At 38.3% G+C, this 144,179-nt stretch overlaps 1 protein-coding gene across 1 annotated transcript; it reads left to right on the top strand.

The window, feature by feature from the left end:
• Positions 1–28,502: 28,502 nt before the first annotated feature.
• Positions 28,503–109,207, top strand: GNAI1 (G protein subunit alpha i1). The gene is made up of 8 exons (XM_072791390.1): positions 28,503–28,687; positions 80,698–80,740; positions 80,855–80,996; positions 90,161–90,318; positions 94,237–94,365; positions 99,546–99,675; positions 100,850–101,003; positions 107,138–109,207. The coding sequence occupies exons 1-8, from the start codon at positions 28,570–28,572 to the stop codon at positions 107,326–107,328; spliced, it is 1,065 nt and encodes a 354-aa protein (XP_072647491.1). The 5' UTR covers positions 28,503–28,569; the 3' UTR covers positions 107,329–109,207.
• The last annotated feature ends 34,972 nt before the right edge of the window (positions 109,208–144,179 follow it).

The raw sequence follows: 144,179 nt of genomic DNA, 5'->3' as shown, positions 1-144,179 counted from the left end.
TTTAGCTAATTTGAAGTATAGATAATAACTGCTTTTCATATATAATTTTAGGGTCTGGGCAATTTGATGCCATTTCCTGTACAATCAGATTGGCATTTGTTTTCTTTTCATATGTAAGAACTTGCTCAACACTGCACATAATTTTATTTAAATATTTTTGGTTCAAAGCTAATGTGAGATGGAAGAAAATATAGGAACAAAAAAAGATATGCCAAGGAGGGAATGCTTTCAGGAAGGGAAGACTCAACCCTTTAAATGCCACAAATTCCAAGTAAAATACTGTCTGGCAACTGTTTAATGGGAGAGAGTTACTGACCTCTTTGGCACCGCCAGGAGTTCTGTGAGCAGAGGCCAAACTGCAGTAGGCTCTTGATTGAATTCAAGGTGAGGAAATGGAGTGGGGAGTGCTCTACTTTATCAAGAAGTTTGGTTTGGAAAGGAAGGAAAGAGAAGACAGTTATAGGATATTATTTTTAGAACAAGAAACTGGGAGTATTTATGTTCTGATAGGAAAGAGTCTGAAAAGAAAGAGCAGGTGGGACTGGAGAAGTTGAAAATACAAGACACAGGGAATGACAGAGATGAGATGGAGATAGGGGTGGAGAGTTAGGGAAGAAGGGAGGAAGGAGGGAGAGATGGGGATGGGGAGAGGGAGAAGGAAGGAAGAGAGGGAGGGAGAGAGGAATATGAAGATATTTTCCTGAGCAGGAGGGCCCCGAGTATCTGGACAACAACCTTGATTAGCCTTCACTCTGGACAGAAGCACAGCCCCTGAAACTAGAAAGAATACTGATGTGCATACAAGGATGCTTTCAGGGAGTTCAGTGTGAAGTTAGAAAGCAAAATCATGTGCTGAGAATCTTTATAGAAAGCGACTAAACTTAATAAGCACACTTACTATTTTACTTCAAAGTCAAAACAAGAGAAAGTGACTAAACAAATGTTCTAGAAGCCCTCTTGACGGCAGCAGGGAGAGAGAGCCATTGAGTGACATCCAGTGTTCTAAACACAGTTTCTTAGTAGACCATTAACAGAAATTATGGATTTCGCATAACCCATCAATCTCTTATTTTTAGTTCATTTACAAAACTGTAAGTGACAGGTACAAACTGTGGTTTCAGATGCCGTGAGACTGGTAGGTTCTGCTGTTTTATCTCCAAGGGCTCTAAGTATCCGGCTTCGATTTGAAAAATAGAAAGTGCTCCCTCTAAAAGTCATCCACGGAGGATGTGGCTTTAGAAGGCACACTTTTACTTCACTTGCCTAAGTGCTTGCTTTTCAGGGTGGAAGAAAAAGCTGCATGGAAATGGTATTTGAATTTATCTGGTAAGGCTGCCTTATTTCAGGGGGAAAAAAAACTGATAAAGTATGTAGCTCCTGCAGATAAACCAAAGTTCCTGACACAAATTTCAAAGTCAGTAAAATATAGATAAGTGTCTTACTGAAGTATTTCATGTCAATCTGCTTATTTAAAAAAGAAAGTGCTTTCATCAACTGAGCATATGATTTATTCAATCTTCTCAATTAAATGAACACATTCATAATTGAACATGACACAAATGCTTGCTAGAATGCCAAGACACACACAGAATAAGACTCTTGTTTGGAAAAAAAAAAAGCGTATAGAGGTTGTTGTAAAGCACACAAATACAAAGAAACATTTATTTTTTTCAAAGAAACATTTTAAAGGTGTTTTAGTATTGCTGTTAATATTTGCAACTTTTTTATTTTATGTTTATAAGAATGTTCTAAACAAAACAGGAGAGTAGTAAATGGCACAGGTACAATTTCTGTATTCGACTCAGGCATGTGGCTACTTGTAGCTGGTTCCATTTCCAAGTGAAATCACACAGTACTGGTAGGAGCCAATCTAAACTTGGATGAAAATGATGTCTATTTCTAGCAAATTAATCAATCCTGCCCTGATGGTGAACTCCTTTGTGAGCTTTTCTTCCTGCCCATTGGGTTAATGATGAAAGAGAAAAGCTGCATTAAATGTGGTGCCTGTCTTCTTGATTCTCACTTTTTCTATCAAGGATTTTATTTCTGAATGGAGTTCAGTTTTGCAAATTATAGCAAAAATGTCAGGTTCAAGAAGACTAAGGAAAGATAAGAAATATAGAATTATGGAAATGATCCTAGCCACACTTCAAAACGTTTATTGTGCTCATGTAAATGAGACTGCTTTGACTAAAAAAATCAGATAGAAATTGAGGGTTCTGATTACCATAAAAATAGAATAACTGAGTTTTTTAAATGCCCCCCTTCTTAATACAGCAGGGCAATATCAGAGCATTCCAAGGTTTATTGAGAAGCAGAAGTAGTAGTATGTGGTCTGAAAAATCCTGAACATTTCAATCAACACTTAATTAATTGATGATAAAGCATTGCATTTGTGATATTTTATATTTTTTACTTTTATACTAGATTTGCTTTTTTCTTTTATAAAGAGATACAGCTATTTTAAAAATTATATTAAAAATTATATTACACAATAGAAATTTTCTTTTCAATGTGTAATAATTATACCATGAGGGAAAAGTAAAAAACCTTTATTGTGATAATGTTAAACAGTTTGTAATGGAATAAGAACACACACAAAGGATATTAATAATGCTGTTGTTCTCAGATTCTTGACTATTTTCTCTGTTTAAAATAATTTCCACAAGCATGGTATGCAAACTGAGTTTTGTGTTTGCAGCTAAGAAACTTAGATAAGTTATACATTTATCATGTACATTAATTAACACAATTGCACATACCTAAATACCTGATATTACCTAGAGTGACTAATTTACTGGTTTGTAGTAATTTTGGTTAATGCTTGTTTTTTTTAAACAACAGGCTCATTTCTATGACTCTGCATCCCTAGGCAATGCTGAGCCCATTGCGTGGACAAATTGTTATATATTACCAGGATTATTTATCACAATTTGCCTATATTCTTATTTGTAAGAATTCTTATTATAAAACTTCCAAGTTATTAATATCTTGGTCTGTCCTCCAGGGTCTTGTTACTCAAATGTGGCCCCTGGATCGACACTATCCACTTTTCCTGAAAGCTTGTCAGAAGCATAGAATCTCAGACTCCACCCCCAGACTTGCTGAATCATAATTCTAATTTAACAAGATCCTTGGGTGATTTGCATGCATACATGAGCAGAAATGCTGAAGGGATTAAAAACCTAGTGTGCTGGAAGTTTTAAAGGTCCCAGGTGGTGTGGAAAGAAAATAAATTCTAAGGAAATATAGCCTAAATCATTCATTCTTTACTTTTTAGATCTTGGATTTTTCTTTATAACCAATGTATTACAACTGGATCATTGAGTGAGTCAGTTTAAATAAATAGACATGGTTCAGAATTGGGTGGAAATGAGATTTTTTAGTTACATAGGACTATGGGTTGGAAAATGTAAAAGAAAATAGAAAAAATATATCAAGTGATTATTAGTGATAGACTTTTCTGGTTAATTTCTTCATCATTTAAAATCATAATATCAATAATATTCAATATGTCATTGAACTAAATGTAAAATATTCTTAAGTATTCAAGTAACTGAATGTTCTATTCACTCTCTTTGCATGACTTGAAAAGATTTTCCAAATCTAAAGAAGTTGTAAGAGCGTGTAAAGTATACAGAACTTGGTCCTATTTTGACAGTTCACTAAATGTAGAGCTCAAAGCCCTCTTTCCTTTATGTATTAAGTCCTCTACAAATGATTGTTGAATGAATGAGTTCATGTTGAATCAGGGACAAAGACCATTCTTCCTAGAATAGACTGTAACAGAAAAAAGATGTAGGGCAATATTCAAAAAGAAGATACATTCAAAGTGTTTTTGTTAGACTGTTTATAAAGCCAGAAAGGCAGTTTGTTATTTCAGAATAAGAATTATGTTATCGAGAAGAAAGGATACTCGTGTTTGCCGATCAGCACATTTTTTTTTCCTGGGGCAAATATATGTGGGAAGCAATGTTATAATCAGATGGTTATTGTGAGCCAGAGACATTAGACGGATGATTATAACGGCTAGTGCCAGCAAGCCTGAAAATCCGATATGTAGCTTTTTGTCATAAGAATATACTAAACCAAAAAAAAAAAAAAAAACAATATACTAAACCCACAGAATAGATATGTGACTTTTCAGGGTTCAAGGCAAATCCTCATCTGATCAGTACAAGAGACATTTTATTACAATTTACCCTTTCGATTCTTTCTGTTTTTTTTGTTTTTGTTTTTTTTTCTCTTTGGAGAAAGTCTTAGAATGGAAGGAAGAGTGGGTTGAAGGAGGCCAATTCAAGTAAAAGCCCATTGCTCGTGTGTGTGTGTGTGTGTGTGTGTGTGTGTGTGTGTGTCTCCCAGGTCAGCTGAAACACATTGCATTGATACTTACTTAGCATTTGTCCAGGATTTTTCATTTCTATGAATGTACTATTAATATTTATATTACAATAATCAGGGATGAGCTTGTTACATCTACTCTTTGTATCTTCAGCTTCTGTCACCGTCGGTCAGGGACTTGATTATACTTTTAAAACAACCTTTAATAAGCACCTTCCTGCCCCTTTTCAGATTCAGTGTAACTAGAGCCCCTGTTCAAGGACAGCACGGGGTTCCCACTGATAAAACCAAGTACACTTGGACACTGGGACCTGAGTGGCTAGGGACCCTCGACTCTGCAGTTTCAGGTGGTGATGGGAGAAGCTCCACCCTTTGCCAGACCCTTGGAAGCCCTGGGAAGCTACCGGTCAACAGTCTGCAGGGTCAACAAGAAATCTGGAAAATATAAGGTTACGCAGATATGATCCTTCTGTAGTATAAAGAGAGGGCTTATTTTTTTCATTTTTAAATTGAAGTATGCTTAAAAGACAATGTTATATGAGTTTCAGGTATAAAACATATGAATTTGACAGTTTTGCATATTTTCAGTGCTTACCAGAATAAGTGTAGTGTGGTCACCATCAATCCCCCGGCAACACGATGACAATATCACTGACTCTACTCTCTGTGCTGTACATTCCATCTGCACAACTTATTTTCTAATTGAAAGTTTGTATCTCTTCATTCCCTTTACCTATTTTGCCCAACCTCTCACCTACCTTCCCTGTGGCTACCATCAGTACTCTGTATTTAAGAGTCTGGTTTTTTTGTTGTTGTTATTTGTGTTGGTTTCGTTTTAGATCCCATATATAAGCAAAATCATATGGCATTTGTCATCCTCTGTCTGCCTTATTTCACTTAGCATAATGCCCCCAAGTCCCCATGCTGTTGCAAATGCAAGATCTCATTCTTTTTTAATGGCTGAGTAACACTCCATTGTATATATGTACTTTATCTTCTTTATCCATTCTTTTATTATGGACACCTGGGTTGTTGCCGTATGTTGGCTATTGTAAATAATACTCAAGTCAACATGGAAGTACGTGTGTCTTTTCAAGTTTGTGTTTTTGTTTTCTTTGGGTAAATACCCAGTAGTGAAATTATTGGATCATATGGTTAATCTATTTTTAATTTTTTGAGGAACCTCCATCCTGTTTTCCGCTGTGATCTCACCAATTTACATTCCCACCAACAATGCATGAAGGTTCCCTTTTCTCTACATCCTCATCAACACATTTTTTTTCTTGTCTTTTTGATTCTAGCCATTCGGACACGTGTAAGGGGATTTCTCATTATGGTTTTGATTTGCATTTCCTTGATGATCAGTGATGTTGAGAATCTTTTCTTGTTCAGTGGGCCATACGTATGTCTTCTTTGGAAAAATATTTCTCTGGGTTCCCTGCCCATTTTTAAATCAGATTATTTATCTTTTCATTGTTGTTGTATTATCTAAGTTCTTTATATATTTTGAATATTAGCCCCTTATGAGAGATATAAATTGCAAATATCTTCTTCCATTCGCAGGGTTGCCATTTCATTTCATTAATGGTTTCCTTTGCTGTGTAAAGCCTTTTATCTTGTTGTAGTACCACTAGTTTTGCTTTTGTTTATCTTGCCTAAGGAGACATATCCATAAATATGTCACTAAGAACAATGACTAAGAGATTACTGCCTATGTTTTTAAAGAAAGTACTTTAGGGGCACCTGGGTGGCTCAGCCGGTTAAGTGTCTATCTTTGGCTCAGGTCATGATTTCAGAGTCCTGGGATTGAGCCCTGAATTGGGCTCCCTGCTCAGCAGAAAGTCTGTTTCTTCTCCCTCTGCTGCTCCCCCTGCTTGTGTACGTTCTTTCTCAAATAAATAAAATCTTTAAAAAAAGAGAGAGAGAAAGAGTACTTTAAAATATCTTGCTGTAATAGTTTGGTCATATATTGAATCTGTAAATTATAAATGGTTATTGTTGGTAAAGCTTTTTTTTAATTTTGCAGGAGACTCATTTGGCAACAATGAGCTCAAAATATGAAAAATGCATTTAAAGAATACTAGTACTAAATCTCTACTTCTCGAATAAGTGAATAATTAAGTGAACTTGCACACACGCACACACACACACACACACACACACACACACACAACTTATCAATGCAAACCATTCACCACAGAGGCCTTAGTAAAACCTAGTTAGTAGTCACTACAGAGCCAGAGAACTCAAGTCTTTGAAGAAACACCAACATATACTTCAGAAGTTAGTACTCATTTTAGGAAGAATGTTTACAAAGACAGCAATTTAATACTTATAACTCATACATTTTACACTGAGAAGCATGAGTTTTCATTTAGATCAACTGAGACGTCTTCTGGCTTAATTTACTTTCAATCCCAACTTTTCTTGGGAACACATGGAAAGCAAAGCAATACCAATGCTAAGAATTCATGTAGGTTAATTCCAATAATACTTCAGATTTTTTTCTGCCCTATTTATGGAGTCAAAGTGCAAATTTTGGAGAAAGTGAAATATCTGACATTTGCAAATTACATTGAAGTTGTAAATTCCATTAAAAAGTTCAATGTTGGGGGATCCTTGGGTGGCTCAGAGGTTTAGTGTCTGCCTCCAGCCCAGGGTGTGATCCTGGAGACCCGGGATTGAGTCCCACATCAGGCTTCCCGCGTGGAGCCTTCTTCTCCTTCTGCCTGTGTCTCTCTGTCTGTCATGAATAAATAAAAAAATTCTTTAAAAATTTTTCAATGTTTAGGAGACAATTTATTTTTACAACGGTTATATAAATACAAATTTGAGTGGAGTAAGCATTGTGATAAAAACAATGTTCTGGCTAATTTAAGAAACCTATGTGTCAGTTGGCCATTGCCATACTAATGTTGCATAATAAATTATCCCAAAATTCAGTGGTTTTAAACAAATTATTGATTTGTATCGATGTGTGATTTACTCACAGCAGAAAGACCAGCTGATAGATGAATGCAGTAATCAAAAGTGAAGTGATGGGGGTGACTGGGCGGCTCAGTCTGTTAAACATCTGCCTTCTGCTCAGGTCATGATCCCAGCATCCTGGGATCAAGCTCCTAGTTAGTAAGGCTCTCTGCTCAGCAGGGAGCTTGCTTCTCCCTCTCCCTCTGCCTACTGCTCCACCTACTTTTGCGCTTTTTCTCTCCTTCTGTCAAATAAGTAAATCTTAAAAAAATAAGAAAAAAGAGTGAAGTGATGGTGGCTCAGGCTAGGATGATAGGAGCGAGGACTTGCGTAGTGACTGGATTTCAGTATATAGGTCAATTTTGCTTCAGACTGTGGCAGCTCAGGGCCAGCTAATCTGGGTTCCATTCACCTGACACTCTACTCTGTGTGTCTCTCATCTTTCTCATGGGTCCAGTGGGCTACACAAGGACCTGTTTTTCTCATAGTGATGGTAAAGGCTCTGGAGCATAAGCAGAAAAACTGCAGGTATCTTTAAGCCATGGCTCAGAACTAGCATGTACTATCCACATGCCCCTGGCCTAAGTAAGACTGGAGGTGAGGAAATAGATTCTAGTCAGATTGATAGGGCTGTATATTAAAAAATAATAATAATTAAAAAAAAAAGATTTGGGCCAGTCATTCAATCTATAACACATTTGGAAGCAATGAGCTCAAAAAGAGAGATATTTGAAATTTGCTGTGGTCACACATAATTAAGGAAATCCCTAAAAGTACAATGCTGTATAGTCAAAATAGAGGATGCAGATGTCAAAACTAACACATTTTAAAGTTTGTTCCCAGAGCAAAGTACTGTGGGGGATAAAATTTGGGGGAGAAAGCTGATGTTAAATAAATGGAAACATGCCTCAGCCTTAAAGTACATGCTTTCGTGTGCTACTCATTAGTAGGATTTTAAGAAATATTTGAGGCTTGGAAGACAAAATTTGTAAAACAACCTAAAAGGCCTGCAGTTTAATTGAACTTCTTTAAAAACAAGTAAACAACAACAAAAAGCCTCTAAATTTGGCTTGTATTTTGTACAAAATTAAAGTTGAAAATACTTAATGCAAATTAAACAATAAAAACCTTCAGCTTTTCAAGGTTTTATAAAAATAAAATTATTGAGAACAATGTTAAAATCGGGAAGGTATTACCATGTATTTGTACAAAAGCAAGGGAAAGACTGAGTAAATTAATGATGAGAGCTCAAACAGGGTACAAGATTTATGTTTTGAATTCTTTTTTTTTTTTTTTAATTTGTATTTATCTATGATAGTCACAGAGAGAGAAAGAGAGAGAAGCAGAGACACAGGCAGAGGGAGAAGCAGGCTCCATGCACTGGGAGCCCGACGTGGGATTCGATCCCGGGTCTCCAGGATCATGCCCTGGGCCAAAGGCAGGCGCCAAACCGCTGCACCACCCAGGGATCCCTGTTTTGAATTCTTTAGTTGCACTTTGGAATATGTCGATTTGTGGGGTGAATCGTTTGATAAAGTTCTTAATTTCAATGGATAAATTTATAATTTCTATCAAAGATGAATGAAAGTCCTACAATCTTTAAATATGGTGAAATAACCCAAAAATAATAAAGAGAGAACTTATCTGATAAGTTTTTTATGACAAGTTTTTTCCTATAAAATATACATCAAAGAGAAGTTTTCCAAATGGAGACAAAAAGATAAAACCTGTCCAAATATTTAGGTTAGATATTTGTACCTTTGCATTGCAAAAATAAAGGAATCGACTGTATCCTCCATTTAGCAAAAGTTGACCAAGTCTTACAAGGAATCTGAACATCTGTAAAAAGATCATTTGTTTAATTAAAAAGATGATCTACAGAGAAATAGTAATCTAAATTGTCAACAATTTCAAATTTAGTAATCATAAAAATTATATGAAAACTGAAAATAATTAAGATATTCTTTTAAAAATGCTGAAAAATACATTCTTAAGAAAAACATCAATGGGGGTGCCTGGGTGGCTCAGTCTGTTAAGTATCTGCCTTCAGTTCAGGTCATGATCCCAGGGTCCTGTGATGGAGCCCCTGTCTAGCTCCCTGCTGAGCAAGGAGTCTGCTTCTCCCTCTGCCCCTCCCTCTACTGATGGTCTATCTCTCTCACTTATTCTCTCAAATAAATAAATAAAATATTTTTTTTTAAAGAAAACCATCAATGGCATTATATGACAAACCAAAGAACATGAATATGTGCCAAGAATAATTATTTTGCTTACATTTGTAATATTCACATAATCAATATAAATAAATGTTAAATTTTTTGCTTTAATGAATATGGATAGATTCTATTTTTATTTTTAGAAATCATTATATAGTTTCAGCATTATAATGAAATAATTTTGGGGATAGAGAGGAAAACGTTTCAAAAAACTACGTAATTATCTTGGCACCCTCTTTAAGTCTCAAAATTATACCAGACTGAGATTTAAAATAAATGGGCAACCTGTATTTCAGTGATATAGGAATGACAATGATAGTTGTTTGCACTAGATAGATAGATGATAATTGTCAGAACTATAGAAAGAGTTTGATTATATTTAAGAAAAGTCAATAGGAGGTGAAGTAGACATCTCTAGGTTTTATATTTTGATTAGTAGAACTAGTAGGCTAGTAGAACTAGTTCATTATTGGAACTAATCAGTTAATAGACATTGTTGGCCTTCGTAGGATTTTTTTTTTTTTTAAAGGAAAGGAATAAAGGTATACAGTTTGGCAGGAGACCATTTTCAAATGCGAGCCTCAAGAGATGTTGAGGCTCTTGATGGTGGTCTGAAGCCTCAGAGATGATCACAGTTTTGATATTAATTGAAGGGACAGATTCTTCCCTAACTGACCATATCAAAGGCATTTCTCCTATCAAATGTACAGAGTTTTGTTCATTTTAAACCTCTGAATATATTTACTTTAGGTGTTTTGAATTAAGACTAGGAAAGAGATAACATTTTCTGTATTTCTGTTGGTATGCCAGATAGGTTACAGTTCATTAAAAAAAATACTTTCCTATATACTAATTTTCTATGAGACCTAGGCAAATCAATTAAGAGTCCAATGAGATAATATAAAGAATTTTATAATTCCACTTACCCAGTAAACATAATGCATAATTCAACTAAGTAATAAATCCATTAGAATTCAATGCACTAAAGAAATTAAAAATTAATATATTTGCATTCTCTATTGATTTATTTTGTTACTCACGAAAACATATATACACACACACATATACTGAAATCACAATCCATATATAATATTCCAGTTGAAAATTCACAGATACAGCCTGTAAAGCTGGGTCAATCTGGCCTTGTAAAAGTACTTTTAGAAGACTTTTTACATCTTAACCTGGTTAATTTTATTTATCTGATATATTTAGTAAGACAGTATATATTGCTTTAGCACACATTAGGCTTTTTATGATTTTCTAAAATCCATGTTTTTATGATTTCTATCCTTCAAGATCTTAAATTACTGTACGGTTTATTTTATTGATTTATTTGCATATTTTGAAAAGAAATTATCATGTGTGTGCATATGTGTATACTTTGGAAAAACCTTGTGGAAAATATGATGCCGACCCTTCAATAATATAATGCCTGAATTGACAGGACAGTAAATGGTAGTTCTAAGACTTCTCATTGTATCTGAGGAAGTGTATTTAAATACTCCTCTTTATTGAAGATATTTAGACATTTAGTCTGGCCAGATGTCAGTACATATGGATAATCAGGTGCTTCCCAGAGCACTAGAGATTGATTGGAAAATAAATGAGCTATGAGGAAACAGAATCGATTGGATTCTAACAGTTATTAGAAAGCTAATTCTGGAATTAACATGGGGCTTTAGTTTTCTGAACCTTTAAAAAGATATCAGTTGTATTACTTGATGCACTCATGTTTTCTGTCTGGAAAAGTAAGTTATTCATTATGACATTAAAATACAACAGAAACCTCTCTTCCAGTGCCTGGTGAGAATATGCCCTCCCCCACCACAGTCATCACTTTATACTCCCCTCTCCTCTCCCACAGCCTTTCCTTCTCAGCTGATGCCCATCTCACCTCCTGGTTCACAGAGAAAAGTCACTTCAGGGAAACACCCTCACATACCCAGTGGCCAGTCTACCCCTTTCCTTGGCCGGTTTCTACAGATACAGAGGTGCGGCCCTTTCCAATCTACTCTCCTGAGTATTGGATTCCATTCCCTCTTGCCTTTTCAAGGACTTCACTGCCTCAGTGAGCCTTCTTCTTTCCAGCCTCCTCCAACTCTTCATCTTTCCATCATCCATCTTTTTCTGCCTGTTGGAATAATTCCATCAGCACACAGATGTTCTCTACTATTTCCATTCTTAAATCTATCCCCTAATCCCTCATTTCCTCCAGTGCCTGGCCTGTTTTCCTAGTCCTCCTCCTGGCAAAGGTTCTCTGTCTGCCTATCTATGTATTTTAAATATTTTATTTATTCATGAGAGACACAGAGGCAGAGGGAGAAGCAGGCTACCCGGAGGGAGCCTGATGTGGGGGGGACTTGATCCCAGGACCCCAGAATCACAACCTGAGCCAAAGGTAGACACTCAACCACTGAGCCACCCAGGTGTCCCCAGATGTTCTCTATTTAGTTGCCTTATCATTTCCAACTGACCCAACAGTTTTGGGCTTTTCCTCCTGCCTTCCTATGGCCTCAGAGTCAGCCTCTGATTTGGTCCTTTCTTCTATTTCTGACCCAAGATTGAGTTTGCCACCTCTTCTTTATCATCCACATCTTCCCTAGGCTTTCTTTCTCCTAGCTCTCCATAGCATTTCTGTGCTTCCCCAGCCCAAACGCACGTGTCCAGGTCAGACCTCTCCCCCCTGTCTGAATTCTAGGTCATGCATTCTAGACTCATACGTTCACCTGCCTGGCATCTTCCCTTAGATGCCCTTGAATTTGTCTAAAAGATGTCAGTTCTAATTCTGAGCCGCACTTATCCTTTTCTAAGTTATCTTCCTGTGTTTCCTAAAGTAATGCAAAAACTTTCTAATTATTCTCTCTGCTCTGATTAACAATTCTTACATTCTCCAAATTGTGGCAAGAATATTCTTTCAAGATGAATAAGATCACATCACCTCCCTGTTTATTCTCTTCTAATTGTTCCCTAGTTTGTCTTTCCATGATCCAGCTCCTGCTCACTTCTGCAAACAGGTCTTCTGGATCCCCCTGGGCTCACATTCCATGCTTTAGCCGCCCAGCCTGCATCCTGCTCTTCCAATGTCCAGTGTTCCTATCTCTGCTTGACATAATCTTCCTCCCACCTTGACCCTTCACTGGGCTCATTCTCATCCATCGTATTTCACCTTAAGTTCTCATTTTTGAAGAATCCTTCCCTCCCCCATACCACTTAAAGTGTCCCCTGTCTACTACTCTTTATCTTCTCTGTTTATTTTGCCCTACACTTATCACCACCTAAAAACATTCTGTTTGGTTTCTTGTTCATTGCCTATCTATTTGAATGATCATTTCAATGGAAGTTCCCAGAGAACAGGGACATTATTTCATTATTTCTCTGGGTCAGTATTATATTTCCTTAGGCCCAGGCCAGTGTCTGCCCTGTATACCACTGGTAGGTAATTACTGAATAAATGTATGACTAAATAAATAGATTATTTATAAAGCATTTTGTTACATGAAAAAAGTCAAGGAATGTGAGATTGGATAGTATGACAGCCTAACCCAAAGTAAGTGCCCCAATAACCTCAATTGTGTCAAAAAAATCAGAAAATAAAAATAATCCAAGAAGACATGGAATCACAGCATACTTGAGAGAACAAAAATAAAACAAACACATGTATTAAGTTTAGAGGGATCTTTCTCCTCCCTTTTTGAAAAATTCCAAAGAAATGTATATATAATTGCAGAAATCTTATATATAAGAAAAATAATTAAGATTACCTGCTAATCCATCAACTGATTAAAGTCTCAATTCATATTTTATTAGACATTTTCCAGACTTTTCCCCTGGAGATGTACATATAGTTATTGAGCACTTGAAACTTGGCTCTTGCAAATGAGGAACTGAATTTTTAGTTACTAAGTCACATATTTATTTTTAATAATATCAAAATTGAAACTAAAGCAGTATAAAATGTTTTTTCCAAAAACCACTTTATTATTTGGTTTATGAGTACATTTTGCTTTAATGAAAATATAAGATCTGACTTGAGATGTGCTGTGACTGTAAAATATACGCTAGATCTTAAAGACAATATAAAAAAATAGTGCCAAGAATCTTACTAATAACTTTTTTTTGTGGATTACACAAAGAAAATTTAAATTATACATGTAACTTACATTATATGTATATTTAATGCAAGTACATATACAAATACTTTTATATATATTCATGTGTGTTTTTTATAAAACATATTATTTTATGGATTATTTCCTTGGTTTAGTGCTATTGTATAAACATTTTCTGAAGTCAATAAATATAGGTCTATGTTTAGCCTGTTTTGGATGATTGTTTAGCATTTCACTGTGTGGAATACTAGATACATACGTTTTTACTGAACATGTAAATGGTTTCCAAATTTTCACTTTTATATACAAGCTAGGGGAAACACATTAAGGGATATTTTTTATTTGTGAGGGATGGTTACAGAAGACAAGTGCCTTTTAGGATAAATTTTAAAAGAATTGTAGAAGGCCAGGAGAAATATTGAGAAAATTATTAAAGCAATGAGAATAATGGAAAGCAAAAGCAATAGTGGATTACTGTGTATAAAGAGGAAAGAATGGGATGCAGAATTGGTCATGATGGGTTTCAGGAGGAGCATAAGTGGTTGCAAAAAGAGTTTTCAATGGCAGAGGGAGCAGTAACAAAGAGGGGGCAGAGGGGCTACAGGAAGTGGTCTGAAGACATTAGGTTCAAGTGACCTTACCCAACTCTTACACGTATTATTGTAATAGAAGGAAGTTCCTAAGGATAACAAATGAGATCTGACATGCTTCATACCTTCTGCTTATTAAGATGTAATGTAGTCTCTAAAGGCAAGGGAAACAAAAGCAAAAATGAACTATTGGGACTTCATCATGATAAAAAGCTTCTGCACAGCAAAGAAAACAGCCAACGGAACTAAAAGCCTATTGAATGGCAGAAGATATTTACAAATGACATATCAGATACAGGCTAGTATCCAAGATCTATCAATAACCTTTTAAACTCAATAGCCAAAAACCAAACAATCCAGTCAAGAAATGGGCAGAAGGCATGAACAGACATTTCTCCAAAGAAGACCTACAAATGGCCAACAGACACATGAAAAAATGCTCCATATCACTTGTCATTAGGGAGATACAAATCAAAACCATAATAAGATACCACCATTGGCTAAAATTAACAGGACAGGAAATGACAAGTGTTGGTGAGGATGTGGAGAAGGGGAACCCTCTTACCCTGTTGGTGGGAATGCAAGCTGGTACAGCCACTCGGGAAAACAGGGTGGAGGTTCCTCAAGAAGTTAAAAATAGAGCTATCCTGCGACCCAGCAATTGTGCTACTGGGTATTTACCCCAAAGATACAGATGTAAAACAAAGGGGCACCTGCATCCCAATGTTCATAGCAGCAATGTCCACAATAGCCAAACTGTGGAAGGAGCCAATATGTCCCTCAACAGATGAATGGATAAAGAAGCTGTGGTTTATATATACAATGGAATATTACTTAGCCATCAGAAAGATGAATACCTATTATTTACATCGATGTGGATATAACTGGAGGGTATTATGCTAAGTGAAATAAGTCAATTGGAGAAAGACAATTATCATATGGTTTCACTCATACATGGAATATAAGGAATAGTTCAAGGGACCATAGGGAAAGGAGGGGAACTGAAGGTGGAAAAATCAGAGAGGAAGACAAAATATGAGACTCTTAAATCTTGAACCAAAAAGGTTGCTGGATAGGAGGTGGGCAGGGAGATGGGGTAACTGGGTGACAGGCATTAAGGAGGGCACTTGATGTGATGAGCACGGGGTGTTATACTATATGTTGACAAATTGAATTTAAATTAAAAAATGCAAAAAGACAATGTAAATAGCACATATTATAAAGATTTCTATCAATGACTACATTTATAAAAAAATCTATGAAAGATATCTCTAATTAGGAAAATGTGCTATACGATGAGTTCACCACTCTGAGAATACTTCAAAATAATTTTAGATAAATACTGCTATCTAAAAAACAAAATACAGGTTCATGGATATAAGAGACTGAAAGCTCTGGCCTATACCTATCATTTTTGCCTGTCTCTCCTGAGTACAATCTCAGAAGACAAAGCCTACCTGGACTGGTACCCTGGTCCTGCCCTCCTGAGAAGTGTGTGTTATCTCTATTCTGATGCTTACCCATTTATCTAGGCCAGCCCCAGGGGGTGGTGGAGGGATGTGGAATGGAATTGTTCTCAGACCAGCTCAGGAGGCTTCTACTCTCTGTTTCATCCTAGAGATCTACTTCAGTTATCCAGAATCTGGAACAGTGTTACCTCCAGAGAACTTACAATGCACTCCATGCTAGGAGACATAAACAGGTAGGACTTTCTTGATTTTCCAAGTATATTTAGTATACCCTGTGCTTAGTGTTTCTGTATTGTGTGAATCACATATTCTCCATTTTTCAGGGCCATTGTTTGGTCCCTAGACAGCAAAGAATTCAAGTTTAATACAGGGAAAATCAGGGACGTCTGAGATTTGTTATCTCAGTGGTTGAGAGTCTGCCTTTGACTCAGGGCATGATCCCGGAGTTGGAGATGGAGTCCTACATCGGGCTCCCTGCGAGGAGCCTGCTTCTCCCTCTGCCTATGTCTCTGACCTCTCTCTGTGTCTCTCATAATAAATAGATAAAATCCTTAAGAAAAAATACAGAGAAAATCATAGATGCAGAAGAAGAAATAATTTATGGTATTACCTAGAAATAAAACATAAATACTATATTTGATATTGCTAGAAAAGCCTTTTAAAATTTGAACCAGTTATGCTACTTACCCTATAAATAAAATCATGTGATTTTCTTGAATAAGAGCAGTATACTAGAGTCTTTTTCATTCATTTGTCTCTTCGGTAAAGGTTTTGCCTCCTATGTCCTACACTGAAATTTTATAACAACTTTCTGCAATTTAATATGTAATAAGTACGATTTAAGAATTGTTAAATTTCTAACAGTTAAACCTTTTATACTAGTATACTGGAAATTTAGTTAAAAACCACTCCTCTCTACATTATCTCTGGAGTGTCACAGTGCCAGAAGCTCTGTCCTCTCCTTCTGGCTCTGCTAGTTACTGACTATTTTACCAAGTGTATGTCAGTTGATCTCTCTGAAAGTCAATTTCCTCATTTTGAAAATGGGACAATAAATCTTATGCTGCCTATATCACAGGTTGTCATGAGAATCAAATGAGGTAAAACATATAAATACATTTACAAACCAAAAGAGGTATTATTCCAGGAAGCTTAGAAAAATGTTAGTAGTAATAGCAAGTTCTCATTTTGTAAATACTTCTATTAGGAATCTTATGATTGCAAGCAATAGACTTCAACTCAAACTTGCTGAAGAGGGAAGCAAAAGGGAAACAGAGCGTTGGACTATAAGGCTATGAAAGCATCTCTTGGTACCTGAAACCAGGAGCGCATCAAGTTCTTGGGAAAGAACTAGAACCAGTTACCTTCTCTCATCTGTTCATTCTGTTTCTCTGAAGCATTTTTTTTAAATACCTAAAGATATATTGTTTCTTCTTCTTGAATGAAAATGTGGCTACCCACAAAGCCAGAACATATATTACAGATCCAGCCACCTAAAAATGTTGATCTCTCATTTCCAACTACAAATTCACAGGGAATCTCATTACATTTGGGTTACACACCCGTCCATAGCCCTACATTGTGATGAACAACCAGGACAGGTTACAATGGCCCCTGAGAACTGCTCTCTGTTCTATTATCCACTAGACTGGAAAGGGAGACACGTCTTCCCTCCCAAGAAAAGGGACTGTCAAACATAAAATCCCTAAAGTATCCATTGCTACCCTAAACGTCGCAAAGCACTTTTTCATGTGAATGAAATGAAAAAAAAAATAGTATTATCTGAACAGATAGAAACAGAATTTCTCCGAGGGATAGAACTATTTTTGTAAAGGGGGAAAAATACCTTGGCAAGCTCTTTGAAAGAGAAGTGAGATCCTGAGGGTGTGGGTGCCAGCTGAGTCCCAAGAACAAAAGAGTGCTGAAGGGTCCTCTGCTTCACAAAAAGAAAGCCATTAGATTTTTCTCCTAGGAGGATTGGAGAGGACAAAAGAGGAGGTGGGGAGCAAAGAAACCAAGAAAGGCTGGGCAAGAAGCTGTAGGGGACAAAGAACTTGTAAAAAGCTCCCTACTCCTAGGATACCCCCAGCCCTCTCACCTGCCACCCACTGTGCCAAACACCCTTTAAGAGAAATAACCCATATGAATTTTTAGTTGTTTCTGTAGACATCACATGAATGAGGGTGTGTGTGTGTGTGTGTGTGTGTGTGTGTGTGTGTGTGTGTAAGTAAATTAAGTATGTCTGGACCAAATCAGTAAGAAACAGAGGAAACATGCAGAAAAGCAGAAGCAGAGGCACTCAGGGGCAGAGAGGGAGCAGCTGACTCAGGGTTATAAATGCATTATTTCCTATGATCCGCCCAACGACTTGTCAACTAATTAAAACAGATCTCATTACCGTGTGACAGATGAGGAAACTGGAGATACTTATTTGCCCAATGGCTTACAGCAAAGCAGTTTCAGGGTAGAACTGAAGCCTATGTGTCTCTCACTCCCGGGCTCACATTACTGCATTGGATTTACTTTGCTTCCTTCAAATGGTGTGACAGCAACGGAACAGTCAGTGGTGGCACACGTTACCGGCAGGATGCGAAGACATTGCTTTTAATGAAATGCTTTCAATGCTTTTTAATGCTTTTAATGAAACCACTAAGATTACCTCTTGTCCATTCATCCACTCATCTAATAGGTGTTGGTTGAATTCCTACTCTGTGACCAGCACCATGATGTGGGATTATTCTTTATTATAAATAAAAATAGTTTGACCAAAGTGAATCATAAAACTGAAAAAGAAAATGACCAAATGAGTAACAGAAGACCATGCAATGTACAATTTTCTTTTTTTCTTTTCTTTTCTTTTTTCTTTCTTTCTTTTCTTTCTCTTTCTTTTCTCTCTTCCTTCCTTTCTTTCAGTACTCTTTGAAATTGCAGTGTCACAAGAAGTCTGATCTGGTTTCAGCAGCAGAACTAAAGTTACGATCCCAAACTAACCACATCAACCCTCATATACTAACTGCTGGGACTATGATGGTGCAGCCTCTTTGGCATACAGCTTGGCAGTTTCTCAAAAAGTTTATACTATAGAATTACCATAAGGTCCAGCAATCCTACCTCTAGGTATAAGCCCCAGGGAAAGAAAAACCGGGTATGTGAACCAATACCTGCACACGAATGTACTTATCAGCACATTTTGCAATAGCCCCAAAGTGGAAATAACCCACATATCTACCAACTGATGGAATGTAAAACAAAATGTGGCGTATCTATACAATGGAATAATATTATTGAACAATAAAAGGACGTGAAGTACTGGTACAGCATGGATGAGAGTTGGAAACATTATGCTAAGTGAATGAGGCCCCATACAAAATGCACATCATATGATTCCATTTACATGAAATGTCTAGAGTGGGCAAATCCACAGAGAGAGTGCAGAGTAGCGGTTGCCGAGGGCGGGAGTGAGTAGGGAATTGGGAATGGCTGCTAAAGGGGGGAGGGTTTCTTTTTTGGAGTGATGAAAATGTCCTGGAATTAGCGGTAATGATTATACAATCCTGTGAGTGTATTAAAAAATGTTGCATTTTATACTTGAAAATGGTGAATGCTATACACAAATGATCTCTCAATTTAAAAACTAATCACATCACAGTTCTACATGTGTACAAATTTAGGACAAATAAAATTACTTTCAAAATGAACCACACTGTAATGGCAGCACTTTTGTGACATTTGTCTTCTCATTGTTTTCCTGTGCTATCCAAAATGCCCTTCAGTGAGTCGCTTTCTGTTAAAAGTCTCAATAACGTGGGATGCCTGGGTGGCTCGGTGGTTGAGCATCTGCCTTCAGCCCAGGGCGTGATCCCAGGGTCCCGGGGTCAAATCCCATATCGGGCTTCCTGCATGGGGCCTAATTCTCCCTCTACCTGTGTCTCTGCCTCTCTCTCTGGGTCTCTCATGAATAAATAAATAAAATCTTAAAAAAAAGTCTCAATAATGTTATGGAAGCCACACTTCTAAAAAGGAGCCGATGCCCTACTTTACCTTTTTCAGCATTCTGGCTCTATCTCTGAATAAACTTTTTGTTAGTGAAAAAGCAATTGTTAATGGTTCAACATAGTATAGGTCACTTGTCCATCTCTGCTTTGAGAGTGCTAGAGATTAGGGTAAAGCTTTGAAATTATTTTAAGTTTTACTCTCTAGGACCAAGAAAATGCTTGAAAGTCCCCTGGCAATATAAACACTCTTCTTCTTCTAGGAGTTCCCAAAGAACTGTTTTGGGAGGGAGTAGGAGCACTTATAAATCAGAGCCCCTCACTGTCAGAAGTTGTGCAGCTCTGGATGTTGCAAGCAGAGCTTTGTAGAAGGATGTGCTTGAACCCGGGATGGAGGCTGAGGGCCAGCAGCACCTCCCAGTCAGCATATATTAAAAATGTATGTGGGTTTCTTTTTTTTGGGGGGGTGGGTTGCTCAGTGAGTTAAGCATCCGACTCTTTATTTCAGCTCAGTTCTTGAAACTAGGGTTGTGAGTTCAAGCCTCAAATTAAAGCCAGGTAGCTCTTTCCTTCATATGCTTCCTTTGCTTCAAGCTTGGCCCAAGTTTCGGTTTATCCACACTGGCTGTGGAGTCCGCTTATATGGAAAAAATGGGGAAAAAAACTATAGGCCAGTATGGTATGTTCAGACTTACTTGTGAAAAACAGTGTACCGTAGGCAGGCCTTAAAACAACACGTATATTTTACCCCCATCTTTTCACAGGACACTTAGGATTTGATCTTCAGCATCTGACTAATTAACTCTCCAATTTGCCTGCTGCTCTAATTGGGTACATGGAAAATGTGGAGAGTTTCATGTCTTAAACTCCCTCGTGTGATTTTTTTTCCCTTATTCACTGACCTTGAAGTCTTACGAAGAGCTCAATTCTTAATAACTTAATATGAAACTTATTTTGTCCCATTTAGTCCCTAATCTGTACATAACCTAATAAGGTACTGATATGGAACAAATGCTTGCAAAACTCCTTACTACCATTATTTGGAATAATATTGCCAATAACTGTAATTAGGACAAAAAGGCACTCCGTGATTCTCTGGATCCCTTTGGCCTGGCTCCTACTCCCAGTCCTGATCAGTCCTTCTGTTGCATTTCCTGCTGAGCTGAACAAGAGACACACATGTCAGTTCCACAGCTTCAACAGAGAGCTAGAAAAACAACTGAGCCAGCAGGAAACATAAACTGAGGGGGAGGTGTCATTAGAGCTCTGTTTTAATCCAATGTAGTAAATAAACACATAGACTTTAATAAAGCCAGGTAGCTCTTTCTTGGATATGCTCGCCTTTGCTTCAAGCCTGGCCCAAGTTTCAGTTTATCATCAGAACAGCATTTTAGGAATTTTGGCAAAGCCACACAAATAGGGGAGAAAGAAAAAGATGGGCCCTCATTCATAGGCTTATTCTCAAAAAGAAAAGTAGAAAACTTGACACTGACAGAAAAACAAGGCAGATAAGAATCACAAAAATACATTAAAAAATTTAGCATTGTCCATCAAGATACAAATGGATACTGTGTCACAAATTTGTCGGTAACCTAATCTCTCCTCTTTGGATTTTATGCAAATCCCTTGTCTTGGCCCACAAAGCCCACAGTTGTCTTCTCTACCTTAATCTCTTCTCTTTCCAAGTCGGCTAAAGAGTGAAATACTTAAACTCTTGGATCTGACAAAGCAAAAAGGAACTACTGTAACTCCAAGCACACGATGTGCCAGGAATTAGGTTATACATTATGGTATTTAATCATCGCAGCACTTCTGCTTACATACGTGAGGCTTCCAAATTCTAATTTAGAATAAAGTTGTAATAAATTCTGCCCATATTTGAATGGTCTATACGACCCTGTAGGACCTGGCCCCTGCCTACCTTGCAGCCCTCATCCTTATCTCCTACACCCTCATTTTCACTTTTATACTTCAAACTGCCCTTTGAACTCCTTGAGTGGGCCGACCTTAGTTCTACCCCAGGGACTTTGCATTTGGACTTTACCAGTGAGGGAGATTAGAATCCTCTTCCTTAAATCTCTTGCACAACTAATTCCATCTTGGCCTCTTCTTCTCAAAAGACTTAAACTGGTGTGCTCCCTTATAAAACACTCTGTTTTGTTATCCTCACAATACTCATAACTACTTTTGAATGTATCCCATTTAATTGGTCAGCTTACCTATTTATTTAACATCTCTTTCGAACCACTGCCCCCATTCATACGTCGATGTAATACATCCTATTTACTTATTCCCAGTGCTAAGAACATTGCCTGGCTCACGATGGCCCTAGATTAATTTTGTCGAATGAATTAACAAATGGTTTAGGAGACTAGATGTATGCTCTAAATCCAGCTTCTTCCCTTTATCCATTTACAGTGGGTGTTTACTGTTCTAGCTATTGCAGATAAAACAGAAACAAAAAGACAAAGACTGCTTTTTTGAATTTATATTCCAGTGAGGGAAGGCAGGCAATACACAATCAAAAATATGTGTGTTATGTGCTAAGAGTTACAAAGAAGGAGTAGTGCACAGGAAGGGAATGAAGAGTGACAGGTGGATAGTTAGGGAGTCTATTTCCCTAGTAAGGTGACATTTGAACAGAGATTTGAAAGCAATAAGGGAGCGAGCCATGCAGATATCTGGCAGGAGACTGTTCCAGTCAGGGAGAGCAGAAGTGCAAAGGCCCAATGATGGACTGTGTTTGGCACGTTCAAGGAACAGCCTGGAGGTAGTGAGGCTGAAACACAGAGCGCAAGGAGCGTGGCAGAAAATAATATCAGGGGTGAAAGAGGTAAACTTGACAAATCAGGTGACTCCTTGTATGTTATCCTAAGAACTTTCAATGGGATTTTTCTCTGAGTAAGATGGTAAGTGAATGGATGGTTCTGAGTAGAGGAATGAAGATATCTGATTGACGTTTTTTTTTTAAGATTTTATTTATTTATTCATGAGAGACACACACGGGGGGGGGGGGGGAGGGCAGAGACAGAAGCGGGCTCTTCTCAGGGAGCCCGATGCAGGACTCAATCCCAGACTCCGGGATCACGCCCTGAGCTGAAGGCAGACGCTCAACCACTGAGCCACCCAGATGTCCCTCTGATTGACATTTTTAAAAGATGGTTCTGGTTGCTATCTAGTCAACAGTAAGAGGCAGTGTTAGAAGCAGAGGCAGTAGGAGCAGGCTATTGCAATATCCCATAGATAATGTGAACTACAGTGGATCAGTGGACGTTGATATTTGGCCATTTTCTGGATTCATTTGAAGGCAGAGTTAACAGGATTTCCTGACACATTGGATATATAGGGGTTGGGGGAATGGGAGGAATCAAAGCTGACTTTGCATAACAGGAGAAATTAGCACGTGGCAGGGGAAAGCTAGGTGCTCAATGGATGGAAGGCCTCGATGGCACTGAAGAACTGTGGTGAGAAGGTATCACTGGGAGTGAGATGGAAAAATCAGAGGCTGAGGTCCAAAAGTGGCGCAGCTGTGTTGCTTCCTTTGTACCATAAGCTCTTCCATTCCTTCCCTTGCGTAACACTTGAGAAGATTCATGGCTAAAACGAAACCGTAAACCTCCAAACAACTTCTCCATCCATCATCCCATGTGTCCACCACCCTTCATGATTAAAATTCTTAAAAGTTTCCTCATTAAGCTCTGCGTCCACAGCACTTACCTAACCCGAACCTTGCATAGTATGGATTCCATTTGCAACAGTACATCAAAGTGCTTTTATATCTCTGCCAACCACCTCCTGATGAAATGATAGACTCGTAGGAACTCAGACTTATTGGGACCTTGCAGGTGATCTCATTCAACGAACTCATTTTTACAGGTAGGAATACTGCAGTTTAGAGAGGTGAAGGGACTTTCAAAGACAAATATGCAGTTGAAAACAGAGCTTTGAACTGCTCTAAGGTTATGAACTGCCTAGAGCTGCCTCTGCCACTACCACTATTGCCAATTCTTTTTCTTTATACTTGTCCCTCGGGATATTTTTTGATGTATTTGAAATCATAGATTACCCTTTTTTCCCTCTAAACCTCTCCCTCCTTCACTGTGTCCTATTCTAATCAATTTCCCCTGGCTCATCAACAATGACTTCAGGCCTTACCTGCCTTAGCAGGAACTTAAGCCTCCTGAAAGCGTTCCCCGAATATGTCTGAGAGTCCCCCAACGTGGCCTCATATTCACATGGGCTCACGGGCCAGCCTGTTGGTTGGTCATTTTTTTAACATCCTGCATGTTTTTCTCTTCTTGTCCAGGTCACTTTTGTCACAGCCACAGTCCACGAAGCTACTTGAGGGAAACTGAGTATTCCCAATGGTGCGGTGTCCAGCAGGAGAAGGTGCATCTCCATACCCAAAGCACTGTGTCTAGAGGTTTCAGTCCATCAGTGCCAGGTGCCTGAGAGGTGGTATGTGTCCATGCAGAGATGATAGAGTCCACATTATCTCTGCTCCACATATGTAACTTGCACACCCAGAGTGCTGCTTGTCCTATAAAGTCTCAGTGGGCTTTTCTTTTTCAATCTTTGCTTGGAATTCCACTTCTCTAATATCCCTTCTGTTTTTCTTTTTCTTTCTTTTCTTTCTTTCTTTTTCTTTTTTTTTTTTTTTAGCTTCTCCCCAAACCAAACTCTTTCCTTCTCACACAGAAAGCAAAAACTCAATCTAGGAAATGGAAAAGTGTCCACGTGCCACGGCTGTTCTACTCTGCCAACCAAAGATACACACTGCCCTTTCTCTCTCCCTTTGTGTGTTTGTACATGTCAGGTTGTCCTGACTCTGCCTTCTATTCTGATTCCTCCTTATCGCTATACACTAATCCATCAACACACCAAGCCAACACATCTTAGATAGCTCCCTTTTCCCATTTTGCTTGTTTTTCATATAGTAGGATAAGTAGGGAAAAGGTTGGAGGCCAGGAGTTGCAGAATTTTAATTTCAGTTCTGACACTAATCCCATCTGACTTCTGAATAATATAGCATCTCAAGGTTGGAAGGGATCTTAAACGCTTATTTCTAGATCTCTCCTAAAATGCATTCATCCAGTCTGGGTGTAGACTAGTCAAGAATGAGTAAGTATCTAAGGTTGCCTATTTCCTTTGGGGGAATTGTACACCATTTTTCTCTACGTCAAAGTAAAATCTGTTTGCTACGGCTTTCTTCCAATACTTCAAATATACCACCTTGAGGTCAGGCAGTCTTGAGTTATGACACAGTTTTGAGATACTTTATGACCTAGATGCTCTCAGCTGAAAGTGTCCCAACTGGTCTTTATAGGTCTTTAACTTTTTAAGAAATTTAATTCTAGTATAATCAGCATACAGTGTTATATTAGTCTCAAGTGTACAAAGAACTCTCTTAGCATATGATGCTTATTAGTGCTCAGCAGTAAAAAGAAATGAAGTCCTGATCCATGCTACAACATGGATGAACCTTAAAAAACTTACGCCAAGTGGAAAGAAGCCAGTCCCAAGAGACCAGATGTTATATGATTTCTTTTCTAGAAAATCTCTAGAATGGGTAAATCTATAGAGACAGAAAATACATTAGTAGTTGCCTAGGACCAGGGGTCAGTGATAGAAAAATTGGGGATAATGGCTATGGGTTATGGGGTTTCTTTTTGGGGTGATGAAAATAATCTCATTGATTGCCATAATGGTTGTAAAACTGTGTGTATGCTAAAAGCAATCAAACTGTATACTTTATTTTATTTATTTTTTTATTTTATTTTTCAAACTGTATACTTTAAATGGGTAAATTATATGGTGTGTGAATTATATCTCAATATAGTTGTTTAAAAATACAATGTCCAGAAGGAAAAACAGTCCTCTGAAGAAGATTGCTTTAACTTCTGTAGTTCAGTTTCACTCTATCAAATAGATGAGTTAATAATATCTGCTCCACCTCATTGACAAGGTTGTTGACTCACACTTTGCAACATGATAATTACGTAAGTTATTAGTTTGAGTTACTCTCACCACCTCATATCTACATTACTAACACAATCCACTTACTGGTAACTCATTTGTTTTGTGGGGTAAGAGATGATTTTTTTTTTTAATGCCTATTACGCAACTTGGGAGAATATAAGGAACAATTAGCACTCGTTGCACAGTCTAACACTTCACCTTAATATTTAAAGCTTTCTTCTAACATTGTTTCACACCTTCTATCATTTTTTCACAGCCAAAGGACATCCCAATTATAAAACAATGGCTTTCTCCAACACATAGTAAGCCTTTTAGCTGGTTGTGCCTCTCAAAGTATACTATGTTGCAGATTGAGTATCTTCCCTTCCCCCTCTCCCCCAAATTCCCATGTTGAAGCCCTAACTCCAATATGATGGTATGTGGAGGTGAGCCTTTGTGATGTAATTAGGCTTAATTGTGGTTATGAGCCTGGGATTCTTTTTTTTTTTTTAACGACTTATTTATTTATGATAGGCAGAGAGAGAGAGAGAGAGAGGCAGAGACACAGGAGGAGGGAGAAGCAGGCTCCATGCCAGGAGCCCGACGTGGGATTCGATCCCGGGACTCTAGGATCGCGCCCTGGGCCAAAGGCAGGCGTGAAACCGCTGAGCCACCCAGGGATCCCCTGAGCCTGGGATTCTATGGTGAGATTAGTCCTTATAAGGAGGGAAGGAGAGACTAGAGCTCCGAGCAGTAATGTATATAATTTTGTTGTACCCTCTTTTCTCCAAAATATGAATTTTATAAGCACTTCCACCAGTATCAAGTCATGGCAGCTTGGTCTTTTGCTGTAGTTGGCCCTACACTCAGTATGGCCTGAAGCCTGTAGGGCCAGGCCTAATAGCCAATAACCCAAAGTGGCTAATTCACAGACACTATGTTGAAAGTTCACTCCATCAAGTTTAACTCGAGGGTTTCTGACCAACATCTCAAGTACCAAGAAATACAAAGAGGGTAGAAGGTGATTACAGGTTAAAGGTTGCTCCTTTTTGCTGTTAGGTCACAAAAGGTCACAGGAAAAGTTGAGCCAGTTCTTGAAGTTACAGGTCTGGAGCTCAGCAGGTTGGGCCAGCGCGGGGCATGGGGCACGTCCACCCAGGAGGCCACCGGGGCCCTGCTGGCCCGCAGGCCTGGCGCCCAGCGCTCAGCAGCTACTCTGCCCTTGGCGGCGGCTCGGCCTTCCCTTCCTGGAAGACTCAAGCCGGTCGGTCTTTTTTACAAAAACTTTTAACAAAGTAAGACTTCCAGGTGGAAACCAAGGAGCAATTGCCTGATTTTTAATACACCAGAGCGGTTGTTTGGCTCTGTGCCACCGGCGCCCTCCTGTAACCAATGATCCTTTCCCGCAAGGCCTGGAAAGTGTGGTGTCGGGGCCTCAAGGGTCCAGCCCCTAAACCTGCGCTTCTTTGGTGGTGTCGGGCTCAGGCCCCCGCAGCTCCCGGGCCGCCAGCCCTAGAAGTCCGAGGCCCACTCGGGGGCCGGGAGCCTGAGGAAGGCCTGAGAAGGGGTCCTGCCGCGGCTCCGGCTCACCCAGGTGCCAGAGGGTCACCAGGTGCCAGAAATCCGGAGCCAAAATCTGCGCAGGGGTGGGTTCGGGCGGGGGCAGGCCCGGCTGGGGAGGCGCTGGGGGTTCGAGGCTCCGGCCTTTCAAACTGCAGGCTGAACAGCCAAGTTACCAGAAAATCCACGCAGATGGTTGGTGCTTGGAAACAACTGTGGGAATGGACAGGAGGGGGGAGGGGTGACGGGAAGGGGAGGGGGAGGTACCTTCGGCGGGTCCCTGGCCCCCCTCCTCCCCCGCTCCCTCCCCTGCTCCCCTCCCCCCTCCTCTGCTTCCTGGTTCCCCCCTGCGCGCCTCCCCTGCTCCCTGCTCTCCCTCCTTGCTTCCCACTCCCCCCTCCCCTGCTCTCCCCTCCCCTGCTCCCACTCCCTCCTCCCCCACCCTCCCCTGCTCCTCGCTCCCCCGCTCCCTCCCCTGCTCCCCACTCCCCCCTCCCCTGCTTCCCACTCTCCCCCTGCTCCCGCTCTCCTGCCCCCTACTCCCTGCTCTCTACTCCCCTGCTTCCTCCCCTCCCTCCCTGCTCTCCCCTCCCCTGCTCCCTGCTCCCCCCTACTGCCTCCTCTTCCCCTGGTCCCCTGTTCCCCCCCACTTCGCCCTCCCCCGTGCTCCCCCTGCCCCTCCCTCTCCCCGCCACCCCCCTCCCCTGCTCCCCCCCCCGCTGCCCCCACCCCCTGCTCCCCGCTCCCCCATCCCCACTCCTCCCTCACTCCTCGCTGCTCCCCCGCTCCTCCCTGTCCCCCCCCCCCCCCCGCTTCCCCTCCTCTCTGCTCCCTCTCCCCCCGCCCCCCTCAGCTGCCCCCGTCGCCCACACCCCCCAGACCGGCAGCCCCTTACCCCGGCCCCGCGCGGCGGCGGCGCAGGCTCCCACGCCCGGCGGCCTTTCCCCGGCTCCCAACTTCGGCGCCGCCCGCGGCCGCCCGGGGGCAGGTCGGCTCCGGCCCGGGGGTTCGGGGTGGGGGGGGGGGCGCGCGCCCGAGCGAGGGGCGCTGTCCGGGGCACGTGCGCGGGAGCGCGCCCGGGAGTGGTCGCGGGGGGCGGGGCGGGGCGGGGGCGCGGGGGGCGGGGGGCGGGGCGGGGCGGGGCCGCGGCGGCGCGGACGCCGGGCTGGGGCTGGGGCTGGGGCTGGGGCTGGGCTGGGCTGGGCTGGCTCGGGCGCTGGCGGCGGCGGCGGGCGGCGAGGCTCGCGCGGGGCAGCGGGAGTTGGCGCGGCGCTGCGGGAGCGGGCGGCGGGCGGCGGGGCGGGGGCAGCTCGCTGGGGCGCCGGCCCGGGAGCCGGAGGAGCGGCGGCGGCGGCGGCGGCGGCACCATGGGCTGCACGCTGAGCGCCGAGGACAAGGCGGCGGTGGAGCGCAGCAAGATGATCGACCGCAACCTGCGGGAGGACGGCGAGAAGGCGGCGCGCGAGGTCAAGCTGCTGCTGCTCGGTGAGCGCCCCGGGACCTCGGGACCCCGCGACCCCGCGCGGACCCCGCCCGGACCCCGGCCCCGACCCCGGCCCCGGCCCCGACCCCGGCCCCGACCCCGACCCCGACCTGCGCCGCGCGGGCCCGGGGCGCGTCCTGCGGGGCCCGAGCGCCCTCCCCGGGCCGGGCTGCTGCGGGTGCTCGGGGCTGGCGTCCCGGAGACGCGCGCTGCGGAGCTCTGCTCCAGCTTTCGGAAAGAGCCAAAAAACAAAAAAAGAGTAAGCCAGGGTTTTGACGGGAGGATGCATTAGGAAAATGCCCACAGCGTAGGATTTGTGGATCTGACTTGGGGTTTCTTTTGTTCCCTGCCCCCCCCCCCCCAGCTCACATGCACCCAATGGCTACTTAGGCAGGTGCAAGGTTTCTCAGAACCTTCATTTGCCCCAGCAGCGACTGCTTCTGCTTTACACCAGCCATAATAAAAGAAATATTACACAAACCTGTTTTCAGTAAGCTCCTGTCTCATTGGTTTAATGACTGCAGGAAAAAATGGTGGTTTTTTTTTTTTTTTCTCCATTACTAGTAGGCTTAGAAGCAGCAAACTTGGCATGACTAAAAGTAATAATGATCTGAGTCATTTTGCTAGCAAGCTGTGAAATAACTTTGCATCTTAAAGACCTGCTTGGTTTTCTTCACCCTTGTCCCCAGTATAGATCTTTCTCAGCGCTGTTTACCTAAGTTTTTATGTTAACAAGAAATACCATATTTGGCGGAGGTCAGTGTATTTTCAGTGTATGGAGCATAGAAGAATCACACCTTGACAGGGAAACAGGTAGGTGGTCCGCTTGTGCTGGGAATGTGCCTGAGACATAAAGGAAACAAAAGGAAGATCCCAAAGTTCTTTCCCTGCAGTTTCTGCACTCCTGCTCTGATACGTCCTTTCCGTGGATTCCCTGTGACCCCAGTTTTGAGCCAGCCATCCACCATGTTTAGAGCCATTGGAAAAGGAGTCCTCTGCTGTCGTTTGATGCTTTCATTAGATGTCTGTTGGAAAGGGATGGGCTGGGATAAAAGTCAGAGGAGTTGGTGTTTGCTTCTGTTTGGAAGAGGTCGGTGTTTCTCAAACGTTAGCTCTATGGGCGTCTTAGGCTGGGTGGTTCTTTGTTGGGCAGGCTGTCTTGTAGGTTGTGGGATGTGTAGCATCCGTGGTGTTCTCTGGCATCTGCCCACGGGATTCCAGTAGCAGCGCCCGCCCTCAACCTTTGATCCTTGAAAATGTCTCCAGATAGTCGGGAGAGTCCCCTGGGGGTAAAGATTAACCTCTGATGAGCAGCGCCTGCATGGACAGGAATAGCTCAATGGGTGAGGTGGAAGTAAAAGTTGCACCTCTACAACCAGCTATAGTGAGAGTGAGGAGGAGGGTGTAGAAGAGTCATGATTTTCAGAAGACATTATGAGATTTTTGTTTTTCTGTACCAGCAATGTTAGATTTCAGAATGATTTTTAAAATTTTTTTAGGTAACTGGATTCCATCAGCTATGTTTTCTCTAGTGTTTTGCTTTTCCCCTTGCATCTCCTCTCTCTGTAGAAATCCTTTGCACCCCTGTCTTGTTGGCCCAGCTCTCCTCCTTACTCCTTATTTTAGTCCTACTCTACCCTTTTGCCCAGGGTCCCAGCACTCTAGTTCCTATAAACAAAATGCTGGCTTATTTCGTAAATGTTATTCTTGGAATGTTTCAAAACATTTTTTTTTCCCTAACTTGTCTTTAGCAGTGAAGTTTTGACCTTCGGTTCTTTTTTTAGATGTTTAAAGTCAAATGTGTAAGTAGCTCGATGAAATCGTCCCATATAAAACACAACTGAATCAAATAGAAATAGAAAATGGTTTTCTAGGTGGTCTATAACCATTGTCACTTCCATTTATATCAGGTCATCTTCCTCTTAATTATTTTAGTTTTTTTCATTACATGAATTCCATTTAAGGCAAAAAGCATCCAAAGTATATTTAAGATAGTAAATAGTTCATTATATTGCATTTTTAAAAAAGATTTCATTTTTTTTTTTTTCATGAGAGACACAGAGAGGCAGGGGCAGAGGCAGAGGGAGAAGCAGGCTCCTCCCTGCAGGGAGCCCGATGTGGGACTCATCCCAGGACCCCGGGATCACGCCCTGAGCCAAAGGTCCTGAGCCCAGGACCCTGGGATCACGCTGTAACCGCTGATCCTCTCAGGCGTCCCTGCATTTTTTTTTTTTTCTTGAGGCATATATGTATCGTCTTTTAGACATCTGGGTTGAGAGATTCAGGTATGAGATGCACATTATTAGTAAAAAAAAAAAAATGGTACTGTCTGTCTATTATAATTAATTTTTTTTAAATCATATATTTTACTATCCATGTTAGGAGCAGTGAATTAGGCCTTCAAAAAGAGGGACTTAGTTTAATCATTGACCTAAAGGAAATTAGGTCAGGGTTTGAGTGGTTCAAGTCTTTAGGTTTAGTTTTCAGGCATTGGTATGGGAATGATAATCCTAAATAGAAAAACTTATTTTTATAATGACCGTTTCTTTCCATTAGAGATGGCCAATTGCCTGAGGGGAATACATTTCTTATAGTCATACCTTTGAGGATGTTATGGTCTCTCATTGTTTTAAGGGCTACATCATTAGGTTTTGGCTGTGTTTTCAGTGGGACTATATTGCACATATGGGTATTAATTAAATATTGGTATGATTTTCAAAGATGTAGAGGGTTAGATTTACAGAAGTTAAACATTCATTCATTCTTCATAAATCATTCTACTCTAAAATTATTTTAAATCTCCTTTAGTCCACCTCACTGTCCTCTGTACTCCGCTATCCTCACAAAGCCCACACCCTATCTCTTTCTGTGGTTTGTTTTAAATATTGTAGGTTGAGTGAAAATTAGGTGAGGGATAAGATCTCTTCTGCTTGGTGATTATTTTTCCATTGGAGCCAGCAACCAGCTCTTCGAGAAGCTACATCATTAATCTTTTTTGTTTCCTTTAAACTTGCCCTGTGACTTCCTTAGTTGGGAAATTCTGGCATTGCAGGAGTTTGGATTTCGAATTGCTTTAGCTATTTCCTTAGCATTGGCTCAGGATCTTAGATGTCAGAAAGTCTGTTTCCTTGAATAAATGGACCTGGTATTTGAACATGGGTTCTGTGCTTCTCTCTCACTCCCCTACCTTAATATTAACAATTACAATGTGGGCACTACAGGTGGTGTTAAAGTGTCTTTTGAAAGGGCTGATTTTTCTGTATCTTCTGTTTCTCATTCTTAAAATTTGCAGTTTCAAGTTCTCCGATGCCTCAGGCAGGCTAATTCCAGAAGACTTTCCTGCTTCTGTCTTTTGCATCTAGCCTACCCTTCCTATCATCCTCATTCCTTGCTCAGAAACCTTTGTTGACTTCTCCATTGCCTGCACAATAAAAACTTTCTTCCAGGCCTCGTTTCCCTGCATCCTTACGCTCTTTTCCTCAGGGTACCCTCCTCCTCCAGATAGGAACGGTTGGCATATGGCGAAGCATATTGCACTCTGGTTTCTAGTGTTGTTTAGCCCTGTGCCCTGCCTGTTTCTCTGACTGGTGTGAGCACTTCAGGGGCAGGATCATTCTAAGTTGGATTTGTATCCATCCCTAACAGCCATCCACTTTGTCGTGTGCTTAATTAATTCCTAATTATGTTAATACCTTGTATAGAATTAGGACTTCCCCTAGAATATAAACCATATACTTTGCCATTTTCAGTATTGATGGGAATAAATAATTACCCAGCCAAACAAAGTAAACCAAAAAGGAATGTTAACAGTATGTGATGACCAAAAGAAGCACGTGGTATCTAAAAGCATATTGGTTTAAGAATTGTTTCCGATTTTTGTGAGAACTTTTTACGAGTTGTATTATTTGTTAGAGAAGATGACAGTGGATATTCATTGGGGGATAGTTTGCTAAGTTGCAGTTGTAGTGTCATTCCTTAAGTTTTTTCTTTTCTTTTGTACAGCTCTCATTTTGTGACCTTTATTTTTGGCCTCTTTTAGCTATAAGTAAAGAGCATGAGTCTTGTTAAACGTATCCATGATAGGAAGTATAATGCCTATGTTAGAGAATTTAGTTGAAGATGTTTGGAAATATAATGCCTACCTTACAGGATTTAGTGGGAGATGTTATTTAAACCTGAGAAAGAGGGGATCCCTGGGTGGCGCAGCGGTTTGGCGCCTGCCTTTGGCCCAGGGCGCGATCCTGGAGACCTGGGATCGAATCCCACATCGGGCTTCCGGTGCATGGAGCCTGCTTCTCCCTCTGCCTATGTCTCTGCCCCTCTCTCTTTCTCTCTCTGTGACTATCATAAATAAATAAAAAATTAAAAAAAAATTAAAAAAAAAAAAAAAAAAAACCTGAGAAAGATTGCTGTAATTTTTTAAACAAAAGGTGAACATCCAACCACGATCTTAATGTTTTTGTTAATGTGGGCCTCAGCCTTGGAAAGTTTAAGCAACCACAAATTCCCATGGGAGGACCTGGATGTATTTGTTGCACTTCTAGGTCACATATTTTTTGGTCACATGTTCTGGCATCCAGTTACCCAATGTGTGACTTCCCACAGCGTGACATTGGTGAAGCTGAGATCCCAGATGGCATTTGAGCCTAATGAACTAAGGTCAACAGTGCCTAATCTTGTAGTGCGTAGACTGGCTCCTGTTATAACATGTTAAATGCTAATTAAAAATCTTAGCAGAAATAGGCCAAAATTAGTTTTAAAGTGAATGTCCATTCCATAAATTTAGTGGCTTAAAATAAAGTATAACGTATTAAGTGTACATTCCTGGAGGTCAGAAGGCCAGGTTTCATCAGGCTAGGATCAGGATGTCCGCAGGACTCATTTGCTCGGGAGAACTCACAGGAGAATCTTTTTCTTTGCCTTTCCCATCCTCTGGTTAGGCGCTGTCTGCTTTCATTGGCTCATGGGGATCTTTCTCCATCTGCAGAACCAGCCATGGCTGGTAGAGGCTTTCTCCCAATGCATTGCTCCTGTGTTGCCTCCTTTTACTTACAAGAATCCTGTGATTACATTGGGTCCCCCTGGATGATTCCGGCCACCTACCTACCTCGCCTCGGGAGACTTGCCTTAATCACATCTCCGCAGTTCCTTTTGCCACGTAGGGTGACGTGTTCGCAGGTTCCAGGGATTGGGACATGGGCATCGTTGGGAGCTATTATTCTGCCTCCCACAGTCTGCCCTCTGGCTGCCAAAGATTTATGTAAAATGCATTTACCGAATCCCAGCATCTCCCACAGTCTCCACCCAGTACATCATCAGCGGTGCCCAGGATCTCCTGTACCTCAGTTTGCGTGGGCTTCTGGGGCTGGGCCAGCCTGGGCCAAAACGCATCTCTACCTGTGAACCAGTGAAACTTGAGAACCTGTCCTCTGCTTCTCTAATAAGATAGATAAGCCTGTTCAAAAAGAAAGTAGAACAAAAAAAAAAAAAAAAGGGAGTTGTCCCGTCCTCTGCACTTTGCAAACTTAGGTTTCAAGGCCTGGGGGTAAGCCTGTGACCCGGCTCGGCCTTCTGTGTGCTCCGCTCCACCCTTCCTTCGGCAGGGAAGGTGGCACGTTTGCAGCTGAGTAATTCTATCAGCTGGTTTCTTGCCTCTAGAATTATTGTGACCTAACAGCATTCTGTCATTTTGGAGTCTCTTAATTTATCTTTGCTTCCTGTCCCGTTTTACTGTAACCCGTGAGGAAGGAAACAGCCTGGACCTTCCAAGGGTTTACTTGGGAGTCTTCTCCTCTGATATCCCAGTTCTGAGCTCACGCTCTGTTCTCCCACCCGCGGGACGAAATTCACTTGGGCTCCCTGCCACTAGGCAGCAAGGGTCCCTTTCTGCTAGTTGAGCACATCACGTTCTCCTTTGCAACCACGTCCTCACCGGCAGCACAGTTAGAGTCCATGTGTCCTGCGGCAGCCTGTTTCCTGGCATCTCCATGTAGGTTTCCTGGCATCTCCATGTAGGTTTCCTGGGATCTCCATGTAGGTTTCCTGGGATCTCCATGTAGGTTTTCTCTAATACATATTCACATGGGTGTTGGCATCTATAGTTCCAGTAGCACATTGGCGCAGTACAGGCTCTTGCTACCACGCTCCTCAAGATTTCAGCCTCTGCCTGGTACCTGATTCCAAACCCATTTCTGCATTTTTAGTGTTTTTTTTTTTTTTTTTTTTTTGCTGCAGCACCCCACTTCCTGATATCCTCCTTGATAATCTCATGTATAACTTTAGAGCATGCAGAATGATTAGAATTTCATTTTCTTCAGTCCTTTGCCTGTGACTCTCGTGGTAACAGCAAAATCACCAGGTTCTAGTGCTTCATGTTGAACCCATGGTATTTCATTCCAGACATAAGTGTTAAAAAATAAGACTTTTATTTTTGTTTGCCTCCGCCTCAGTGAAGTTTTTCCTGACCTTCCAGTCTAAATCTGTCTTCCTTCCTCTCCCTTCCTAATTATACCATTTTGAAATCATCTTGTGCATTTACTTTTTTATTGTCTGTTGTGCCTCTCTGTGGGGCTGGCTTCCTCAGAGCAGGAATCCAGTTCGACTTGTTTATCATCTAAAGGCACAGAGTAGTCCTTCCATAAATGTTGTTTAAATGACTAGGTAAATTATTGAACATTAATTTTAACTAATAGTCTTTTAAAGTGAAAAAGTTGGTACATTTTTTTCTTGTGCCTTGAGTAATTTTAATGAGTTTTGGCCCAGTGTATTCTCATTTATTTCTTTTATATCTTGCTGGTTAGAGTAAGTAATACCTACTATATTATTACTATCTTCTATAAACTGAAATTAATTTAGGGTACTTAATTATTGTTGCATGGTCAGAAAGATATGACTGTGGGTATGTTAGGTGTAGAGTGAAACGTGATTTCTATATTTGTGTATTCCAGACACTTTGTTTTCAACAGGATTGTTGTACTGCTATTTCCCATGTTATTTGAGAGCTTTCTTAAACTGCATACAGTCATACAAGGTGGCATCGCATGAATGCTCACCATCATATCTATCACAGCGGGGCAGTAAGATTGTAACTTTGGCTTTCTGGAGCCAGTAGGATGCTCAGAAACTGACCACAGTGTATTCTTTATGTCTTGCCTATCCTTAAGTGGCAAGAATTATCATTGATGACATTTGCAAAGGGCGTTGTATATTTTTTGGTTTTGAGGTATACCTTAGGTTTACCAAATCCTTAGGAGACTTTATGATTTACAAAGGGAAATAAAATATGTACCTAAAAATAATTCCTCATAATGGCGACATAGGGAAGACATGGTATAGTAATAGCTGTGAGGGGAGGTAGGGAGGTAAGCTTTAACATTGGGGTCTTCATTGTTGATCAGAGATGAGGGTGGACGTCACATACCTTTCAGAAATTACTGTGGTTATAAATCTGTCTATTTCCGTGCATTTCTGAGCTTATTTTTTGATCCTGGCTGGCTGTACACTCTGTATTATATAGAAACCTGTAATCTAGAAGAGACTTTGCTCTCTATAGCTTCGTTTTCTTACATTTTCCACATATAAGGAATTTTGGCCCTCCAGGGTTTGTTTAGCTCTGTCCAGAGACTTGCTGCACAGGAAAAGACGGTTGACCTAGAACTCTGGCAGGAAAATGTTTTCCTTGAGAACTTGGGCAAGTTATCCTAATTCTTTAAGCTTTAATTTTCTTTTCCATAAATTCCAGATAATAAATGTACCTACCTCGTAGGACTGGGGGACAAAGTAAGCCAATACCTCCAGAGTGCTGAGAATAATACATGGCACAGAAGTTCTTAATAAATATAAGCTGTTACGATAAATACTTCAGAGATTCTTTGGAGTCAGCCTTCTCTGTCTCCTTCCAGTTTGATCCATGTATGGTCATTGAATCCTTTTGTTGGCTCTTCTTAGCAAAGGGTATGTATGTACATAGCAAAGATATCAAAAAGTATAAAATCAGTCTTAATTACTAGTTTCTGATTCAACCATGACATCCTTGTAGGACTTGGCTTTCTGTTAACAGTATCCCCATTGGGAAAAGACCAGGTAAATAACTGTGTTGTGTTAGGAATTCTAGAGAGAGTGGATTTCAAGTAATTGGAAAACTTTACAAAAGAGTTAAAGGTATTTTTTTCTCTCTTTTATTACCCATTTTTTAGAATAAATGTAATAATTTCCTGCAAACTTTCCTTTTATCTTCCTTGAAAATAAAACAAGGCTGTTAGTGTTAAGTCATGAAACATCATTTGAGTTGACTGAAATGAATGTGCCATCTCTCTGGGGAATTTATGATTACTTCCCACAAATTTAAAAACCTTTTTGAAACTTTCTGTACTGATGACTCAAACAGATTCCTAATAAAACTCCAAAATTACCATGAATTTACTTTTGAGAGAGAAGGAGCACCTCTTGAAAAGTGGTCTTAGCCTTGATATAGAAACAACGAAGCATGGACTCTGATAGTTTTTGTGTCTTTTACTTCACTATTGCAGTGAAGTCTTTTAACACTTAGGCTTAAATTACCTGGAAGTTCCTTTTGTTTACTGTGATTTTCTAAGGCACAGTCTAAAAGTTTTTCTACTAATTTACTTATCTATATCGTATGTTTTTTTTGTTTGGGCACATAGCTTTTATTTGACAGCTAAACATGGGATCTGTAATGAAATGGCACCTAAGATCAATATAATATAATGGGAATTAGAAGAAAACTGCATTTTTATTGGTAGTTCTGAAGTTAATCTAATTTCAGGAGTAACGTTTACATTTATTTCAGTGCAATTTAAAATTGATCTGTTGAGTTTTCACAACCTGAGCAGTCCATGTAATCAGCAACAGGATCAAGAATTATACGCAAGGGATGTGCTGTGACTGTAACCAGTCGTCACTCTGGTCAGTTAAGTTGCTGGAACTGATGAGCTGGTGCTCATCGGGGCCAGTGCTGCGTACCGCCTCCCCCCTCACTCATCCTCTCTTGCCTCCCAGAACCTTTCATGTACCCTGGTTCTCTCTGCCATCTTCACATTTCTCTAAAAACTACAGTGCCCTGGTCCATAAACATTCTTAAGTCAGTCCAGCATTAAAAATAATAAAATACAAGCAAAACTGTTCATACTCTCCTTAAATCATTTTTAACCTCTCATTTTTCATCTAAATTTTTTAAAATAGGCTGCATTCCTATTTTTACTTTGTCACTTTTTTAAAAGATTTTATTTTTTTATTCACGAGAGACGCAGAGAGGCAGAGACACAGGCAGAGGGAGAAGCAGCCTCCCCGTGGGGAGCCCAACGTGGGACTCGATCCCAGGATCCTGGGATCAAGACCTGAGCAAAAGGCAGACGCTCAAGCACTGAGTCACCCCGTGCCCACTTTTTCTATTCACTCTTTAAATTCCTTTTTCTTTAAAATATTTTTTCAATTATATAGGAGTATTGAGAAATAAAAGAGGCACTCCTATAACCCACAGGAATATATTTTTTTAGAGATTATTTTATGGTTGGTCTCTGTCTTCTGGATTTTCTTTTATAATTAGGTCAAGCTTCTCATTCTAACTTCCTGTCTCTTTTCTCATTTTTGTGAAGGTTTTATTTATATATTTGAGAAAGCGAGTGAGCACGTGTGCAGGAGTGGGGGAGGGGCAGGGGAGGAGCCAGGGGCCCAAGGACTGACTTGGGGTTCAGGGGCTCCATCCCAGGACCCTGGGATCATGACCCAAGCCAAAGGCAGATGCTTAAATCAACTGAGCCACCCAAGTGCCTCTGCAATTTTTTCAAATCTCCTTATCTTTTCGTGTTACTTATATATATCCTTTAGTTCACCTTCTCTATCTAGTGGTAAACTGATCTGCCTTTTAATAAATCAAGTTTTTAATTTTATTAGTGATACTTGTTTTTCTAGCTTTTTAAAAAAGTCACTTTCATCCTACCGTACTTAATTCATAGTCTCTTTATGAAATCTTTTTTTTTTCTTTATGAAATCTTTATAAAATTCTTAGGGTTCAGATAGTTGTAGGGTCTTGACTGTATTTCACGGTTGGTAGATTGTGTCCTCTAGTAATTTGTTTTTATTGCCAGCACATATTAACCAGCACATCGTCTCTGTGAATCACGTGCACCCCACGTTGGCTATAATTTTCTTCTTCGTCTCTCAGGGTTAGAGTAGAGGGCAGATGTCCTTCACTTACCTTATTAACACAGTGTTCCAAAGCAGAAGGCATCCTCTCTCACCCACTTACTCAGCTGCTTCCTCCTTCTCCCTGTTGCCTCTGTTTTATTGGTGGCCCCACTGATCCTTGATTTCTTATTTGCTTTCACACTCCGTCAAAAGCTCCATCAGCTTTGTTTTCTGAATATTTTGCTTATTTTCCTGTTTCACTTTTTTTTCTCATCCAGCAACGTTGAATGTAAGGTTTCCCTTCATTGCTGTGCAGGCTTTTTGCCTCCTGCCACCCTTTGCTCATGTGGTCTGTGCTTCTGAGGCATATGTGAGTGTGTGTGTGCGTGCACACGTGGGTGCGAATGTGTGTGAGTGGAGGGGGGATTGGCTCTCCCAGTACTGCCCTGGTGCCCCTGGTCCTGGCAGCCAGTTTTTTGCTTGCCTGCCAGCATGCACTGCTTATTGGTCTCTTACGTCTCATTCTGTTCACAGCCGGGACCATCCCTCTTACTGTCTTGGCCCTCCTTTGTGTCTCCTGGATGCTGTGGACCTCTTGATCCCTGTGTTTCCTGGGCAGCCCTCGGCTGCAGAGCCAGTATTAGTAGCCAGGCTTTTGGCTGCCTTGAACACCTGTCTTCTTGGTCCCATCAAGCATATGGTAAATTCCATATCCTGTCCATCTTGCAGTGGTGCCAGTGTGCCACCAAGAGATGACTTCAGCTGTTCTTCTGCTTAGCCAGCCTTTTCCTCCAGGCTCCTTGGGGGTGTTCATGCTGAGGTGGCTCTTCTCCCAGGACCTCAAACAGGCCTCTCTGCCTTGAGCAATCTCTTCATCTTTTCTGACATACTGTTCACCTCTGAAGCTGTGGCTCAAAGAGAGGAGAGCAAGGTAGAGGGGACTCCCAGCCTCTCTCATCCCTAGCTGCCTTCTGCAGTTGCCACTAGGCCACCAGCTGCCCTGTGGCTGCCAGGGTCTCTGCCCTGTGATGCCTGGAAAGTAAGCCACCTGTGCTCCTCATTTTCATCTGATGGCACTAATAAATCCTGTCGACCTCTTCTCCCATTATGCATGTAAGAGCAGAGGAGAAGAGAGAAAAACACATCTGTAATTTTAAAAAATTCCTCATGTTATATCCTCTATTGTTCTTTGCATCCCTGCTCTGAGGTTAGATTTTTTTCACACTGTCCTTATCATATGCTTTTGCTGGTCCAGGTGTGCTCACCTTATTTTCCCAGAGCAGCTCTTCTTAAATTCAAACTTCAGTAAGCGTGGAAATAAGCTGGAGTATTTTAAAATGTAGATTTTCATTCTGGGTCTGGGATGGAGCCTGAGATCCCGCATTTCTCACAGGCCTTCGGGCTGCCTTTGCAGCTGATCACCGGGCTGGTCCATATTTTGGGCCGCAGAGTCCTAAAGTAGGTGATCCTCCTGGATCTTTTCCATTTATCCATTGGATAAACGTTTTTCAAGACTTATCCTCTCTTTGCCACATTCACGAAATCTCCTATAACCTCGTCTATAAGGTATTAAAAACAGTGCTTTGCACAAAGTAAGAGCTCACTGTAATTTATACACATGCCTGTGTGCACATGCATATGCAAAGCCTATCAGACTTATATAGTTAAGCTCTTAAAGTTAACCTGAAATGGTTTTTTAGTAGCACATTTTGAGAAAAACTTCTTGATATTATCTTACATGGAAACATGCACTTCCTGGAGAGTGATCAAAAACTATAATTAGTCATAATGAATCTTCTGTGTACTTAGCAAGAATTTTTAAAGTGGACTTCTTCTTTTGATATGATTATTCAAGGTCAGGTTGAGTGTGACCTTATAAATATGTTTTTATGAACATTTTCAGCTGGTAATGTTCATGATGACATTCTTTTCTCGGAAGTAAATAAAGGGCGGTTGCAAACTCTGAGAAAGTTTACAGTCATTGGTCTTGAAATAATTGATCATACTGTTGTTATGTAACCTCATCTCTCCTAATCTGACTACATACAAGGTGATTTCCATTGCCTTTAAAAGGCATTTCTGATCCTAGAAAACGATCCTTTACACTCATATTTACTGACAAGTACTACAAAATATGAAACATTTTGTGATTAAATATCTCATAAATGATCTATCACTTCTGCTTTCGTTTGCTGGTTAGCCCTAACTTCAAGTTAGTTATGACACCTGGTTCTTACGAAATGTGTAAATTCATTCAACAAATATTTATAGAGGCCAACTGTATGGCCTGCATTATCTAGGTATCTGGAAATGAAACAGTCTTTGAGAAGCTGTTATTAATTAAAATAGAGGAAACATTCTTTAAGTGTTTTACTATAGGATTAAAGCAATATGGTTATTTCGGCTTGTTTACTAATAAGTTTAAGAAAATGAGCTCTGGGTTTCTTCTCTCTTTTTGTCTTACTGTAGCTTCGTAGTAAATCATTTCAACTTTGTTTTGGATGATTGCATTTTATACATCAGGCTGAATTTTATTGCTTTTTGCCGAAAACTATTCAAAAGCTTTCAGAGCAAGGAATAAGTAAGGAATTCCAAAGTAACTTATACTGTGTGCATGGAGATACTTAGAATTTTAGGACTAATTTCTTGAAAAGTTATCAACCAACACTGCAGCCCAAGGGATTTTTAGCAGTCCCTTTTTTTTTTTTTCAAGAATTTATTAATGAGAGACACAGAGAGAGGCAGAGACATAGACAGAGACAGAGAGAGAAGCAGGCTCCATGCAGGAAGCCCGAAGCAGTCTCCAGGATCACACCCTGGGCTGAAGGCAGACGCCTAACCACTGAGCCACCCAGGGGTCCCTAGCAGTCACATTTGAGATGACTTAAACTCTACTATAAAATGTAGCCAGTATAAAAAGAGTAGTTCTGAGGAATAGAAAGCTCTAACAGAATCTGAGTAGTGGCTCTGTTTGGAGAGCCAGTCAACAGAACTTAAGCTCTATAATCCATAGACTTGTGTAAATTGTATTTGGGTGTATGTGGATGTTTTGTCTTCATCAGTGAACAAATGTTGTTTTAAAAAAAACAAAACCAAAAATGTTAGAATATTCAAGCATCAGAATAAGTCTTTTAGATAACTCACTTTTTTTTTCCCTGAATAAAAGTAGAAAATGCTATAACATTTTTAAAAATGGATCCATACACCTGGGGGACTAGGTTAAGAAATCAGCTTTAACGTTTTCAGAGTCGTGTGGTATCTAGAAATTGTTTGGCATAATGGTTTGTCTGGATTTCTGAAAGTTAAGATTATTTAGATTTATTATCATTTTAATCATTAAATATCAATCAAAAAATCATTAAATATCATGTAATCATTTAATATCATTAAATATCATACGTTTGCAATGAAGATATCCAGCGCATCTGATACGACGTTTTGAGTGAGAATATAGAGATGGCACTTACTTGTCATTTATTTCTCTTTTACGTAGTCTGTGATTTAAGAAAGGTGGTCTTTTAATAACATATTTGTCATTTATCTTTGCAGCATTTTCAGGGATTAGTTTGAGATTCTAAAACTTGATATGTGTGTGCCTTAAATGGAAGCATTCAGCTGGAGCATTTCTGTTCTTATATTGTGATTCTGTTATTCTGAATATGTCTCTTGTAACAATGGATTATATGGTGCAGATCCAAGATTGTTTCATACTTTAATACAGCAGTAGTGTGATAACTTCAGTTTAGAGACTTCATAAAACATACATTCTGCAACTTTCTTGCACAGAAAATATTCACAAAGTTTTTCGTCCTCTTCTATTTTTCTATTTAACATTTACATATTATTCTCTGATAACAATGGCATATGTGCTGGTAGGTATGGTAAACATGTGGCATGGAAAGTGTGTGAGGGGTGCCTCTGTTTATAGATAAGGCTTTTTCTGTCTTAGGAAGAGATACCCCTTGAGCTAGCTCCAACAGAGAGTGTTTTATGACACAGCTCAAGGGAAACCCAAAGAAGACAAACATTAAAGCTGATGGGTTCAGAACCAGACGATGCCTTTGGCTCTGGAGCTGACGGCCTTGCCGTGGCGGTTTCCTTCCTGGCTTCTGATTTCCACACTCTGTTAAGTCTTATGCCCAGGTTATATCATTCACTGCCTCAAACTCATACCTGGTTTTCCAAAATCAGACAACTCTGATCTGCCCATCTCAACTTTTTGTCCCTGCAAGTACAGTCCTCAACCTTTGGCAGGTGGAGATCGAGCTACCTTTTGGTCAAATCCTCGCTCTCCTGTGGTCTGGGCAGCTCTGGTAGGAGAGAAATGTGGGGCCCTGGCACCTGCTCCTCAGGAAGCCAAGGGAGGAAAGGGCTACCAGACTCCGTTAAACAGAAACGTTTGGTGCTGCCTCCAAGCCTGTGTTACATCTAGTATCAAAAAATAGTTCGTTATACCTAAACAACAAAGAAGTGGCTTTTTCTATTAGACTGTTCCATCGGCGGTGGCGTTTATGTTCATTGTCCTACATGTTTTGTGTCGTGTAGTCTTGAGCCTTACCTGAGATGTTACTGATATCTCAAAGTAACTTGAATATCTGTGATTATATATAGCATTATTTTATTGTGGGAAGAGGCATTGCTCTGGTTTGTTCCAATATCTAATTATTTTCAAAGGCTGATTGTCTAGTTATTGAGTATTGCATGTGTTCTTTGAACATTTGGGAAAATAAACCTTTGAGTAAGTTTCTTTCCTCTGTGCATCTTGAATAGTTGACATGGTACTGTATATCGATATAACCGTGTACTTCTGTGGCTTATATATTTACCCATCATTAAATATTTTCAACATATCTCAAGTTTAGTGCCTACATAATGATCATCTTACAGATCTTCCATAATTTATTGAATCACACTGATGTTGAAAATTGAGGTCTTTTAGTTTTATAATCGGATATTATACCATGATGACTGTATTTTATGCATATATCATCACCTATATTCCTGATTATTTCCTTAAGTTCTTGAGTTAAAAGTTGGGACTTAACGATGTGTACAGCTAGATTGCTTTTCCCGCACGTTCTGGTTTCTACCCCTGCAGGTGTCATGTGAGGCTGCTGTTTCACCTCACCTTCATTAGCATTGAGGGTTCTTGTAATTATCTGTACTAAACTGATGAGTAAAAATGACTTCACATTGTTACTTTAATCTGCAATCTAATTTGCAGAGGGGTGGTGGAAGGACTGTCTCTTCTAAAGAAGTGAGTCTGGTCCATTTTGAGATTCATCAGAACCTGCCCTGTAAAACTTTGCGTATTTGTTCCATATAACGTCCCCTCTTGTGTGTGCTTCTTGATTTTATTACTTTGGACAGAAATTGCTTGTTTTTCTTCAAGTTCAGTAGGAAGATTTAGAATTGCTTAAATATGCCTTGAGTGATTTTGACAAATGATATTATTGTATTAAGTTAATTATATATGCATTTAGAATATATGACCTGAGAACCTTTTCATCGGCAATAGAGAAGACTTTCCTCAACAAGGAAAAAAATGTAAACTTTTGTAGACAAAATTGGTTATTTCATTCATGTTAACATTGATGACCTGTGCACCATAAACAAAGTGGGGCAAAAAGCATACTATGTACAACCTGTTATGATGGAAGTGCAAAATAAAATGAGATACCATTTCACGCCTATCAGAATCAGACAACACCAAATGCTGACCTGGACATCTTTAATATCCTTTTCAGTGGGAACATCAATTGCTACAAGCTTTTGGGTAAAGATACACATCCCTTCAATGTAGTAATCCCCTCCCCCCCATGTATAGACTCCAGGGAAAGTGTAGTAGTTGTACCAAAAAAAAAGTTCCCTGCAATATTGCTAGTAGTAGCAGAATTTAAAATAGCCTAAATTATTCACCATCGTATATGAATAAATGTGAGAGAATGAATAGGGTATATGTTAAAAATGACATACTTGGGGCACCTGGGTGGCTCAGCGGTTGGGCGCCTACCTTGGGCTCAGGTCGTGATCCCTGGATCCAGGATCGAGTCCCACATCCAGCTCCCTGCAAGGAGCCTGCTTCACCCTCTGCCTATGTCTCTGCCTCTCTCTCGGTTTGTGCGTCTCAGGAATAAATAAATAAATCTTTAAAACAACAAAAAATGAACTACTCTATACAATTATGCAAATGAAATATACAGAGAAATTGTGTGATAAATCTCAGTGGCAATGTTAAATATGCAGTTTGCAAGATGATATACTCTGACACTTCCATATAAAGTTAAAAAATATCCAAAACTGTATCATATGTTAGAACATAGGTAGAACATACTAGCAGAAGTATGAGGAAGTGCATGGGGAGGCTAAACATCAGAATCAGAGTGCTGGCCATTTTGGGGGGTAAAAAGGGAAGTAGATGAGGGAGGGCTGTCCGGGGCACTGTAATGTTTTATCTTAAACAGGATCCTGAATGGACAGATGTTCTATTATTTTCTGGATACTTTTGTATGGCTGAAATATTTCATAAGTAAACAAGTTTTGTTATTATAGGCTAATTTGTAGCAATTTTGGCATCTTCGTTTTCCGTGCTCCCACATCTGGTTATTTCCCAAGCCATGTTTACTCTCATTTCCATTGCCTTGTCCATCCTCCTCTTCCTTCCATTTTCACATAAATTAATCTGCTGTAATACCTGGTCTTCCCACCTACCTGGTCTTCCTACCTACACACTTTCCGCCCTTCATTCTAAATTAATCCTCCTAAATGACAGCTTTGATCTTATCAGTAATTTCTCAGAAGTCTTTAGTAATTCTGATTATTTACAGAATATCACCTGTTTATTAGTATAAACAGGAGAGTTTTGTGGTTTGGCTTCCACCTAGCCTTTCCATATTTCCCATGACTCTCCCTTGGCAAACTCTGGGTACATTCCATACTTTCTTATCTGTGATACTCTTGCTCATGCTGTTCTTCTCTCTAGGAATACCTTTTCATCCTTAGCAATTTCCAGTCCTGCCCACATGTATTTATGAGCTGAGTTTGGCCCAGTGTTTGTCAAAGTTGAGTAATATCTATGTCTTTAATAAGAAGGAAACAATTCTTACAGATTCCTCATATTGACTTACATATATTATGCTATCACTTAACTGTATTACAATTACTCAGCACGTAAATAAGTGTAAAAATCATACATTTCAAAATTCTAAGCAGTCATAAAGACAAATTAGAAATCTACAAAACTATACAGTTGTTATGAACATTACTTGTTCTGTGCTGATTATGATATGAATCCAGTAGAGACTGTTTTTGCATTTGGCCTGCCTGTACTACCAAATGCCACAAGATGTCTCAAATCTGTCCTCCACTTTCTGTAAGTGAGCTCTTGTAAAACCCTCATTCCCGTGGTGCTCCCACCTTCTTTGGAATAAGTGCCTCATTGAGGAATCATCTGTGAGTATCATGAATCATAAGGCTCAGTGATGTTCCTACCATGTAGCCTGATTTTATACATGAGGAAAATCTCTCTGGACCTTCATGCGGTATCATTCAATAAATGTTAAATCAGCTACTGTCTCCTGTGCACTATGTCAAGCATGTGGACCCAGACATGTGTCAAACATGGGTCCTGCCCTCAAGGAGTGTAGTGGCAAAATAAAGCGAAAGGAAACATTAGTTATGGGGGCAGTAAATGCTGGGGGTGGGCTTTGAACTTAACAAGGAGGGGCAGGCACTTGAATTTCAAGTTCAGAGATGTTAACTGTTCAGTACTTTCACTACTAAAGGGCACAAACAATATTAGATTGAAATGTTTATATTGAGTTGATTACTTTTATATTTATGTTCTTCATTCTTTTATTGCCTCTCCTCATTTCTCTTTCATAAACCCTGTTTCTTCAATTGTTAGAACTGGGGTAGGTAATATTAATCTCTTGTTGCAAAGTAGGAAATCGAAATTGAGGCTTAGATAGATAAGTAATTTGCCCAAGGTTATACTACTAGTAAGTGACCAGGCTCCGTCCTATCTTCTCATCAAATTCCAGGTTCTTAACCCTCTTCATATATTGCTTGTCAAGTACTTATTACGGTTAGATCTAAAGTAAGCTTCTATCCTTGCAGTAAGTGGGCTTTTGCATTTGTTAAGTTAAAGGTATTTTTCCTCCCTTAGGGGAACAGAGTCTGGTAAAGAGTAGACATTCAGTAAATGTCGGTTGAATAAATTAGTTATATCTTATGTTGGAAGAGTTAGTAACTATAACTTAAAATACCAGTACTAACTGATACATAATCAAGTGTTTTAACTGAATTTTTCTTAACTCCTACTGTACATTAAAATAGTGTCAGTGTTTTGTTTTTTAAAAATGAGAGAAACCAACTACACGATATAATCTGGGATTAGTATAGAGTCAATCTCATCTCTTATATCTTTATCTAGGGCTGAAATATTTCAAATGTAAAATGGAATATATTTTAAAAATAGAGATGCAGCTAAATATCCTAAATCTTTGAAGAAAGAGTTCAATCTATATTTACCAAAGAATTAAATGTGGATTATTATATTTTAGATTTTTTCTGTGTCAATGACTTCCCCATTAACCAAAGTAACTAAAATATTTTTTCAAGGTGTGCCGCAATGTAAAAATATCTCTATCATTCACAAACTGGCCCCAGCATGATGATGACAGACTCTAAGAGGGCCGATTAAATTAATCAAGCTTGTCATGTCAGATGTACTCTTCAGAAAGAGCCAAGTATTCATTTTAATTTAGTATCCTTTTTTTCTTTGACAAAGGCATAATACACAGCTTTACATTCCCAATTTAAGGTTTTGATTATAATGTGTGTATCTTCAAAATTGGGAAGCTGTAGTTATGCTTGTACAGTATCTGTCTAATAATTTGGGAAGTCTGTTTAAACACTGATAGGTCTGATTATCAAATTGAAGATAAGACCATTTCCCTTTCTGCCAGTTAGCCAGGAATATGTTGGTGGTACTCTTGCTTTGTTACAATTGAAGAAAAAGAGATGATTAATAAACAACTCCTAGGTGTCTTGCATAGACTGCTTATTCCATCCAAAATGCTAAAATATCTTAAATATACAAAGGAGTGCTTCTGGTCAGTTTATTCTGAGAGGTCATACTAGTTAATGGCCTTACCATCCTGAAACAGGGCCCTGGGTACTTCAGAAACTACAAAAGAAATCTGTCTTTTGCGCCATGGGCAAGAAGGAGAGGAAAAACTTTTTCTTGAACTGAAGATGCTTTATTTCCTTGCGTTTAGAAAATTGTCTAGTTTTCTTAACCTTCTTTTGTGCCATCTCTTCTGTTTCCTACACTGTAATTCTTAGAAACATTTCATGCAGCCAGCTTATATAAGCTTTATGGAAATTAGGTTTGTATACTCACTAAACTGATTTTTTTAAAGAAAGCAATAAAGAGAGGCACACCTTTTTTTTTTTTTAATTTTTTTTTTAATTTATTTATGATAGTCACAGAGAAAGAGAGAGAGAGAGGCAGAGACACAGGCAGAGGGAGAAGCAGGCTCCATGCACCCGGAGCCTGATGTGGGATTCGATCCCGGGTCTCCAGGATCGCGCCCTGGGCCAAAGGCAGGCGCCAAACCACTGCGCCACCCAGGGATCCCAAGAGGCACACCTTTATTTTGTTTTTATGCTTCTCATGTCTTGTGTTTGAGTTCTGGACTGTAAATGTTTTGTTAAGGGTGTGTTTTTAAGTCCCTGTGAAATTTGCATATTTTGTGTTTGGTACAGTTACGGTAAACTAGGATTGAACTCATTGAACCAGTGACTTTAGAAATAAAGCTTTGATCTTTTCTAAAGTCTTGGGAGTTTGCTCTGGAAGGAGTGTGGGGGGGAGGTCAGGGGATAGGATGATAGAACGTGATTCTGTGAACTCTAGTGTGTATGTTGATTTCCAGACCGAAATTATCTGGCGCTTTCATTCTTTATTTGGGTACTTCTTAGATAAATAAGCTTCTATCATAATTTATATTCTTTACTAGAGTAACGCTGTTTAGGTTTATGGTTGACAAGTAATAGTGCAATTGTTACATAATTGTTTAGGGTTCTTGTCTTTATAGTAAAGCAAACGATGGGTACATTTTACATTTGAGAGAAAACTATAAAATATCCTTTGAAAGTCGTATTTTCTCTCAGTTGCAAGAACTTAGAAAGATTTCAATTATTGTAACTAGAGCTTTGACCTCAGCAATAGCTTTCTGGGCTGTGTTCCAGAATTGTTTGTGGGATCTAGTTGTGAAAGATGGGGATGTACAGTTTATTAAGTTACAAATACAGTATTTTTTAAAGTAAGTAATTTTTATAAAATATAGTTGAATCTTTAGTGAGACATATTAGTGCAGCAAAAATACCTATTACATATTATAAAAATTAAATAGGTCAGTTTTTTATTTCATTTTAGTATGCTTTTGAAAATTCATTTATATATGGGTTGTCTCTGAATGTTGTATTTCTAACCAAAGTACAGAGATTTTTCAAAATTATTGACTCAATAAGTAGGATTATGAAACTTATGAATTATTGAGCTTTCCTTGGTGAAAAGGAAATTTAATGCTTTGAGTCTCCTTACATGATTAAGAACAAACCATTAGAGTTGCTATTAATCAAACATAAATTATTTGCTTTTTGGACATTTTAATCATAACTGAATTATTTTTTTCTTGCATAGAAAACGAAACAGATTTTTTTATAGTATTGCCAATTTAAATAATTTCTAATTCTTTATTTCTGTGACAATATAGAAAGCGTAAAAATGAATTTTGGGTGTGTATGCATGTGTGCATGCGTGCACGCCAGGTCTGCAATAAATGTTTTAGTGATTTCAGAATTGGATTGTTAGGAGTGTTGTTTTTATTTTGAGATCACATGATTTCGTCAAGGTTAAACAAAAACTCCTATGTGCTTACATTTTTTAAATATATTTTATGTAGTCTAGTTTTTAAGACTTTGCACTCTTAGTCATTAAGGTGTCAAAGTCAGTGAGTAGGCTGGTGTCTTTATTATTAAAGATCAGTGATTATAATTGAGGTTTTGAAATTTTAAGTAGCAGTGGCATTCCAGAAAGAATGATAACAGAGTTATGTAGTTAGATGTTTAAGTAAAAAAAAATTCACTGTCACTGAGTAGACTATTAGAAAGCTAATGTACGTACGAGCAGGCAAGTCTGTTGGAGCTTATCCTTAGTCTCTTAATGAAGGACTGTTGGAGCAGGACGTGGTTGTTGAGAATGCCATGTTCATTGGCATAATTTTCCTAGACACTTTTCCCCTGTCTTAAATACATAAGTTGTAGTCTGTAAGCACATATTGTGTGCTTATAACGTGTCATGTATCCTATTGTAAAAAGTGGAAGAAAACAAGAAAAGAGAAGGTGGTTGTACTTTGGGTCTAGTAGTGAATGAGGGATTTAAGGTATCCTTTGTAGGGTGAAATAAATCCCCAAGTCTGTATTATAAGTACACTTCTTCCTCGTCAACATAATAAAGGCCTCTGTGGAGCTAGCCTCATACTGTGGTGAAAAGCTGAAAGGTTTTTTCTAAGATCAGAAGTAAGACAAGGATGCCCACTCTTCCACTTTTCTACAATATGGTATTGGAGATCCTAGCCAGAGCAAGTAGGTAAGAAAAAGAAAAAGGATCAAATTGGAAAGGAAGAAGTAAAACTATTTACAGATTACAGATTAGATGATATTATATATAGAAAACTCTAGTGACTCCATTATGTAACTGTTATAACTAGTTAAGTGAACTCTTAAAATCTGTTGCTTTTCTGTACACTAATAATGAACTATCAGAAAGGTAAATTAATAAAACAGTCTCATTTGCAGTTGCATCAAAAAGAATAAAATAACTAGGAATAACTTTAACCAAGGAAGTGAAAGACCTGTGTATTGAAGACTATCTCAGACATTAATGAAACAAATTGAAGACACAGATAGATATTCTGTCCTTACAGATTGTCAGAATTAATATTGTTAAAATGTCCATGCTACCCAAAGTAGTCTACAGATTCAGTGCCATCCCTATCAAAACTCCAATGGCATTTTTCACAAAACTAGAAAAAATATGTATATGGAAGCACAAGAGACTCCAAATAGCCACAGCACTGTGGAAAAAGAAAAACAGAAATATCATGTTCTCTGATTTCTATGTTACAAAGCAATAGTCCTCAAAACAATATAGTATTGTTATAAAAAAGAAAAAAGACACCTAAATCAGTGGAACAGGAGAGAACCCAGAAATAAACCCACACGTATATGATTAATTTATGATAAAGGAGATGAAAATATACAATGGAAAATGGCCAGTGTCTTCAGTAAATTGTGTTGGGAATATTGGACAGCGACATGCAAAAGAGTGAAACTGGGCTACTCTCTTAAACTATACCTAAAAATTAATTCAAAATGGGATGCCTGGATGGACCCGACTGTTTAGTGTCTGTCTCTTGGTTTCAGCTCAGGTCATGATGTCAGGGTCAGGGAGTCAAACCACGCATCGGGCTCTATGCTCCGCCTGGAATCTGCCTTGGATTCTTGCTCTTCTTTCCTTCTGCTCCATCTCCCTGCTCGCTTTCTCTAAAAACCAAATACATCTTTTAAAAAATTTATTCAAAATGGATTAAAGACAGGGCACCTGGATGGCTCAGTTAAGCATCACCTCTTGATTGCAGCTCAGGTCATGATCTCATGAGATCGAGCCCCATGTGCGCTGCATGCTTAAGATTCTCTCTCTCCCTCTGCACACCCACCTCCCACTCTACATGAGTGCATGTGCATGTGTGTGTGCGCTTGCTCTCTCTCTCTCTCTAGAAAAAGAAAATATTAAAGGCTTGAATTTAAGACTGGAAGCTGTAAAACTCCTAGAAGAAAACTTGTTATAATTGTTTGAATCTGATACCAAAAGCCAAAATAAGCAATGAGACTACATCAAACTAAAAAGCCTCTGCATAGCAAAGGAAAACATCAATAAAATGAAAGGCACTTTACCAAATGGGAGAAAATATATGCAAACCAAATATCTAATAAAGTGCTGATATCCAAAATAGATAAGGAACAGTTACAATTCAACAGCAGAAAACAGTATGATTTAAAAATGGGCAAAGGATCTAAATAGACATTTTCCCAAAGAAGACATGTGGGTGGTCATTCGGTACTTGAAAAGACACCATACTTACCAACCACTAGGGAAATATAAATCGCAACCAAAAGGTAACACCTCGCACTAATCAGAATGGCTAGTCTCAAAAAGAGTAGAGATAACAAACCGTTGGCAAGGGTGTGGAGAAAAGGGAACCTTGTTCATTGTTGGTAGGAATGTAAATTGGTGCAGCTACCTCAGAAAATAGTATGGAGGTTCTTCAGGATATTAAAAATAGAACTGTATGATCTTGCAATCCCATGTTAATTGCAGCATTATAGTAGCTAATAGTTATATAGCATTATAGTAGCCAAGATATGGAAACAATTTAAGTGTCCATCAATGGATGCATGGATAAACTATGATACACACAAATGCACACTAGAATATTATTAAGCCATAAAAAAGAGTGAAATCTTGCCATTTGGACAACATTGTTGGACTTTGAGGGTATTATGCTAAGTGAGATAAGTCCAAGAAAGACAAATGCCTAATGATCTGTTATATGTAGAATCTAAAAATCGGTCAACCAACCAGCCCACCCAATAGACTCCTAGTTAAAGACAGCAGATTGGTGGCTATTATCCACAGAGGGAGGAAGAGAAATGAGTGAACCGTTTTTGTTTTTTGTTCTAAGTTTAAACTGAATTTTAAAAAAAGACAATGGGTAAAAAAGTTGAAAAAGGATAAAAAAGGGATTGACTATAAACAAGATCTTTAAGTTAAATATATATTATGTGATACGGCATTAGATTCTCTGGAAGAAAAATGAAACAACAATTGCAAAAAGTATTGGGGCTGGGAGTTGAAATTGTAAATAGTTCATGGATTGCTTCAGTGAGAAGGTTAACATTTGAGCAAATACTTCAAAAGAGATGATGGAGTCAGTTACGCTAATAACTGGAATAAAAGTTCCAAGGATTAGAAACAGCGAGTGCAACGGCCCTAATGTGGAAATATGCCAGATTTAGGAATAGTGAGGAGACCACTGTGGTTTGAATGGACCAACCAGGGGGAAATAGGAAATTGGACTTCAGAGAAAGTCCACATTAGAAGAAAAAGTTTATATTTAAATAAAGACTGAAAACTGTTCATCTGAATTACCTTTGAGGTCCTGAGAAGCATTAAAATTCTAAGATTCCTTCTTAGAGTACATAGTCAGCCTTCATTCAATGCTGTTAACTGTCCCCCCCTCCCCAACTAATATCACTCCTTAGGGATTATATGTTTATCCAAGAAGTGCTTCTTAATACTTTTGTGGAAACTCAACTATCTTATTTTAGGGGCCAATAAAATGGATAACCTGAGCAATAGTATCTAATTAGGCTTTCTGGAAGTCTATTAATCCGTGGCAGTTTGTTTTAGAAACTCAAATATACATTGTTTTTGTATTTCCGCAGCTGTGTGTGTCCATCTCAGGTCCCCGAATGAAGTCATCATAGGTTATAAGGGCCAGTGGGTAAATGCCAAAGCAAGTACAGCTAACTCTGGAGAACTTCTTGAGCATCAATCAAATTGAAATTCCTTAGAAGGTATTGGAACATCTGAATGACCATGTGCTGTGGCACTTTCCCCTTCCTCAAAACTAAAGAGCTGTTTCATTTGAAAGTTGAAAGCATATAGAAATTCCCTGAAGAGAAACTCTCAAGTTGTAGGGTGAACCTACACTGTCATACTTTGTGAGTAAATGTCATGTACCTACTGAAATCATTAAAAACAACAACAACAACAAAAACAAAAACAGAGAACACTTACTCTAAAGAACTTTTGAAGACTGAAACCAAACCATTCTTTCTAATTCCAGAACTCTTAATGAGGGGTTTATATGCTTAATCATCTGCTAATGTTTAACAGCGTTTCTAGTTTTTTTTTTTTTTTTTTCCAGACAGTGACCTTTAAATAAAAAGTCCCATTGCCAGTGGGGAGGCTGATCTCAGCGTGCACCAGCTCGCCTTCCCAGCCTCAGCCTCCATCCCGTCCACATCCCTGCCAGCCCCTCCTGGGATTAGTCAGGGGGACTTTGGCTCCCCCCACAGACCTGTCCCATCCTCCCACCCTGGTGGGCCTCAGCTCCTGGTGGGCCTCAGCTCCTGGGGAGCCTCCTGGTGGGGAGGTCGTCCCCAGCTGGGGACATGGGAAGCCCAACAACAGTACATTGCAGGACTGGCCTGCTCGGGCCTTGTACTCAGTCCCGCAGACGTCTATGCAGCAGCCCCTGAGGCCTCCCTCGCCTGCTGATGGTGCTGCCCTCTCCCTGGTGCTCCTGCACCAGCCCAGGGGCTCTCTGCCCAGTGACGCTGTGCTGAGAACCATGGCTCGGAGTCTGGGCAACTTTGTTTTTGAGCCGGACTGTGTGACTTGATTCCTCCCCACTCTTCTGTCTCTTTAGAAATAGTGTCTGTGAAGTGTCTAGAAAAGCCTAAAATCCTCGATGACCACAGCTCAGGTTCACATAATACACTCACTGGGAGGCTCCTCACAGACACTTGACTCATTTCTGTTTATTGTTTTCCTTTTCAGCAAACTGTTGGGATTTGGGGAGGTCCTGGTTTCCTGTGTGGGAGGCCAGGAGTCTCTACTCGAGGCTGAATGCAGGTAGACTCCCTCCAGCCCAGTTTCCTGTAGGAAACTATCCCTGTCTCCGGCAGGGGGAATCCTGTCTGAATCTGCACCTCAGCACCTCAGCCAGCGGGGCAGTGACCAGGACACATTCCTCAATTCCTGGACAACTCCATCTCCTCATCTGTGACATTGGCAGAAAACCTCAGTCAGGGATTGTAAGGAGGGTGGACATGTATCGGGGCCGGGCACTCGCCAGGTCCTCATTACCTGCTAGTTAATACAGACCGTCCTGGCTGGTTGGATCACTCATTAACCATCGGTAAACACCCCCCCCCCCCTTTGTCTCCTAGATCTCTGCTAGGAGACAGCTTTTTATGTATTGGCTCCTGGCAGGCCTCTCTGGAAGATGAGTTTCTCTTTTAAATGATTCTGCCAGTACTTCACAAGTAACTTTTTTTTTTAAGATTTTATTTATTTATTCATGAGAGACACAGGCAGAGGAAGAAGCAGGACTCGATCCCAGGACCCCAGGATCACACCCTGGGCCAAAGGCGGGCACTGAACCACCCAGGGATCCCCCACAAGTAACTTTTATACAGTATAGGTAGCCTTTCTTTTAGGTTAGCTCACTGCAGACAGTTTTCCTTGAAAATGGGGGAGTTAATTTTAGAACTGTTTGCCCAAGATGTGAGCATGTGACTGTCGCAGAGTGTAGAGTAAAACACAGGCGCTCACGAAGCCCAGTTTCTCTGTAGTTCTCTGGACCTCAATGTAGTGATTAAGAAAAATGGCAGCAATGAACCAGGTGATCTTTTAAGACTTGTATTTGTTTAAAAAAAAAATCTGTTGGGCAACCCAGGTGGCTCAGTGGTTTAGCGCCTGCCTTCAACCCCGGGATCGAGCCCCACATCGGGCTCCCTGTATGGAGCCTGCTTCTCCATCCGCCTTTGTCTCTGCCTCTCTCTCATGAATAAATCTTAAAAAAAAAAATCTGTTATTCTAAAAGTTCTGCTATGTTCAACTTTGTGTTTTAGGAAGGTGGTTTAGGGAGGAGACATTCTGGTATTCCCATCCTGGAGTAATTAAGTGTCCAGGAGAAACTCAGTAGAACTAGTCAGAGTTTGGAAATTGGTTAGACAGCTTCCAGCCCCTTGTGGTTGTGGCCTTCAAAGATTTTTATTTTAAGATGAATACCGTGACGTTCATTTGGAGATCAAAGGTTTCATTTCAAGTTATTCGCCAATGTGTTATCTGGACTGATTGTACCAGTTAAAACTTTAAAGAAGAAGAATATTACCTTGAAGTGTTATAGTACATTATATTCTTGAAAGCAATGTGAAAATCCATTAAAGATGTTTTGGTAGAACCATTTGAGTATTTCCTGAGAAAGGCAGGGAGCACATTTTTAATATGCTTTCCATTTAGTAGTAGTATTTTTCAAAAAATGTTTTGATAGCTAGCATAATAGTTGATGCTGTATGATATCTTCCAAACACTTTTCTCCAGAACACTGAATTTCCATAAATCAAGTAAACTTGCTTCCCACATCTAAGAAGTACTAAGTTAAAGGTAACAGACTTTATACTGTAGGTCAGTTTGAATCTTTAATATGCTAATGTGCATTGTGAATTCTCAGAAAGTACACACTTTATTGTACTCTGTAGCCTGGTATTCACAGAACACTTCTTGGCGTGCTTCCTAATGTTAGTATTCCAAGGATACAGTTCATGAGCCTGAGAAGCTCCTTCATATATAGTACTTTGCAGTTTATAAAGTACTGTTGCATTATCCCCTCATTTGATTCTCTCAACCCTGTTAGGTGGTGTTTTACTGGTGCTTTACATGAGCATTGGGGAAACTGGCTACATTATAAAGGCACATATTAATGCAGTTGGAGATGATTTTATACTGAGAAGGAAATTAGATCCTAAATCAGCATCAGCATGTTGTTTTGAGAAGCATTTGAGAAGTTAATTGAGTATGGCTTTGGTGATTAAAGAGAAATCTGTTAGAAGACATTGATTTAGAGAATGAGAGCTTAAGAATGTCAACTATTTATCACTGGCATACTAGTGAAATTCTCCACTCCTTAATTATGTTTGTGTCAACAAGAAAGAATATTTTTACATGACATATGTTTTTAGAAATGCACCGCATCGCTCTGCATTATAACCTCTCTGGGTTCTTACAAAATTTAATGTAAAAATATAAGTTAATGTGTAATGTTTCTGTTTGTTAAGACGGGCTATGTTTGTTTATCAAGTGAGAGCTGCATGCTGAATCATAGAATGATAGGGAGTCCAGAGAGATTTTTTTGTCCCTTGCTTAGTCCATCCTCTTTTCTAGAAAGCTGAAATTATCCCTGCGACATTTCTAGTAGACCATGGAATTGTATGGCATGATTGAAAGTCACTGGAAAGGTGCTCAATTGTTGTATTTGTTAACAGGTACTTCTACAGTGCTCACCACTGGCCAGGTGGTCTCCTAAGGGATCTGTGAAAATACCAGTGTATTTCATTAGTACTCGTTGAGTGCCTGCTAATGTGCTAGGTGGTTTGCCTGGATCTTTACGTTATTTTATTAAATCCTACAGCAACTTGCTGAGGAAGTGTGTGTACTCATAGATCAAGAACTTGCTGAGGAAGTGTGTGTACTCATAGATCAAGAAACTGATACTCTTCTCCGGGTGAGATAGATCAGGAAACATAATCTTCACAAATGGAGGGTAGACCCCTGCATGCCAGAAACTGCAGGAAGAGAACTATGCTACATCTTGTAGAGTTGGGTTTGTTGATGCATGAGCAAAATCATTAGAATTCTCTTTTTTTCAGTTTCATATTTTCAAAGAGGTTTTGCTCTTGGAAGTGTCGTTTCAGTAATCCCTTAGTTCAGGGAAATGTGTCTGCCTAGAAAGAAACTCTTCTTGGGTTGAATGAATGCTTTGAAGAGCTCCTTAAGGTTGGTAGAGAGAAATAAGTGGTCATTGTTCAAGCACGTACTTGGATTTGGTGTGGCTGAGTGTGGTGGATGGTTGTTGAGACAACGTCTGAGATCAGAATGGAAGAGAGTTGGAGTGGCTTTCGGTGAAGAGAAGCAGGGAAGGAAGAATGGATGTGTGGAGGGAGTATTGTTAGGTTTCTGGTGTGCACAGTGTGATAGAAATCTTATTCCTTGTCTCCCCATAAAATTTTTGTTAGACTTAAAAAAAATAGTTTGTGAAGCTGGACTTACTTTAAGGAATGTGGCCATGTACTGACTACAGCCTCGAGGGAGTCAGAGCTGGCTTGAGACTACCTAAGGGAGGCTGACACATCTAGGTCTCCTTGTGTCTGTAGTCCTTGTATTCATTTCCCTCTGGCAATGTTTGTGTCACTTCCCTTTTTTATAGCATCTGGACGGGTTTTAGATGTTTGAAATACAAAAGTGTCCCTACCCTAGAACCCTTCAATTTTTTATTTAAGATAAATAATTTTAGCTCTGTAATTATCTTTATCACATGTAATTATCTTATCACCCCCAGATACCTTAGCATCCTAGTGGCCCTTCTATGGGGGGTAGGGAGCATACTTTTTGTAAAACCAGGTATATTTGAACGACAGCAGGTACTTAGCCCTTGTATGATCTCCAGATGTACTCATAATGTGGTCTGTTTAGGGTAAATTCATCATTCTATTTTGTGTTTAGTAAACTTCACCATTGGCAGATTAATTCTATTCTTCTGAAATTCATGTTGTAACTACTTAGCTCAAAACCATTAACACATCTGAGAAATGGGTCATTTTGCATCTAACTTCTGTATCTTAAATCCATTTTAGCATATGTGAAAATATTTCTGAATTTTAAGATATTTAGAGATCGAAGTTTTCCTTTTATCTTTTACCCACCTTATGATTAAGGTATGGATTTTGTAGCACATGATTAATACGCTGAAAATAATTAATCAATATTCTTTAAATAGTTGCTAGATACAAACCCACCTAAATGAACTATGGTCTAGCCCTGGATTCTTGCACTGAAGCACTAGTATATTATGGAACATTGTTAAAGCTTTGCTGAAATGAAGTTACCCTAGGATGCAGGTATACTCCTGCCTTTTTCTTTAGTAATCTTAACAAGACAGGACTGGCTTTTTTTAGTGAACCTGCCACTTCCTTATGCCACGGGCTTTCCTGAGTACTCACAGTTTACCTTTTAACAAGTGGTTTCACAATTGTCAGAAATTGATTCCAGGCTTACCTCCTTTTCCCATCCCTCCCTGCCCACCTCTTCTCAAACATTCTCCATGATTTCCTAGCTTTCATTTGATGACTTTACAAAGGTACTGGCGATTGGAGGAGCGAAAGTGATGGCTGAATAATAGCTGATTGATGTTTCAGAGCATTAGCATACCACCTGCTTCTTCCTCCTCCCTTTAAGAGTAATGGGGGGGGGGACCCTGGGTGGCTCAGCGGTTTAGCTCCTGCCTTTGGCCCAGGGCGTGATCCTGGAGACCCGGGATCCAGTCCCAGGTCGGGCTCCGTGCATGGGGCCTGCTTCTCCCTCTGCCTGTGTCTCTGCCTCTCTCTCTCTGGGTCTCTCATGAATAAATAAATAAAATATTAAAAAAAAAAAAAGTAATGGAGGGGCATCAGAGAAAAGGATTTAGAACAAGTTAGGACATACAGCCTATGAGAAAAAGCTGAGGTTGGCATATTTGTCCCCCCGCAAAAGAGGAAGCTGAAGACTTTGTGAGGCTGTGTTGTAACTGTTTTGCACATTCCACAAAGACCAAACAGAAGGAAATGGATTTAAGCTGTTCAGGGATTTATGTGGAGTATTCTTAGGAATTTTATGATTCTAAATATTGTTGATCTCTGGAGTGACTTTTTAGAGGAAGTTGGGTTTTTTTCTCCCTCAGTCTCCAGAAATGAGAGTTTTCATTTCTCAGTAATGCTGTAGTCTTATTGTGCTCCCAGAGGCTAGCAGAGATGCTGCATGACCTCTACAAGTCCTTTCTTGCTCAGTGATTTTGTCTTTTCACAATCTCCCCTCACATCTAGAGATCTGTTGCATTAGTCACTTTTATTCTTTTTTCTGTCATTTAAAGTGCTGTTAACATTCCATCATGTATCTGCTAATGGAAAAGTGACTGTGCAGTTAGTGTGCTTTTCTTAGGATAAAAATAAAACTATATGTTTATATAAAGTAGAAAGACCTCATGTAATATTCCACTAATTTAAGTGGCACAAAATACTTGTTAGTGACAATCTTTATTTTTCAATCTATCTTCAGAAATTTGGCACAGTATTTTTTTGTGTCTGTTGCAAAATTGAATATACCATTCATTTATTTTTATTTTCTTCAAATATGTCATTACTAGTGTGTTCTTTTAGCTAAATTATTCTATAATAGGAGGTATTTCTTATTGTAGTACTTTTTGAAAACTAGATTATTCTTAAATATGTCATATTATCTATCCCCAAAGAACAGATGCTATCTGGGAATATCATCTTTAATTTTTTTTTTTTTAGAAATGAAATAGGCATAGCTATAATCAAAATATTAAATACACAAAATAATCCTATTACTGTTGCTGCATCATTAGGACAGTGTCACCTCATTGACCTTCATTATATTTTATTTCATTGATTATTAAAGACAGAGAAGGTAAGTTTTTTTTAAAGACTTTATTTATTCATGAGACACAGGAGAGGCAGAGACACAGGCAGAGGGAGAAGCAAGCTCCCTGCAAGGAGCCCGATGTGGCACTCGATCCCAGGACCCCAGGATCATGGCCTGAGCTGAAGGCAGATGCTCAACCACTGAGTCACTCAGGTGCCTCAGAGAAGATAAATTAATATGAAATCTTTGATTCCTGATCTCTGTTTACAAGTGGTGTAATCTTGGGTAATTTAACTTTTATTAAGCCTCAGTTTTACTATTTATGATAGAACATAGAAATGTCACAGTGCTTGTTAAGATTGGTGATAAAATGAATGCACAATGCTCAGCATACTGCTTGTCACACAGTAAGAACTGTAAAGGGAGCCATTTTTATACATTAACAAAAACAGATATGATTTGCTCACCGCCATCTACTAGGCATTGTACTAGGCATTGAGCACATAAGCAAGAGAAAATCAGCCCTTTTTCTGGGGGAGCTCTCCTACTTCCATGGGAAACATAGGTAGAAAGTAGTAATTGTGATACGAGACCGATCACAGAATGCAGTCTTTCAGAAAAAGAAGTTGGATAATATCCAGCTTAACCTGCTCTTTGGGAACAACAAAAACTCCAAATTATTTTTTTTAAAAAGGTGCTATTTAGATTGCTTTTCTATGTGCAGAGTAGATTGATAAATTATTCTGGTAAACATCAATAATTGTAGGATTAGTAGTAGAAATGCATTTTGTATTTGCTTGGCTATAATGACTGTGGAGCACTATTGGAAGTGAAGAGTTTCACAGATAATACCATTGTGAATATTTGCATATTGCTGTAATTTAGTATTCTAGATTGACTTTATGATTCCTCATATTGAATTCATTCTAATTTTAAGTCTACATATTATAATTTTATTGCTTTCAAACTATGGGAGTTCTGAGAATAATACATATTTATAAAAATAATACATTTATATTTCAGCTTCATTTCCCTGCATTATTCCTGACGTCACTGGTTGGTGATGGATATGGATCCTCTCTTCCACATAATGCTCCATAAAAGTATATACCTATGACTCTTAAGTGATTTGCTACAGTTCCCCAAGCAGGCTTCAGATCCTCTTTTAAGTCTTCAGGTTTATAAGTTGGTGTACTCTTTAGAGGTTTTATGACAAGTTTATCTGTCACCAGTGGTGTATATCACCTGGGGCATCATGTTGGTTGTGAGAATTGATGAGGTGGATGGAATCATTCTAAATGTAACCAGTGGGAATGAATGGATTAATGGATTGTTGTTTTCTGGTAGTGTTCCACAACCCAGAATCACCTGAGAACCATCGGTAGTTTTATAGAACTCTTGGAGTTGGAACAAAACTTGCAGTTGATCTTTGTCCAGCCTTAGAGTGAATGTAAGAATGACCTTTATCATTCTACATCTCATCCTGACCCTGAGCACTGCATATGGCTAGATGCATTGCTTCACATTCTGTGGAAAACAGATATGTACAGTATCTGGAATAATCTCAATGCCACCTGTAATACCCTGAGATAAAATGTATAGATAATTGTAACCTATCTATGTATACTTACTAAAAAACAAAAAACAACAACAACAAAAAAAACAAACAGTATAACACATAACTAATGTATTGAAGAAATAAAAGAAAGTAATTTATAATACATTTTTTAGTATGTGGATGATCAGCTGCAACTACAAGTCATTAGAAAACTCAAGGACTTTTTTCATATGTAGAATTATTTGTGGTTTGCTACATATGCGAACTGCAATAGGTGTACCTCTGAGAATGTCATTGTCAAAACCGATGCTCAAATGTTGTGAAATTTCTTTATTTGACAGAGAGAGAGAGAGGGAGCATGAGCTGGGGAGGGACAGAAAGTGAGGGAGAAGCAGGCTCCTCGCTGAGCAAGAAGCTGGACCAGGGGCTCCATCCCAGCACTCTGGGATCACGATCCTCGTGGAAGGCAGATTCTTAACCGACTGAGCCACCCAAGTGCCCCTGTTGTGATATTTCTCAGTGATAAGGATATATAGCCTTTTCTCCGTTTGTGAAATAGTTGCATTCTTGGAAAAATTTGGTATATATATAAGGCAAGCAAAAAAGATCTTGTATCTATATGCAAAGTGGGGTCCTAGACTCAGATTATGACCCTTCTTTTATTTTTATTTTTACTAACAGGGATGTCCCAGAGGGTCGTTTGAAAATTTTGCAGCACAGAGGGCAATGTTTCATTGGTAGGATTATTCTGTGTATTGCACATAGCCACTCTTAAAACCACAAATGCTCTCCTAAATTTCCATTATACTGCCCATGGGGCACCCCTTTTCTTTTTGAGGATCGTTGTCCTATGTTGACTCCAGTAGGACATCATGTAGCAACCTGAAGCCCTAGGGGCTACCTTAGGTCAAAAAACTTAACATGAATCTTTGTGTATGAAAGGTGCTCTAGAAATCTCTAGGTATCTATTTGACCCCTTTTTACTAATTTACTAGATTTTAATTACTGTGAAATTTATTAGAATCAAGCCCCCATGCACACAAAGTCCATACCTACAGCACTCGATACACTTAACATTTTTTTTCTATTATGATAAAATGTACATAACATAAAATTCACCATTCTAACCATTTTTAAGTGTATAGTTCGGTGGCATTAGGAATAGTCACCCTGTTCCTGGGTGGCTCAGTTGGTTAAGCATCCCAACTTTTGATTTTGGCGATTTGACTCCGGTCATGATCCTCGAGGTTGTGAGATCCATCTAGTCCTTGTCAGACTGTGCTAGGCATGGAGCCTGCCCTACCTCTCCCCTCTCTCTTTCTCTTAAAAAAAAAGGAATAATTACACTGTTGTTCAGGCACCACCACTGTCCATCTTTGGGACTTTTACATCATCCCAAACTGAAAGTCTCTACCTATTAAACATCCTCACCCCACCCCACTCCCAGCCCTAGGCAACTACCGCCCTCCTTTCTGTCTGTTAGTGTAACCGCTCTGTATACCTCATAGAAGTGGAATCATACAGTAATTGTCCTTTTGTGTCTGGTTTATTTCTCTTAGCATAATGTCTTCAGAGTTCACCCATGTTGCATGTGTCAGAATTTCCTTCCTTTTTAAGGCTGATATTCCATTGTACACATTTACCATATTTTGTTTATCCATTTGTGTATTGATAGACATTGGCTATGGTGACTAATGCTGCTGTGAATGTGGGTGGTACAGATACGGGTATCTCTTCTGTTTTCAATTCTTGCAGGTTATGTACCCAGAAGTGAAATTGTTAGATCTCACAGAGTAATTTTATTTTTATTTTTTAGAATAAAGATTTCTATTTTTCTTATTTTAAGTGGCCAGATTGTTTTCCATAGCGACTATATTGTTTCACATTACCCCCAACAGAGCACAGGAGTTCTGCTTTCTCCACATCCTTCTCAACATTTGTTATTTTCCTTTTTTTTTTTTTTTTGATAGTAGCCATCCTTATGGGTGTGAGATCTATCTGAGTATGGTTTTGATTTGCCTTCCCTATTAATAATGAGTGATGCTAAGGATCTTTTCATGTGTTTCTTGGCTATTTGTATATCTTCTTTAGAGAAATGTCTAATCAAGTTCTTTGTCCATTTTTTAGTTGGGTTATTTGTCTTCTTGTTTTAAGTTGTGGATTTTATATACGTGTGTGTGTGTGTGTGTGTGTGTACATAGGTATTCTGCATATTAATCCCATGTCAGGTATATAATTTGAAAACATTGTCTCCATTTGTGGGCTGTCTTTTCATTTTCCTTTTAGTATTTTTTGATGCACAGGTTTGTAATTTTTATGAAATCCTACTTAACTATTTTTTTTTTGTTGCTTCTCATTTTCGTGTCATATCAAAGAAACCATTGCAAAATGCAAAGTCTTGAAGCTTTTCTTGTGTTTTCTTCTGTCTTATAGTTTTTTTTCCCTTACACTTAGGCCTTTGATCCTTTTTTTTTTTTTTAAGATTTTATTTATTCATGAGAGAGAACAGACAGAGAGGCAGAGACACAGGCAGAGGGAGAAGCAGGCCCCACGCAGGGAGCCCGATGTGGGACTTGATCCCGGGACTCCAGGATCGGCCCTAGGCCGAAAGCAGATGCCCAACCACTGAGCCACCCAGGCATCCCTTTGATCCATTTTTGAGGTAATCTTAGTATAGGTATAAGGTAATGATCCAATTTTTTTGTCATGTGACATCTAACTAGATTTTTCACTTTTTCAGATTTATTTATTTATAGTTTTAATGATGTTACCATTTTAATGTCTTAATATCTTTATCACATATCTTTATTACTTTTTTCTATTTAATTTTTAAAATACTCTACTTATTCTAATTTGTTATGAGGTCATTTTTATTCTTAAAGATGTGCACATTTTTTTGTGTTTATGAAACTAACTTGTCTCTTTTCCACTTTCTCTTTAACCATCATATTTTGGGATCCCTGGGTGGCGCAGCGGTTTGGCGCCTGCCTTTGGCCCAGGGCGTGATCCTGGAGACCCGGGATCAAATCCCACGTCAGGCTCCCGGTGCATGGAGCCTGCTTCTCTCTCTGCCCCTCTCTCTCTCTCTCTCTCTCTCTCTGTGACTATCATAAAAAAAAAAAAAAAAAAAAAAAAAAAATTAACCATCATATTTTTATCTCTTACCTTTTTTTTTCTTATTTTTTTTCTTACCTTTTGTTATTACCCTCTAGATACTTTTATAGACGTTGTTTAAATGTTTTCCATTGTAAGCTTATTGTTTTTATTATAAGATATGTGATTATTATAAAAATAATTTACAAAAAGATATGTAAATGAGAAAGTGAAAACCACTTAAAATCTTAGCCTCAAACGATTAACAATTTAGTGTATATCCTTTCAGATAGTGATTGATTATATATGTATGTATATATTTATATTCTAGTCACACACTTTGGTAGCCTGCTTTTTTTTTCACGTAATGAATCCTGTACGTTTTCGATGTTGATTCATGTAGAATCATCACCTTTTTAATGCTTATATAAAAACATATTCATATGGTTCTATCATAACTTGTTTAATAAACTCCCTCTTCCTGGACATTTAGGCTAACCATATTCTTGTTGTGTTGTTAAAACGCATAAAAGTGTTAAGGACAAATATCCAGGAAGGATCATCGTGTTTGGATTTAGGCTGTTTTTAATGCTTTTAAAAGATATATTGTCTGTTGCCCTCTGAAAGGTTGTTAACAGTTCTATTCTCAGTAATAGTATGTGAGCATATGCAGACTCCCACACCATTTCTTAAAAGTCACCATACTGATTTGGCTGAAAATATTTTATTCTCCTCTTTGGATGATCATTGAAATAGACTCTTTTATGTTTACAGAGCTTGTAGATTTCCTCTTGTCAGTTCTTGTGTTTTGCCTTTTATTTCTTTCTTGGTACTTATTCTGTCCTTATTCAGTGTTTATTGGTTTCATCTTATCTGTTTTAAATAATATTTTTTTCATTGCCCTCTTTCTGTGCTGCATTCCCTAATTATTTTCATTATTTGTCAAATTTTTTAAAGTATTTTTTTCTTGGATTTAAAATAGCAAGAAAAAAATAGGGAGCAAGAATTGTGAATTGAGAGATGACAATTTTAGGAAGATCCTCTGCTATACATTTGGCACTTGGAGTGACTTTCCACCCACTTGGTTCTGTAGGAACCCTCTGGGCTCTCTTTAATAAAGTTTTAAAATGACTGTGTTTGAAATACTATCTTAAAAGCTTTTAACTTTGCAAGTCTACAGACATACAGGCTAAAATTTCCTCCTGAAGGAACATTTTGCTAGTATTGGAATCATACTAAAGTAGTGGAAATACATTGTTTTCTCATATCAAACACCACCTATATGCTTAGGTATAAAATCTTTGGACTTCTGCTTTAGATAAAATCACTAGTCTTTCAGCAAACTGTGTTGTCAGACATGCTACACAGTGGAAGGAGGGTGAGTGGAATAGATGTTCCCCTTAGAAAAGGTTTAGTCTTCCTGAACAAGGTACAAAATGTTATTGAATGTTTGGGAATGATTTCATGGAAATGAGGTAAATGGAATATCTATAAGCAGGTTTTTAAAATATTCTTAAATGACCTGTTGATTATTTTCACCAAACTTTTTATTAACTTATAAAAACATCTTCATTGAGACACCAACCATATAAGTTGCCCATTTGAAGTGTTATATGAGTCAATGATTTTTAGTATATTCACAATGTAATATAGCCATTGCTACTGTCTATTTTAGAACATTTCTGTTACCCTAAAAGAAACCCCATAGCCTTTGTCTGTAACCTTCCATTTCCCCTAAACCCTACCCCAACCCTAAGCAACCATGAATCTACTTTTTGTCTCTAGATTTGACATTTCTAAACACTTGATATAAATGGAATCGTATAACATGTGGTCTCTGTGTTTGACCACTTTCCTCAGAATAATGTTTATAGGGTTCATTCATGTCATAGCATCTCTCAGTACTTCATTTCTTTTTATGGCAGAGTAATGTCTATTGTTTGCATATATGGATATGCCACATCCTGTTTATTCATCAGTTGATATTTAGGTTATTTCTGTCTTTGGACTATTAAGAATAATGCTGCTATGAACATTCAAGTTCAGATTTTTACCTGGGCTTATGTTTCATTTCTCTTTGGTATGTATTTAGGAGTAGAAATGTTGGGTCAAATGATATCTCTTTGTTTAACATTTTGAAGGACTGTCAGAGTGTTTTTCAAAATGACTGCTCCACCGTTAGTGTATGAGTGTTCTAGTTTCTCCACATCTTCCTCCATACTTGTTACTATCTCACTCTTTGACTCTAGCCATTCTACTGGGTGACAAGTGGCATCTTCTTGTGGTTTTGATTTGCATTTCCCAGATGACTATTGATGTTGAGTATGTTTTTATGTTTATTAAGTCTTCAAACTTAAGTCTAATAAATCCCCAGTAGAGGCCTGAACCTGGTATTTAGATCCATTAGTGAGGATGAAACAAGGGGGGACACATTATATCTCATTAATTCAGAGATACACATTTTTTGCTTTTAACGTCTCTGATATCAGTGAATCTTTTTGCTTTTATAAACCTTCTGATTAGTTGCCAGTGCTTGTGAACTTACTATGTCATGTCCTAGCCAGTGATTTGGTACATTATTTATCCTCATTTTTGAATAAAAAAAATGATTCCCTATTTCCTTGTAAAACATTTTATTTTTTTGGATATTACTCAAAGGCTTTTGCCTATTTTCTTCTTCTTAAACTTTAGATCTCTATGTGTCCATGTGCAGGAGGAAGTGCAGGGATTTGGTTAAAGCTGCCCCATCATTTATCATTCTTAGACTCACTCTCATTCCGTGGAGACAGCTGCTAAGAAAAAGCAGAGAAGCCTTGTCTTTTATTGATCTCTGTGGAACTTTAACCCTGAACAGAAACCTGGGTATGACCAGAACATATTAACTCAACCGAGTCTTTTAATATTGTTATTTATGTGAAATCTACATTTTAACACAACTGCATGAGTCAGAATGGTACAAATAATTTTGATGATTTCCAGCAATGTAATCCAGAGCTCTCTTGTGCCCCATTTCCTCCCTCCTTACACCTCATCTTATTATTGTGATAGGAATTCCTAACAAGGGATTGATACTCTTAACAAAATATTAAGTGTACAATACAGTACTGTTAACTATGGGAAATGTGGAGTTGCCCCACTTCATTTTAATTCATATCTTATGTAAAATTACATCTAGCAAAAAAAAATGTGTATATCTATATATATATGCCTTCTACAGTAGAGAACTGGGAAGAATAGCAATCCCATTGACAGATGATATTGTTTAATAGATCTGGCAACAGATTATTAATAGATTATTACTTTTACTGAGCCAAATTTTCTTCTCTGTAATTTCTGTTATTGATCTTAATTCAGCCTTCTTGAGTGTCACACAGAATAAATAACTTCTCTTTCTGCATGAGGGCTCTTTAGACATTTATCAGACAGCCTATTTTCCCTGATGTTTTTCTTCTGTTAACATCTTCAGCCCTTCTCGGAACCAAGCAGTTCATAGGCCACCTCCGGGACATAATCCCATTTATCAATGTCCTTTCTAGAAGAGTAAAGTATTTCAGATGTGAGTGGAGCAATGGAAAAGTCTAACAGGGTATAGTTCTTATATTTTGGAATTACATGTTTGTATTTACTGTAACTTTTTACTGTCATTTTCTTATTAATTTAGTTCTTCTAGTGAATTACTAGATGCATTAATTTGTTCAGATGCATTTGTAGCAGGTGTTGATATTTTAAGTCAACTGTCTGCATGTGTTAATCACTGGCTCCGAGTGCCTTTCCTTACTGCACAATCTATAGCGTTTCTTGACACTGATTTCTCCCCCTCATGAGACCAGGGACCACAGCTCTTATTTCCACTCACTCTGTCTTCAGGGTCTGGTATTGAGCCTGCCATATAGAGGGTACCTCATATTTGAAAGAAAAACACTGTGATTGTTCATTCCCTTGACTTAGATTCTGGAATCAGAACCCTGTTTTATTTAACTTTGACTTGATTGCCTAACATAGTTGTTGACACCGAGATGCTGGAATTCTGGTTGTGTGGATTAGATGGATTCTTCTGAAGATTTCCGTGGCTGGAGAATGGTTGCAGGCATGTGAAAGAGGGGAGACTAAAAGGCATTTGCGTTCAAATCCTAGGATCCTTGGAATTTGCATTGAAGAGTTGAACAAAATAGTTTGAGAAAAGTAGTTTTGGGAGGAGTATAAAAATTGGGAGATTGAAGTAATTAAGTTTTGAATATGTTAATTATGCAGGGAGGTTTCCTCTGTACCGATGGGATTAGAATTTGTCAAAAGCTACCCATCTTGGGGCACCTGGGTGGCTCTGCTGGTTAAGTATCTGCCTTCAGCTCAGTACTCAAGTCAGGATTCTGGGGTCCTGGGATTTAGCCCCCACCCCTTCCAGCTCAGCAGGGAGTCTGCTTCTCCCTCTTCCTCTGCCCCCACCATGGATGCACTCTTTCTCAAGTAAATAAATAAAATCTTTAAAAAAAAACAAACAAATACCCTTCTTAGGGAAAGTCCTAAAAAATGCAAACATACCTTGAATATTTTCTTTTAGTTAAAAATATATAAGTATACTTTTATTCAGCAGTCTTTTGATGTAGGATTCTATGAAAAAGCCACAGCTAACATCATGCTCAGTGGTGAAAAATTGAGGGATTATGGCCTTTTTTGAATATGCTTCACTCATTACAGTTCAGAGTTGTCTTTTTTGCATATCCAAAATAGAGATCTTATTTCCAGTTTCTGTTTCTTTCAAGTGAGAATTTAAAGATACCTGCAAAGAAATTCGAATGAAGAATCCTAGATTTTAAAAATGTTTTCCCCTCTAGTTAACAGTATCTCTCTCAGCTGATTCAATAGCCTTGATTAGACCTTGCTTTATTGCGTCTTTCCAAGGCATCCAATTGAGTTTTCAAAAGGAAAACCAAAACAAATTAAAAAAAAAAACACACCAATTGTTTTATTTTGCATATGTCAACTGGCATAATGTTTAATTTTTGTTTCTTAAAAGATAAGCAGCAAAGGAAGGAAAAGAAAAGACTTGAATACATCAGAGACTTCTGGTTATCCCCGATATCCACTGTCTCTCAGTATTTATTTGCTAGACACATAGCCGCACAGCTAGGAGCCAAGTGGGGCCAGGAGGCTAGGTTGTGCTCATGGAGATGTGAGTGGAAATGATGGTTACACTTTTTGGATTACACACTTTAAAGGAAAGAGCATTTCCTCCACTTGCCTTACTTGTTCTCCCTCTCACTGCCTGCAAGGCTCATGTACAGGTGAGATCACAGTCAGATATCTACAACTGAGTCGGGAGCCATGTGAAGATGGATCCCTGACGTTGTCACGCTGACCGTGAGCTCTGAACAAGCTTACACTTGGACCACTGAGTGAAAGAGAGGTGCCATTCTTTCTCTTGTTTGTAAACCACTTCTTTGCTTGAATCAAAATTTTATTGAACACTTTAAGCTACATGTTTACATGCCAAAAGCATGGGGTCACATAGAAATGATTTTTTTGCTTTATTTTTTTCATCATGATAAGTGTACTCTTTAATCCACATCTCCTATATCCACTAACTCCCCACTCACCTCCCTCTGGTAACCATCAGTTTGTTCTCTGTGGTTAAAAGTCTGTATCTTGGTTTATATGTGTTGTTTCTTATTTCTTAAATTCCTCATATGAGTGAAGTCATACGGTATTTGTCTTTCTCTCACTGACTTAATTTTCCTTAGCATTATACTCTCTGGATCTATCCATTATGCTGCAAATAACAAGATTGCATTCTTTTCAATGACCAAATAATACTCCATCGAATAGTATTTTATTGCTTTCTGGTATACTACCTCTTTATCCATTCATCTGTTGATGGACTTTTGGGCTGTGTCTATAGTTCGGTTGTTGTAAATAATGTTACAGTAAACATAGGGGTGCATGTATCTCTTGTCTTGATGTTTTTTTGGTGAAAAACTTAGTGTAATTCATAGATCATAGAGTAGTTTTAATTTTGGGGGAAAATCTCCGCACTCTTTTCCATAAGAGCTGCACCAGTTGTGTTCCCACCATGAGTGCATGAAGGTTCCTTGTTCTCCACATCCTCATCAACACTTGTTTATTGTGTTTTCAAGTTCAGCCATTCTGAGAGGTGTGAGGTGATAGCTCATTGTAGTCTTGATTTGCATTTACCTGATGATGAGTGATTTTGAACATTTTTTCATGTGTCTGTTGGCCATCTGGATGTCTTCTTTGGAGAAGTGTCTGTCCATGTCTTCTTCCCTTTTTTAATTAAATTACTTGTTTTTTGGATACTGAGTTGGATCAGTTCTTTGTATATTTTGGATACTAATTCCTTATTGGCTATGTCATTTGCAAATATCTTCTCCCATTCAGTAGGTTGCCTTTCAGTTTCATTTATTGTTTTCTTCACTCTGCAGAACTTTTTATTTTGATGTAGTCCCAATAGTTTATTTTTGCTTTTATTTCCTTTGCCTCAGGAGACTTCTCTAGAAAAATGTTGCTACAGTCTATATCAGAGAATACTGCTGGTGTTCTCTTCAAAGATTTGTTTTCAGATCTCATTTAGGTCTTCAACCCATTTTGAGTTAATATATGTATGGTGAAAGAAAGTAGTCTAGTTTCATTCTTTTACATGTGGTTGCCCATTTTTCCCAACACCATTTGATGAAGGGACTAATTTTTCATTGTATGGTCATTTCTCATTGTATGGTCATTTTCCTTTGTCAAAGGTTAATTGACCATATAATTGTGGGTTTATTTCTGTTTATTTTCTGTTCTGTTCCATTCCACCAAAAGCATGGTGTCACACAGAAATGATTTAATCTGGGTTGGTGAAAATAGAAAAATAGAATGGTAGTATATGTATCAGATTACTTGAGGGAAAAGTTTAAAGTGGTTAGAGAACGATGTTAGTTCACATATGGTGTGTAACACATGGTCATCCACATCCCTTTTGATAATTCTTCAGAGCAGGTTGTGTATAGTAGGTAAAATTTGGGGTGTTTCACGGGGGAAAGTATAATATCCATGTCTCCTCCTAAATAGCTTAGAAACCATTACTTATGTATTAATAATGAGGGTTACAGGAGTTAATGCATACCATTTTTGTTTTAATTTACTCTAAAATCAGCCTACCTTCTGCTGAACGCCTACCTGCTGATTAGTAGAGAAAATTACAAAATGTTCAGTGTTGCTTAAGCCTTAGTCCAGTCTGATTCTTTAAACAGCCCATTTATTTTTTAATTGAATTATGATTAACATGCAGTGTTCTATTAGTTTCAGATCTACAACATTGATCCAAGAAATCTGTACATTACTGAATCCTCACCACAATAAGTATGGTCCCCATACAATGTTTTTGCAGTATTATTGACTGTATTTCTTATGCTGTACTTTCCATTTCCATGACTTACTCATTTTATAACTAGAAGTTTGTACCTCTTAATCCTCTTCACATACTTCATCCTTGCCTGCCCCCCCACCTTGCCTCTGGCAACCACCGGTTTGTTCTCTGTATTCAAGAGTCTATTTGTTGTTGTTGTTGCTGCTGTTGTTGTTTGGTTGTTTTTTAATTTTTTTTAGATTTCACATATAAGTGAAATCATATGGGATTAGCCTTTCTCTCTCTGACTTATTTCACTTAGCATAATACTCTCTAGGGTCCATCCATGTTGCAAATGGCAAAATTTTGATCTTTTTTTTGCTTTATGGCTGAGTAAACAGTCCATTTATGTAAGTGTTCAGATGAGGAGGTTTTATCATTTAGCATATTCCCCTCCTGGTTATTATCCCTAATTGGTGTGGGGGGTTAGTATGTGAATGGGAAGAAAGGGCAGAGTGACTTACTCCCAACTCATTATAGCAGGGACAAAGTTTAGTCCTTTAGGATTCCTATGCTTTGCCTCTTCTTATCTTGAACATGATGGCTGTTGCCTAGGTGGTCCTGGCATCACATTAGAAGTGTCTTGTGCGATAAATCATGGCTTGCATAGAGCCTGCCTGCTTGCGCTGCCTCTGAGTGCAGCTTCAGTCTGTTACCTGAGTCTCTGTAAGGCTATGGTCACCCTGCCTGCCATAATGGACCATGTAGTAGACCCAGGGTCTGTCATCTTAGTTTCCACACTCCCTAAAAATTAAAAATGCTTTGGTTGGGAAGGCTCAACCCCAGATACTCCCCTCCCTTAACATGGTGTGGTCATTTTTAGTGTCCATGTTGATAAGGAAGGTGCTCCACTTAGGATAGAGTAAGGGGAGGTGGGAATGATCATGAAAGTTTTGGCAGTAAAAGTAATTTGCTGTGATTAGAATGAGAGATTTATATGCATGAGTGATGATATGGAAATGTTGAGTTTGAAGCAAATGAGATTTTAGAAGATAATTTTATTCAAATTTGATCACAGGAGAGATATGACCAAGTTTTTCTAAATGAATTGCATAATTTTGAGTCCGTGCTATGTACAACATAAAAAATTTGAAAATTGTAGAAATATTTGAAGAATAAAATTACCTAACTCAGATATAAACACTTATTGATATACTTCTTTTAATGTATTTTTAATGTATATATAGATATAGCCTTAAAATGTTTGTTTTTTCTCTTTAAATTGTTATCTTTTTGGTCAATTAATGTTAATTCATTATGCATTAAATCTGTGTTTTGATACTCATTAATTACTGATATTTCCCCTATTCTGTACTTTGCCTTTCCACTTCATATAGGGTGATTTTTAAAAATGTTTCTAGGTTTGGGGACTTATTAGTTTGGCTTATATATCTATATGTTTATATATTTGCTTATATTTAAACCTAGACAGCTTTTAAAAAATGTGTCAGCCTAAAGTCCAAGCTCTGTACCAGAGACACCTAATTTGACCTTAGCCTAATGAAGATGGATGCTTATTTCTTCCCTGTAACAGATCTTAGGTTAAGTAGTGTTGAGATGCTCTCCTCACATGGGCGTTCAGTGACCATTCAGCCTTCTCATTGCCCCAGCATCCCCTGGGCATTGTCTGAATCCACATTTGGAGCAAGACCACAGGCACACCTAATTTCTGGTTCATACGAAGGACCAGGAGAAAGAATCCAGGGCTGCATTTTCCTTTTATACATCATAGGCTTTTATGGGAAATGTGATATTACACCTAGCAGCAAGTGAGGATGGAAAATATGGGCTTTAGCTGCCATGTTCCCAGCCACTACTCCTATTATGGTAGAAGACAATCTGTTTTAATGGGCAATCACGAGTTCCCACATTTCCTTTATTTTTTTCTGGTCTTCTAACAGAATTCTCCCTTTCTACAGTTCATGGAAATATTGCTACATTTTCTCATACTTTCTTCATGGTGTATTTCCTGCCTGCCTGCCTGCCAGCAAATATGTTTACTGCATTTCTACCATGTGCTAAATATAGGAGAAAACTTTGGGGATATCATGGTGAAAAAAAACAAGGCTCTGGGGGCGCCTGGGTTGCTCAGTTGGTTAAGCATCTGACTTGGCTCAGGTCATGATCTCAGGCTCCCACAATTGAGCCTGCTTTGGGAGGGCTGCCTCCCCAGCAGGGAGTCTGCTTGCTTCCCCCTTCCCCACCACTCCCCCTGCTCATGTTTGTGTGCTTGCTCTCTCTCCCTCTCCCTTCCTCTCTCTCTCCCTCTCTTTCTTAATAAATCTTGAGAATAAAACAGGCTCTCCTCCATCATAGCTTATAGTCCAGTGCTTGAGAAAGACATTAAATCAGCAATTCTAGGAGTGATCCATGGACTCTGAGATCTCTAAGACCATTTTCATAATAATACTAGGTTGTTGTTTGTTTGCCTTTGTTATCGTGTTGTCATTTGTTATGAGAGTACCAAAAAAATAATTGGTCAATCTACTGAGTCAGGTCAATGGCACTGAATTGTGCCAGTAATCATTATAGTCTTCACTGCTATGCATTTGTGATTTAAAAAAATTCTGAAGTTGTAAAAATCATTATTTTTATTAAATCTTGACCATTAGGTACATATCTCTTTAATGTGCTGTGTAACCAAAAATGAAGTATATCCAAAGGACTCTGCGTATTCCAAAGCATGTTGATTATCTGGATGAAAAGCAGTTGTGTGATTGAGTAGTGAATTGAACTAGTTGCTCTTTTCTTGAAATACCATTTATACTTGAAAGAAATTATGGTTAGTCCTACTTGGGAATTTGGCAGAGTTAGTCTGTCACTTCAAGGAAAACAACTAACTGTTTCCAATAATAAAACTAGAGATTTTAAGCAAAAAAAAAAAAAAAATTTTTTTTTGAAATTTAAAAAAATGTATGCCTAGCACTGAGAGTCTGATACCTTCCCAAGACCTAGTCTTTTCTGAAGAAATTACAGGTAATATTAAAAAGATGAAAATACATATAATATGTATCATATGTTCATATCATTATGCTATTATCATTTTGTATTGAAAATATATCAATATTGAATTCTGCACAGCTCAGTGAAATAATTTCCAGATCTGACATGGGTAAAATACTCCTCCAAGTACAAGATAGACCAATGAACTTTAAAGTATCAAAGTGTGAAAAGTTCATAGAAATGCATTATAACCAATCTTTAAGCTGCTCTTTTCAAATTTGGATATAGAATCAAAGAAGACAATCAACAGTTATCTATAAATGCTATTAAATTGCTTTTCCCTTTTCTAACTACAAATAATTATGTGAAAATAGATTTTCTTTATATACTTCAATCGAAGTAACTGTACCATATTAAATGCAGAAGTAGATATGAGAATTAAGAAGCCAGCTGCCTTTTAATAAGCTATTTGCAGAAATGTAAAACAATATTACTTATATCATTCTTAGGGGGAGGAGGGAAATATAGTTACTTCATATTTTTATAGGTAGTCAACAATTAAATGATGTCAGTTATTCTGATCACTAATCAAGGGAAAAAAGGTGACCTTCATTTCTTCTGCCTCACTTGCTCATAGTGTTTAGCTTCCATCAGAATCACTTGGTTTGTTAAAACACAGATTGCTGGGCCTACTCCCAAAGTTCCTGATTCAGTAAGTTCTAGGTGGGGCCTGGGAAGGAACATTTCTTAAGTGTTATTGTTACCATACACGTTGCTTATACTGTTGGTTCTGATTTTGAGGATGGTAGTTTGGACTTCAGTTTGAGGTCCATAGTTTGGGAACCACTGATCTGTTCCTTTGGATTTATTGGGCAAACCTGTTTGAGCTGCCATTTGTGGGAAGAAAAAGCAAAAATTTAGAATTTTTAAAAGTAAAGCAGTACAGATGTAGAGATAATGGCTGGAACTGCCTTTAGTTGCCAGAATTTGGGAGTTAACTGAAAATGAAGCAGAACAGCGTGTCAAGAACTCTTCAGTATCTGAGGCTTTACCCTACTTACAGGCTAACAACTTAGCTTACTCTAGTTTTATGCTAACTCCTGTCTCTAGAAGATGGGAAATTCCTGGTTCAGAGACAGAAAGCACTATGATAAAAGTGACTTTATATGCACTTGTAATTTGGTCTTACTCTAATTTAAACTAAATTATACTAGCTTTATTCAGTGTGAAAATGTGAAATTATTAAATTCTATTTAAAAATTAGGATTCCTTAAAAGTAGAGTGGTAGTGTCAGGAATTCAGAAGAAGATAACGAAATCACCATGTTAATAGCTAAATGGCCTCTGACATCAGGCAGCTGAAATCCTGAAGCCAGGAAATAAATGTTCCAACTGTGACCCTAAGCAGAGAATTGGACAAAGAATCTTCTTAGAGGAAAAAAGTTTTCTTAGAGGAAAAAATTTGTTTTCCGAGTTCAGAGGGTCCTTGTTTTTAAACTGCTTACAGTTAAAACTTCAAATTTCCTGTACTGCTCCTCCACAAAATCAGGGGCAGACATCATTTGATTATTATTTTTTAAATGGCAAATTATATGATTCTAGGCAAAGAATTAGAATCTAGCCAAGGGTTACTTTACTAAGGTCATAATTTGTGGTTCCTTCCTCCTGCTTACTCCTTGCTTGCTGCGTTTCCCTTTCCCAAATCTCCTTGACAGTAGGTGGCTGTGCACATGTGACCCTGAACTGCCAGTGAGTTTCCTCTCCGTGTTACTGTGACGATGCTCTTTGTCCTTGCACCATCTGTATGGTGAGTTACCATCATATGCTGAGCTCCCTTTCCCCACTGCCCAGATGGTGCAGTTAGCTGGGCATCCTACTCTTTGTTTTGGCTCAGGTCACGATTTCATGGTCATAAGATTGAGCCCTGTGTTGGGCTCCATGTTCAGTAGAGTCTGCTTGAGATTCTCTCCACCTATCTCTCTGTCCCTCTTGCTTATGCTTGCTCACGCTCTATCTCTGAAATAAATCTTAAGAAAGAGACTGAAGGACCCCCTTAATGATTCCTCCTTTGGCTTTATAGCCATTGGCTTACCTACCATGACCATATTGCACACATTCTTGGTCTTCTGGGAGTTAAAATCTCCCTTCCTAGTACTCTGAAGTCTCTCTCATTTGACAGTGACCAGCTTGTTGACAGTTACATTGTTGATCACTTAGTCACCTTGACCAACCTGACCTTGTGACCACAATGGTCATACACTTTGAACTTTTCGTACATATTCATATTCCTTGGTTCTCCTTGAAAGCAAGATGCTTCCAACCCTTTTAAATGCTGCCCCTGGACTTAAGGAAAAAATAGCTGTTTAGTTGAGTACTGCTAGTAAAATTTACCTTTTCTCCCTTCCCCTGCCTCTCCACTAGCTCTGAGATTTTTTTTTTCAATATTGTTTCCTGTCAGTCTCTCAAACATAATTTGCTGAGATTTGTAGAGAACAACATTTAACTCTTTCCTGTATGCTGTGTGGAAAGCATAAATACCAGTATTTAGTATGTTGGAACCCTAACCAGGTAGCATTTCTGATTTTCCTATTAGGAGTCTGTCTACATGGAAGTGAGAATTGAAAACTAATTACATAAATTGCTAAGCTTTGAAAGACTATTTTCAGCATTTCTGTGTCTAGAATATCTATTCCTCAAAGAACACCTTGTGACTTGCAAAGAAATTGGGTAGAAATACAATTAATAACACTCCCATCCTCAATCTTTAATGTTAAACAAATCTCAGGATATTTTGAACCACAATCCATTAATTTAAGATGCTCACTGCAAAGTAAGCTAAGTGTCCCATGCTATCAATTATTTGAAGAGATGTGAAATGAATTAGAACTTAAAGATAATGTCAGGAAAATTTTTTTCTTATTAAGATTATAAAACTCTCATATATATGTGTATATATATAGTTTAACTGGTAATCTTAATTTTTTTTCTTTTCTTCCTTTTTTTTTTTTTTTTTTTAACTATCTCTGATTTTACCACACTTGTCTCTCAGACCTTACTGGCTTATATCATGTGAGCCTTCCTGGTCCTTCTAGTTGTTGAGTTATTTCAGTAAGAGAATGGTCCTTAGGTGGCTGTTCATTAGAGGTCACTGTGCCAATGGAATCACCACTTCTGTGTATGATTAAAGGGATCTAGAAGGTCTCATCATCACAGCATGGCTGCTGCTGACTCAGTTTGCAGTGGTGTAGAAACCCAGAGGGCTTTCTTGAAGAGAGCCCTGCTGGAAACTACCTAGGGTACGTTAGTTGGGTGGATCTCTCTTCAATGAGAGAAATAAATGTGTGAGCCATTACAGCTACAGTGGAGCTTTTCACAGAGCCAAATACACTGTTGTTGATTAATAAATAATGGGTTATCTTGGAATTGTTTTTATTGGCAGATGCCTGAAACATTCAAAGGCTGTCTGTAAATGAAGAATGCCCTCATTGTTTATTCAGCTCCGGCTTTTCTACTTAATGTGCTGGTATCTTGGGAAAATTTCTTGAGTATCAAATCACAAGTAAAATTTAAGCAGTCTTTTTTCCCCCCAGATTTTCAAATAAGCTATTTAACTATGATCTGTTCTCGGAAGCTTCTGATGATTTGGGAGTGTGTGTGCGTGAGTGTGCATGTGTGTATGTCTATGTGTGTGTGTAGCGGGAGAGGGATGGGGCAAAGGGAATGAAGCCCAGAAGTTTGCCATCTAATGTGTAATAGACACAAGTAACTTAAATAAATATAGGTACATTTCTGGTTGATTGTGTGTCTAGCACAAGTTAGCTGCTGAGAATTTAAGAAATACTCATAGAAACATGTGCAAAGTGTGGGGCAGCAAGAATCCTTGGGTGAGTGGGTCAGGAGAGGTTGATGAGGAGCTAAGTTTATGGTTGATGGAGAATAACCAGATTGGTAAGAAGCAGCAGAGTAAGTTAGATTTTGTCGGGGAAAACAGTATATTTGAAGATTTGTGGTGTGGTCGCAGTAGGTGTTCTTGGACTGGTAAGTTCTTCAGTAATGCTGGATCACATAGTACTGTAGGAAGGGCCCTGGGAAAATGGGAATACGGCGCCTGGATAATAAAAAAATCCTAGCTGAGCCTCTCAAACCATGCTAAACACCTCTATGCTCTGTAGCCCCAGAGAAAGATAACACGAAGGCAAATGATAGACTTGTCATATTTTCTTTATTTTGTGTCCTACCCGCAGATGTTCTCTGCATCTAACAATCAGAAGGAGCCTGACAAGTAGTTGACATTAATGTGATGTAAAGATATCAGCTACTGTTAAATGTGAAGGATAGGAGTGCTCTACCTTTATAAAGGGCCATAGGATTAGTAATATTTTTTATGCTGTGGTGGGATAATGCTAGGGACCCAGATTGTGAAGAGACCTTGCATATGGAGAGAGTGAAGGAGGGTTTTGAAAATGGGTTTATGACTCGAGTGACAGAGAAGCTAAAAGAACATGGGGGAGACAATTCTGTCCTGCACACCATTGCATCCCCAGTGCTAGCAAATTATGCTGGCTGTGTGTCATGTTTAATAATAGTGATTGAGCATACATCGCAGGAGACCCAGCTGTTGTAACATATACTGTTTTTTAATTGCTAGATGGCTGCTTGGCACCACTGCTCTCTACTTCGTTCAGCTGAAGAAGCAAAGATTAAAATTAGAATAACTGACCAAACAGAGTATCTTCCAAGGCGGAGCAAAATTTTGACTAAAACTTCTATATAGTGCTTTAAGTTACAGAAGGTTGAATTTTTTAATGCTTTAGAGAAAATACACAACCATAAAAGCATTTTTTTTCAGTTAAGTTTATTGAATTTAAGTATTGTGAATAAACAGATGGGCCTTATTTTTGACAATTTTCTATGTTTGGAAACCATTAAAGATTGCTTTGATAAAGGGACACCTGGGTGCTTTAGTTGGTTGGGCATCTGGCTCTTGGTTTTTGTGCAGTTCATGATCTCCTGGGTTTTAGGATTGAGCCCTCCTGTCAGGCTCCACACTGAGCAGGGAGTCTGCTTGAGAATTCTCTCCCACCCCTCCCGCCTACTCACACACAGTCCATCTTTCTCTCTCTAAAATGAATAAATCCTTTTTCAAAAAGATTGTTTTTATTTAAACAAAATTTAGGGGATCCCTGGGTGGCTCGGCAGTTCAGCACCTGCCTTTGGCCCAGGGCGCGATCCTGGAGTCCCGGGATCGAGTCCCACGTCGGGCTCCTGGCATGGAGCCTGCTTCTCCCTCCTCCTGTGTCTCTGCCTCTTTCTCTTTCATTCTCTCTCTCTATGTCTATCATAAATAGATAATTCTTAAAAATAAATAAATAGATAAATAAAAATTTAGCTATAAGACAAGACAGAGAAAATGTGTGTGTGTGTATATGTGTGTGTGCACACACACAATGAGTGTACCTATTTTGGGGAGTTGGATATGCCTAAGTAATGAAGTTAGAAATCCTTTATTTTATTTTTTGTTGTTGTTTTTTTAGGTGCTGGTGAATCTGGGAAAAGTACAATTGTGAAGCAAATGAAGTAAGTAGATTGAAAACATTAAATTTATTTTTTATGTTTAAGTGGACCTTTCCATCAAAGGAAGTAAGTGGTGGTGTTTTTTTGGCTATTTTTTTTTTCTTTTTGTCTCCTTAGAATTATCCACGAAGCCGGTTATTCGGAGGAGGAATGTAAACAGTACAAAGCAGTGGTCTACAGTAACACCATCCAGTCCATCATCGCCATCATTAGGGCCATGGGGAGATTGAAGATAGATTTCGGTGACTCAGCTCGGGCGGTGAGTTGTTACGTGCGTTAGAATAGGCCTGATGAGTAGTAGAATAACTGGCGCGGGAGTGCCGGACTACAGAACAGAGATTTCTCTGCGGTCTTAAGACCATTTTGTAAAAGGAGTCAAAAGGATGGTAGTGAGTGAGGTGAGTCAGAAGCTTCAGAAGTGATGACCTAAGCATACGGAGGACTGGGTCATCCTGTCTTCATTTCCTTATCCATCAGCTGATTTGGATGCCTCAGTAACTATTGCAATATTTTCTATGTCAACATGTGATACTGGGTACTCCTGCATCTCATAACGAATTCTAGTACTTACTACTGAGTTTAATGCCGACTCTTCAGAATATCATACGTTTTATAATTTGGAATGCTGCAGTGATCTAATTACTTGTATTGCTGCCCAGCCTAAAAAGCAGGAGATTAAACTGCTTTTTGTCTTCTTGGTGTATAGTAGAATTTTTTTTTTAACTTTGAGGTTTAATAGGAGAAAAATGGATGAATGAAGGCATTATTAGAAAATATATATTGGGGAAATAATAGATTATTTTCAATAATTCATTACATCCTTCTGAACCATCTTTTCTGGAACAAGATTGGATCGATTACAGACATTTCTGCCTTATCTGCTGTGCCCTTAATCTTTTTTCATCTTTAATTGATTCATGTATCGTTGATTCATTCAACAAATGCTTTTTGAGCTCTTAATCGTACACAGGAGGAGCCCTTAGAGGAGAGGCAGTTGTTACGGATTGTACTTTTGGCCATTCCCCGCTACGGTGGTTTAGATCGTTCACCCTCTCATGCATGGATGCCATCCTGCATTTAGATGTTTTATGTGATTATTAGAAAGGTTCCATACGTGGCCTCCTATTTTTGGTGGCAGCTAAAGGTCAGTGCAGGCAGTATTTTATGGATCTTTCTATTTTCTGTTTTCCTCTCAAGGACTGAAGGACAGGATTGAGTGGCAGTAACTGCTCTGTTGCCACAAACTTTTGTAGACATTTTTATTTGCTTTTTACTGGTGTTCTGAGACTTTGAAGTCTACACGTGGGACCTCCTTTGTCCTCTGGGTTTCACTCAGTGCTTGTTTGAGTCACTCTGTGTAGACTGTCTAGCTGTAGCCTCGTAACTCTTGGCCTCCCGCCTTCGACCCTTCCTTCCGTGTGCCTTGGCCATCGTTGCTAACTCCTTCACACAGGTGTCTCCATGCACTCCCCCTGGCTTTCGTTGGTCTGCCCCATGTCTTGGGTTGCGTTGCCTCCACTTAAGCTTTAAAATACCTGCAGGCTTTTGGAATTGTCCTGAGAAATACAAAGGTGAACTAAACATGACCTGGACCTGACGAAGGGACATTGGAACTTGATGCTGAAATGCATGGAAGAGTTTTCTAGACAAAAAAAAAAAAAGGAAAAAACATTCTGCGAATAAGAGACAGTATATTCAAAGGCTGAAAATATTTCTATTCCTAAAGTACCAGTTCTTGGAAATATTATCCCTGAGTTGAAGGATAACCAAGTATTTAATTTTGATAGGAACCACAGATGTGCTTTCAGAAAGAGGCGCGAATAATCATTTCTAACAACTGCATTGGTGTTTACCAGAGTCTCGCCAACTTAGATATTATTATCAACACTTTAATTTTTAATATCTCATGCCTGAGAGATACCGTCGTCTTTTCTTTTTTTAGTTTTTATTTTCCTGATTGTTACTGAGGTGGGAAATCTGTGTCTTTCTGTTTTGCCTCTGTGAATTGCTCCTAGTATTCTTGACTCAGTTCTGTTCATTTACTTGTTCTTTTCACATTGATTCTCTTTAAATAGAAGGCATATTAACCCTTCTTTAAATTTTGCAAATGTTTTTACTCAGTATATTTCTTTTTATTTTTTACTTGAAATAGCTGTGTTGTTTTAGAATTCTTAAACTTTTTGCAATCAATTCTGACTTCAGTTTGTATCCTATTAGATTTTCCTCAGCTTATAATTATTTTTAAATCTACTTTTAATTTTCTAGAATGTTTATAGGGTTATTGTTAAGATTTATCACTTCACCCCCCCCTGGAAATGTTATATATTTATGTATCCTGGTAGATGGGATCTAAGTATATTTTATGAACTGATCATCCCTTGCCTTACGGACATTTATTAAATACTCCATTCCTCAGTGACATGGAAACAATTGACATGCCTTTAGCATCAAATCGAATGTATTTCTGAGCTCCATTTTTCCCTCATTGATGTGTTTTTTTCCCAGATCACTTATTGAATTTCTTAACCTTTATAAGTTTCTTTCATTATAATAATATGGAAATAATATTTCCCCCGGAGGGTTATGAGGAATAAGGACATAATGAACACTGAACACTTTTCACATGTTTTGGTCATAATAGATGCTCATTAAAGTTCGTTGCTAGTATTGTTGCCATTTATAATTATTATACTACTATTCTTGTCAGAATCCTTTTAGTTCCTATTGCCTTATAGGGTTAATTGGCATTTGGTAGGGAAAGAACACTCATCCCATTGTTCTTTTACCAAAGTGTGAAGGTGATTATGCATTTTCTCTTCCAGGTGAATTTGAGAATCAACTTAATGCCCCACATCCCTGTAGAAACAAAACAAAAAAAGTCTGGTGTTATCTTGACTGGAATTACACCTGAGTCTGTAGGTTAATTTAATGAGAATTGACTAAATAGCTGTAAAATTTTTAGAGATGGTGACTAATTCGCTATGGAATGCTTCATATTTGACAGTTACCAGATTTGCAAAGCAGATTACCCATTAGTTATTTAAAATCAGGAAACAAAATTGTTTTCAAGGATGGCATAAAGCAACCAAATTTTGTGCTGAATATCCTTTCAAAACCCTCTCAGAATGAGTGTACTCAATCTGTGGATGATAAATCATTGTTTCTTATAATGTAAAGTTAGAGAAACATTATGTAGAGGCCCATTAGCATGTCTTAGGCACTGCATCCTTTAAAACAGTGCTGCTCAAAGTGTGGCTCATGGATCCATGTCTTTCCACAAGCATGCACCTAAGATGAAATTAAGGGTAAACATTTAGATTTCTAACAATTGGCAGAGTAATTTATATGTTAACCTTAAGAGTTTAGGAAAATGGGTTGATATTTAATGTGACATAAATCTTTAATTTTTCTAATACTAATAGTTTTGAAATCGATTGTAAATAAAATAAAAAACAGGACTGATCCTTTGTAACGTATACTTTAGGAAGCACTTACTTGGAATAATTTAAGATAGAAGGTGCAGAAAACCTTGTCTTGAATTGAAACAAGTTCCCTTTCTCCCCATGCCTTAGCATGAGCCTGCATAAAGGCCACTTTTCTGTTTCTCTAATTTTGTAGTTTATTTTGTTAGTTTCTGTCTGTCTGCCTGAACTGCCAGATTGCCTTTGAGAAAAGTTGCATCAATTTATCTTCCTGTCCTGTTTACTTCAGTGCCTTTTCTTAGCACTCTGAGTAGCCAACTTTAGAAGTCTGATGAACATTAAAAAATACTGGATAATTTATTAGTAAATCTTATCTCAATTTAATTTGCATTTTCAATTTTAGTATAATTGCACCTTTTCCATATCTTTAATAACTGTATTTTTCTTACTCTGTGTCTGTGGCCAATTTTATGCCTGATTCATTTACCTCTTGGAGTCTTGGTGTTTTGATGATCTATTTGCTTGTTTGTACATAATACATTAACCCTTTGTCCACTAATAGAAATGTTCTTTCATATTTTGCATACTGCCTTTATTTTTTTAAAGATTTATTTATTTATTTATTTATTCATGATAGACATAGAGAGAGAGAGGGGCAGAGACACAGGTGGAAGGAGAGGCAGGCTAGGCTCCATGCCGGGAGCCCAATGTGGGACTCGATCCTGGGGCTCCAGGATCACGCCCTGGGCCAAAGGCAGGCACTAAACCCCTGAGCCACCCAGGGATCCCCTACCGCCTTTATTCGTACAGTTTTTGTTTTTTAAATCTTCCTCTGTTCTTTCTTCTATTATGTTTAAATTTAGAAAATCTCTCAAAGATTTACTAAATATTCATTTTAAATGTTTTTTTAGGGGAGTGAATTTTAATATTATTCTTGTATTTGTTCTTTAATCACTCCAAAACTGTGTTATGCATGGAGTAGAGATCTACATTATTTTTTTTTCCTCTTCAGATGGCTATCTAATTATTTAGTAGGGTTATTTTTTTAAATATTCATATCTTTTCCTACTAATTTACCTTGCCACCTTTGTCATATAAGTTCAGATTTGGAATTTTTCCCCTGTTGATTTGCATTAATACCAGAGGGTTCTACATATTTAGGTTTTTAATACCAGAGAATTTTAGCTCTCCTTCCCCAGTATCCTTGGTCAAAATCTTCCTAGTTTATTTCTACTTGTTATTTTTCCAGATGAATGTTTGAATTAGTTTTGTATTCTGGCTTATGTTTGAGAACTAAGAGATCGTTATAGGATTATGTTATTTTTGATTCTGAGAAATACTGATTGATGTATGTGGCAAAGTGGTAGGTACTAGCCTTCATTTGAAATGTAATTAACCTTTCCAGCATAGTATTTTTTTTTAATTTTCCTTAATTCATATATCAGGTAGCACATATTTTTATATCTCTTTTGACCATAGGTTCTATTATCTATCCAAAAAACGCTGAAATATTTATTCTATTAGCTTAAAAATAAACACATATTTATGAGTCAAATATATGTATAAAACTTATATTTGTCTATTTATTGTAATCTCCTTTCTTGATACAGAGAAGCTCATGCTCACTGCAATTTAGTCAGAAATTTTGCTGTCTGCAATTTAGTTAAAATTAACTTAGATTATTTTATTTTTAGGTTCCCCCCAACCCTGTTAAGCACTGCTATGGGAAAAAAGAAAAATGACTTCCTCTTTTCTTGCCTCAGTCATTTTAACTTTGATTACATTTGTGTTTTGAGGGGGAAAAATGTTTTACATTTATGTATTTCTGAAAGCAGCGTCTTTTTTTTTTTTTTTTTAAAGATCTTTATTTTTTGAGAGTGTGAGCAAGAGCGGGGGTCAGTGGGTGGGGAGGGGTAGAGGGAAAGGAAGAGAGAAAATCTCAAGTAGACTCCCTGCTGAACAGAGAGCCCTGTGGGGCTTGATCTCACAACTCTGAGATCCTGACCTGAGAGCCACTCCGGCACGCCCCCCAAAGCAGTTCTTGAAATATCTGGGATTGGCACCATGAGCCATGGAGTAGTGACTCCACTATTCTTAGGATTTCCTTAAAGATATACTAACTTTTTCTTTTTTTTAAGATTTACTTATTTATTCAGGAGAGACCCAGAGAGAGGCAGAGACAGAGAGGCAGAGGGAGAAGCAGGCTCCTCGTAGGGAGCCCGATGCGGGACTCAATCCTGGATCCTGGGATCACGCCCTGGGCCGAAGGCAGATGATTAACTGCTGAGCCACCCTGCATCCCAAAGATATACTAACTTTGATAAAAGCAATATAGTTATCTTAAATTTATAGGAGTGATTGTATCCTATAGAAATGTGGTACATTAAGTATATGAGTACTTCTCATATGTGGTATTCAGTATTGTTGACTAATGTTATTGCTGAAAAAATTGAGCTAAGTCACTGGAACAAAAGATTTCCATACACGTATCAATCATGACAGTAATACATTATCCTTGTGGCCAAAAATTTAGAGTTGTCCCTATTTTTAAGACTCCTATATCATATTGTTTAGTTTCTATTATAGAGGACTTTCTGATATTTTCTGTTTAAATCTCTAATCTCATTCATGAATTCTGTTTGCTGTATTACCATAAATAATCATCTGGCCTTTGCTTAAACACTTCAATCTTTGATTCCTCCCCCCCCCTTTTTTGATGGCTTTAATTGTTAAGAAGTGTTGTTCATATGGAATTGAAATCTGGTATTTTTTGCCTTAAGAATTCGTAAAAGCCTTACATCTAAATACCTATCTTACCTTTAATGATCCTTACTTAATATGTCAGAAGACAGCTGTCACAGTTCCTGTCTTCCCTTCCCCAGCCCAGAAGGACTCTTCCTAATTCTCATAGAGTGGGTGACAACTTTTAATAAAATGCACAATCACTAAATAAAGCATGCCAAGTGTTCCCTGACCATCAGTGGGAAAAGGGGCCCTATTACATGTCTCTTGACACCGAAGCATTTCATAATTCCTTTCTGAGTTCCCAGAGCACATAGTTATGTGAACTGGAACTTATATTTTCTCCATCATCTGATTTTTTTTGTAGTAGTTTGAAAACATACTAACTTGGCTACTCCTGGATTTTTCCTTGCTACTCACAAATTGCCTGGCAAATGCTTCTTTCAGCAACATAAATGACTACCTGTTCTGCTTTACTAAGCTGTGTCCCTTCTGATTAAACTTCAGTATTGTCTTTGGTGATGCCAATATTTTTCTACCCCACGTCACACTGTTTTGATGCACTTATGTTTAGCTTTCTAAATGTTTTAAGAAACATTATTTTACATAAATTTTGAAAAGATCTCATTCCATGGCCAGGTAGGATCATTGTTATCATTCTGCAGTTTTAACATTTGTCTTGTCTTGGGCAATGGCTGTTTACTGACTCCTTGCTGATTTGTGTGATTGGGTGAGCAATTAGCTGTGAAACTTTAAATGAGTTGCCTCAACTCTCTGTGCCCCAGGGTCTTTTTATACAAAACAATAATATAGGTAGAATAATTTCTAAAGTACACTCCTGCTTAGATTTATTACCTTAAAGTTCATCTACAGACATCTGAATGTCCTCCTAATGACATGGAAGTGAATATTTTAATTAGCCTCTTAAGAAAAAGAGACCAAAAAAAAAAAAAAAAGAAAAAGAGACTACATTTTGTGAAGAAGACATTTTTGAATGCAACAGAATATAGTTTATAAATATACTTTCCAAAGTCTCTCGTGTTTTTTCTTCAGGCTTCTTTGTAGAAAGTTTGAAGAGAATGTGATCTTATGACCCATACCACAGGGCATTAGTGTTTTCTACCAAGAAATTTTATTGAAATTGAATAAATATGAGGAAAGCTCATTAAACCTCCTAAGTAAGGGATGCCTGGGTAGCACAGTCAGATAGCAATCGACTATTGGTTTCAGCTGATGGTCATGATCTCAGGGTCCTGGGATCAAGCCACACGTGGGGCTCTGCACTCAGCATAGAGTCTGCTTGAGATTCTCTCTCTCCCCTTTCCTGCCTATCCCACTCGTGCTGTATCTTTCTCTTTCTCTCTCAAATAAATCTTAGAAAAATATTTTTCACTTAGTAGACTTTTTTTTTCTTTTTTTAAGATTTTATTTATTTATTCATGACAGAGAGAGAGGCAGAGACATAGAGGGAGAAGCAGGCTCCATGCAGGGAGCCTGATGCAGGACTCGATTCCAGGACACCCCCGGGACCGTGACCTGAGCTGAAGGCAAATGCTCAACCACTGAGCCACCCAGGTGTTCTGAAAAATATTTATCTGAAATGGATGGAGAAAATTATGTTTGATGTTCAATTAATAAAAATGACCAAATTTAAAAATTTCTCATATATAGGTAGTTATTTGGAAAAGTGAATAGTTGTTTACTGCAATTAGGTAAATGGTGCTAAGAATGACTTAAAACTCTATTATGTTAACTTTTATTAAGGCTTGTTGTACATGCATTGCTTGCGTACATTGCATTTATCTTGTAATTTACTAAAAAGGGAAACATATGCTTGAATAAAAGGTTCCCATGCTGAGTTACTTAATTATTTTTCACTGTGGGTTCTATGGGAGGAAAAAAAAATTCACAAATTGGCAGCAAAATGAATTTATACTGTCAGCAAGTACTCTGCTATCCTGTGTCACCAAGTGCTTCTCTACTGTGTACCTTCCTTGTGTTTGCCATCACTTTATAAAAATGTACTCTAATACTTTGGGGAAATGCCCTTGAGAGAAATTAGGGATTGTCCACCCAGTTAACATAAAGCTACAAGTCTCTGGCTATAGAGAATCTCTGTGAAGTTAGCAACTTCACATCTCCCCTATTTTTGGATTAACTGTATTTTTACCTGAAAACTGGAATTGTGTTATGCAGCATTATAACTACTCCCCACATATAGTTATTGAGTATTGGAAATGTGTCTAATCTGAATTGAGGTGTGTTGTCTATATAAAATAAATGCCAGATTTTGAAGACTGAATATGAATAGAAATATGAAATGTTTCAATAATTTTATCTTGATTACACATTAAAAGGCTATCTTATGTACAGGTTAAATAAAGTCTTTTTATACTAATTTCATCTTTTAAAAAAATATGGCTAGTAGAAAATTTAGAATTGCATCCTTGTCACAACTCCTTTGGAAGTGCTCACCTACTGTGGTTGGTTACCTATGGATCAGAATAAGTATTTGTAGTCTCAAAACTTAAGGAAAATTTAATAACTTTATATGCATCATTCCTTCATTTAAAATATTTTGCATGCTGTCTTCAATATGCATCATGAGTATTTCTACTTCATAGCTGTGTTTGTATCCTCTGCCTGCATTAACAAACACCTGCTCCCACCTCCTGCCCCTTGGCTTTAATGTATACACATCTTAAGGTCTCCTGAAAATTTCAGATCATTCTGTAAAGCTATTATCGTTTATTCCACATTGATTTCTCCCTCTCTGAATTTCTTTTGCTTCCATAGAGAATATCAGAAAGCCAACATTTAATGAGATTCTCCCTTAAAATAATCTCTAGCAATGTTAGTGTGTTTCTTAGAAACATTTTGGGTGGGAGGGGTAAGGCATACATTAGTTCTCTGTTTGTAAAACTGATGAGTGCACAATAAACCGTCAGTGATAGCAAATAGCTGGTTAATGTGTCCCCTCATGACCTGTAGGTGTAAGTCATTCTTCTAGTTTCCTGGAGCCTTGACCGCTTATTACTAATATTACAAAACATAGACCTGTGATTTAAGGTTATGCTCTTTTGGTTAAGCCATTTTTTTTAAGTGGTGCTTCAGAGAACTAAAAGCCATGACCCCAATGAAAAACAAAGGAAATGCATGATTGCACTTTTCGTAATCTAGAATGCCTCCCTCTGTACTTTTAATCTGTAATGTCTCCCTTTTTTACTTATTAAAAAAAAAATGGTCTTTGAATGTTCAGGATGATGCCCGCCAACTCTTTGTGCTTGCTGGAGCTGCTGAAGAAGGTTTTATGACTGCAGAACTTGCTGGAGTTATAAAGAGATTGTGGAAAGATAGTGGCGTGCAAGCCTGTTTCAACAGATCCCGAGAGTACCAGCTTAATGACTCTGCAGCATAGTAAGTAATCATGACTTCAGAACTAAACTATCATGAATAATTTCTTGCAAGTCAAATATACCTCCAAGTCAGTGCTATTGCAGAACTGGCTGACACATTTCTTGTAAAACTCAGGATATTCAGGATGACAGTATTTGAAAACTTTTCTGGATTTTTTGGTGTGTTTGTAGATAGCATTGCTGTTATTTCCTTTGTGTTCGGAGGTGTCTCAAGAGACTCACCCTTATGTAACTCTAATTGAAACATTCAGAATAGACTGTTGGCAGCATATTTCCAAGAAAGTAAACTGGAACTTTGCAAAGTTCACCCTGAATTTGAGCGTATCTCAAGTTTGCGTGGGGCCAGCCCAAGGGGAGGGGAGCTGATTTGGTTCTTTTCACTAAACTTAAAAGTGCCTGAGAAGAATTATTTGTCCAGTGACAGGCACCCTGCATGAGATGTACCTCTTTTAGAGGGGTGTATGGTGATCCCAAGATGTTTCCTCATTGAGTAAAATATCTCTACGCTTGAAAATTGTCAATTGTATGTGCTCTGTTGCATTAGATATCATTTACAGATAGCTAAGTACAGTATTTTGTAAGAAAAACCTGCCCTGATTTTCTAAGTGGTGGCCACTGAGAGTTCATAAAGCAAAACCTGGTCAGGGAGCTTTCTGCTTGGTGATCTAGCTACAGTAAAAAAAATAAATAAAAATTAAAAAATCAAGTGTTTGTTTCCATAATCTAGCAGACACAGTCAAAAATGTCAGATATGAGTAGCATTAACTGGTCTTAATACATGTGCTCTGTGCTCCTTTTACTTTATTCCATTTTCTTGACAGCTACTGGTGTTCAGGGACACAAATGAGGGTGAGAGAGAAGATGATGGTTACTAGAGAGGACTAGGTAAATACACCCATTTCACCACAGTGAGAAATAGGTTACGGCTCTCCCCAATTATCACTCAGCAGGTCATTGGCTACACATAAGAATACTCAGTTTCTGTTCTGTGATTTAGTGTGAGGGAGTAAATACACCTTACTGTGTAACCCATACCAATTTTTATTAGTATTTCCTATTCTATATATTTTTTTTTAAGATTTCATTTATTTATTCTTTGGAGAGACAGAGACAGAGGCAGAGGTTAGAAGCAGGCTCCCTGCAGGGAGCCCGATGTGGAACTTGATCCTAGGACCCTGGGATCACGCCCTGAGCTGAAGGCAGACGCTCAACCACTGAGCCACCCAGGCGACCCCTAATCTGTATTTCTAATGCTTTATGACTATGTAAGCTATATAATATATACATATTATTTTGTATGTATTTTCTATATGTATATGTAACATGTTACTGAATATGTAGCTCCCCTCTCCAACTGGTGTCATCTTTTCTTAGGATATATGCCTTGACTCACAGATAAGGTCTTTGCCTCCCTGTCTTACATACTTAAAATACAAAATATTTCTTTCAGAGCACTCACAGATTTACATTTGAGGTAATTTTTATTTGTGTTGAAATGATTTTCTGTCTCTGCCACTACACTGTAAATTCAGTGCGGTCTGTTTTCACCCTGTGTGCTTTCTCCATGACACACAGTTGTCATTTGCTATGCTCTTGTTTAATAATGAGTGAATGAATAAACCATACTTTACAGAAGCTCGAAGAGAAATTAGAAGAAAATGATTTACAGGAAGAACACGATTCTTAGACCATATTATTTGCTTTGGCACCACCAGCTCCTGCAGAAAGAGCTAAAATGGGAATCACTCATGTTGAGAAGATTGCTCTGAGTAGAGCCCAGCTAGGGGAGCTTTTGCAGTAATTAAGGGGTCCTTCTCAGAGATGATCGGTTGAAGTCACTTTCCCTGTATGATGGGACTTCCTGGACCACTGCAGTCTAATGACCAAGACTTGTCCCGTGTGCTCAAGTATCGGGGTATGCACTGGAAAAATAAGTCATTTTGGTTCCCCAGTATTTCATTACTAGTAGTTCTGACTTCACGATGGCAACAAGGGAGCCACTTTTCAAGAATGAAGGAAGTCCTAGAAATCTTTTTCTCCATAGTGGTCACAGAGCCTCTTGATTTCTGAGTTTTGGGCTAGAGATGGGAGATGTTGCCAAGTTGCCCACTGGGACTATCTAACTACCAATTTACTTGAAATTCATGATCATTTTAAATAATTGGAGTTTTTCCCAATGCCGGATTAATTTGTGTTATTGAAATATGAATGTGCATTATTTTTAGAGACTATTGAGTAGCATTTTTAAGCAAATAAATGTATGGGAGTAATCAAAGTGCATTTTAAATAAGATTAACACACTATTTCAGAGGGACAATTCGTAAAATATTGCCATGTGTTTATTAGATTTTTTTTTTTACAATACTGTATATCATTATATATGTGGAATTAAAAACACAGAGTACTAGGGGATTATCAGCAATGTGATAATAAGATTATTTTAAGTTCAATAAATACAATGCAGATAACTCCAGGTATGCTCTATGAATTCTGGTATCAATATCACATACATATACTTAACTGTCTAAAACACTGTTGATTACTAATTCAGTGTTTCGATAGCTTTTCAACTCCATCTCTACAAATCAAATATTTATTGAGCTCCTTTTGTTTGTAAGATCTGTTCTAAATGGCTAAGGAACAGTTTCAGAAGATAACGTCCATTAAAGTTGTAGTAGTTGGTGCCTCTGTAATAAACACAGATGTGAATCTTCTAAATTATCTTTGACCACTGCACTCTAGTATCAGAAAACACTGTTGGGAAGCTTCCCATTTAGAATTAATTCCAGACTTCTCATTTGAGTTTATGCACAACTTCCTGGGGGCCTTACTTTGTGAGAAGCAAGATCTGACAATTCCTGCCTCCTCATACTGTTTGACTACTCTCCTGATCTGGATTGCATTCTTTTTTTCTGTTCACATCCCTCATCATTCAGATTTCTGTTTACAACCCTCCCCACCCATGAAGGCTTCTTTCACCACTCAGGTTCACATTACTCTCTTCATACCTGGACTTTCTATAACATTATTTACTATATAAAATGACACAGAATAATTTACAAAAATAATCGCATGGTATGACACCACTGCATTTTAGTAGCATAACATATTTGACATTGTTGGCAAAGAGTATTGAACGGGTGGGTGGCTAAAACCAGTGAGAAGTAAAATATGAATATATTTTTTTAAATATTTATTTATTTATGATAGACATAGAGAGCAGAGACACAGCAGGAGGGAGAAGCAGGCTCCATGCAGGGAGCCTGACGTGGGACTCGATCCCGGGACTCCAGGATTGCGCCCTGGGCCAAATGCAGGCACTAAACCGCTGAGCCACCTAGGGATCCCCAAATATGAATATTTATTTAGAGAACCAGTAAAATGCAGAGTAAAAGAGCGTGCGTAGTGTTTTCCTATTTGTAACTTAAAGCTGGCTGAAAAAGAATAGTATTGAATTTAGCCTTTGGCTGGAGATCTACTCATTACTTTCTCAAAAACTTCAGTCTTTGTAACTCCTCAACAAGAGTAATGTCCAGAAAAGAAATACATGCTACTTAAAAAAAGTGTAATAAAGACTTTTAAGAAGCTGACTCCTAGTGTACAATTGGTTGTGTGTGGTTTTTAAGAAATTATTCTGTTTTGTTTCTAACAAGGAGAATTACTAATTCGTGTCCTTAGGAAACAAAGTACACAGTACTTAGAAAATGTTAAAAGGGCTTTGTGGCTGGAGAAGTATACATTTTCATTTCAGTGGGAATTGTATAACATATAAACTTAAATTGGTTGTATTTTTACATCATTACACAGAAATATAAAAATTTCCATTGATTTATGATATTGCATGCATCAAAATGTTTTACTTCTTGATGTAGATGATCTTTAAGGGCTATATTAACTATTATTTTATTTATTTCTTCAGCTATTTGAATGACTTGGACAGAATAGCACAACCAAATTATATCCCAACTCAGCAGGATGTTCTCAGAACCAGAGTGAAAACAACAGGAATTGTCGAAACCCATTTTACTTTCAAAGATCTCCATTTTAAGTAAGTAGCTTTAAAGCATATCATTTACAAATTTAGGTATAAAATACCTTGTTCAGTAAAGAAAGGTGATTAGACAGACAATATTTTGGATGAAGAAGGACAGGAAACATTCTTAGGAATATTTAATTTTTATTTAAGAAAAAATGAACATGCAAATCTCTTGTTTATATTTTCAAAGTGATTTAAATAAAAATAATTTTTAGCTTTTATTTCTAAATAGAAAATATTGCTCTGATATTGCATATTTGGAGAAAGTGTTAACATGTATTCTTAGAATTTTACTGATTGTACATATGCTTATTTATGGAAATGGTAAAAATGAAGGGTACCTTTTAAAAGTTTTTATTCATTCAAATGTTTGCACTTTTTCATGATGAAAAATGTCATTTAGAGTATGCTAAATACTAACTTAATGAAGTTTGAGCAGAGAAGTACTGAATTGTAGCCTGTAGAAATGCAAGGGATCTCAGAACTTGTTTTGTCCAATACACTCATTTCATAATGAATGAGACTCAGGGAAGTTTAGTGAAACATTAATTTTCAGACCTATGTTCCTCTTTTTTAAAGTATGAAAAAAGTTATTGGACTGTGCTTCAGATAGCCCTAATGCTCTGAAACAGTTTTAATGAAGCAGAATTTCTGAAAGCACCTAAAGTTTCCTAGTCAAAGATGAAAATATTCTTGAAGGTCACTGTTACAAGTCGTGGGAAGTACAGTTACATATATGCAACTATACTGATGCAAATGTACTTCTGATTCCTTCTATAAGTATCTTATTTTTTAGGAGAGAGAGAGACAGAGCAAGAGCATGCGTGCACCTGAGGACATGGGAAAGGAGGAGGGGGAGAGAGTCTTAAGTAGGCTCAATGCCCAGGATGGAGCCTGGCATCGGTCTTGATCTCCCAACCCTGAGATCACGACCCAAGCTGAAATCAAGTCAGAGGCTGACCTGACTGAGCCCCCCAGATGCCCCTCTTCTATAAGTATTTTAAATATGTTTATTATCATTAGTCACTAATTTATCCCACTAATTTATCAGTGGTTCCTGTAATTGATTTTCCAGAAAACCAAAATTGAATTTTAATTTTCCATAGCAGCTTCCCTCCACCCCCCCAAAAAAAAACATTGCCTGCTTTTTTTAAAAAACAGAATTACAATTCATAGTTTATCTGACCATGTAACTTTGTACTTAAATACATGATCAACTTTTTCATCTCCTTTTAATTCCTTTCTGTTTTCGCCAGTTTGTAAGCTGGCAGTGGACATTCTTTGGCTGGCAGTAGCTCTTACCAAAATCATTTACTTTCTTTTAATCTGTTCAGTACTTCTAGGATATTAAATGACCAAAGTGGGGAATAGTAAAACATTAATATTTAAATAGTCTGATAGGTCTGATCTGGGAACTATTATTATTACATTTATCTTAAAGTTATAATTTTAAGGAAACTCACTGTCAGAATGAGGCTTCAAAGTTTTGGGGGTTTTTTTGTTTGTTTTTACTTAGATTCTGATTTTTTTTTTTTTTGCTTTTTGTTTACTCTTTTTTTAAACACCCTATTTTAAAAGCAAGCTTATATTGTTATGTTCAGCTAATGGCTTTAACAAATACAGTCTGAGGAGAAAATGCACGGAGCTGGGGAGAACGAGGGCAGAAGGAGACTTAGAATGATTCTGCAGGAGTTCCTGTGTTTCTCGTTTTCGTGTTTTGTATTGTAATTCGTTCTTTCATTTTAACAGCTGATGTAAAATTTCGGTTTCGCTTAGTTTTTTGTATGATCAGAATTAAATTCAAGAGGAGGCAATAAGGCATTGTAATTTAAGAATACATATTCTCACCTCTCTGACTAGGCGTTTGTGGAAAGTGTCTGCGTGGATCATTTTGCTTTAAGGAATCAACCACTTTACTTTTTGCCAAATAGAGAATTATAGCATCCCTTCTCTTATAAAATTGTAAGATAGATTTCTCTTCCTTTTCTATAGTCGTATAAATGTGAAATGGGTTTTGGAGTACGTTATATGTATAGGGTGGATATGCCTGTAGGGTCATCTGGCTTCGTACCAGTCGGTCTTGGTCTCATAGGACAGTCTGAGAATATCAGAACATCTCAGAATCTTCAATATCCCTGTATACCTTTTCCGTCCCCTCCCCGAAAAAAAAAAAAAAGAAAAAAAAAAGAAACCTAAGAAAACTCAAATTCATTCCCTCTTTGATGCTAGAAAAAAAACTCTCATCTGTTCATCTGAAGGGGAACATATTATTTTGTTCTGTTTTTGGTTAATTTAAAAAAAATCGGAATTTTAAGATAATTCTAATGTGTGAAAAAGGAATACTGCCTTATGCACAGTTATTTGTAACATCAGATTTTAGTCATTTTTGCTCCTTGGCTTAATGAGTTAAGACCAGTGATTCCCAAAGTATGGTCCCCAGATCAGCAGCATCAATTTTGCCCACCTGGTGATTCTGATCTACACTAATGTTTGAGAAGTACTTGTTTAGATGGAAGGTTCTTTGTTTATGACAAATCTATGAATGACCCTCGTTCATTGTTAAAATAAGCTGAGATTTCTTCTGTAGTTAAAATACTGGATTATCAAGGTAAAGCTCCCTTACACGTAACATCCCACAGCATAACTGGAAGACCTAGATCTTGAACAAGGAAATAAGGTTTGTCTATTATCATTTGAAGGCATTTTAAAATATTCTGTAGACGTAGTTCATTCACTCAACAAATATTTATGAAGTATGACAAAGTCTTGTCTTTACATTGTTGGGACAGGAGGAGGCAAGATGAAGTAAATATTATAATTATCAGGAGGTAATAAATTGCTAGAGTGAGAAATAAAAGCAAGAGGGATATATTCATTCCTAGGGTAGCTGTCGCAAGTTTCCACAAGTGAGGTGGTATAAAGCAACATAAATTTATCCTTTCATAGTTCTGGAGCCTCCAAGTTTGAAATCCACATGTCAGCAGGACTGTGTTCCTTCTAGAAGCTTTACAGAAGAATCTTCTCTTGCTTCTGGTACTGGTTGGAAATGCTCTGCGTTCCTTGGCCTTGGTCACATGGCCTTCTTCCCTGGTTTTCCTCTGCTTCTCTCTCTTTCCTCATATTTTTTACGATAGCAACAAGGAGAAACAAAACCATACTCTGCACACTTTGCTAGGAAATTTCCTCAACTACTCTTCAAGTTCATCTCCTAACATCCAGTACTAGAGCCTTCTAGCAGAGGTTTTGTGACTCTACACCAAGGATTACCTTTTCTCCAGTGTCCAAGAATGTGTTTCTCACATTCCTTCTGAGAACTCCTCAAAAACATCTTTAACATTCACGTATCCTCTAAGGTAGGAAAGGACCCCACCATCCTTTGCACTCCCGAGATCTCCAAAATTGCTACCTTCTGTGTTGTATTTCTAACCAACCATCTTTTCAGAGTAGTCTGGACTTCTCTGTTGAGTGATTCAGGATCCTTCCAGCCTCTGCTTCTTACCCAGTTCGTTCTACAGCCACTTGTCACAGCAGCTCCCCACTGTGGGTCCTAAAATTTATATCAGTCAGGCTGGTCCATTTCAAGGAATTGACTCACGTGACCAGAGGGCTGGCCAGCGCAAGCTCCTAGGGCTCAGACAGGAACTGATGTTGCCATCCTAGGGTAGAATTTCTTTTCCTTCTAGGAAGACCTGTTTTTGTTCTTAAGGCTTCCAGCTGACTGGAGGAAGTCTCCCCACATTATCAGGGATAATCTTCTTTACTGAAAGACAACTGATTATAGTTGTCAACCACAGCAGTGATATCCCTTCACAGCGGCACCTACGTCAGTGTTGGACTAAATAACTGCTTAGCCAAATTGACACCTAAAACCCACCATCACAGGAGGAAATTGTGGGAGGGGGTGAGATGGGTTTGGTTGTTACTTTATATTGAGTGGTCAGGATATTCGTGCCATTGGATCAAAGAAGTTACCCAAAATAAAGTCTTTTGGATAAGGTTATCTTCAAACTGTTTTCCTTGGCAGTTTAACAGATGGTAACCATTTAATTTCTTTTCTATTTTCCTTATTTGATCTTTACCGTCAGCTCTCTTTTTTTAGGTCTTACCCGTTTTAATTTATTGTGTGGTAGAATCATTTTGTGATATAGCACACTTAATAAACAGTTCTCTAACCCAAAAGAATGAAGGGCACTTGAATGATGATAAAAGTAACAATATCAGTTGAGGTACTCAGATTTGGTTTATAGGCCAATACTACTCTGCAGGGAAATTCTTTTTGCCTGAGAATTAAATAGGGACTGTTTTAATTAGTGCGACATCTAGATAAATGGAGCCTCTTAAAATGTACCAGTTTGCATAGTGTTTCCATTATATAATTGGTTATTTCTAGGTTGCATAACATCCATGTGAATTTCAACTTTTGCTTAACGTAATAAAAAAGTCTTATAAGGAAAAGATGAGGAAAGACCATTGTTTTCACATGGTTTGTCTTCCTACCCTGCACTAAGCTACAGTGGTCTGTTGTCATATGTTGTAGAAAAATTGAGTATTTTCACTCTAAATTTTGAACCTGTTCAGTAGGGCAACACATTTATGTCCTGTTTCATCTCTTTTGTTCCTTTAATATGGTTTTACTTTTTTAATTTAGGTAACCTGTTTGCCCCATGTAAATATCACTTGCTTGCTCAGCTTTTTCTTACCTGGAATAAGGTTTCTTCTCTATGTAAAAGTCCTACCTGCGGCCTCTGGGAGAAAGGGCAACATTTTAAAGTGGGGCAGAGGGGACCATGTACTCTGACTGTAATGTTCTGTGACTTTGGCAAATTGAATATACTCTATTATCTCTGCATTGCCTGGCTGCTTCCTGTGACTTCTTAGTGTTTACTCATAGTCCAGTCCACTCATTTGTATCTGCTTTAATGTTCTGATCTAAGTGTTCTCATATGTTAATGAATGTGTTGTTTTTTGAGGGTATTTTGGGCTTTGTTTTCAATCAAAAATTTGAAAACCAGACTTTTTTCCCCTTTGCCAACACCAATTTGTGACATCATTTTCCTCCCATAATGTTCCCCTTTCCATCCGACATCCCCCTGAAATTTGGAGTTTTTTCGGGGGGGGCGGGATGATATTATAGAACCCCTCAGAGCTTTTGAACATTTAATGCGATGTCAAACTCACTGTTTTTCTGACAGAATGTTTGATGTGGGAGGACAGAGATCAGAGCGGAAGAAATGGATTCATTGCTTCGAAGGGGTGACCGCCATCATCTTCTGTGTGGCCCTGAGTGACTATGACCTGGTTCTAGCTGAAGATGAAGAAATGGCAAGTAGAACCACTGTTAAAGAATAAGCATGAAATATAAAGGGCTGGAGATGTTGCCAAGAATTTTTCTGAGAAAAATTGAGTAATTCTTGCTAATGCGTGAATTATTTGAAAGTTCAGCTGGCTTTTTTTTTTTCCCTCTAGCTCTTCTGTTTATATAATAAGAGAAGTATACTCACTCAAGAAGCACAGATGAACCCCTAAAATAAGAAAAGACAGAGTTAATCTCACTTCAACCCTATGTACTTACCTGTGCACTTCCTATGTCTAGTATCTACATAGTAACTGAAAGTTAGTTCTCACAATAATCTAAGGCTCATTTTTTCTTTTTAAGATTTTATTTATTGATTGATGAGAGAGACACAGAGACATAGAGGGAGAAGCAGGCTCCCTGCAGAGAGCCCGATATGGAACTCGATCCCAGGACCCCGGGATCATGACCTGAGCCAAAGGCAGATGCCCAACCACTGAGCCACCCACATGCCCCAGAACTCTGTCATTTTAAGTTAACTTTAGTTCAGATGGGGGGGAAAAGTTCGAAATGTCACTTTTTGTATTTTTAAAGTCAAGTACATACAGTTACAGTGCAGCAGGTACTCTGTACCATCATTCTTTCATTTTTCTCCTTTCGATGCTATAAAATTCATCGGTGTCCTTTTAGAAACCACAGATACTAGAAGGGCAGGAAACAGCATTGGAGGTTTCCTTCCCTGATACATCATTATATTTAGAACGTTGGGCTAATCGTGTTTCAGCTTGTTCAGTTTAATACATTAATCTTTAAAAACCCTCCTTGTCTTTTATTTATTTATTTATTTTTCCCTCCTTGTCTTTTAATGGAAACTTTGATTCACTCTGTAACAGTGAGGTCTCTCTTCAGATGTTCGCACTTGGCATCTGTAGGTTTCAGGGTCCTGCAGCAGGGTGTTTCTGGGCACAGTGACACACAGTGGGCGCTCCACAAGTACTGGTTGAATGCAAAAAGTGATGATTGGTGTATACATTCACCTCACCTGTAATCAAGTGTACTTGTTCCTAAATGGCAGGAATGTGTTGCTTGGTATCTTACTTTTCAGCAGACTAAGCTCTATTCTGTTCTAACACTTTTTTAAAAGTAATAGTCCTCAAAATCCTTGCCATTGAGACAAACGGATTATGTTATTTTCTGTTACAGAATCGAATGCATGAAAGCATGAAGTTGTTTGACAGCATTTGTAACAACAAATGGTTTACAGATACATCTATTATACTTTTTCTAAACAAGAAGGATCTCTTCGAGGAAAAAATCAAAAAGAGCCCTCTCACTATTTGCTATCCTGAATATGCAGGTATTTTACTCTCTGTGGATAACTTGTCAGGTTATGTATTTATAGTGAAAGTCCCCCTAACACAAGATTTCAGTAACAGATTTTTGAATCTTTTGCCTTAATGACTCTTACTTTTATGGGAAATTATTAAACACACTGAAGGACAAATATTTCCTTGAGATATAGCTAAGATTATTGAAAATAAACATAGGCCTATAGAAAAGGTGCTAGATAATTTTCTGTGACGAATCTTAGGTCTTCGTAAATTTAAAACACTGATTTGTTCATCCAGTGACCAGATCTCATATCAGGTAGGTGTGATGCACAGTAAGACATGTCTGTGCTCACAGTCTAATCTCAAAAAGACAAATGTACTCATAAAGTAGGGCAACATGTTACTACAAAGGAGTGTGAATGGTGATTATAGAGGGATAAATGAAGAAGGAATCCATGAGTCATTTTCAGGGGAGTCAGGCAAAAGTTCACAAGAACTTGCAGCACTGGTAATGAGACTGTTAATGGTACTGTAATTTCCCAGCTCTGGGAAATGGTTCACACTTCAAAAGGAGACCTGAGGTACAGTCCTGGCCTTTCCATGATTAGCTCTTTGATCTTCAACAAGGCAGTTAATTTACCTGGGTTTCAGTACCCCATTTGTAAAATCAGAAGCTGAGCTAAAACTTGGTCCTAGTTGAGTTCCTTGGAACCTCCTGGGCTGCTGTTGAAAAGTGGGTTTCGGGAAGGGAGACACCTCTCTCCTCCACCAGACATGCACACAGGCAGCATCTCTCTTATTAAAGCAGAGTGAGTTCGTTTTTAATCTGTTTTGCATATTGGGTTTCTGAGTAAGATTTTATTTTAATGAGGAGAACTCTGTGCCTCAAAGAATTTAACTACCACTGGTTTATAGGATCTCTAAACCTAAATATTCTGAAGAGTTTGGTTCATTTAGCTAATGATACAAGTTACCCTCACTCCATCCTTTAAAAAAAAAATTCTCAAGAACTCATTTCATTATGAACAAAATTTGAGTCTTGTATTATGTATTTACCACCTTTTTCCAAAGGCACTGATAAAACCCCCCTGGGAGGCCAGTCCTCTTTCATCCTGCTTAGGCAGGTGGGAGCGCTCAGGCTTTAGTGACAGTCCAGGTCCAGACCCACGTCTGGGGCACTTCTGCACCTGGACCATTAACAACCAGACCACCAGAATTAGATCCTCATTAGAACCAAAGGGGAAGGTTCTTTGATAAGTTAATCACACTGTTAAGTATTCCAGGTCTTTCTGTGGCCTCCAAGGTTATACTTCATTTCAAAATAATTTGACATAGTTGCTTGTTAACTTTTGTTTTCTCTCTGAAAGTCATAGTTTCCTGTCACCTTGTCCAGAAACATTTTAGTGCTTTTAAGGTATAAAATTATTTGTAGTCCTGTGTCCAAGTTTGAAGCTAGCCAGAATCAAGGTGCCTCATCTTTCAGTTTTTTTGTCATTTTCTATTATGAAGTAACCAATTTGTGCTAATATTATCAGAGTTCCCAAATGAATCCATAAATATCATATGCCTATAGGGATTTCAGAGCAGCAAAGAGTATTTCTTATGTTGTCAAGTTAGTAAGAATCTGTGATATCACAGTCTTTGAACACAGAGAGTATTACATAATTTTTTCACATGCCCAGTGTTAGGATTATAATGTCAAGTCCTCATTGCGCATCCTACGTTTTGATTCCCTTGCTTCTTGCTGCAACCTTCCCTTTTAATTCCTGACTGTTGACTCTGTATAGAAGCAGCCTCTATAGCCTCTAAACTAGTCACTTGGTTTCTCTCTACCACTGCCTGCTCCTATTTCCTTCTCTTTCACTTAAATATCCATATGTTGGCATTTCAGCACATTCCATCTGCAACCTGTGATCTTTTCGCGCACTCTCCTTTCATAGTCCTGTTTATTCTCACCATGTTAAATTCCATGGTCGACTCATTTCTCTATAGAGCTTTAGGCTCGCATTTCCAACTGCTTGTTGAACATGTCTGTTTTTTTAGCACCTGAAACTCAAACTGAACTCGTGTTGTTTGTTTTCTCAACTCTCCTCTATCTTCCTTTCAATTATATCACCACCCCCGCTTTCAGGTCTCCATTCGTGAACTAGGTCATCACCTATACCTGCCTTGATAACTTGACAGTTCTAGTGTATGTAGAAAAAAATCTATCACCCTCCCACCACATCTTTGCCATTCTTAAGAATTAAAATCAGATTAAGAAATGTGCTCATGAATCTATTCGTGTATCTTGTAGCTCTTGGCACTTAGCAGTCTAGCTATGCATAATATATACAGCAGGTTGAGCTATCCACTAAGTGCAAGCTGTTTCCCCAAAACATATTTTTAATTGACAAGTTGCATTAATTTCTGTAAATAGGACACAGTTTATTGCTTAAGAATTTCAGAGCACCACTCTTTTGTGATTTGATAATACTAAATTTTGATTTGTTAAGTATGTGGTGATCTCCTAGCAAACTAGGTTATTTAGACAACCTAGAAAAAGTAGAAAAATTCTTAGAAACATACAACCTAACAAGACTGGAACATGAAGAAATAGAAAATCTGAGCAAACCAATTACTTTGTAATCAAAACCTCCCAATAAATAAGTCCATGACCAGATGGCTCTACTGATGAATTCTGCCAACGTCTACAGAAAAATTAATACCAGTCCTTCTAAAACTCTTGTAAAAATTATATGTATATAGGAGGGAACACTTCCAAACTCATTTTATGAGGACAGCACTACCCTGATACCAAAATCAGACAAAGATGACTTAAGAAAATTGTAGGCAGTACTCCCTGATAAATGTAAATGCAGAAATCCTCAACAAAATCCTAGCAAACAGAATCCAGCAGTCTGTTAGAAGGACCGTACACCATGATGTAGTGGGGTTTGTTGCAGGGACATAAGAGTAGCTTAACATTTGCAAATCAACATGCTCTACGACCTTAACAAAACTAAAGATAAAAATCTTGATTTTCTCAAACACAGAAAAATCCTTGACATAATTCAACCTTAAGTAATGATTGATAAAAACTCAGCGAAGTGGGTACAGAGGGAATATACCTCAACATACAAAGACCATACATTATAAGCTCATACTTTAACATCATACTTCAACAGTGAAAAGCTGCAAGCTTTTCCACTAAGATCAGAAACAAAACAAGGAATCCCTGTCTTGCACTTTTATTCAACATAGTATTACAAATCCTAGCCAGAGCACTTAAGCAATTAAAGAAATAAAATGCATCCAGATTGAAAAGGAAGAAGCAATACTGTCTCTTCACAGATGACACATATATGTATACATGTATGTGTGCATATACACACACTCTTCCAAACTACTATTAAACTAATCAGTTCAGTCACATAACAGGATACACAGTATATATGCAGAAATACTGTGCATTTCCATACACTAGTAATGAAGTATCAGAAAGAAATGAAGAAAATACCATTTACAATTGCATTAGAAAGAAAAAATAGCTAGGAATAAATTTAAAGGGAGAAAGATCTTTACACTGAAAACTACAAGACATTAGTGAAACAAATAGAAGACGATATAAATAAATGGTAAGATGTTCCATGTTCATGGATTAGAAAAATATTGTTAAAATGCCCACACTACCTAGAGCACAATCTACAGATACAGTGCAATCCCTATCGAAATTCCAATGGCATTTTTTCACAGAAATAGTATAAATAACCCTAAAATTTGTGTGGAACCACAAAAGAACCCAGATAACCAAAGCAGTCCTGAGAAAGAACAGAGCTGAAGACAGCATGTACCCTGATTTTCAACTGTATTACAAAGCTATAGTAATCAAAACAGTATGGAATTGGCATAAAAATAGATGCATATATCTGGGAAACAGCCCAGAAAAAAAAAACCCAGACATATATGATAAAATTTAGAACATATGAGCCAAGAACATACAATGCAGAAAAGACAGTCTCTTCAATAAATCATGTTGGGTAAACTGGACCACTATATTTTACCATACACAACATGAACTTAAGACTCCACTGCTTCTCCTCCTCCCCTCTGCTCATGCTTACTTTCTCTTTCTCTCTCTCTCTAATAAATAAATCTTAAAAAAAAAAATCAAGACTCCAAATCATAGAACTCCTAGAAAAAAAGAAGCAGTAGCTCCTTGACATTGGTCTTGGTGATGATTTTTTGGATCTGACATCAAAATTAAAGACAACAAAAGCAAAAATACACAAGTAGGATCACATCAAGCTGTAAAGTTTTTGCACAGCAAAGGAAACCAACAAAATGAAAAGGGAACATATGGAATGGGAGAAGATATTTGGAAATTATGTATCTGATAAGGGATTAATATTGAAAAATTATATGAAGAACACCAACTCAATAGCAAAAAAAACACAGTCCACTAAAAAATGGGCAGAAGATCTGAATTGATACTTTCCCAAAGAAGACCTAGAAGTGGCCACCAGGACCACAAAGAGGTACTCAAAACCACTAATCATCAGGGAAATGCAAATCAAAACCACAGTGAGCTAGCACCCTTATCTGTTGAGAATAGGTATTATCAAAACAACAAGTGTGGTGAGGATGTAGAGAAAAGGAAACCCTCTTGCACTGCTGGTGAGAATACAAATTAGTGCAGCCACTATGGTAAACAGTATAGAGAGTCCAACCAAAAAATAAAAGTAGAAATATCCAGCAATTCCACTTTGGGGAATTTTTCCAAAAAGAATGAAAACACTTAAAAAGATATGTACACCCCCATATTTTTTTGCGTTATTTACTATAGCCAAGATACGGAAACAACTGGTGAAATGCACTGGAGTATCACAGGTGGGAGTTGGTGCCTAAGGTCCTGTCTGACATGGGGTGAGCCACCAGTGGGAATAGAGAATAGCTTTACCAATCAGGCTGGGTAACAGAGGACCTTGAAAGCCAAGCAAATAATTTTTTAGTGTCCCCACAAAAGATTTAACGATAGTTTTCCAAATGGAACAGTTTTTGAGATGTTATGTATGTACATATATAAAATACATATGTGTGCACTTAGCCTAAATTGAATTTTAAGAAGTGAAAATACAGATATATTTGCCACTCAGATCAAGGCACTGAGTATTTCCACGTCCCCTGAAACCCCAACCTACCTCTCCCAGTCTTAAGCAATCACCACCACCACCATCCCCCTACACACCGAGTAATGACTTTTGTCTTCATAGATTTTGTTTTCCACCTTCTCTTCCCAAACATCAGTTGAATCATACAGTTCTGTGCTCTTTTTGTGTCTGGCTTCATTGGTTCCACAGTATGTTTCTAGAACTCATTCATGTGGTTGTACATCCAACAGTACTTCATTCTCATTTCTCAGTACTGTATGGCAGCTCATTGTACGGACACACCAAACTTTATTTGCCAGTCTGCAATTAATGAACTTTGGGGTGGTTTCCTAACATGGAGGTTACCTCCGCTATGAACAGTCTTTGTATGTCTTTTGGTGCATACGTGTGTATAGTTCTGTTAAGGGCAAGCTGAGGCACTGTATTGCTGCCCCACAGAGCGTGCATTGTGATTATCTTTAGATACAGACCACTTCTGGAGTGTCTGTACTTAGAAGTCTTCAACCGCATGGCCATAAACCACATTGTAGGCCTGTGTACAGTTTCTGAATAAAGAAAAATGAAAAAAAAAAAGAAATGCTAATTAATATGTATAGAGAAGAATAAAAAGTACAGATGGGCATTCAGTCAGCCAGCATTTCTTGGTCAGCCACTAGGCTAGAAATGAAATGGCGTGCCACCATCAGAGAAGGGAGTTGGCTCGGTGTTGGGATGGAGAATATAAAGGAGAAGAAAATGAGGAGATCTGACATTTAGATCAGGCAGGGAAAAATACCCTGGGGAGCATGTTTGTTTGTTTTTTTAAGGCTTAGAGTCATGAAAAGGTCATTAACGTCGGGTGTTTTTCATTTAGAAGAAATCATTTTTCTCATTCCAGAACAGAAAATAACAAAATACCCCACATATTTTGTATGTATGAAATGGACTTCAGTATTTCCAGGTCCATTTTGCTTATTAGCCATGTACTCATTTTAACTTTTCGCCTTCTGTCTTGCCTTTTCCCATCCCAGGCTCAAACACATATGAAGAGGCAGCTGCATATATTCAGTGTCAGTTCGAAGACCTCAATAAGAGAAAGGACACAAAGGAAATATACACCCACTTCACATGTGCTACAGATACTAAGAATGTGCAGTTTGTTTTTGATGCTGTAACAGATGTCATCATAAAAAATAATCTAAAAGATTGTGGTCTCTTTTAAGTTTTGCAGTTAATGGGAAAATGTATTTTCAAACCAAATGAGTGCTTATATGTGGATCTCTCTAAACTAGAGTCTTGCAGCAACACAGAATGTAGTATATGGCAAATGCATCTGGGACCTGACGAAAGTTGTGTTTTTTTTAATGGAAAGCAAGAGAAGGACCTTTCTTAAACGTGAAAGGTGGTCCTACGGTGTGAACCTAAGGGCAGTGTTAACGCTCGGCTCTAGTGTATTGATGATTTCTGCGTAAGTGTAAATATGCAAATGTATGTATACATGTATTTATGACTTTAGTTTTCCACATTACTTTTAGGCTTTAAGAGTGGCAACTTAAGATTCTAAGCGCGATGGCTTTGGTAATAACAGAAATATTAAGTACTTTGTACTGAATGACAGACTATTACTGTGTTTGCCAGTTTTAAATAGCTTTATTTATGTTCATGTCCTGTAAATTTTTAAGTACAGTAATTAATATTAGGAAACATTGCAGTCTTTATCTTGATTCTATGTATACTTATCCTAAAAATATTTGTACAAACCTTGCACAGACTATTTTAATAACATGATTTGTTCTTTAAATTTAACGTGTTTTATTGAAATGTTCTTAAGAGGATGACTATACCTGCCTTTGGATCAGTTATGTAAACACTGTATGCATTTTAATTTTTCTTCAAAGAGTGCATGCTGATTTGATTCTACATTGAATTGGGTTTGAAAAACTAAAATTTCAGATTTTTGAGGATATACTCTTCGACTTAATATAAACACTTAATTTTTATTCAGTTGGTTTGTTTTCACTTTGAATTTTAATATTTGAATGGTATTCATGCATTTCCTTAAAGGCGATGCCAGATTAATTTTTATACACTTTAAATAACTACATTTTTATTTATAACTAAGCTTAGGTGGATTATTGAGAGCATTTTGTGGGTAAAAAATATGTCAGCATAATGAATTTTGAGACATTCATTTGTGTATTTCCTTTGGGAAATCCCTTGTACCTAGCATACATGATAGTTCCTTATTTGGAAGATAACAAGAAAGATCTTTGAATATTCTGCTGCTGATATAATGCAAGCTTTAAATTCATATATGTAACTAGTCTCAAATTTAATTATCACACTATAGTAAAATTCTTTTTCCCTTAGACTATTCAAATTTCCTCCACTTGCTTGAGTTAGTATCTTTTTAAATTGTGCTGTTATTTCTGAGAATGAAATGGGCAATTACACTTAGAAACTGAGTAGTAGTGTTAAGTAAAGTCAGTGATTGTATGTGTCCTGAAATAAGTCTTACGTGTTAGCTCGATATTGAATTTTGATAGTCATTTCTTTTGATTATTCACAATGTGTCTCTGTGACCTCGTTTCAACCACATGAACAGCATTCCCTACCCTCCTGTTTTTTCTCCTCATCTTGAGAAGTCCTTCAGTAAGCTTGGTGGATAAGTAATTTCTAAGTTGAGTTAATGTGCTGTCATTTTGTTGCAGTATACTTCTTGAAGTAATGTGTATGTGTGTGTGGGTAACCACGGACTACATTTTCACCTGTTCTATTTTGGGGATTCATTTTTCTTCTTTGTAAAGAAACTCCAAGTTATCACAGTTTCTTAAATGTGTTAGTTTAGTTTCTTTATGTGCCTTCCATGAAAGATATGTTTTCATTAATTTCACCGATGGGAGACCTGTAACATCCATATTGTGAAGCTATGTATGAAATTCACCTATACTATGAATAAATTTGAATCATGAGAAATACTGTTCAAAAAGCCACAAAGAAGCACATCTTGGTGACCATCATTGGTGAATTCCTGAACTTTATTCTGTGTAATTGTGTTACTAAAAAATCCTAATAAATTTAAATTTTTAAAATTTTACAAACCTGTTGAGTAAATACATGTTTTGCATTAGGATTTAATTATCTATCTAGAATGTCCATTTGTTCTCTGTCTTTGCTATCCTTTTGCAATTTCATCTACTCCAGAAGCTTGAGTAGATTTTTCTGCCTCCAGTCTTCCTCATGAGCTGTGGTGCCACATTTAGGACTGCCTGCTTGATGTTCCCTGTTAAGAATGTACGGCCTGCTTCAAGTCCATATGCCCCAAACCGTATTCATCATTGTTCTCCTATTAAACTAGTTCTCCCCTCCTTGTATAGCTAGTCAGTATCATCATTTATTCAGTCTCTCAGTGGGAAGCTTTTGAGCCACTTAGAACTCTTTTTAACCCTCCTCTCCGCCACCATTCCGCTCCCAATTCTACTTTTTTGGTGCCTTAATTTTTTTTTTCTTCCCATTCCTACTACCACCTACTGAATGCAGGTTTTTGCTTAATTTCCACAGGAAATGGCGCATTAATTAAATTCACCTCCCATTTCCCCTTTCTCTAATCCAGGCCAGTTATTCTAATATAGAACTGCAGTTGTGTTATCTTCTCTGCATTGACCTGCAGTGACTCTGATGGGTCAATAAAATCAAATTTAACTTAGCCTCCTATTCAGGGCTCTTCCATCATCTGAGCCCATGTCATTACATTTCCACTCCACTCCCAAACTACATCTTAATAGTAATTGTACTTTGTGCATAGCTGGGGTTTTCCTTCAGTGTTTATGCGCCATGTGAGGTATGCTCAAAACAATGCCTGGAACATGGGAAGTGTTCATTGATATCTGCTAGTTATTTTTACTAATTAGGATTTTGTGATACGATTTTTAGGTTTAACTGGTATCTTCTTTAGTCTGCCCTTTTGGGAACTGCATGGTTCTGGTAAAGCTGCCAGTCCTCCCTGGCATAGGCTCAAGCCTGACCAGACCTAGTCTCCCATCACTAGGCAAGTGACCCAGAATGAACCGGTTGTAGTCCCACTTATCACCAAGTTTCTAAAAACTGTTCTAGTTTCTAACATTCCCTTCATTTCAGTACTCTTCTAAAAGACTCCTTAGATGCTTGATCTAATTCATTCAAATTCAGTCACTGAAAAAGTCCTGAATAAAATGCATATGTTCTTACTGAATGTTAAAGTAACTAAGATCAGAAAAGGCTCAGAGAGGTTAACTCGAGCAAGATCAAATCAACATTTCAAACCTAGGACTTCTGACTTCATGTCTGTTATAGAACTCTTAATGCTACCTTATTTCTAGAAAACCTGTAAGTAGCTTATCCTTAACCTGAGTTTATCTGAACCACAACATGTTTTTTAGATTAAAAATACATAAGATAGAGCAAAGCTGGAGGCATACTGCCCGATTCCAAAATACATTACAAAGCGTAATCAAAATAATATAGTATTGCCATGAAAATAGACACACGGATCTGAGGAACAGCCTACAGAGCTCAGAAACTCAGGCATTTATGGTCAATTAGTTTACAAAACCAATAATATACAGTGAGGAAAGGATATTCCTTAAATGGTGTTGGGAAAATTGGACAGCCATATGCAAAAGAATGAAATGAAATGACCACTATTTTAAAACACATGCAAAAAATAAACGGATTGAAGACTTGAATATAAGATATGAAACCCTAAAACTCCTAGAAGAAATGTAGCTACCTCCTTAACATCAGTCTAGGCAATGAATTTTTTAATCTGATACCAAAATTAAGGCAACAAAAACGAAAAATACGGAAGTAGGACTACAAACTGAAAAGCTACTTACTGCACTGCAAAGGAAATAATGAAAAGGCAGCCTATGGAATGGGAAAATACACTCACAAATCCTATCTGATAAGGGGTTAATATTGAAAAGCTATGAAGAACTTTTACAACTCGATAGTGAAAATCACACAATCTGATTTTTAAAAGATGATCTAGACATTTTTCCAAAGAAGACATACAATTGGCCAACAAGCCCATGAATGTTTTCAGCATCACTAATCATCAGAAAAAAATGCAAATAAAAATCACAAAAATGCTCATACCTGTTAGAATGGCCATTATCCAAAAGACATGAAATAAGTTGGTGAGAGTGTGGAGAAAGGGAATGCTTGTGCACTCCTGGAGAGAATGTAAATTGGTGCAGCCACTACTGAAAACAGTATGGAAGTTCCTTGAAAAATTAAGCAGTAGAGCTGTAATATCCAGCAATTTCACTTCTGAAGAAAATGAAAATTTATTCAAAAAGACGGATACATCCTCATGTTTACTGCAGCATTTACAGTAGCCAAGCTATGGAAACAATCTAAGCACCAAGTAATAGATGAATGGGTCAAGAAAACGTGGTATATAAATATAGAATATTTTTCAGCCATAAAAATAAAACCTTGCCATTCGCAACAACATGGATGGATCTTCAGGGCACTGTGTGAGTAAAATGAGAGAAAGACAAATACTTTATGAATTCACATGTGAATAAAGAAAAAAAAATAGTAGTTCATAGATACAGAGAACAGATTGCTGATTGCCAGAAGCAGGGTGGTCAGCAAAATAGTGAAAGAAGTTAATAGGTACTAACAGCTATAAAATACATCACGGAGATAGAACGTAAAGCATGGCAAGGATCGTTGATACTGTGTTGCATATTTGAAAGTCAGAGAGAATCTTGAAAGTTTTCACCACAAAAAATTTTGTGACTATGTGAGGTGATAACTGTGTGGCAATTATTTCACAATATATACAAATGTCTAATTATCATGTTGCATACATGAAACTAATGTCCTATATCAAATATATCTCTATAAAAATAACAAGAAAACATAAATATACCTATTAAGTCTTATACACAAGCTATATTCTCTTAACATCCATTAGATTTGAAGCTAATATAATTTGTATGAACAAATTAGATGTTTTATATGAAGCTTTAGATGTTTTACATTGTATACTGTCTGCTGAACCAACCATGGTGCCTCTTATAAATGAATTTAATGCTGTCATCAGCGTTAAATTGCTACTCTTGTCACTGCTCAGTGTGCTATTTTAGAGGCAGGTAGAGAGTGGTGGTGGTGGCCTAGACCCTAGCATCTGGTCCGGGTTCAAATCCTGACTCTATGTCTTTTTAATTGGGCAAACTTGGGAAATTTATTTAATCTTTCCTCTGCTTTATCATCTGAAAAAATGGGGATTAACTAATCAGAACACTAATCTTAAATAAATATCAGTATTTACTAAGTTGATAATGCATATTAAGCACTGAGAAGTGAGCCTGGTGTGTGGCAAACAATAAATGTCACTGTTACTTGATCATAAAGACTGTTTAATTTGGGGGCGACTTTAAAATCGTCATCAGTGTTTGACCAGTGGTTGTTGCTATGAGCCTTGGATGAAATGCCTCAGAAACAAAATAACCACTGTGATTCACCTTTATGGTTAAAAATTCTGAGTGTCTCACACTGATATTGATAAATGGAAAATGTGGAGGACCAAAAATGCATCTTTTTTTTTTAATTCAACTTCAGCATATGTCTCTTGGTTTCACATAACCAAAAATATGAGAGATTTATGTCATCTTAAATTTGATTGGGAAGTTTTGTTCCTGTTAGTTGCTTCTCAAAACCCTATCTTAATACTTAAAATGCGCTTCTACCACGAGTTTTAGATTTCACAACTCCATTGGCCTGTTTCCCAGGCATTTTTCCCTTAACCAATAACTTGCTTTGGTGTCTGTTGTGCTATTATTTACTTGGATTTTTAGTTACATTAAAAGTTGTGAAACAGGGACACCAGGGTGGCTTAGCAGTTGAGCGTCTGCCTTTGGCTCAGGGCGTGATCCAGGGATCCAGAATCTGGGATCGAGTCCCACATCGGGCTCCCTGCATGGAGCCTGCTTCTCCCTCTGCCTGTGTCTCTGTGTCTTTCATGAATAAATAAATGAACCTTTAAAGAAAAAGAAAGTTGTGAAACACATTTCAAGTGCAGAAACACCCAAATGTGCCATCATGCAGACCAGGGCTGAAGAAGCCTGCCTTGGGACAGTCACCACCATGTGATGAATCTTAAGCGCCATATAAAAGGTCAGGTATTGCCAGCTTCCATGATTTACTGGCCATTCTCCTGAGCTCCATACCAACAGAGTGAGTGGAAACCCTGCCATTGCCAAGAGACAGTTCTTCAAATTAAGAATGCATTGTTTTATGGATTAAAATGGAGACAATATTATTGAAGCCAAGTGTGCATAAAAGATCAGTGCCGATGTTAACAACTATTTTAGCAGGTGATCAAGTGCCACTTTTAATAAAAGGAGGTGCTGTTTCCTCCTGAATTACATAGTGCCTCACCTAACAGAAAGCAGACTAGGGCATAGAGTAGGACTGCTGATAACCTGAGAAGGCCAAGGAAATTACTTTTCCAACTGCAGTGTCAATGAAGGAATTCTTAATCTTATCCCTGCACACGCTATGTATGTTTTCTCTATCTTACCAGGATTTTCTTTTCTTTTTTTTTTAATTAAGTTAGATCTGTGATTTGGGAGTTCATTTTTACTAAATTGAGAGTTGTTTGCATAATTTCATCATAAAGCTAGTCTTAAAAGTAAGCCATTTAGAAGATTAGCTATTACCTGGAATTTTATGTTTGGCATTCTTGATTTTTAATTATTTTCTGTGCAACTTCACAGTACAGCTTCAATCCTTTCCTTATGTTTTAAATAAAAAAGGAGGGAAGTCAAAGCCATTTCCAGACAACTCTGTCCTTAATTTTTATTACATTAAATAGTCCTGAGTTCCAGTTCAAGATGGCAGCATAAGAAGACCTTGAGCTCATCTCCTTTCACAGACCCACTGAATTTACACCTACATATGGAAAAATTCCTTCCAAAAAATCCCACAAAAACAGAACAAAACAACCAAAACCTCAAAAAACTAGCTGAGAAACTCCTAAACATTGCATGAATGAGGGAGGGGAGAAAAGCCCGTATTAAAGTGGGCAGGAGAGATGAAGTCACAATCTCACCATAAGACTCATTTGCAGCATGGGAAAAAAAAAAAAAAAAAAAAACAACTCAAGACATCAAGCTTTTTTTTTTTTAAGATTTTTATTTATTTATTCATGAGAGACACAGAGAGAGGCAGAGACATAGGCAGAAGGAGAAGCAGGATCCCTCTGGGGAGCTCAATGCAGGACTTGATTCCAGGACCCCGGGATCACAACCTGAGCCAAAGGCAGAGGCTCAACCACTGAGCCACCCAGGCACCCCAAGACCCCACACTTCTTTATGAAAAGCAAAGGGTTTAAACCTGGCATTGAACACCATAGCTTCTAACACCTGCACCTGAGAGATGAGCCCCCAAAGCATCCAGCTCTGAAAGCCACAGGGGCTTGCGTCCATGAAACCTACAAGACTACAGTGAACTGAGAAAACACTTCTTAAAGGGCTCAAGTGCAGACTCATCCACCCCCGCATCCAGTGCAGAGGCAGCTGACTGTAAAGTGCCCAGACTTTTATGAAAGAGGCTTATTTTCTTATCTTAAAGCATTAGCCTAAGGACAGGCATCTAATTAAACACACATCTAGAGTCCTGCCATAATACTCTCTGGGAATGGAGGCCAGCAGGTGCCATCTTTGTGCTCTCCCTCTGCCTCACACCAGCTTGCTGTTGACTCCTGCAAAGGAGTTTGTGCCCTCATCTGGTACCCTGACTTGTATGGCTGCTTCCAGGGAAGACCTCCAGGATACTTGGCTCTGGTGGCCCACAGGGCTTCTGCTCAGGGTTCACACAGGACTATAACAGAAAGAGTGTTCTTAACTGCCTACTGGCCATAGCACAGCAGGAGGCAACAGACTGAGGCACCCAGTATTTCTGTGGAAGAAGCCTACTAGTTCTTCATTCCTGTAGCCTGAGGGTCAGGCTAATTACACACACATCTAAGGGCCAACTAATCCTCTCCAGAGACCTTTGAGGGCTGGCTCAGTCTTTGTGCTCTCTGTCTGCTGTGCTCTTGAGTGACAGTCTTCCAGAAGGGCGCATGTATGTGTGTCTGCTGTCCCAGTTTCTGTGACTGTCACCCAGGGATGCCTCTTGATTGCTTGTCTCTGGTAGGCCAGGAGAGCTTGCTTTCATGGGTTTCATGGGACTGTAACAAATGGAGAAATAGTTCTTGGCTATTGCACCTGCAGGGCACAGCACCAACAACAGATTGCAACATACATCAAGTCTTTCTTTGAAACTGGCCTATTTGCTTTTCCTGGAGCTTCAACCTAAGGGGCAGGATTCTAATATGACACAGATCTAGGAGTCTACTGAAGTGCTCTCTAGGGGGAGAGGCCAGTGGGCCATCTTCGCGTTCTCCTTCTGCATCACTCCAGGTCATCATTCCTGGAAAGGAGCTTATACACCAACATTTGACATCCTAACTGTTGCTGCTGCCACACAGAGGACACCTCTAGGACACTTGGCTGTGGTAGCCAGTGAGACTTTAGACTTGCAGTCCCACAGAACTGTACATATTTTCATACTTTAAAAGCTGCCGCCTGTGAGAACTAATACACTTAGTAAAGCTGCAGGATGTAAAATCAAAAAGGATAAAATACCTAGGAATAAATTTAATCAAAGAGGACACTGTCACCATGACACTGATGAGAAGAATTGAAGCAGACACAAATAAATAGAAATACTACCCAAAGTAATCTACAGATTCAACGCAATACCTATCAAAATACCAGTAGCATTTTTCACAGAAATATAATGAACCATCCTAAAATTTGCAGGGAACCAAAAAAGAGTCTAAATAGCCAAAGAAATCTTAATAAAGAAGAATAAAGCTGAAGTCCCTAATTTCCAACTATATGACAAAGCTACAGTATGGTATTAACATGAAAATAGACATATAGATCTGAGGAACAGAATAGGGAGCCCAGAAAGAAACCCACACAAATAAGGTTGATTAACATACAATAAAGGAGGCAAGAATGTACAATGGAGAAAAGACAGGCCCTTTAATAGATAATGTTGAGAAAACTGGATAGCTGCCTGCAAAAAGAATAAAACATCTCACAATTGTACACAAAAATTAACAGAAAATGAATTAAAGATCTGAATTTAAGAATGGAACTGTGAGACTCCTAGAAGAAAACATAGGCAGCAAACAACTTGACTTTGGCCTTAATGACTTTTTAGACTTGACACCAGAAGCAAAAACAACAAAAGTAGAAGTGAACAAGTGGGTCTACATCAAACTAAAAAGCACTGCAAAGCAAAGGAAACCATCAATGAAGTGAAAAGGCAATCTACAGAATCGGAGAAAAAAATCTGCAAACCATTTATCTGATACAAATTAATATGCAAAATATGTAAAGAGCTTCTCCAACTCAATAGCAAAAAAATGCCACACAATCCAAACAAAGCTCACAGGATCTGAATAGACATTTTTCCAATGAAAAGGTGCTCAACATCATTAATCATCAGGGAGATGAAATCAAAACAACAATAGCTATTATAAAAAAAAGAAAAAGAAATAACAAGTGTTGATGGGATGGAAGCAACCAAGGATGAATGGATAAAGAAAATGTGAATGGTCAATTCTGTAGCCTGTGGAATGTGAACCATCCTGGCAGCAAATTCATTCATCTAATTTCTACTGGACTCATTTTCAGCACTCAACTAGAGGATAACATATATTTCCTTTCCTTTTTTTTTTTTAAACAAAATTAAGTGTCTGTCAATATAAAGTGACCATTTCTCAAGCAATTACTTCACAAGAGAGTTAACATCTAGTGAACAGAACATTTGTGCAGGCTTAGGCATACATTTTATTCTATTCTTAAATTCTCTATTATAGTGGAATAATATAATTTTAACTGTGGCTCTTTTCTTCAAAAGGAAGCTAATCTAAAGTCTAAATATAGTGACTGAAGGTGGAGAGGAAACATTGGAGCCAGTATAAAGTGCCCTTTTTTCTCTCCAAGACACCACCTTTAATCTCCTGCACCTAAGTAAGGCTTCTACAGTACAGATTTATAACAACATAGCTCCAAACTGAGTCCCTTGAAAAATTTTACTATTGTAGTAACTCATTCAAGATCATAATCCTGTATATAGTTTCAAATATATTACAAATAATCTGTCTCCTCTAACATCATAAATACATATTAAAAAATGCATACATAAGATATCTACTCAGCACCCATAGTACCAGAGACTTATAGTGCTTCAGTAATGCTCTCATTTAGTCATTAAAATAGTCCTGCAAAGTCACTGATAAAAGTTTTATTTCTCAGATAAGTTGATAAATTAAGAAAGTTCAAGCATCTGATATAATGTTGACTACCTAGTAAGTTTGCAGAGGCAGGATAAAATCCAGGGCTACAGGTCATTTGTTAACCATGTTTTCAAAATCCAGTGGCATAAATCCATTTTTCCTGAGGGCCACAAGTATAGAGCAGCATATCCCAAATGTTGTTTAAGCAGGTGTTACTAAGTGTGCATGGTGCACACTAGCATGCCAATGGCTATGGAAAATCCTGCAGAAAAGAAGTCTGTGTTAATCTGCTGTGTTACAAACACTGGAGCTGTACTAACATGGCAGCTATGACCCAGATGTGACTATAGAGTAACATGCACACGGGCGTTCAAAGACTTATACAAAAAAGAGTGCACATGTTAAACTAATATTTTGGATATATTGGGTTAAATTAAATTTAAATTAAATTAAATTAAATGTATCTTTAAAATTCCACCTCTTCTTACATTGTTAATGTGGTTACTGGAATATCTAAAATATACAAGCATCTAGAATTATATTCCTACTTGAAAAGTAAAACATTTTTTTTCTTCCACAACTTGACTTGCATTCCATGGAAAAGTTCCCAAGTTTTTAGAGAAGCATATACCATAGATAAAAAGCTTAGATGTGAAGACTATTCCAGTTCTGAAATGCTACTGTTTGATGTAATATGGCCTTTTGCTGTGGGCGGAGAGGGGACTGGCTCATTCTCACTTCAAATATGTCAGCTGTAATAAAAGAGAGCAATACACATTTTAAAATCCATACTCTAAAACTGAATTTTTAGATTAGCTGTGTCATTATTTTTAGTTCCGATACATGGAGTAGGAGTAGACCCATCAGGGTACTGGAAAATTACTAAGCCCTGGTTTACAAACCCATCTCTCTAGTGTTCTTTAGCCAAATCACAAGATTAGTTGTTTTTTTTTTTTTTTAATGTTGTTATTGTGTTGTGTTGTGTTTTTTAATGTTTCAATTCCCTTAGCCAAATTCCTTTCTTCCTCCACACCTCCCACAGGACTGGGCTGAGCATAGTCATGCATTAAAAAAGCTTCTGAACTTTTTTTGGAAAGAGTAGCTCCCTGGAGCTGTGGAGGAGGACAGGAATCTCATATTCTGCAGGACTTAAATCATGATAGTATATCAAATATTCCAGTGCCTTCGATGAATATTTTGTTTTTTGATAAAGACAGAAGATAGCAATAAAATCACATATGTTCTCAAAGTTTCAATAAAATCACATCTGTTTATCTATATAATTGAAGCTTTCTAGATTCTCAAACTTCCCTCAGGACTTGAGCTCATTAGTTCAATAGTATCAATCTGAGAAAGGTTATTATACATATGTGCATACTTTAGCTATACTCCTTTTTAGAATATACATGTGTAAGTCACTCCTTGAGAAATGTCACAATTTTCTACTTGGCACAATGTGCACCAAATAAAAGTCAACTATATTGGAATATGTGAATAATTTTATTTGTAATTAATTGAAATCATCAAAGCACTAGGCATTTTAGAACTATGTCTCGGTGTATTTTTTAAGTTTGGAAGATTCCAAATGATTAAAGCTTATTTAAGTTGCTCTAATAGTTATGAAGAAAAAATACTGGCTTCATATCAACTTAATTATAATAGATTAAATAATTATATATCCAATAGTCATTAAGATTCAAGCAAATTTATATTTCTATTTTTATATCAAACAATATAATGTTTGAAAGAATTTTTTAATCAAATCATCGTGTATACACTAATGCAGGTTTTATCTGCATTCTAGTAATTCCATGTGTTTCCATCCCTCATATCACTAAATCAGTAGAATGAACTAATCTTTAATTAAATACATTATGGTTCACATTGGAAGCAGTACTTTTCCATAGAGAAACAGCAGTATCAAATCCTGAGACCTAGTTTTTCAGAGTCCAGCTTCATATTTTAGGTCTCCTTTCTGTTGTTGTTACTGTTTATTTGGGGGGTTTTGTTTGTTTTTGCCTAAATGTGTGAAAAAGTAAAATCATGATACTCTGTTTACTAAGTAGCAGAAGACTTCACATACCTGTCTGGCAATCCCAAACCCAGAGTTGTATCTCAACATGATTTTTCTCAAATTTGGCCAAAGATTTTATCTAATAAGCCATATATGTTCCTGACTTTGCTCCTTCTCACAAGAACAAGTAATATCTATTCATGTGCAAGACAACATTGAGAGAATCTTAGAACACAGGGCTGAGACTGAAGCACCCTACTCTATAACAGAGACCACATTAGAAGGGTAAGAGGAATGGCTACACACTGATCAATTTCCCCTCTCCCATGCTGGTTAAAAAGCATGCATAGTGCCTAGGTCCTTCCAGTGGGAAAAGAGAGCCAAGCTAGACATCTAGATCCCCAGCCTTGGGGGTCAGTTTTGGGGAGTTCCCACTCCAGTCTCATCCCATAGAAACTGCAGTGGAATCTTCAGGGCTTGACCACTGGAAATATGGTTGGGGTGGAGAAGGGAGGGAGAGGCTTGCAATAACCAGCACTTGGATCTTGAGAGACTAAGTTCATACATGCAGGGCCTGAATTGTAGTCCCAACCAGCAGCTTTGCTAATTTGCAGTGCCAAGACAGTGGTGCAATCTCACAGGGAGCCTGACAGGATGTAGGTCTGCCTGATTTAGGTCTTCAAATAAAGACCTTGTGGCTCTAGAGCTGAGTCATAGTCCCAGCCCACTGCTAAGTGTAGCTCCTGGAACTGTTTTACCAGAAAGCCTGGCCAAAACATCTAGAAGGTTATTTAGCTCAGCAACACTTGAGCAAAATCCAGCAGGTAGACCTGATTATCAGCAGAGCAAACCCAGGGACCCTGTTCAGCCAGAGAACTTGGGGCATGGGTCAACTTGAGTTAAGACCAAAGAAACTTTCTGGCCTTGGAACCATATTTCCCACTCTGATCAGGCAAGAAAAGTAAAGTAATTCATAGCCCTACTCACATCCAAATACATAGCCTTCAGTCCACTCAACCATTGAATGTCCATATTGCACACAGAAGCTACACAGTCCCCCCAGCATCCATGTGTACTCTGATAACCTGAACAGAAAGCACAGACCAGGGCTTTCTCTGATATGCAGAGCAAAACCAGTGGCCCCAAGTATCAGGGAATTTGGTACATAGTCTTGCTTAATTCAGATTCTCAAACAATGAGCCATGCAGGTCCTCGGTGAGGCTGTTCTGCCCCACTAGGTCATGGAAGCTAATTTATATCCCCATCTATTATTCAGTATAGTTCCTAATCCTGAACAGCTAGTAAGCCTGACTAGAGAACCCAGGCAATTGTGGAGAGCATCCTACAGCCTTGCTTGGACAGGAAACAAAGCCAGGAGTTTTATCCAACTGTTCTCAGCCAGCAGTAGCCTCCCCTCCCCCACCTTAGAGCTTGGGAATGGGCCTCACTCATAAACCCTGACAGCAAGCTCCAACGTCCCAAGGACATTATAAGTGGACATATCCAGATGCCTAAACTGAACTGACTGGTGAAGAACTGTCTCTGACATAGTGAATCTGTAAAGTCTGAATGAAGATATGGCTTACTCAAGTGTACTGATACCAACACATGGAATCAAGGATCATGAAAAATCACATAAACATGAAAATACCAAAGAACTTAATAAATCTTTAGTAATTAACCCTAAAAAATGGAAATCTATGAACTATCTGACAAGGAATTCAAAATAATCTTCAAAAAGAAGTTTCATGAACCTTAAGAACACAGACAACTAAATGAGATTAGGGAAACAATGGATGAACAAAACAAGAAGTTCAATAAAATAGAAGCCATCAAAGAAGAAATAAGCCAAACATAAGTCCTAGAACTAAAAAGTACAATGACTTAACTGAGGAAATGATTAGAGAATTTCAAAAAGAGACTTGACCATGAAGAAGAAAGAACTGGTGACCTCAAAGACAGAATATTTGAAATTCTCCAGTTAGAAGGTCAATAAGAAAACAATGAAACAGAGCAAAGAAAGCCTACAGGATTTATAGGACAAAATCCAAAGAAACTATATCTGCATTATGGGAATTCTGGAAGGAAAAAGCATGAGAAAGAGACAGAAAGTATGCTTAAAGCAATAATGGCTGAAAACCTCTTGAACCTGGGAAAAGAAATGGACATCCAGATTCATGAGGCCCAAAGAACTCCCAATAGGTTGAACCTTAATAGGGCTACACCAAGACGCAATATAACTGAATTGTCAAAAGACAAAGACAAAGAATTTTGAAAGCTGTGAGAAAGAGACAAGTTACATATAAGGGAACCCCCATAAGACTACTGATGGATTTCTCAACAGAAACTATTAGATCAGGAGAGAATGAGATGATATATTTAAAATTTTGAAGGAAAAAAAAGCCTATCAACCAAGAATTCTATACTGGCAAAGATGTTCTTTAGAAATGAAGGAGAGAGAAAGACTCTATTGAATAAGTAAAAGCTAAGGGAGTTCATCACCACTAAATCTGCCTTACAAGAAATGCTAAAGGGAATTCTTTGAGGCGAAGTACTAATTAACCTCATAAAAATATAAGGAGGTAGTATAAACTCACTGGTATTAGTTAAGTATATAGTCAGAATTAAATTCTGCATTATGGTAATGGTAGTGCATAATTCACTTACAATTAAACTCTAAACTTACACCTAACCTCTAAAAGTTGAAAAAGAAATGTAAAAATAGTCACAGCTAAAATAATCTGATATTGGACTCACAATATAAAAATATGAACACAGTAATGTCAGTAACTTCAAATGTAAGGGGGAGGAAAAGTAAATGTGTAAAGTTTATAAATGCTATCAAAATTAAATTACCAGTTCAAAACAGAGTGTTCTAATTTAAATATATGTCATATAACCAATCATAATAACCACAAGGCAGAAACCTATAGCAATTACACAAAAGAGCATGACACAGTAGTTAAAGCATACTGATACCCAAGGGACATGAAAGCATAGAAAAAGAGAGCAGGACAAGAAATAAGAAACAACATATCTACAACAAATCTAGAAAAGCCAGAAAACTATTAGCAAAATGGCAATAGGAAATCCCTAACCATCAACGTTTATTTTAGACATGAATGGATAAAATTCTCTAATCAAGACACAGAATGTTTAAATGAATAAAAAAGCAAGATCCAATTATATGCTGCCTGCAAGAGACCACTTAAGCCTGAAAGGCCACAAACTTAGAGTGAGGGATCCTAATACTAAAGCCATAAAATGACATCATTAGGAAGACAAAACAAACTATGGTCTACTATCCCTGATGAATATAGATGTAAAATTATCAATAAAATACTAGCAAACCTAATTCAGTAGCACAATTAAAGGATTATTCATAATGATCAGATGGGATTTATCCCTGGGATGCAAAGATTGTTCAACATACACATGAATCAACATGATGCATCCCATTAACAGAATAAAAGAATCAGAGGATCATTTCAGATGCAGAAAAGCCATTTGATAAAATTCAACATCCATTTCTGACAAAAACTTTTTACAAATTAGGTATAAAATAAATGTGTCTCAACATAATAAAAGCCATATAGGACAAGCCCACAGCTAACATCATACTTAATGGTGAAAGGCCAAAAGCTTTTCTCTAAGATTAGGAACAAGAGAATACCCCTTCTCCACTCCCATCCAACATAGTACTAGAAATCCTAGCCAAACCAACTAGGCAAGAAACAGGAATAAGAGGCACTGGAATTGGAAAAGAGGAAGTAAGACTGTCTCTATTTGCAGGTGACATGATTTTATATATAGAAAATTCTGGAAAAACTGAACCAAAAAAACTGTTAGATTTAATCAACAAATTTCATAAAGTTGCAGGGTACAAAATTAACATGCAAAAAGTAGTAGCATTTTTATATACTAACAAATTATTTGAAAAGAAAGTAAAGAAAATAGTCCTATTTATACTACCATCAAAAGCAATAAAATACTTTGAAATAAATTTAACCAGAGAAAAAAGATTGCTACACTGAAAACTATATGACATTGATGAAAAAAATCAAAGATGACACAAATAAATGTAAAGGAATCCTATGTTCATAGATCAGAATAAATAATATTGTTAAATGGTCATAGTGCCCAAAGATATCTATAGTTTTAATGCAGTCCCTTTCAAGGAAACAGTGGCATTTTCTTTTCAAAAGTAGAAAAAAAAACCCTAAAATTTTTCTAGAATCCGAAAGACCCTGAAGAGCCACAGCAATCCTGATAAAGAACAAAGCAGGAGGCATCATACTTCCTGATTTCAAGTATACTATAAGGCTATAGTAATCAAAATGATATGTACTGGCATAAAAACAGACACAAAGATCTGAGGAACAGAATCAGGAGCCCAGAAATAAGCCATGTATATAAAGACAACTAGTATTTGACAAGGGAGCTAAGAATACTCCATTAAAAACATAGTCGTCAAAAAAATTAGATATTCCTACGTAAAAGAGTGAAACTAGACTGCCCTACACTAGTCACAAAAATTAACTCAAAATGGATTGAAGACTTAACTATAATATCTGAAACCATAAAACCTTTAGAAGAAAACATAGGCAGTAAGCTCCTTGACATCAATATTAGCAATTATTTTTTAAAATAATACACCTAATACACAAGCAACAACAAGAAATTAACAAGTGAGACTTGTTAAAAAGCTAAAAAGTTTCTGCAAAGCAAAAATATCCATCAACAAAATGAAAATACAACCTACATAATGGGAAAACATATTTGGCAAACCACATAACTAATAAAGGGGTAATAACCAAAATATATCAAGAACTCATAAACTAAAAAAAAAAAAAAAAAAAAAGAACTCATAAACTCATTAACAACGCCCCTCCAAATAATCCAATAAATGGGCAAAGGACCTGAATCAACATTTTTTCAAAACTACATAAATGATCAACAAGTACATGAAAAGGTGCTCAACATTACTAATCATAAGAGAAAGACAAATTAAAGCCACAATGAGATATCTTCTTACACCAGTCAGAATGGCTATCCTCGTGAAGAAGACATAAATTCTGACAAGGATGTGGCAAAAAGGTAATCTTCGTGCATTGTTGGTGGGAGTATAAATTTTAAAAACACTGTATAAAACAATATGGAGTTTTCTCAATAATTAAATATTGAACTACCATATATGATCTAGCAATTCCACTGCTGGAAATATATTTGAAGGAAATGAAAGCACTATCTAAAAGAAATACTTGGATCCCCATTTTCATAGTAGTAAGATTTATAATACCCAAGACATGGAAGCAACCTACGTGTTCACTGATGGATGAATAGATGAAGTGGTGGGCAAGCAAGCATGCATGCACACGCGCACATACACACAATGGCATATTTTTCAGCCCTAAAAAAGAAAGAAATCCTGCCATTTGTGACATAACCTTGAGGTTATGATTACTGAAATAAGTCAGAGGCCAAAAAAAAAAAAAAAAAAAACAAGTTCGAGAAAGACAAATACTATGTGATCTTGCTTAGATATAAAACCTTAAAAAATGGAAAAAAAAAAAAAAAACAACCAAACTCTTTGAAAAAGACATCAGACTTACGGCTACTAGAGATGAGTGGGGAGGGAAAGGGGGGTTGGATTTAGGTGGTCAAAATGTATAAACGTCCAGTTATAAATAAATACTGGGGATATAACGTGCAACCTAATAACTATAGTCAATATTGCTATATGGTGTATTTGATAGTTGTTAAGAGTAGATCCTAAGATTTCTTATCGCAAAGAAAAAATTTTAATTAAAAAAATATGAAATGATGGATATTAACTAAACTTCCTCTTCATCGTTTCACAGTACGTGTAAGTTGAATCATGCTGTCCACTTTCACAGGGCTGTATGCCATTTATATATCTTAATAAACTGGAAAATAAAATAAATATGCATATCTTCCTTCTAGTAATTCTTATTTCCTCAATTAATTCTAATAATTGCAATTCACTTCTTAAAACATCAGGGACAACATTTTGTGTGGATAGTTTTAATTTGCCATAGATGTCTAGATAGAACACAAATGATTATACTAAAATTGTTTCCTAAACCCTTTTTCCCATTAACATTTAGAATTAGGGGTGTAAATGTGCAAAATTCTGTGTCCTTTACTTTTCAAATGACTACATACACGGTGTCAGTATTAGAGTCCTACTTGGGTTGGCGACAGTAATAACGAAGCCAGCCTCAAACTGAATCCTGGTTTTGCCACCTCCCACTGTGTGACCTTGAGCATCTTACTCAGCCTGTCCCTACCTCGATAATCATCTATAAACTGAGAAGAACATTAGGGCCATCCTGCAGAGTTGTCACAAGGATTGAGTTATTACATGTGAGGTGTACACTATGCCTAACACATAGTGGAAACGATGGGAGTTTTAATATTATAATGACAATGAGACTGATAGCAGTGATGAAGATAAACATGTCATGGAGAACAGAGAAAGAGGAAAACTTTCCTGATCTCTGTCAGGAGAAAGGAGATGGGGTGGGGTGGGGGTGGGGGTGGGGGCAGACAGACAAGTGTCTAATTGTAATCCCAAAGCAAACTGCAATGAGCACTGCAGTGGAGGTATAAGTAGGATGACCACCCATCCCAGGACAGTTCCAGTTTTTCCCTGTTTTCCCAGCGTAGTTTATTAATTTTATCCACTGCACCTTCAGAACTGACCTACGGTCACTGTAGATAAAAGCCTCCTGGTATGAGAGGCCAGGGGATGGACTTAAGGCCTCGTGAAGGGAAGACATTTGAGCTGATTCAATAAAAGGAACAGTTAGAAAACAGCAACCATTTCTCTGTTCCTTGCCAAGCTCCTCCTAAAAGGGACCTGGATGGAGGAAATTTAAGTTTTCCTTGTGTTTTCAGCAGAGCAGAAAATGGAAAAAAAGAAAATTGAAACAAGACTGTATTGGTTTCCTCTTGCTACAGCAAATTGCCACCAAATTAGTGGCCCAAAGCAATACCAACTATTCTCCTACAATTTTGGGGTCAGAAGATGGGTCTCTGGGACTGCATGTCACCTGGAGGCTCTAGGGGAGAATCTATTTCCTTGCTTTTCAAGTTTCTGGAGGTTGCCTACGTTTCTTGTCTCACAGGCCTTTCTCTCTGCAGCCTAACCTCTCCTCTAGGACATCAACTTTCATCTTTACAGTTTCTATATATATTGGCCCTCCTGATTCCCTCAGGACCTTTGTGATTACATTGGGCCTAGCCAGATAGGCTAGGCTGCTGTCCCCCATGCTAAGATCCTTAACACAATCACATCTGCAAGGTTTTCTATTCTGTGCAATGTGTCCACTGGTTCCAGGTTTTGGATCATAGACATCTTTGGGGAGCCGTTACTCTGCTTACCACAGAGACTTACTGTTTTCATTGCTTTGGTGTCAAGAGTACAGTACTTGGACCAACCTATTAAAAATGAAAGGTTCAGTATTTTAGCAACCTCAGGCACATGGCTCAGTCAGCTAATTACAATGTCCAAAACGAGAATTAGGAACTCATTTACTGAGGAAAAAAAGGGCTCTGGACTTCAGTGTGACTTTTAGATTTATCTCTAAACTAGGAGAATACCAGTGTAGGAAATGGTCATTATCTGAGACACAGAGAGAGGCAGAGACACAGGCAGAGGAAGAAGCAGGCTCCATGCAGGGAGGACTCGATCCTGGGACCCCAGGATCACGCCCTGGACTGAAGGTGGTGCTAAGCTGCTGAGCCACCCAGGCTGCCCCTGGAAAAGGCTTTTAAAATGAGTCCTTTTAAAATAGGGAGAAAAATGCATAACAGATAATGAAAAAGTTAACTAGATGTGTTCGTGATAGATGAAATTTAAGGTTCTGAAAAACAATATACAGCTTATATTTAACAAAATTTAGATTACATTTCAATTGTGCTTTAATTTGTTGAACAAAGAATAAAGGGATATATGCTTTGGGTAGAGCATTTTTCCAAATAAATAAGTAAATGTGATAGAGTCTGATTGCCATCATGTTAGGCTTTTACAGAATGATCTTAAAGAGATATTTTGAAAATATATTAGCTTACCAAATTTCCCAAGCATCTCTCTCAATAACTCCTCCCTGAATAATTCATTTTGTTATTATTCTTATAATTATTTTTCTTTATTTGTTAACAGTTCTTATTCGACCAGAACACATCATTTCTATATCAGGTTTGAGTATAGTATTTTTCCTTCATTATTTTCATCAATTGTGTTAATTCTCATTCTCAATAACATTGGTAATTTGACTTCACAGTTAATTTGAGTACATTTGTGTAGAACTTCAGATAATAAAAGGCAAAGACAATAATTAAAAGCCTGGATGGATGAAGGTATTGCTGTCCTGTGATGCAATGTGCTCCTATTAACAGAAGAGGGATGTTTGAACAGGGACTAACTAAATAAAAAGTTCTAAGTAAATTTTCTGTGTCAGGATGACTTTTTCTTCCCTATGCAATACTTTCGATATTTTTCAAATAATAAAACCAAGGTAAAAAAATCCAGGCTTTTACTTGAATATAGTTGTAATAATTTGAAAAACATATTGGGGTCTCAAAATCACATTAAATTTGGCTTAAAATTGTATTCCTTATTTTATTGTTAAGTGCATATAGAAGAGAAGGGATTCATTTCTAATAATTTACTTTTCTTACATACAAGCTCCTTAAGGACAGTAATTAGGTCTATATTTTTCATGATTTGTCCCTAGCACTAAGATGGTACCTAATAAAGAGCACTCATTCAGTACTGGGGTGGGGGGGAAGCACGATGTGAGGTTTGTTTGTTTTTTGTTTTTACGATGTGAGTTTTTTTAAAGGGTGATTCCATTGAGAAAACATTAACTAAACTGCAGTATTTACCACAGAGAATTTGCTATCCAGATATCAACAAAAATCCCTTGAGGAAGTAGAATTAAAATATTTTATTACTAGTATTTCAATAGAAAAAGTATAATATCTAACTTCTTTTCCTTTTACTATGAAAACAGTACTGGCCATAATTCAAACTCAGTATTTCCCATAATTTCTCCATAGAAGAAAGTAATATTCATGAGAGAAAGGTAGAAAAAAAGGAATTTTGGGGGGTCAAATTTGGAAATGAATGGCATACTAGATCCTCCCCTTAGAATTTTAAAGATACCTATACGTCCTGATGCAAAACAAAGCTTTTTTTTTTTTTTTTTTTAACATTTGCTATACTCACTGAGTAAGAGAGGCTCTGTACCTCTCAAACACCTACTGCTACACAATAAGTATATTAAGAACATTATTTTAGGAAGTATTTTTTCTTTTTGTCTTTTTCTCACCTCACTTCTCTTTTACTACGTGTTTTAAGAATTTGGTTAAGTAGAGAAAGAAGGTAAAAAAAAAACAGGAAAAGAGGTGAAGAAAGAGAGGAGAAAAACAGGAAGAGGACAAATGTTGAACAAATATAGAGTAGATAGGTAGACGGGAGGCTACACTCTTGAGCCATGGTTGCTCGGTCAGGAGAGACCTGGAGGTAATAACTTTTGGAAGAAGATGTGAGTGGTCATCGTTTACGGGGAGACTTTTGTGGAAGGAGACTCTCCCAATGTCTCGTGATCTGGTCACAAGTATCTGTGGTTGTTTGCAGAGAACAGCTAGTTGGTATTTTGGGCTTTCCACTCTCAGAAAGCCCCCGAGATTCTTAGCAAATGACTCTTCACGCCCACAGAGTTTTGCAAACCAGGGAGTCAACAGGAGGCCAAGATTTCCTGATTAAACTTGGAGTTATTGAACTACAGAGCCCACTTAAATGATCCTTCAAGAGTTATTATGAGATTCTATATGTGTCTGCATGTAAATAGGTGCGTGCAAAATATATAGTGTATATATTATATATGTGTATGGTTTAAAGAAGACTAAAATGGATTCTTGTGTTGTCTGTATTATCTAAAGTTAGTATCTTTGGAGCCTCCATATACCTAATCCTGATCACAGCTCATCCTCTCCAGAGCTATCCTGGATCCTAAAGTTTATAGTTGTCAATTGTTGTGTTACTTTATTGACTTACCGCACATGTACCTAGTCTTTATACATTGCTCAGTTTTTCTTATTTTTGAAATAATATATGACATAGGGCCTCAAATTGCATGTGTTCCTTTAGGGCTTCCTTTTTGTTGTTGTTGCTCAATGTTGTTTGTGAGGTTCATGCATGTTGACATGTGTATACAACCCTTGTTCATTTTCACAGAATTTTAATTCTGTGACCATATAATAATTTATGTAGTCATTCTTCATTGCTAAACAGTTTGATCATTTCCTCTTCTCTCATCAGTACTGCCATGAAAATGCTCATCTTGAGCTTATACTTAGGAAGTAGAATTATAGAGTACAAGCAGAGTCACAGCTTGAAGAATTATCTAGTATGAGCATAGCCACATCTTGAACTCTGCTAAATGTGAAATTGTTTTTCAAGGTGGGTGTAGCAATTTGTCCTCCTACCAGCATTTATAAAACTTGCAGTTTATTCACATCCCCAAGAACACTTGGTATTCTTCAACTTGCAGCCAATTTGCAGCAGGGTAGTAAATGTACTCCCAGATCAGCTGCTGGGAGGCAGAGCTTGTGGAATTTTGAGTTTACCCTCAAAGAACACCCCTGTGCTCTAGCTTCCTTGGGAGGCAGCAGGAGTTCAGACCCAGCCGCTGTGGTGTATGGTGGCCTGTTTTTGGAAACAATGTCTGTGAAAATAACTATTAACCTAGGATCTATATCCTTGAAGCTGAAACTGGTCCTCAATCCATCCTGGGCAGGTATCGGGACCAGCAAGAATACTTGTGAAGGAGGAGATGAGCGTTACCTGATAGTGTAAGATGCCCATGACCAAACCAGTGGTCGCTGTGGGTCAGTCTTCCTTACAGACCTCTCTCCCTGTGTGGTACATGGAAGCAGAACTACTTCCTTTGTATTGAGTGAGCCCTTTGGTTCTTCAACAATTCAGTGTGGGGTTGGGCTCGGAGTGTAGCAAGACATCTTAAAAAGGGAAATAGAGGAACAAATGTATAGAAGGAGCCTTGAAAACTCAAACAACTAACTAGAACATAAGGAGTGGGATGGTATTTATGTTGCAAGCAAGTGAAACAGGTGAGGCTAAATTTATACCATTTGGGGATATAAAAAAAACCCTTGCCTTCTCCCTTATTTTATACTAAGTCTGATATAACCTTTTCTGACAAGCTGCACCATAACCCATCCTTCTTACCCTTAGCCAGCCTTATTTCTCTCAACCCCCTCCAAAACTGTCACCTTGTCTTGTCAGTCTGACATTCTCAGAGTAGTGGGAATACGTCAAGACTTCATTGTTTTTTCTTCCCTTTAGAATGACCTCTCCTCATTCTGTTCTCTGTGTAAGTCATCTGAGATTATGCTTCAAACTGTACCTTAAAACCACCATTGGTACGAGCCTCCACCATTCTTGCTTACAGAAATTAAGATATCTGTAGAGACTTCTATTTTTCTAGAGATTTCTAACATTTGCTTGTGGTAGATTATGAAATATGTGTCATTGGACTTACCCTTCAGACTCCAAGGGAGCAAAACCTCAAGTGAGGCTCCCAGAGGTCAAACTCCATTTCCAAATCCCTTCCTGCCATTAGCTGAACATGGCCCTGTGACACTGACACAGTGACCGATGGCTGTTCTTTCTGGAAGAACTTGTTCTTTCTGGTGCAACTGGACGTAGAACAGCACTGCTAGCTTTGCTGGAAGCCTGAGCAATGACTTCATTCTTATGGAAGCTTTTCTCCATGATGGGAAAGAGGACTGCTGTCACCCTCAGCTCCTTATCTCCATAGTTTATGAATTAAAAGTAAGAGAGCCTCTCTCTTTCCCGATTTCTAGCTAATCTCATGAAGGACTCAGATGCACTTGTCTACCCATTAGATTACCATACTCATTGACTAGATAGGTTATCCTGATGAGCCAGGCCAAACCCCCTGCTAGGAGAGGGTGGGGTTAGGTGATTGACAGGCCCCCTCAGAGCCACTATGAAAGGAAGAGGAACATTTCCTCAGTGGACATAGTGATGAAGTGTGAACATGTGTGGGCATGTATGCATGTACACACACACATATACACACATGGTCCAGTAGGCCCCTCTAAAATAAGCCCTGTTAGGGATCCTACGCTAGAGACTTCCATGTCTCCATGTATAACAGAAACCTGAAATGGTTCTTCTGGCATGAACCCAACAAATTATGACTTTAATTTTCCCCTCAGTACCAGAATGGCTGCTTAGAAATGTAATAGAATTAAGAATACAATGTGCCTGAAAAGACACTTTTACCTGATAACTTAGACCTTGGCACACTCAAATGTTGCTCCCTGGCCCAGCGTCCCTTACTGAGAGGAATTTCTTTCTGAGGAACTCAGGCCTGAGAAAAGCAAGATTCACTCGGTCCCACTCTGGTCAGTCAGTTAGGGTTTCATGCCTTCAAATCCCAGTCATCAAAGTGTCATACTGATTTCTCCTAGGAGGCTCCTGTGGATAAATGTGCACACAGAGTAGAGGTGCCCACTAAAGCTACCCACTGACACCCAAAGCCTAACTTTGGAATTCAACGGTGCCTCACTCCACTGTGTTCGATATAAACTGAACCCCATGTTCCAAGACTCCAAAAAGGTCTCTTACTATTTTCCCTCAGGGCCAGTTAAGGTCTCTCCTAAATCTTTGTCTTGCTATATTTTGCTATATTTTTTCTCTGAACTGTTATATATTTATAGTCTTATGCAGGCAAAACATATAATGGCTACTTGCTCTCTAGGTCAACCACGGGCTACATCTACTGCACAGACTACCATGTGGTTCTTCCTGTTGCCCTCTTCTGTTGACCCTCCTTTCTTGCTTTCCCTCATGACCTCATTAGCTGAAGCTACAGAGAGCCAAAGAGAGCATGGCTCAGCCACCAGAGTAGCTTCTGTGAGCTGTTCCTAGTGGGGGAACTCTTATGTTTAACTTAAAAAGTAGTCATACATATATACGGACCACCTCTTCTCCATCCTTTCACCTATCAGTGGCCACTTCAGCTGCTTCCACGATTTGGCTATTGTAAATGATGCTGCAATAAGCATAAAGGTGCATATATCCCTTCGAATTAATGTTTTTTTTTATTTTGGGGGTTATTTTTATATATAGATTTTTGTTTTGAGCTCACAATGTTCACATAGTTCAGAAAATAATTGAAAGTTAGTTTCTTGAGGAATGGAGTGAATCTCTCTGCAACACCCCCCTCTCTTTTCTCTCTTGACTTTCTTAGCATGACAAGTTTACGGATTCTTTTAAGCCAATGTTTCTCAAATTATTTCAATATATTGACAATTCGTTCTGTAAGATGCCTCTCAAAAAAATATTTTGAGATTTACAAAGTAGGCTAGCATAATAAAGATTCTGAATGTGCCAGCACTAAAGAAAACTGTTTAACTTAGTGCTTCCCAAACTTCTTTGGCCAGAGAACAGTTCTATATGAAAGAGTTACTAAAATCTTGTAAATCTAGTAGCTTGAGGAACAAAGTATGGGAAATACTGACCAATAAAAAGATGTGGACTGGGGGATCCCTGGGTGGCTCAGCGGTTTGGTGCCTGCCTTTGGCCCAGGGTGTGATCCCGGAGTCCCGGGATCGAGTCCTGTGTCCGGCGTCCCGCGTGGAGCCTGTTTCTCCCTCCACCTGTGTCTGCCTCTCTCTCTCTCTCTATGTCTATCATGAATAAATAAAATCTTAAAAAAAAAAAAAAAAGGATGTGGACTTCCTTTCGATGGCAATGGCATCTTTGAAATGTTTGGCCAAAAGACACTATTTTCATGCAAGATGGAGAGAAAAGAATGGAAGTATCAGGCTGGTGTAGGAACAAGACCATTTACCCAGGAGCTCAGCCATCTGGACCCTAGATCTATCACAGCACAGTTAATGCACAACTTTCACTCTCGACTCTATACTGCCTTTTTGTTTTTCCTTTAGTGCATTTCTTGTTTATTTTTAATTCTATTTGGTTGTGTTGCCTGCCTTTAGGTTGTTTTAAATTCATTTTTTCATTTACTAAATGAAAGTTTATTGAAAACATTATGTATAGGCTCTGTGCTAGATGTAGGAATAAAAATTTAATCATAAATAAATGAACAATGCTTTTTTTTTTAATTTTCCAGTCCACTGGGGATTTGAGATAAGCAAGCGAGCTATGTAACAAAATACCATAAAGCAGATTCTAAGGAACCTCAGTGTTATCACAACTTCAATGATCAGTTAAGATTTCTTAGAAAACATCATATCAAAGACTTGGATGAACGGGTGATGGTGAGGTGACCACCCATCAGGGAGAAGCATTCCAAGTAGGGAGACTAGTGTGTGATCTGGTGGTAGGAGGAGAGAGAAAACGTGCTGGGTTCAAACTAGCAGACCAAACAGTATGGCTGTAGCATAGAAGGAATATGGGGAGGAGAGAAGCGAATAGAGGAAGCAGGAATTTAGGCACAGCCTAGCAAGCCATTTTTAAGAGCTGACGTGATCTATTCATGGAAGAACAAATATTGTTAAAACATACATGCTACCCAAAGCAGTCCACACATTTAATGCAATCCCTATCAAAATACCAATAGCATTTTTCACAGAACTAGAACAAATGATCCTAAAATTAGCAGACAATCATGAAAGACCCAGAATAGCCATAGCAATCTTGAAAAAGACAAAACTGGAGGTATCACAATTCTGACATCAAGTTATATTATAAAGCTGTAGTCATCAAAACAATATGGCACTGGCATAAATAAACACGTAGGTCAATAGAACAGAACAGAAAACCCAGAAATAATCCCACAATTATATGGTTATTTAATCTTTGGCAAAGCAGGAAAGAATATGTAACAGGAAAAAGATGGTCTCTTCAACAAATGTTGCTGGGAAAATTGGATAGCAACATGCAGATGAATAAAACTGGACCACTTTCTCATACCATACACAAAAATAAATTCAAAATGGATTAAATGGCTAAATGTGAAACCTGAAACCACAAACATCCTTACAGAGAGCATGGGCAGAAATTTCTCTGACATCAGCCCTAGCAACATTTTTTCTCGATAGGTCTCCTGAGGCAAGAGAAATAAAAGCAAAAAATAAAGTTTTGGGACTACATCAAAATAAAAAGCTTCTGCACAGTGAAGGTTAACATCACTCAGCATCAGGGAAATGGAAATCAAAACTACAAGGAGATATCACTTCATACCTGTCAGAATGGCTAAAATAAAAAACACAAGACCAAGCATTGCTGACGGTGTGGAGAAAAAAGGAACCCTCTTGCACCATTGGTGGGAATGAAAACTGGTACTACCACTTTGGAAAATGGAAAGGGTCTCCTCAGAAAGTTAAAAATAGAACTACTTGCTTCCCCCTCAAAAAAAGAACTACTCTAAAATCCAGGAATTGCACTACTGGGTATTCACCCCCAAAATACAAAAACATTAATTCGAAGGGATATATGCACCTTTATGTTTATTGCAGCATCATTTACAATAGCCAAATCGTGGAAGCAGCTGAAGTGGCCACTGATAGGTGAAAGGATGGAAAAGAAGTGGTCTGTATATATGTATGACTACTTTTTAAGCTAAACATAAAAGTTCCCCCACTAGGAACAGCTCACAGAAGCTACTCTGGTGGCTGAGCCATGCTCTCTTTGGCTCTCTGTAGCTTCAGCTAATGAGGTCATGAGGGAAAGCAAGGAAGGAGGGTCAACAGAAGAGGGCAACAGGAAGAACCACATGGTAGTCTGTGCAGTAGATGCAGCCCGTGGTTGACCTAGAGAGCAAGTAGCCATTACTCCTAACAGGGTCTCTCAATCCTGCTGCTCAGTAGAACCACCAGAGAAATTTTTTTAAATGCTGAGACTAAGCCAGAGATTCTGATTCAATTGATCTGGGTTGGCATCTTGAAAACATTTTTGACTGGGGTCAGGGGGCAGGACTGAGATTCATTGAGAACTGAGAATCGCAGATGCATCTATTGTAGTTTTGTTAACTTACACTCCATAGTCTAAGATAGTTGTTCTCAAACTGTCCTAGGCATCAGAATTTCATGGGGGAGCTTGGTGAAACTCAGACAGTTGGGCTCGACTCTGAGCTTCTGATTCAGTAGGTGTGGGTGGGACCTGAGAACCTGCATTTATAAGAAGTATGAAGGGGATGCTACTGTTGGTCCAGACACCAGACTTTGAGGACCACTAGTGTTAGGCCATTATTTTGGAAATGTGATTTTTTTTAAATGATTTTTCCCCTGGAGGAAAAGTTTTATTATTTTGTTATTAATTTATGTATGTGGAATCTTGTTTCAGAATAAAGTCTTACACATGGCAAGGAATTTTCACAGAGTAATTTATACAAAATACAAATTTTAAAATTAAATTTGGCATGTTTTATACCAACTATATATCTTATTGCATCAATATTTTTAGTGGTAACAAAACGAAATCTACTCAAAGGCCAAAACATAATCATCATTATAGACTTATTTCTAAAAATGTACTTATATTAAAAATCACAGGAACTATGCATATAAAAGTAAAGCCATCAAAATGAAGTGAAATAGGATGCAATTTTGAGATTAAGGGACTGACTTCTCCTCAATTAGGAAAAAATCTGACTAAACAGATGGATCCTTAACTGAGCCCTGAAGGAGAATAGACTTAGCTTTGTTGGACCATGACCATTAGCCATGGCTTTGCCCTTTCCTTATCATTACAGCTTAACACATTACCACTACTGTGACTGGAATATTCCAGAAATAAAATGACTATTAAGTTAGTTTTGGGGAACATCTTAACAACTGACAAGAAAAGCCAACAAAGCAACACCTTTCCCCCCGCCCCCCTTCAAATTTTAATTTAAATTCTAGTTAGGTAACATACAGTGTAATATTGGTTTCAGGGGTAGAATTTAGTGATTCTTCACTTGCATACAACACCTGGTGCTCATCACAAGTGCCCTCCTTATTACTCATTGTACAGTCAGCACATCCCACTTCCCATGTCCCCACGACCAACCCTCAGTTTGTTCTCTATAATTAATAGGCTTACATCCTTTTCTTTTGTTTTTCTATTCCCTTATGTTTATTCAAACCAACACTTTTATCATTTCAGAGTAAGTCACCAAACATGATAATTTTAAAAATATTTTATTATAATTATTATTTATTATTTTAATTAATTAATTTAGAGTGTGTGTGTGAGCAGGTGGAGAGGCCGAAAGAGAAGGAGAGCTAATTTCAAGCAGACTCCCTGCTGATCACAGATCCCAACTCAGGACTTCATCTCAGGATCTTGAGATCATGATCTGAGCTGAAATCAAGAGTTGGATGCTCAACTGACTGAGCAACCCAGTTGCCCTAGTATAGATTATATTTTTATAATAAAAAGTTACTAAAATTATATAAGAAATAAAATGGAATGTTTTGGATATTAAGTTTTTGGTGTTTAAGTATGTAATATTTTCATTTGGAAGTATAATCTAATTCATTTTTTAAGATTGTCCAAGAATGTGATTATTTTAAATATTTTGAGAAAAAAGAAAAATTTGTAAGAGATGGATCAAAGTATAAACAAATATTGAGACAATTCCTCTTTTTCCCCTTTGGTGCAAGTAAAGGCAATAAAACTAAATATTTCCCTCTAGCTAATGCAATAAATGACGTGGTCAAGCAGGATGCCCATGGAAAACCATATCACGTTATTTATGGTTCTTTGAAGTGGCTGTGTGTATAGGTTGAGAATACGCAGTCTAGTCCTACCACTTTATGAGAAATTAGAGGTAGTCTGTTTCCACACCCTCACCGACCCATGAAGAAACCGAAGCCCGGAGCCACTACTAGGTCTCTCTGTAGCTGTCCCTCTGTCACCTTTGCCCCTGTAGCACAGACGGCACCTCTGGTTCTGGCATACGTTCTGGCATAGTGGATATATAAACCATGGAAAATTGCCCGGTGGCTCTCAAGTTTTTGGTGGCTGCTGTGTTTGTTGGTAAACATGCCCCAGGCCCAGGGATGCAGTTCACTATGGACCGGAGCCCAGGTGGCTGCAGTTTCACCAGGGATGGTGAGGAGATCACTGCTGATTGCGAAGCTGTCCAGCCTTCCTCGACACTGAGAAATGCAGAGGCATAGAATGGAAAGTTTCCACAAGGGGATTTATGCTGAATGAACACACTTTTCCAAGCAAGTGACAGCTTTTTCATCAAAACTTAATGGCTTTTCCCTTCCTTTGAAACAACAAGGAAAAAGGAAATGTTGTTTAAACAAGACACCGTGAAGACCACGGAGCAATACGTGATCAACTTCTCACACCTGACAATTGGACTCACCTGGAGATACCTGGAAACGTACAGATTCATAGGCCCTTTTTCTGGAGAATCTCATTTATGGAGAGCTATGTGGTGGTACCCAGGAATCTATAGTTTTCATGATCACTCCTGATAATTCTGATAATCAATCTCTTTATTTATTTATTTTTTAATTTATTTTAATTTATTTTTTAAATTTATTTTAATTTATTTTAATCTATTTTAATTTATTTTTATTTTTTATTATTTTTATTATTTTTATTTATTTTTATTTATTATTTATTATTTTTTATTTATTTATGAGAGAGAGAAAGAGAGAGAGAAAGCATGTGAGAGAACATAAGCAAGGGGAGAGGGAGAGAGAGCAGACTTCCTGCCGAGCAGGGAACCCAACATGGGCTTGACCCCAAGAGCCAGGGATCACAACCTGAGGGGAAAGCAGATGCCCAACCAACTGAGTCACCCAGGTGCCCCAGGAAGGATCTGTTGAATTAAAATAGACTTCAACACTTCTCAACTTTGGCAGGTGGAAGGTGAAATAAATGGAGTTGTTCATGGTAAGGATTTTAAAAAATGAGCCAGAGGGCTATAAAGGAGGTAGGCCTTTTGCTTGTATCACTGGGTGAAACCATGAACTTTTGAACTGGGCCAAGCTGCGAATATTCCAAGGACTCTGCATGATGACCTGCAGCTTGCTCTAGTAGTGGTGCCCTTAATGGCCAGTTATGTTAAGGTGAGATCAAATTTTCTGCCTCCAGCACCAATCAAAATGCTCTGTAAACCATTCACATTAGCATTCCTTTTTTGTTTTAAAAACCATTGACTTTTACGGGCACTTCGGTGGCTCAGTTGGTTAAATGTTTGCTTTCGGCTCAGGTCATGATCCCAGCCCCAAGTTGGGCTCCCTGTGCAGTGGGGGAGTCTGCTTCTCCCTCTCCCTCTGCTGCTCCCCATCCCCACTCATGTATGTTTTCTCTTTTAAATAAAAAAAACCTTTTCAAAAAAAAAAAATGACTTTTGCTCCCCTGGTGGGACATAATTTACATTGCTACCCAATCTGTACTCTCTGAATTATAGTTCTAAAATGCCAAATATATGCTTTTGTTTTAGTTCAGTCCCACCTCTTTTATCAGTCAACAGGTAAATGAAGTCAAGTAGACGGCTTTCTAAAACACTTACCTCCACAGCTTCTGAGTATGTGGGAATGGAGGGTGGTTCAAGAATTTCCATTGTTGCAAGTTCCCAAATGATGCTGATGATGCTGTGAAAACCACCAGACTGGATCAAAACTGTGCAAGGTGAGACAGGAACACGCCCAGAGTCTGCTGTCTCTGCTGAAACCCAGACATCTGCCCACTGAGGGGCAAATAATACGGCCTCTGCTGCTTTTCTTGCCTCCAAACCTCAAGCAGGTGTTTCTGATTCGTGGAACATAAAGTGGAAGTTCCTTGTAGGCTTCCTAGGTAGGTAGATAATTAAGTTCCCAGGCTTCTAGCTGTTACAGCCGCGGGTGGGTGCAGCCACGGGGGGGGATGGGGAGGACAGGGGCGAGACAAGGGGATCCTAGACAGGGACACTGAAGCTGTCATCGATTAGGGGAGCCCAAGATCATCAGGTAATTAGTACATTAGTACAGAGCCGAAGTTTCAAACACTACGTTCCCTTCAGTTTTCTCTTGAATCCTTATTTTTATATTTATTACGTTATATTTTGCAAAGATGAAATGTAATATTCTTTGCTCACAGGAAGTGAAGTGCCCCACATTACTGCAATATCTAAACACATTTTAGGTTCCATGTACACAAGGGAAGAGATCACAACCCAGATTAAGTTAAACATAATTTAACTTATATTAAAACTTAAGACTTCTTTATGGGTAAAAATGTACATTGGAAGGAAAGAGTGTCTATGATTATTGAATGAACAAAGGAAAATGTAGCACTATATGTGTTCCTATAGCTGCATCTAATAAAATTAAAAAATAAATTAAACAGATAAGTGGGCATATCTGATAGACATTAAACTAGTATATGAAGTGAGACAGGACAAGCAGAAAGGAGGTACTTGCAGTTTAGATTACAGACTTTAGTTGCATTCAAGTAATATGAGCCTTCTGCTCTATAAACATAAAAGATTTATCATTTAAATATAAAAATACTGGATTTAGCAAAATTGATTACTTGCGCATTTCACAACTCCCCTGCTTTAGGTGGCTCCTCAGCATTTTAAATGAGAAACCAATGGAGTGAGATTTGCTGAGTTCTAAGGAAAATAATTTGTTTCACAAAAATGTGATATGAATTTAAGGCATCAGAAAGATGCTCTCCAATAAGCAAGTACCCGAGAAATATATAATTCCTGTACTCCTCAGTACTTACATAAATTCATTAATCAGAAGTCACTGTGTAAAAGTTCAGTTATGAATATGTAATCTATTGGAACACAATATTAATACTAAAATAATGTAGACTATGATTACACAAAAGAATGCAAAAGTTGCAATTCTTGAAGTAAAAGCTGCATGATAATAATTTTTTTCTAAAAGACCAAAGCAAAAATTCTGCTGTGTTCTGAAATGGAGACTAGAAATGGGAGATCGCATACAGGCAAAAATGACCTCGTCATTCACAGTAAGGAGTGCGGGGAATGCTATGAGGGGTTCCCCAGGGCCCCCTCGACTTTACTGTGATTGTATAACAACCCACCCTCCTGATGCGCCCAAACTGTTTTCTTCTTTCGTTTTCCACAAGTGTTCATCCATGAGCAACCCCCTCCAAATCTTCCACACTCAAATCTCCACCTCAGAGAGCAGTATAGTAGGTTCTAGCTAATAAGGTCCAAAAGAATAAATGAAACCTAAATTACTGAAAAGAGAAGCATTGCTTTCAGAAGAACCCTAAAGAAAATTTAAAAATGCAAAAACTCATAAAAACTCCATGAAGGGATCAATACAAAATCAGTAGAATAGAATCTACAGCCCTCCCCATCCCAACAAACAAATATATAATGAAAAATTTCACAATAGCAACAAAAAAGATCAAACATCTTGGAAATCAACCCAAAAAGTAGAGGAAAGCCCATGGTGTTTATGAAGTAAATGTTGAAATTTAAAAAAATAAAGAGCAGTAAAGAGGAAGGGTTTTTTCCTACCAGTCATCAAAATGATTCATAAAACTAGAGTAGTTTTATTAATTTAATATTGGATGGCAGATCAAGAGGTCATGCAATAGAAGAGTATAAAGACAGGCTCATGGGGATCCCTGGGTGGCGCAGCGGTTTGGCGCCTGCCTTTGGCCCAGGGCGCGATCCTGGAGACCCGGGATCGAATCCCACGTCGGGCTCCCTGCATGGAGCCTGCTTCTCCCTCTGCCTATGTCTCTGCCTCTCTCTCTCTCTCTGTGACTATCATAAATAAATAAAAATTTAAAAAAAAAAAAAAAAAAAAGACAGGCTCATGAATACATGGAAATTTAATTTGAGATAAAGGTAGCAATTTATATAAATGGGAAAAGAAGAGTGTTGGAATAAGCACCGACAATTTACAGAGCGCGGGGCCAGGTGCAGAGCCCAGATGTGGGCCCTGCGCCCCGGAGCAAGCCCTCGCCTTCTTCCTCGCCCTCCTCTGCATGCTCAGCCCTTCCTGGCCCTTCCACCAACAGCTGAGGATGAGGATGCACAAGTCCTGTGCCCTGCATACCCCGCCTTTCTCGAAGGCCAGCGAACATCTTGACCTTGTGCGGACCCGGGATCAGCTGGGGCAAGTGAGGCACTTCGGGTCCAGCATCTAAGGGAGCTGCTCAAGGTCAGGGCTGGGACACTTGCCTTGGCCTTGTCTCTTTCCTACAACAGGATGGACCCGGTCTACCAATGGGAGGTCTGCCCATCGGGGGGATTTCTTCTCACTGATTTCTTGTTGGGCCAACTGTGTTACTTGCAGTAGAGAAATAAACATTTTTAGCTTGCACCTACCAGGCCAGCTGAACCATCCATTAATCCTGCTCTCTTTTTCTGCTCTGTGGAGGCCACGAAAGACTTCCCCTGAGGGAGCTGGAGTGATCTGAGCAAGAAGCGCTAGACAATGTTGACCAATGACTAGGGGTCTGAGCTTCATGTTCCTCCTGTTTACTAGTGCTTCCTGGCTCTGTTTGTCCTCAATTCCCCATGTCCTACTTCTATCTTACCATGGGTTTCTGCTGGGCCTTCCCCTACTTATGCCTTGATGATTACAGTCCATGAAGGAAACTGGCCGCATAGTCACTTAATGCTCCAGGATCAGACGCTCTCTCCTACTGCACTTGTAAGATCCACACAGTGTCCATATTTACTACAGATGACACGAGCTAGAGTGTCCCAGATTGTATGGCCCAAGGGACAGCGCTGCTTGCACCATATCTTGGCCTTGTTCTTTCTTGCAAAGCTCTTTTCTTGTTCTTGTCTCCACTCAAAGATGATAATATTCCGTGTCACCCGATACGGATTTAAGCAATATTTGCTATTATAGAGTTCTAGAGGATCTATCAAATGCTGTGATTTTTTTTAATATGTTGTGGAAGATGTAAGATGCAGTAAGTTTATTTTGGAGAAGATGGGCCTTTTTGCCAGGACATATTGTTCCCATCCTGCAGCTCCATCAGCGCCTAGTTCTTCTCTTCCCTTAGGTGGCCAAGTGTTTATCATTGAGCTGTGCTTGAATTTGGCCCTTTGCATGGTGGCCTACAGGGAAGTCAGAGTAGCAGCTGAAGAGGGAAAATACTGCATCGTGAGCGCCTGCCTTGTTTGTGTCCTCTGTGTGATCTTCAAGCAAAGGGGCAGCCACTATCTTCTAGTAACAGGAAATTAACCAAGTCTTCAGGCTCAGTGGTTTCAGGGGACTGTGGGAGTTCAAGGCTCTCAGCAGCATTTACTCTTTTCCTCTTAGCTCACCATGTTATGAATGAACTTTCAGAGCTGAGAATTCAATCTATTAGAAATTTTCCTACTCTTGCCAAGAAATTAGGAGTCTGTTACTCCCTGGCTCTCCAAAATTCTAATAAAGTTTACCAGTCTCTTTATTATCTCACCACTCCTTACTTTTGTAAGCTCATTTCTCATCACTCATCAGGTTCTTTTTTTTTTAATGCACTCCAGTGTTTAACTAGACAATGATTTCTCAGCTCTGAAGTCTCCGTTAATACTCACTGTTGAAGAAATGCTAACAAACAAGAGTGATATAATGTAAGATTTTGGTTAATAGAATATGTCCTGAAATCAGTCTTCCTTAGGTCAAAGGCTTCACTCTGGACTGGCTGTGAATCCTTGGACAAGTTACAAATCTCTTTGTATTCAGTTTCGTCTCCTGTAAAATGAGTACAGGTGTTCTTCACACTATTATAAGAATGAAACAAGATGGCATGTCTAAAATATTTATAATATGTGAGATACATAAGACTGAATAAATGTGAACGATTTAAAAATTGTCTCCAAGTTCTGTAAGTACATCTGCTAAACTTCACATACAGTATTGCAATCTCCTATTTTTTCCATTACATTCTTCCCAGGATTGTAAATTCCTGTGGAGCCTAATATATTCTCTTTTCCAATCACAGAATCTCATAATTATACAAAGTCTGTACAGAGTGCAGCAGCAATGCTCTCAGGACATCCAAGCCGTCCTGAGGAGTCAGGGAGTGTTCAGGGAAGGGAGGTGTGAAAACTTGAGCTCAGTGCTGAAGAATAAACAGGAGAGGTCCAAGGGGGGAGGAGAGAAAAGAGCAAGCAATCTCTGGGTAGAAGACAGGACTTGTGAGGGCCTGGATGCAGTACAGGAGTTTAGAAGAGTAACTGATAAGACATGGGCAAGGGGCGATCAGGGAAGTGGTGGGAGATGAGGCCAGTGACCGGTAGTCAGCAGATGATTACACAAGTCAGAGCCCTGGTTACCAGGTACCCCGGTCAGCACACTGTGAGCCTGGATGGCAGAGGATTCTTTGGAAGCAGAGATTGGGTTCGTCAACATCCTGGCTGGATGGAGACTTAGAATTGTGTTTAATCGGGTTGAAAGAAAATAAGAAATGTTACTTATTTTCCCCCATGTGTTTGTCTCTAGATGTCTCACATCTGTTGCAGCTCTTCAGTGGAGCAAATTATTAGCTACTTCACCTTGGGGTTTAAATTAACTTGGAATGGAGGGAGGAATGATAATAGTGAATAATACTTCTTCAAGACAGTGGATGGCAAAATATAGGAAAGAGGTAAGAGTTAGCTAAGCTGGAACATGGGACCAAGGGCAAGCTTTTTGATTAAGATGGGTGGGAGATCCCTGGGTGGCGCAGCAGTTTAGC

This window comes from Canis lupus, chromosome 21, assembly GCF_048164855.1.
Source record: "Canis lupus baileyi chromosome 21, mCanLup2.hap1, whole genome shotgun sequence".
Taxonomy (NCBI): Eukaryota; Metazoa; Chordata; class Mammalia; order Carnivora; family Canidae; genus Canis; species Canis lupus.
Note: the sequence above shows the minus strand (reverse complement) of the source record. Positions and strands in the feature narration are given on the sequence as shown.

Coding starts and splice junctions, on each gene's coding strand:
- GNAI1 (XM_072791390.1), top strand. CDS start 28,570: ATGGGCTGCACGCTGAGCGCCGAGGACAAGGCGGCGGTGGAGCGCAGC. Junction 80,741..80,854: donor ACAATTGTGAAGCAAATGAA/GTAAGTAGATTG, acceptor TTGTCTCCTTAG/AATTATCCACGAAGCCGGTT. Junction 101,004..107,137: donor TTGCTATCCTGAATATGCAG/GTATTTTACTCT, acceptor TTCCCATCCCAG/GCTCAAACACATATGAAGAG.